This window comes from Glycine soja, chromosome 2, assembly GCF_004193775.1.
Source record: "Glycine soja cultivar W05 chromosome 2, ASM419377v2, whole genome shotgun sequence".
In the NCBI taxonomy this organism is placed as follows: Eukaryota; Viridiplantae; Streptophyta; class Magnoliopsida; order Fabales; family Fabaceae; genus Glycine; species Glycine soja.
In genome coordinates, this window is record NC_041003.1 from 12547363 (window position 1) to 12691541 (window position 144179).

At 33.9% G+C, this 144179-nt stretch overlaps 6 protein-coding genes and 2 pseudogenes across 10 annotated transcripts; 7 read left to right on the top strand and 1 right to left on the bottom strand.

Moving 5' to 3' along the window:
- The first annotated feature begins 15954 nt into the window (after positions 1-15954).
- Positions 15955-21773, top strand: LOC114388183 (LAG1 longevity assurance homolog 3-like). Its single transcript, XM_028348525.1, has 6 exons — positions 15955-16272; positions 17434-17663; positions 17813-17968; positions 19342-19527; positions 21030-21208; positions 21399-21773. Exons 1-6 carry the CDS (start codon positions 16123-16125, stop codon positions 21434-21436), a joined length of 939 nt encoding a protein of 312 aa, XP_028204326.1. The 5' UTR covers positions 15955-16122; the 3' UTR covers positions 21437-21773.
- A 9269-nt stretch (positions 21774-31042) lies between these two features.
- On the top strand, positions 31043-32994 carry LOC114371018 (F-box/FBD/LRR-repeat protein At1g13570-like). Its single transcript, XM_028328421.1, has 3 exons — positions 31043-31880; positions 32333-32494; positions 32599-32994. Exons 1-3 carry the CDS (start codon positions 31059-31061, stop codon positions 32896-32898), a joined length of 1284 nt encoding a protein of 427 aa, XP_028184222.1. The 5' UTR covers positions 31043-31058; the 3' UTR covers positions 32899-32994.
- A 460-nt stretch (positions 32995-33454) lies between these two features.
- On the top strand, positions 33455-51140 carry LOC114372842 (annotated as a pseudogene).
- A 5491-nt stretch (positions 51141-56631) lies between these two features.
- On the top strand, positions 56632-58606 carry LOC114371028 (F-box/FBD/LRR-repeat protein At1g13570-like). The gene is made up of 3 exons (XM_028328431.1): positions 56632-57445; positions 57901-58062; positions 58170-58606. The coding sequence occupies exons 1-3, from the start codon at positions 56663-56665 to the stop codon at positions 58473-58475; spliced, it is 1251 nt and encodes a 416-aa protein (XP_028184232.1). The 5' UTR covers positions 56632-56662; the 3' UTR covers positions 58476-58606.
- A 9420-nt stretch (positions 58607-68026) lies between these two features.
- LOC114372852 lies at positions 68027-70961 on the bottom strand (annotated as a pseudogene).
- A 695-nt stretch (positions 70962-71656) lies between these two features.
- LOC114388204 lies at positions 71657-72748 on the top strand. Its single transcript, XM_028348568.1, has one exon. It carries the CDS (start codon positions 71702-71704, stop codon positions 72458-72460), a length of 759 nt encoding a protein of 252 aa, XP_028204369.1. The 5' UTR covers positions 71657-71701; the 3' UTR covers positions 72461-72748.
- Positions 72749-72847: 99 nt separating this feature from the next.
- Positions 72848-78094, top strand: LOC114388190 (peroxidase 11-like). Of its 3 annotated transcripts, none has more exons than XM_028348546.1 (5): positions 72848-72980; positions 75296-75455; positions 76292-76483; positions 76605-76770; positions 77410-78094. In XM_028348546.1, exons 1-5 carry the CDS (start codon positions 72958-72960, stop codon positions 77832-77834), a joined length of 966 nt encoding a protein of 321 aa, XP_028204347.1. In that variant the 5' UTR covers positions 72848-72957; the 3' UTR covers positions 77835-78094. The 3 variants fall into 3 exon arrangements, with proteins under 3 accessions (XP_028204347.1, XP_028204355.1, XP_028204338.1); XM_028348554.1 differs by lacking the exon at positions 72848-72980 and adding an exon at positions 72987-74462; XM_028348537.1 differs by lacking the exon at positions 72848-72980 and having other exon boundaries at positions 74494-75455.
- Positions 78095-94673: 16579 nt separating this feature from the next.
- On the top strand, positions 94674-113941 carry LOC114388212 (inorganic pyrophosphatase TTM2-like). 3 transcript variants are annotated; one of them, XM_028348587.1, is made up of 13 exons: positions 94674-94796; positions 94877-94981; positions 96398-96751; positions 97873-97987; positions 98604-98799; positions 98887-99000; positions 99122-99295; positions 102019-102213; positions 102801-102923; positions 102991-103112; positions 103636-103759; positions 103887-104159; positions 113260-113941. In XM_028348587.1, the coding sequence occupies exons 3-13, from the start codon at positions 96415-96417 to the stop codon at positions 113479-113481; spliced, it is 1995 nt and encodes a 664-aa protein (XP_028204388.1). In that variant the 5' UTR covers positions 94674-94796; positions 94877-94981; positions 96398-96414; the 3' UTR covers positions 113482-113941. The 3 variants fall into 3 exon arrangements, with proteins under 3 accessions (XP_028204388.1, XP_028204379.1, XP_028204396.1); XM_028348578.1 differs by having other exon boundaries at positions 94681-94981; XM_028348595.1 differs by lacking the exons at positions 94674-94796; positions 94877-94981 and adding an exon at positions 95003-96027.
- Positions 113942-144179: the final 30238 nt, after the last annotated feature.

Here is a 144179-nt window from a genome sequence, read left to right on the forward strand (position 1 = left end):
TAGCAATTTAATGGACTCACTGAATTAAATCAATTATATTGAGTGCATCTATAATTAACTCTTGTAAATATTATAATATAATCTTAATCTATAACTCATTAATTAATTAAAAATTATAAAATTTTCATCAATGCCAAGCTAAAAGGTGTATGAGTAAGGTAAACTAGTAACATTTATTGTTAGAAATGTTATAAAAATAAGTCTCGAATACATTAGTAATGTTTATGGTCGCAAATGTTTAACAAAAAAAATAGTATAATTCAAGCAATTAAATTAGTGACATTTATTATAAAAATGTTATAAGAATATAATTCAAGGATATTAGTAAAATTTTACCACTTGTATGTTACTAAATAAATGTTAGCAAATGTGATATGTGTAGTAATGACTAATCAAATAAATTCTTCAAAAATGAACTCACCTTCAAATATCAGCAAAGCTCGTGCCATTTGTTGTAAATCTTGTCTAATACTTTATATAGAATAGTAATATTGACCAAGAGCGATCCTAAAGAAAGCAACACCAATGAAGACGAATTAGACAACAAAAATTGTACGAAGTCTAGTGTATGATTACAGGTATTGTTAATCTAATGTGCCCACTCGGAACCTCCTTTAGGCAGCAGCTAAATAATATGAATAGAACCCTTATCCATCCTATTACCATAACTCTGCAATATAATAATTTATAAGAATACAAAAAAAGAAAAGAGCATGAGATAAAATATATGACATTACAAAAACAAACTAAGAAGCATTGGTCTTCATGCTCACCTCTATTAAAAGTTTCTCTATGTTAGGACAACTTTTAAGTAAGCAACAAACAAATAGAAGCTCCCTTGTGTTGTTGAAACTCACACCACCCAATTCTAGATGTTTTAAGTAGTTGAGTGATCTTTGCAGCCTCTTTGGAAGGAAAATCATAGAGAAAGAACTGCACAAACAAAAAAAAATTGTGACATGCATTTGTATGTGTTCAACTAGCAAGAAAATAAACAACCTAAATATAAGGAACCAAATTTAAAAAAATTATCCATGAGTCAAAATGAAACAATGTTTCTCGTTCTGACCAATGATAAAATACAACCCTAAAAATCAAATTGTGTGATCTTGTTAGGTAGAAGGAATGTGTGTAAAAATATCAAAATAAAACCATATAATTTATTATGTACTGTAAGTCCTTGGTTTCATTTATTCAAACTAGAGCTTAGTAGCTTTCATTTCCTAGCTTGTAGAAAAATCACTCCATGTACGTAGGTTTGTTTAATTAGAAAAAAATAGGACTATATATTAACTAATCAATTACTATATTGTTCTATAGATTTAGATAAAATCTACCAAGTTAACATAAAGGCTAACAAATCATATTCAATAAAAAATAATAAATAAGCACATGTTGTTTTCTAACCTTCTTTGAGACAAATGCTTTCAATATTCTACAAGTCTTTGATGGACAACCAAACATAAGACTTTCAAGTGCATTGGACACAAATGTGTATCAATTATAAATTAATGGTGACCAAACTTTTAAGGCCACGAAAACTAGGCACAATTGATAGTTTAAAATTGTTAAGTTCAAGATATGATTAAATCCCCTAAAAGAGAAAATATGAAATGATGTTGGACAAGGATCTGTTCCTAGGTTTCGAATCTTAAGAAATTTAATTAATCACTTTACTTGATAATAAAAAACAGAATCCACTTATTAAGGGATTCAATTTTGATTAGGTAGTTTGAAGGGATGTAAAGAGTAATCTTGTTTATTGAGCCTTTATGGAGCAAAAGAATTTTCGTAAACAATACTTGAAACTTCAAAGTATTCACACTTCTCAAAAACAATTATTTCTAAACTCAATTTGTGGGACGTTAGGCTAAAACAATATGCATGCTAAGATTTGCATATATAGAAAGCAATCTTTCACCTTAGTGTTTAAATCTAAATCGTAAGGTATAATTTGTTATACCATGATGCAAGGTTTTAATCTGAAAATACATATATGCTCCAAATATAAAAACTGTGGAACATTACTAGAATATGCTTAATTCAAACTTTAAAGTCACAATACTCCTATAAACCTCAATGTGAAATTATATATCAAAGTTAATTTTTTTTAGTTATATTATTAGTATGAAATATTGAGCTTTGTTAATGATTAATTTTTGTTAGAAAACTTATCTCTCCTTTAATGGAACTCTACTTTCATCTATATTTTTTCCACCGAATACAAAAATTTACTTAAGGGTCTGAATCTAGTTCCGTTATTCTTTAACAAATAATAAAACAGTTCAATACAACTACTTGGAATTATTCATTTAAAGTCATACCTTCAGAGACGATTATAAGCTATTTTTTGGAGTTCATCATATTCAGATTCTATAGATTTGTCATCTGGCAATTGATAGTTGAGGTAACGACTGACAACATATTTCTTTGATCCAGCCTTTTTAGTGTAATGTTTTGGTTGGCAGTGGTATTTGTACTGTAATAATCATAAAGATTAATAAATAAATCATTATTTAAAATAAAATTGTTAGACACATGAAGTCATTGTCATTACCTGTTTGTTCCATCTATTGAACATCAAACAGATTTTCTGGTTGAACAGGCTTGACAGTAGTGAGAACGAAAATGACTCTGTGCATGGTCACGAAGAACAACATTTTCTGTTTCCATCTCTTGAAATGCACACCTTCGAATCGAAAAGGATTGATAATATGAGCTAGAGCGATATGTCGTGCTCAGTAGACATGGCAGAAAATAAACATCTTAAAATTATTAATGCAGAGGTTGAAAAAAACACAAACTATAAATTAAGGCTGAGTCGCACACTAGGTCACTCTCTTTAAGATTTTTCACCACTTTCCCTACATTGTGCAACAATGTACAACCCCATTGTTCCAAGGATAAAACAACCATCTAAGACTAAGGGAACTCTCTACATATAAGAGAACTCAACAATCCAACACCACACTATACTACAATCTGCTTCAAAACAAAAATATAGGAAAATACAATTTTCAGGAAACAACTTTTTCATTATTCTAGATTTTTTTTCTCTTTTTTCAGAACGAAGAACCTCTTTTATAACATGAAAATAATGATCATTCACTTAAATTGTGTTAAAAACCATTAAACCATATTAATTAGCCTGACAATGTCTATAAAAATGTTAAGATGGAGTAATTAACTTCCAATGGCTGAAAAACAATAAATCAGATTAACTATATTTTCAACGACTAATTGAAAACAATTTAACTTAGTTTGATTTTCTTAATAATAAATCATTAATTCGACAATCAAGTTGGGGATTCATGAGTGATTTATTTAAAAAGGAAAATATTAAGTTAATGTGTTTTTACCCGTCGTAAAGATAACTAATCTGATTTAATGTTTTTTAAGCTGTTAGAAGTTAATTAGTCTATCTTAATGGTTTGCTAGCTGTTGTGAGGCTAATTATTAATCTGGTTTACTTGTTTTTAACACCAATTAAATGAATGATCGTGATTTTCATGTTACAGAAAAAGATTCTAAGTATTGTAATAAAAAATAGATAAAAAAATCCTGAAAATTTTTTATTAAAAAAATATTTCTTGCTATGCCGTTCGTGGCTAAAAAACTGTGAACATTATACAATGATTTTAATAGGGAAGCCGCAACTTCAACTTGCAACAAATCTATATTAACGTAGCAAAAGAATTACTTCAATAAAATGGAAAAAATGATTTCCTGTTATGTGGGTGAATGGCTCAAAAACAATGAAAATTATAACTATTTTAAAAGGGAAGCCAAATTGTTCAATGTTTTATGCTAAAAGCATTTTTTTAAAGTATTAGCTGAAACAGATTCATTTGATGACAGACGTAAAGAACTAATTAAAATCAAATGACAAGATAATCAAAACATGGTGAAATAAATGAAGAAACGTTGAGAGAGGCTAGAGGCAATTGATCACACCTGAGTTTAGTAAAGAAAATCAATAGAGAGAATTCTCTTCTTTGATGAAGATTAAAGTAAACAGAAGAATACACTCTCCTTTATAAAAACAAAAGTAATTGGCCTTGCTACTATCTTACTTATAATAATGCAATTAATTGTAGAGAGAGAATATTTATTTTATAATATTAATTATTGTATTTAATGTATATAATATATAATTAATTTTAATAATATTAATTATTAAATTCAATATATTTATTCCATGATCAAAAATAAAGTCAACACATTTATTAAATGTAGTTATTAAATGAATGGATTGTGGAATGAATCTCTCTACACAGGCACACACATACACATTGTATATTAAAACAAGAGTAAATTACATTTTTCTCCCGAAGATGATTAACGGATACTGGATTTGTTTGTTTCAACTTATTTATAAAAAAACACTTTTTTTATACAATGCACTATTTTTTTAAGTTTATTTTTTAAAATATATGTTCTTTAAAATTAAATAAATAGTTTTATGATTTTTTGATGTGTTTAATTTTTTTTACTTAAAATAAATAATTTTCTGCTTTTTTAAAAAATAAATCCTATATGTTTCTTAAAAAGTGCTTATTGTAAAGTCGTTTTTTTTTAGTTTAAACGAGCTCATCTTATAAGCAAGTTTCTATTTTTTTTATGTGCTGTCTAAACTGTTTTTTCTTATGAAAAAACAGCTTTTTGCTTTTTATAAGTAAAAAAAAAACTTTTGTAAAAGTATCTTTTACAATTATTTTTCTAAATTTAAACAAACTGGCCTCATTATGTTACCCTTACTTTCTTATGTTGAAATATATAATCTGGTTCATTTAGGATAACACTTTTAAAGTAAACTACAGGGTTTTCTTTTAAGAGATTCAAGTCTTACATAGTCAACTTTTTTATGTTAAAATATAAAATAAACTACACTTCTGTCTTTATTTAAAATATTTAAATAAATATTTTTAATTATATACATATATTACAGTATTTTTAGTTGACTAAAATTAAATATATTGTTACATATTTGACTAAAATATAATAAAAAATTGATTGACTGATATATATTTTTAAAAGCAATTTATTAAAATTATAATTAAGAATTGAAATTGCAAGTTAGACTTTTTCTACTTGAAAAACATTGAAATAATAATATAAAATTGTACATAAATATTAATACAACATTAAAAAATATTTTTTAATTAAAGAGAATTCTCTTCTTTGATCAAGACAAAAATGAATAGAGGATATGCTCTCCTTTAATAAAGATGGAAGTTATTGACCATGACTACTCTCTTATTAATAAATATGATATTAATTACTGAAAGAGAATTTTTATTTTATAATATTAATGACTGATTTTATTAAATATAATATATAGTTAATTTTAATGATGATATTAATTTCAATACAGTTATTCCTTGCTCACAAACATGAATTCAATACTTTTATTAAATGTTTGAATTGTGACATGAATCTCTCTATGCGCACGCGCACACGCCTACAGGAAAGCAATAGTAAATTATATTTTCCTCACGGAGATGATAAAGCACATAATTAACTGGATTTGTTTGTTTCAGTTTATTTTTATTAGAATAAATTGCTTTCTTTTAATAAAATAAATAGTTCTTTTTAAGTGTTTAAACTGATTTTTCTTGAAAAATAATTTTCTTTTTGTATTTTATAAAAAAAATCATACATGCCTCTAAAAAATTGCTTTTTATTTTTTTTAAAAAAATATTTTATTACTATTTTTAAGTTTAAACAAACTAGAAATATATATTAATTTATTTGACAAAAAAATGTTAAAGTAAATTACAGTCTCATCTTTTATGATATTCAAGTCTTATGTAGTCATCTTTTTTATGTTAAAATATAAAGTAAATTACTTTGTCTCTCCCTTCTTTTGTTAAAATAGACAGGTTATAATAATTAACTTATCACAATAAAAGTATGTTCTTTATAATATTTAAAAATATATTTTAATTATATATATGTATAGATATATTATTTTATGTTTAGATAAAAAAATCAATTATATTGTTACATAGTTGACTAAAATATACTTAAAAAATTGATTGAGTAATATATATTTTTGAATACTTAGCTAAATTTAAAATGGTTAAATATAATTTATTACTAAAACAATAGTTGGGAATTTGAAATTCCAAGATAAAATTTTAAAGTTATATATATATATATATATATATATATATATATATATATATATATATATATATATATATATATATATATATATATATATATATATTAGAAAGATATAAATTTGAAATTTTATACGTTAAGAACATTAAATTAATGAAATAAAATTGCACATATATAATAATGTATCATTTAAACAATTAAAAATAATTTGAATTTTAATTGATTAATATATCGTTAATATGTATAGTTAAATTTATTAAAATTTTAAATGAAATTTCAAAATTAATTAAGATATATATATATATATATATATATATATATATATATATATATATATATATATATATATATTATAAGAATATCCATTTGAATTTTCTACTTTACCAACATTAAAATTACAAACAGAATTTAACGTGACTATTAACTATTAACAAAACGTATGTCCCTCTTACCATGGAAAATAAACAATAGTTGAACTTAAAAGAGGGTGCAAAAGAGTTGTGTGTAACCAGCCAATATTAGTGATTAGTGAAGCCCATTAATTTGATGCAAAAATTACAATAGAAATAAAGCAAGAAATGAGGAGGGGTTGGGGATAGGATGATAACAAATACAATCACCAATCAATCAAATGATAAATCAATGAACTCAACTACTGCACTTCTTGAAGCTACTGCACTTCTTGAAGCTCGTGTCATTTGTTCCAACTCTCATCCAACACTAGATATGAAATGGTGTTGTTGATAATGAGCAGGATCAATGCAGAAAGTAAGGAGCTCCAATGATATGGAATTAGCCAGCAAAAATCATATGAAGTTCATTGTATTCTCACAGGATTTGTAAGCTTTTATGTGCGCAGTCAGAAGGTGACTAAGGCAACAACCATTGTACTTTGACTTCTGTAATATTTGTGGCAGTCCCACATCCACGCTAGTGCTATAATTACTCTACAAAAAAAAGAGAATATGAAGAAGAAAACAAAAAAAGAAAATGAGTCAAAATATGTGACAATTACATAAAACAAACTAAGAAGCATTGGTCTTCTTGGTCACCTCTATAAAAAGTTTCTCTAGGTTAGGAGAATTTTTAAGTACAAAAATAACAAACAAAGGCTATGTTGTATCGTCAAAATTCACACCATCCAATTCTATAAATTCTAAGCATTTGAGTGGTCTTCGCAGACTCTTTGGAAGGATATAAGCTGTAGAGAAGATCTATAAAAGCGAACATAAAATTTGTATTAGGAATTAGTATATGCCCAACTAGAAAATATACAACGTTCTACATATAATACAAGGCGCGCACCAAATTAAAAATATTGATCCATGGTCTTTTTGACTAATGATAGATAAAAATCTTAGAAAATCACATCAAATGGTCATGTTATGTAGAAGGGATGTGTAAAATTATCAAAGGAAAACCATATCATTTTTAATGCAAAATAGCTCATAGCTTACAATTCTTTGAGCAAAAATCACTCAATGTAGAATCGTACCATTGGAATAAAAGAAAAAAGGTGTATATATCAACTAATAAATTACTATGGTGTTGTTCTATATTTTTAGATAAAATCTACCAAGCTAACAAATAATATCATATCAAATAAACAACATTAAATAAACTGACCTGAATGTAACCTTCTATGTAGCTCTAGCTCGTTGTTCAAAAACAATGGAAAATTATAACACAGTTTTAAAAGGAAAGACAAAAGTTTAAAATTTGTGTGCAGATATGTAGAAGCCACAGCTTCAATGAATATAGCAACAAATCTTTTTTAAAGTAGCAAAAAATAATTACTTCCATAAAATAGAAAATGTGATTTCTTGTTAAGTGATGAATGGTTCAAAACAACACAAATTATACCATAAAAGGAAACCAAAATGTTTAAATTTTTATGCTAAAAAGAAGATTTTTTTTAAAAGAACTAACTAAAAGAGCTTTATTTGATGGCAAAAAATGAACTAAATATAATCAAATTCAATAGCAGGATAATCAAATCATGGTGAAAAACTGAAGAAAGGATGAGGGTGACAGGAAGCAATTAATCACCTGAATTTAATTAAGAAAATCAATAGAGGGAATCCTCTTCTTTGTTGAAGACAAAAGTCAATATATAAAGGCATATAATCTCTCTTTATAAAAATGAAAGATGAAAGTAACGACCCTGCTACTCATTTATGGTATTAGATATAGAGAGAAATTTTATTTCATGAATCATGAAGTATTTATTACATTTATTAGATAATTAATTTTAATAATTTTATTCTGTAACATTAATTATTGTACTCTTATTCATAGGACTTCAACACGTGGTACCGCGACATTATCACGGATGTTGAGTTGGCCGATTATGGTTTGGTTTGTGACACCATGGTCAATTGTCCCTACTATTATGCCATTCAAGTTCCCTCTCAGTTTCGCATGGGAACTTGAACTTCACATTACCACTTCTCCTTCTCTGTATCAAATTTTCAATTTATGAAATTTTTGTTTTATGGCTGTTCTGTGTGCGGGAGTATTTGAAATGTGAAGTTCAAGGATACTAGACATAAAACATGTATTTTATGTTTGTTGTGTGTGCCCAACATATATTTGGTCCCATCGCGCGCTGACGAAGTTAATGTTGTCAGCAACAACGACAACACAAATGATTTAGTTGGGGGTGAGGTTGTAACACTCGAACTTAAGTTTGTTTCAAAAAAGATTTGTTGTTTAATTTCGACTAAATGAGTTTCCATAAATAATATGTTCCGTGATAAAAATGGATGAAAGTTTTGTTCTTGTATGGTAGGAACAACCAAATAAGAAACTATGCTACTTGCTAAAAGTTAAAGGTAAGGGATAAACTCTTGTGCTTTATTCATTCATGCATTAACGAATTTATATATGAAATTGATACAAGCCAAGATGCTGTCCCCCGATACCCGACACAGCTAACAACCTCACCCATAATCGTGCAAGTATGAGGGTCTCGTGTGAGTGCGTGCAGATTTGCGTGTGGGTCCTTGGTGTTCGTCTGCACGTGGTTCCTGCGTGATGGGTTATAGTGGTAAATTACTACCAATACCCCTAGTCCAAAAACAGACCTTGTCCTCAAGGTCATAAATGTCTTTAAGCTGTGGCCAATACTCCCAGGTGGTATCTTCAAGTGCTAGCCTGACCCATTGGACCAAGACCTGTGGAGTGGGTGGCTAAGTGGACTCATCCAATTTCCAGTCCAACAGCTGTAATGGGGACACTATTAGGTGATTAGCAGTGCTAAATGGTGGCAAAGTAGGTACATCCAGTGGAATGGGACCATGGTGGGCTTTCAGGAGGGAGACATGAAAGACTGGGTGGATCTTCAAAGTGGGTGGCAACTGTAGGCGGTATGCGACATTGCCCACCTGTGCCTGAATCCTGTAAGGTCCATAATACCTTTTGGAGAGCTTAGTATAGGCTGGTTGGAGCGAGGTCTGACGATAAGGACATAAATGAACGTAAACCCAATCACCAATGCTAAATGTGAGATCTCGCTTGTGTGAATCAGCTAAGCGTTTCATAGAGGCTTGCTGCTTTTGTAGCCTGCGTGTGAAGGTTTGGTAAATGACATCCTGCGAAGTGCATATAGCGTCTACTGCTTCGACAGTTGAAGTTCCAACAGAGTAGAGAGGCGGAGCAGGTGTTGGTGTACCGTACATAATCTCAAAAGGTGAAAATCCAGTACCACTGTGGACGGAAGTATTATAGCACCATTCCGCTAGCGATAAAAACTTGAACCATTGTTGAGGATGATCATGGACAAATGCATGTAAATATTGTTCGAGCACATGGTTTAGAACTTTTGTTTGGCTGTCTGTTTGCGGGTGGTACATTGTACTGAAATGCAGCTTGGTTCCACTGATACAAAATAGCTCGCGCCAAAAACCACTAATGAATATGGGGTCCCTGTCCAAAATGATGCTACGTGGGAAACCATGGTGCTTGCAGATAGTATCCATGAACAATAAGGCAACCTTATGCGCAGTGTAGTGTGCTGGCAATGGTCCAAAGTGTGTACCTTTGGAGTATCGGTCGACAACGACCATGATGATGGTGTACCCTTGTGAAGCTGGGAGACCCGTGATAAAGTCCATGGATAGATCACTCCATAGTGATGAAGGAAGTGGTAATGGTTGTAGAAGGCCTGCAGGCTTGCGTGTCTCCATCTTGATTTGCTGGCAAGTAACGCACACAGCAATATACTGACGAATGTCTTGGTGCATGTTGGGCCACCAAAAATGTTGTTGAATACGATTGAGCGTTTTTGAAACACCCATGTGACCGCCTAACGGAGTGCTGTGATATTCGACAAGGAGCACCTTGGAGAGATCATGACCAGCAGGGAGCCATATCTTTCCCCGGAACAGTAACCCATTTTGTTTAACAGTGAAGCTGGGGTGGTCTACAGGATTTTGTTGGACCTTCAGAAGCAACTCTTGGTATGTCGTATCCTAGGAACATGAATGGTAGAGTTGTTCCATGAAGATGGAGTGAGGTACCGATAAAAGCATCAGAGAGGGTTGCGCTGGGACCCTCGATAAAGCATCCGCAACCACGTTTGTAGCGCCAGGTTTGTATTGTATGGTATAATCATACCCAAGAAGCTTGGCCAAGTAACACTGCTGTTCGGGTGTCTGAATAACCTGTGACATCAGCTCTTTTAAGCTTCGATGGTCTGTCATGATAATGAAGTTGTGCCCTAGCAAATAGTGACGCCATTTTCGCACCATAGAGGTGATGACATGCAATTCACGAACGTAAGTCGAAGCCTGTTACATCCTTGGGCAAAGTTGCTTGCTGAAAAACACAATGGGCCTTGACTTCTGGAGCAGGACTGCCCCGATAGCGGTGCCGGAAGTATCGGTTTCCAAAATGAAGGGCACCGTGAAGTCAGGTGAAGCAAGAGTAGGAGCCTGAGTCATTAGAGTTTTCAGATGTTGGAATGCAGTGTGAGCTTCAGGCGTCCATATGAAGCTATCTTTACAGAGTAAGGCCGTCAACTGGGCAGCAGTGGTAGCGTAATTTCGAATGAACTTACGATAAAACCCCATGAGACCCAGAAAGCTCCTGAGGTCTGAAGGAGTTGTGGGTATGGGCCAAGCGGTCATTGCGTGAATCTTCTTAGGGTCTGGAGCAACACCTTGTGAGGATACTATGTGGCCGAGATAAGTCAGTTGTTGTTCAGCGAAAATACACTTGGAACGGCGGAGATAGAAAGAGCCTTGTGAGAGCGTATCCAAGATGGCCTGCAAGTGTTGAAGGTGCGCATGAAATGAAGGACTGTATACGAGGATTTCATCAAAGAAGACAACAGCGAACTTTCGTAGAAACGGCCGGAGAATGTTGTTCATGGTGGCCTGAAATGTCGAGGGAGCGTTTGTCAGACCAAATGGCATCACCTTGAATTCAAAGTGACCATGGTGGGTGCGGAACACAGTTTTGGGGATGTCCTCTTCATTCATTCGAATTTGATGGAACCCTTGACGGAGGTCCAACTTCGAGAACCACGATGTCGTTCCGATCTCATCAAGTAGCTCATCTATCGTAGGCATTGGAAATCTATCTTTGATAGTAATTGCATTTAGAGCGCAATAGTCAACACAACATCTCCAGCTTCCATCTTTCTTCTTCACCAATAGCATAGGAGAAGAAAATGGGCTATGGCTATGGCGGATCATGTCCGTGTCCAACATGGTAGCGACTTGCCTCTCGAGTTCATTTTTCTGGGAATAGGGGTACCGGTAAGGTCGTACATTAATGGGATTGGTGTTTGTTGTAAATGGATGTGGTGGGTGATGGTGCATGGCGAGGGCAGATGGGTGGGTTCCTGGAAAATACCTGCGTATCGCTGAAGAAGACGATCCAGTGTAGGGTGGGTGTGAATAGTGGGAGTGGGTGTGATGTTGGTAGAGGGGGGTGTGGGGTTAGTAACGCGGGTGAGTTGGTATAGGGCAGAGATGCTATGAGTTTGGGCCAAACGTTTAACCTGTTGGGCCGAAGCTGGGTTGGGGTGTATGGGAACGTCTGCACGTAGCGCAATGGGTTGGTTCTCTTACGTGAAGCTCTTCGTCAACAATGAATAGTCTGTGGTGACCAGACCTAGTTGTTTCAACCACTGAACTCCGAGCACTATGTCTGCACCACCTATAGGCAATTGAAACAAATCAACAAGAAAAGTGTGGCCCTGGACTAGGATAGGTACCTCAGGACACTTGGTGTCACAATCAGTGGTGCTGCCATTGCCTATCATGACTCGCATGGCCGCGGTGGGAACCTGAGTCAGGTGAAGGAAGGAGGCGAGGTGAGACTGGATAAAATTGTGGGTGCTGCCGCCATCCACGAGAATGATTACCTGATGGTGTGAGATGGTGCCATAAAGACGAATTGTCTCCGGTGCCGACATTCCCGCCAAAGTGTTTAGGCTGATCTGAGGGCCCTGAAGTGAGGACAAAGGATCGCCATGGTCATCGATGCGTGAGTATGGGATGGTTGGGGAGGGATCTGTGTAGTCGTCATCATCATCGTTTGTAATGAGTAAGTGGAGGCGAGGACGACAACGGTGGCCGAGAATCCACTTCTCGTCACAATGATAACATAACCCCTTGTCACAACGGACATCAAGTTCTTCTGCTGAAAGGCGCTTAACTGAAGGGCGTACCAGGGCGAGAACGGTGAAAGGAACCGCAGTGGGTGGTGGCGGTGATGGTGGCAGACCAGAAGGGGTATAGGATGTGCAGGAATGACGACGGCGGTCCTGAATCTTTTCTTCCTGCAACTTGGCAAGTGCCACGGCTTGCGGTATGAACATAGGTTGTAGAGCCTGGACTTCACGGCAGAGGTCCGGGTAAAGGCCCGAAATAAAATAACTTAGTAGCGCCATGGGAGACAGACCAACGATCCAATTCGCTAAACGTTCAAACTTAGTGCGGTAATCGTTCACCGAACCTTGCTGTTGAAGCTTGAATAGCGCCCCTTGGGGATCATCGTAAAATGTCAGAGCGAATCTGGACTCCGAAGCTTGGAGTAGCGCAGGCCAGGAGGAGATGAACCCATTGCGAGTCATCCATTGGTACCAGGATAGCGCTGGACCGTCCATGTAGAATGAAGCCACGGTGATACGCTCCTGGTCAGGTAAGCCTTGGTAGTCGAAGAATTGGCAGATTTTAAAAATCTAGCCAACTGGATCTTGGCCGTTGAATCTAGGTACATCGAGCTTCATGTGTGGTTTGTAAGTGTGTGGAGAAGGGATGGGGTTGTGGTGTGGGGAGAGTTGCGGGGAAGATGGTTGGATGGTGAGTGCAGCGAGGTGTTCGAGCATGGCGTCCATTTTTGTATTCATGGAGGTTTGGGTTTGGGCAAGGGTCGTGTGATCTTGGGTGAGGGTGGCCTGAGCTTGGGTGAGTTTGGCGATGGCCTCCTTGAGGCGTTCTAGTGTGGATTGACAGGTGTTATGGTCTGGCATGGCTGGCCGGTGGGTGGGTGGCAGGTCAGACCAAGTTGGTACGAACAACCAAATAAGAAACTATGCTACGTGCTAAAAGTTAAAGGTAAGGGATAAACTCTTCTTCTTTATTCATTCATGCATTAACGTATTTATACATGAAATTGATAGTAGCTGTAGAAGGAATGATATTCTGTTACAAGCCAAGATGTTGTCCCTCGATACCCGACACAGCTAACAACCTCACTCATAATCGTGCAAGTATGAGGGTCTCGTGTGAGTGCGTGCAGATTTGCGTGTGGGCCCTTGGTGTTCGTCTGCACATGGTTCCTGCATGATGGGTTGTACTGGTAAATTGCTATCATTGTAACATTTGTTTTTTGGTTTATATTGTTTGATTTGCTAAGAAAATGATGGCTTGGCCAATTTGATTTGTTATTGGATTTCTTGTTTATTTTGTTTTGTGTTGTGTGTTGGAGTTGTAGTTGCTCATGAGAACATACCTAAATTCAATTAAGAGGATGAGAACATTTTTGGAAGAAAAAAAGTCATTACAACTCATGTGTCAAGTCTCACTTAATGTTTTCCACGTAGCTTGAGACATAAAAGGGATGATGTAACAAATCGTAAAAAATTAAGGGATTTTTATTGGGTTCAAATATGGAAGGTATAGAGTGTAATAAAGAAAAACTTAAGAGATCTATGTAAAGCTAGAAATTAAAAAACATTAAATTTATCATTAAAACTGTGAAGCTACAAAAAGTATATGCATCCCTATTCAACTATATTACACACGTACACACCTAAAATTAAAGTGCATTGTTTTGACAACTTACTACTTTTAGTTGCTTGAAATGAATTTTCGTATAAGTGAAAATTAGTTTATACGTTGATTTATAAAAACCTCTTATATAGCTTCTTTAAAAAAAAATAAGAAAACTTTTATACATTAACTTATACATAAGTTAATTTAAATTTATGAAAAAGTTTATTTTACTTTTTTCTTCTTATTTTTTTTCTGTTAAAAATATTTCTGGATAAACTTATGCAAACAGATCATAAAGATAAAAATTTTATTTATTATACTAAAAAATATTACATATTTTTATCGATAAATATTAGTTATTAATGGGTAATATTTTGTTAGCGGAATAATCAAAATTATAACTTTAATTTTCTCTTTCTCTCTTCTCTTTTTACCATCAACTAACCTTATAATTCTAGAAAATATTGCATTTCATTGAATCAATCCTGATGCTGATGACCCCTAACCATGTAGCCACAGGTTTTGTAGTTTATAGAAAATTTAACTTCCCATTTTCTTGATGCTGATTCTGAAGATGAAGGTGAACATAAATATGAAGAATGAACAGAAAAACAAGATTGAATATGATGGCATTTTGTTCAAAATGGTATCATGAGTTGTTTTATAAGCACCATGCCACATTTTGTGTGGCACCAAGATAACAATGTATTAACTAGAAGCTACTAGTTCAACCTGTCAGTGAAGCTTATGAAGAAACTACAAGAATGATGCAGAAATTGTCCTATTTGTGTTAGCATTACGTTACATTGTTGATACACTGTTAATATGAAGGATATAATCTGATTTTCCTATTGGTTATTATTTATATAAAACTAGATTAGTTCCCGCTAGATAGACAATTCATTTTTTATGAAAATAAATAAATAAAACGAATGGTGATAAAAAAAAATCGTGAGAGGCATAGGAGTGTGCCCATGCAATAAGTTTTTTTAGTGTTTGCACAATAACATTTACATAAAAAGCAAAAAGAAAAGAGAGATAGAAAGTAGGAGAGAGTAAGTGAGAAGAAGAAAAAACATCACTATCCACTGGCCAACAGCCAACACGCTACTGGACAATTTTTAAATATATAGATTATATGAAAATTAATGTGAACCCATATACAAATTTCTCATTACATTATTCATGTCTAAGGACAGCTAGCTAAATCTTGGCGAAAAAGAGACCAACTATCAAAGTTAGACCTTAAGTTAAAAAAAAGTTAAACCTCATTAATTTTTTTAATTTTACTATTAAAATACTTTAAATAATAACATAACAAATTAAAATAATATTACATAATCTGTTATGTATTAATATTACATATTAAGATAATGTTACACACATTTTTTAATATTTAATTAATTAAATTATTTTTTTATAATATCTTAAGTGAATATATGTTAGGTCTAGAAATTATTCAAAAGACTAAAATTATAATTTATTCTATATAAAATTCATTCATTCCTCCTCTGTTTTCATTCCTTTTTATTTTTATTTTTTGACTTGTCTTCCTTCTACTCCTAAAAACAGCGTTTTAAAGCTCACTTATTTTGATTTTTTGCGTACTTGTGTACCTTTTTCATAATGTGGTGTACATGTTCCACGGTTTGACTAGTACTTCCGTTTGAACCGCTCACACATATAGTTCTGCAAGGTGTTTGTTGGTTCTCTTGGTTGTTGTTTGTTTGACAACAAAATCCTCTCTGCTTCCAACAACATCTCAACCATGGGTACTTGGGTTCTTCAACAAGTGACCTCTATTGATTGGAATTGGAACCATGAATCCTACCCAGACTTTCGTGATTTCTCTGTTATACCCTTCTTCGCTCTCTTCTTCCCCTCCCTTCGCTTCCTTCTCGACACGTTCCTATTCGAGGTACTAATCACTTCTTTGTTGTTTTTTAATCAGCAAATATTAGTGATCAGTATTGTTATTTTTTTGTTATCGGGGATTCAAATCCCTAACCTCTCTCTCTCTTTCTCTTTTTCCTTGATCATTAAATCAACCTTAAGATAACGTCAGTTTATTTAGACTTACAATAAACAATTTTAAAAATACTTATTTAATAAGATTTGTTTCTTAAAATAAACAAAAAAAATTTAACAGAAACAGTCAAACACCCTAAAAAAACAAAAAACTGTTTATTTATTAAAACAAGTGATTTTTAAACAAATAAATTTAAACATAACTCATGTCTTCTGTTACTAATCACTTTCTAAACTCATGTTTGTTGAATGTTTCAATAGTAATTGCTTGCATTAACTTTTACTGTTTTTGTTCAACTTAGCTTCATTGACACTGTTTTTTGCCAGCTTCATCTTTTAATTTGAATTTAGAAGTTGGGAATACTTTAACACTTGCAGGTAAATCTAGGAAAGTGACTAAAGTAGCGGTTGTATGGACTAAGAAGTGTAATTTTATTGTTGATGTGTTGCATGTGAAATTTTATAACGTGAATTTATTGAAAAAACTTGTTTGAGATTATTTTTAGAATAATTATTATAAAAAAAGTCAACAATTTTCAAGTACATGACAATCATAGTAGTGAATTCTAGCATGTGAAGATATGAGTAATGGAAAATATCCAAGTCTTACATCGTCTAAAAATAAAGTCAAATTAGAATATATAAATGAGGAGCAACCCTCATCCCTTGAACTAGCTTTTGGGATTGAGTTAGGCTTCTCACATTATTCATTCTAAGATGATATCAGAGCATATTCAATTCAATATCAATCCAAATGGGTCACCCATCATTCATTGTTCACGTACCAAAAAGCCCAAAAAGTAGTAAGGGCGTGAGGTGGTGTATGTCACCACCCACAGTTCACGCACCAAGCGTGGAGGGTGTATTGGGAAATACCCAAATCCCACATCGTCTAAAAATAAAACCAAATTATAATATATAAATGAGTAACAACAGTTAGACATTTATAACTATAAAAGCGGGTTAATCTATTGGTGTAATGATGTCTTTCTCTTTATTTTTTTAGTTAGTTTTTTCTTTTTAGTCAATCTGAAGTGAATGGCATTTACAGCAAGTGGCCAGACGATTGATTTTTGGAAAGGGACACAAGAAGATGGATTTTCAAACACTTGAGAGAAAAAAGAAGATTAGCAAATTTAAGGAATCGGCATGGAAATGTGTTTATTTTCTATCTGCAGAAATTTTTGCTTTGGCAGTAACATATGATGAACCTTGGTTTACTGATACAAGGTACTTTTGGGTGGGGCCAGGGAATCAGATATGGCCAGATCAAAAGATTAAGTAAGATTTTCATTTACTTGCACAACTTTTGTGGCTTTTCTGTTACAATCTTTAATCTAGTTTTGTTAATTGTCTTTATTTGTCCTTCTTTGATTTCCATGTGTTCAACTTAAGTTGGTTGATTGAGCAATAACCTTTTAACATTTCAGATTGAAATTGAAAGTGCTCTATATGTATGCTGCTGGATTTTATACATACTCCATACTTGCTTTAGTATTTTGGGAAACGAAGCGCTCTGACTTTGTGGTTTCCATGGGCCATCATGTTATTACTGTCATTCTCATCGTGTTATCCTACATTTTTAGGTATGTTTTTCTCTTAATCCAAGAATTTGGTTAAGTGTTATGATTTTCAGGCAATACTGTTTTATAATCGTTTAATTTGTTTGGATGTGATCCATTTCAATTTTCAAATGACAGAGGTACACCTAACTGATTTAGTGGATTAGTTGCTTATTGTAACTTTCTGTTATTAGTTAATGGTTATGACAGTTGTTATTTGTTAGTTACCTATGAAGCACCAGTACTTTAATCTGCTTCATGTATTCATATCCAATACTGATACTTTTGGATAGTTCACCTGTACGTATCCATGAAGAATCCAAGCCTTTAAAGAAGGTTATGAAAATCCAATACAGCTACAAATGAGTCAGAAGCATGTAAATATAGAAACATAAAAGGATTGATCCATGAAAATCGATTTTGGAAACCTTGCCATACTTGAGCAGTCAATCCAAATTATACTAGCAACAATATTAGGAGACATAGTATGATTCAACCAAGAACAAGAGTATTGCATCTCTTCAACGCAGCGAATAAAGGATCCATCGGAGAATGTTGAGGCAGGGAATCATCGACAAAATCTTACTTGTTTTTCATTTGGAGGGTCATTTACATAACTCTAGCCCATGTGTGATAATTCAAACATTATAGAATTGGGGAACCAAGAACAAGGGACAGGTTTTCATTGGGATGAATGTAATAGATGTTTGATGGATCTTGCAGAGAGGAGGGGATGTTGGAAGCCATTGAAGTATCAATAGAGGTTACCAGAAGAAAGAGAAGAAAAGGTGCCGGGGGAAGTTTTATTCTGATACCGTATTAGAATATTGATAAAATGTAGCTTGAGAGAGTCAAGTACGCATAAGATGGTCTGCAGAGAAACTAAAAAACAAAAATGTAACTAACAACTAACAGCTGTCATAACAACCAATAACAGAAAGTTAGAATAAGCAACTAATTCACTAAATCAATTAGGTTTATTTTCTGTCATTAAACTCCTCACAAAAAGAGTGAAATGTGTCAAGGTTTTTGTGCCTGTATGTGATAGAGATAGATAAGGTGAGAGTATGAAATATAAGGTTGGTTAGGTGGTTAAGATAGAAGGGAAGGAGGGAAAGGTTGTGGGCTCAATCCCTCCTGCTAACAAAAAACTAGCAAACTAAAAATTAACATTTTCCGACCAAAAAAAAAAGTGAGGGTATGAAGATTTTAAATCATTAGTGTGTCTACAAAAATTGTTTCTATATGGAAATTGTGAACTAGATGACTGCACTAATTCTATTGAATATTATTTTACTTCACTTGTTCATTTTGCTTCTATGTTTAATACACTCCAGTAAAGTGCTTTACTTCTATGTTTAACTTGATATAGTGTTTTGCTTCTATGTTCAATACAGGTTTGTTCGTGTTGGATCTGTAGTTTTAGCTCTTCATGATGCTAGTGATGTGTTTATTGAGACAGGAAAAATGTCCAAATACAGTGGTGCTGAAACAACAGCTAGCATTGCATTTATTCTTTTTGTTTTGTGTTTTACCGTGACACGGATCATTTACTACCCATTCTGGATTCTTAGGAGTACGAGGTTTGTATTAATTCTGTTCATTTACATTCTTTTCTTGTCTGCTGTCTGATATAATTCCTCGTGTGTATATTCTGTAGCTGCTAAACTAGGAAAAATTGTTCAATGTTCCTACTCATGTTTATTGGAAAGTAAAAAAATTCCTAAACATACATTAAAAGGATGATGAACACGTTAGTTGTTGCTCTTCAGCTTTGAAAATTGTCATATTGATAGGATTGCTAGTCGAACAAGGCTTCCTATTAGGAAGGTGTATGAGAGAAGGAACTGAGCATAGTTCCTAGGTTGTTAGTTCTGTTAATCGCTGAGTTGTGCCTGCTTTAAATCCTAAAGGATTAGTTAGAATGAGTAGTATAAATAAGGGAAGCTTAGTCTTCAGAGGTAGGTAGTTGAGGGTGGATTGGTTGGAACTGAATAACTGCTACTCTCTTCAATTTCTTTTCAGTTTCAATAATACACTCTTGGGAGAACTATTTCGATTTTCGCTCCTTCATCTATTCTTGAGTTTCTTCATATTTCACTTCCAGTTCTAACACATTATGGGGGAGAACAATACCTTGTCTCTCCTACATTCTTAACAGAAAGGGATATTTAACTACTTATACTATGTACTATTTTAGGAGAATTCACAAGTCATTGCCTTGATTAAAATCTCTAAACTCTATAGGCTTTGTCAATTTTTGGTACCCAACTTCTGGGTCTTATCTTCTTATGACATATTCACTGGCCACAGAGACTCCCATTTAGACTGTTTCAGAATCTGGCAAAATATGATAGAGTAATGCTACTTAAATTCTCAAATGAAAGTTGAAGACAAAATCCTTTTTACCTAGTTAGGTTTTCTTCAGGATTTTCTTTGTCACATCAAACTTTTCTGCATGCAAAAGTAATGGCATTACACACTAATAGTGTTTCTCTGTCTATCAGACAATTGTCTCTAGCATGTTCTAATCTTATATTTGAATGGCCTGGCATGTTCTAATCTAATATTTGAATGGCCTGCTCAACTGATATGATTGGTTGTTATCAATTGATGTAGTGTGCATGATAATGCATGTTTTGTTGAGTAAACTTCTTAAGTTTTTGTGGATTGTCAACAATCTTATTCTGCATATGTTATCTATTATCCATCTCATGCTTTTTGCTGATTCACACTGTTCTTCATCAAAGTCAAGGCTAAATTTAGCGATAACTATGACATCAGTTTTCCTAGTTTGAACTGGGTTGAAATAGAATTTATCTAGGAATAGTTTTTACTTGGATTAAGGAATTTAAGCAGCATTGTCAGGGCAGGATTATAAAACAAAGTTTGTCCTAAAATTTTGTCTTCAATTAATTGTTTTTAAGTTTCTTATAAGCACCACAAGAAATAAAAACATGTTTCAGACTGCATAAGTTTCAATGACTCAATCTAAATTGTAATGCCTCGGGCTTCCAACGTTCGCAACTTCACATATCGTTCTGTTCCTCCATTTAATTGTTTTGGTCTCTTCTCTCTTTTGCAGCTATGAAGTTGTTCACGCCTTGAAAATGGACCTGGTGGATGGTCCATTATATTATTATGTGTTCAATTCTCTTCTATATTTCTTGCAAGTTCTTCATATATATTGGTGGGTTCTGATGCTTAGGATGCTTGTTAAACAAATCCAAGAAAAAGGAAAAGTTAGTGAAGATATCCGATCTGGTAAGCTGAATGATGCACTAAATATATGCCTTTCTAAGATGAACTTTTTATGCATTATGTCAGAAAATATTAACTTGATGCTGATGATCCCTATCCATGTAGCCTCGGGTTTTGAAGTGGCCTTACTCAATAGAAATTTTAACTTGTTATCTGATTGTAATCTGTTTCACATCACATTTTCGTTATGCAGATTCAGAAGATGAAGATGAACATAAACATGAAGAATGAACAGAAAAACAAGACTGGATACGATCCCATTTGTTCAAAATGGTATCATGGTTTGTCTTACCTACACCATAAATGTCTCGAATACACATTGTGTGTGTCACCAAGAAAACAAACCAATGTTAAATATCACTAATAGTAATTAAGTATAGGATTAAGTAAAAACTAGAAGCTTCTTGTTAAATTTCTTTTGCTACTAGTTCAAGCTGACAAGAACGATAAGAAATGCTCTTTGTAGATCAAATTAAGTTTGACCGCTTCACTCTCAATATAACCGTATGTAATTTGTTGTGCCAGCATTACGTTATATAAATGATATAATTTAATTTTCCTATTGGTATCCTCTGCATAATTTGGGCAGTTCAAACACTAGCTCCAACTTGGAATTAGTTTACCTTTTCTATAGCTTCTTCTATGATTCCCTTGAATTCTGAAATGATTGCCACGTGGTGCTATTTTCTTTGACCAAGGGTATGTGGGAGAGTGATGGGTGTGAAAAAGGGAGCATAGTAGGAAGTGAAATCCTTAAAAAAAAAAAACGTAGGAAGTGAAGAGGTTGGAAGAAGAATGCCTTGGGCAGCAACATGAGAGAGTGAAGGAGGGTAATGGGAGAGAAGAGCGGTGGCAGTAGTTGTTTGGGCGATGTGACAAAGAACGAGCCAAGAAGTTGGAGAAGGAAGGGTGGCCATTGCAATTACAATTAAATATGGAGGAACCAAAATTATAAATTTAAAAAATTAAGAGATCAAAATTATAAGAAATAATTAATATATTGATCATTTGATATAATGTATAATATGATGGATTCTATCGTGAATCACCTTTGTAAGTGGTCTACAATGCACCACATATTTTAGCCGTTAGATTAATCATTAATCAATAGTTATATGAGATTGATCAAATGACAATAATTTGTAGATCACCTATCAAGGTAATCCACATTAATTTGCCATATACTCTAGTATTTTGTATAGAAAACCCAATAAAGTAGTTAGGTTGGTTAATTTAGGCTCCATTTGGAGTGGTTTGGTGGTAAATTTTTAGTTTTCAAAATGAAATTTGAAAACAAAACTTGTTTGGGCAAAAAAAAGGGGGGGGGGGGGGGGGGGGTTGAAATGGTTTTTAAACAATTTTAGCTTACTTTTCAAAACCAAAATTAAAAAAAATACAGTTTTCTCGTTTTTGTGTTATGTTTTGAGAAGCCTCACTACCTAGTTGTCCTTCGTTTATCCTCCCAAAGTTCCATCGAGGCCTAATATGGAATGAAAAATAATAGCTACAAACTAGAAGAAGAAATATGAATTGGTGACTTATTAGTATTGTTGTTGTTCGTGTAATTTTTGCAAAATAGGAACTGAAACGATATATGAACTATGAAATTATTATCATTGTTTATGTAATTTTTGATAACATGATCACATGATTTAATTTATAAGGTTGTTATTTTGATATTTTTACACATTTATCTTCTACCAAATAATTTATTAAATAATGAATGAGTGAAATACATTTGACAAATGTTAAGTTAGTAGATGAGGATCACTTTTGTCCTAATTGTCATTTTCATTGAATTTAATACTTGTACTGACCCAACACTTGTCAAATGCGTTTCTTCATTCATTTGTTTAGTAAATTATTAGATAAAAGGAATGTGTGTAAAAATATCAAAATAACAACATAAAAAAAATCAAATCATGTTAGGTAAAAGAGATGTGTGAGCAAATTTCAAAATAAAATCATATCATTTATGATGTATAATATTAATTCTTGGTTTTATTTATGCAAAGTAGAGGCTAGTAACTTACATTCCCTTTAAAAAAAATCACTCCATGCATGTAGATTTGTTTAATTAGAAAAATACATATGGTACTTATTATTTTACATATTTTATCAGTTATCTATTATTGTTTTGCAAATTTTATCACTTAAGTTTGTTTTTTTTTACAAATTTTACCTTAAATTTTACACATTTACCATTATGTTGGTAACAAAATGAAGTCATTATGAAAAAAATTGTAGTTTTTTCCGTAATACATTAGCATCCCTAAAATATTAAAGAAACTCATTTAGTCACAATTAAACAACAAATCTTCTTTTTGAAAAAGGCAAACCCAAGCTTGAGTGTCAAAACCTCGATTTGAATGTCGCAATCCCTTTCTCCTCCCTTTCTCCTTCAAATCTCACTTGGGCACACACAACAAACATAAAATACATGTCTTTGTGTCTAGTATCCTTGTATTTTATATTCAAATACTCCCGCACAGAGAACAAACATAAAACAAAAATAACATAAAATGAAAATTTGATAAGAAGGAGAGGTGGTGAGAAAATAAGAAGGAACCTAAATGGCTTTCTAATTGGACAAATGGTGCAACAGTAAGGATGAATGACCATGCTATAGCAAACCAGACCGTAATCGGCCAACTCAACATTGGTGATAACGTCAAGGTACCATGTGTTGAATATTGAAATTACTTAAATATATAATAGGTACAATAATTAATATTCAAGAGTAAAACTATTAAAATTAATCATCTATTAAATGTAATAAATACAACACGGAATAAAAATTCTCTCTTTATTTAATACCATAAATAAAAAGTAGGGCGGCTACTTTCGGAGATTGAACCTATGGCCGGTCTAATTAGGCGATCACATCGGAACTGCAGTTGGATCGATGTTATTGTCATTTGCCCAATGTTAAACCAAGTTAAATCGGCCATATTTTCTGGTTCGTAGGCATTTCATCCACCGGTTTAGTACTAGTATGTTATAATTTCAAAATCTTTTGAAATGTTGAGAGTATTTATAAAATTGTTACCACTACTCAAATGATGATAGTTTTTCAATGACCATCTTTAAATATGCATACTAAAAAATATGTTGTTTTTAGTGTATTTGACATACAACCACACAAAAGACACACAACCACACAAATTTCTATTATGCATTATAAATAAAAATTAATAACAAAATGCATAAGGAGAGCTTCAAACACTAATTTTATGGATTAACTATTAACAAAATGCAACCACACAAATTCCTATTATGCATTATAAATCAAAATTATTAACAAAATGCATGAGAAGGGGTTGAAACACTAATTGTATGGATTAATTATGAACAAAATGGATGCGGACGGATTCAAACATTGATTCTACGGATTCAAACAAATTTTATAGTCCATCACTGTATGGTTGATTATAGCGCGTTCAATAAAGATTTGCAAATGATATTTGTACATTGTAATGTGTGTCAAACATTGCTAGTTTTGTTTTATATGTGTTCAAGTTTAATTTGAGGATTAATAGAAAGGGTGTTGAAAGTGAAAGACACTACTGCAAATTGTATCTTCTAAGTCGGTTCTAGAAGACCTTCTAAGACGGTTTTGAACCGTCTTAGAATGCAACGTCGTAAATTGGTACTACGCTTTCTACATCGGTTGGGGAATCGTCATAGATAATTATCTTTTATAAGACGGTTATTCAATAACCGTCTCAAAATATTTATTTTATAAAAGCGGTCGTTAAAATCAACTGTCTTAGTAACTATTACTTTCTAAGACGGTTTACAGGTCACCCATCTTAAAATGGAGTCCACAACATGAAAAATCTAAGACGGTTATTAAATAACCATCGTAGTATGTTTGATATTTTAAGTCGGCTATTTTGAATAACCGTCTTAGAATAACTTTTTTGAACTTAGTTTTGTACGACGGTTATTCTTATGACCGCCTTAGTTTCTCGATCATTCTAAGACAGATATTAAATAACCGTCTTAGATAGTTTTTCTTTTGCTTTTTTTTTTTGTTACTAAATAATCGCCTTGGGAATATTATCACGTGTTAAATTTACTATCTTAAAAATTCAGAACAATTTATAAACCATCAGACATAAGTTACTTTTTGAAATAAAAATTAAGGCTTTTCCCACCCAATTTTCACTTTATAAACCATCAATCATTCAACAGAAACAATATTGTCAACCTATTATAACAGACACTCAACCAAAATCTTTATTACATAAATAACCGAATAAGTAAATTGTCTGACATATCGAGCAACTATTGGGAGAGGAGAACAACTACTATTAACTCCAATGACATCCAAAATTGCAAGGTGAACCATAACCACCGGAACCACGACCAAAATCAGGCCTTCCACCAGGACCACCCTGCAAACAGAGTTAAAACATATACATATAAGAAAAACTTGACATGTCAAAGTAGGCCATCACAAGAACTTCTACAAATTCATTATCAAAATCAGGACAATGTTACTTCACAGATAAACAAGAATATGGGTTTTCCTAACTAGAGATTAGAGAAATATCAAAATAATAAAAATTGATGAAAATAACAACAACACATTTTCTCTCAACCTGAAGTCATCATGCCCAACTCTAGTCGAAATTTTTAATATGATTTGATTTTTGCACTGGTAGAAGCAAATAATATACCTAGTTTAAGTATGAGGACAAAAAATGATAAGAGGGCCAAAATGTTGTCTAGAGAGCAAAGGAAGAAGCTTCTACATAAAGACTATAGTCTAAAAGTCTGAAGTCTTTTTCTGAATAACAATTTGATTACCAAATATGGGCAATTCAACAATAAAACTTATTGTTTGTCAATGTGATATCAGCTGGCAGATTACATTAACATCCCTAAGATTACTTCGAATTATACATAATATCCCTCCTTATTTCACTACAAGGACACTAACCAATTTGCCACAAATTTAATTAAAAAGAGTAACAAGGGCCACATGGAAGAACAATTGCTAGATCAAGCAACAAGGTATGAGGAACCATTTCAATCCAGTTAAAAGTTCAACTTAATATATCCAAGACATAATAATAATAATAATAATAATAATAATAATAACAAACAGATAATATAGAAATGAGGTTGAAGAACAAACTGTTATTAGAAGAAACAACATTTTGTGGAAGCCCATTTGAGGATTTGAGCTGAAAATGGTTTCTAGTTGGATTTCCAGGGCATGTGCAAGAAAGTCATAGTGGTGAGTAAGAGTTTCCTGTTACTACAGTGAATTTGGAGACAAGTTTTGGTTCATTGCTGAATGCATAGGACATAACTATGGTTAAAGAAGGACACAGAATACTGGCCATGCTAATTGGTCTTTAGCAATTCACAAGAAAACCATAAGAACAAAACAACAAAGTGAAAATCCTAGTTCAGAAACAGGTAAGTTGAGTTCAGTTTATATAGTTAATCGTTGAAGTAAAGAAGGATAAATATCTTCTAATATTATGTATATAGTAATCATTCGGTGGAGGAGTACACTTTCATATTAAAATCATATGGAATAATGTATAAGATAGAGAAAGGAAAAATAAAATAAATAAAAAACCATAACAGTACCACATATGGTCATTATTTCCCCACCGAAGGTGGAGGAGTAGAGGACACGTGTCCCTTACCTGAAATGCCATTTGAATTTTGAACCATGAATTAGCCTCTCATAACATCTTCGCCCCTTCTCGAAGTGTCTCAAGACATTTGCCTTTGTCCTCAAAGAAAAGAAAAAAAAAGGTTGAAATATATTGAACAAAAAAATCACGAAGAATGCTAGCTACTTAGTTGGTTTTCCTTTTATAATTTTAAACACTTCACATAATATCTCCGGTGATTCACTGATCATCTGGTGACTAATAATTTACATAATATCTTATTGAATTTAAAAAAATTAATGACATAAAAATACTTTCACTTGTCTATAATAACGATCTGTATAAATATCCTTGCTATTAAAAATTTCCATTTAGATACAAAGAGGGGGAAAACATATTAAAGCTTTACTCATTATTTATTGGTTTGCTATATACGAGTGAATTTAGCATCATACTTATTTTAGTCCTAAGTTTTATGAGGGGGAAAACATATCAAATTTTTTATTAGGTTTAAGGAAGCTCATAGGAAACTCATCTCACATTTTAAAAAAAATAATATTTGTTGATATACTTTAAATAAATCATAAATTAAATTATTAATTATATTTTAGTTCATTCAATGCCATACATTGCAGCAAAAACATATTAAAGCTTTACTCACAAAAATGCTGGTTGCAATGGAAAAAATAGGAATAATTATAGACTTGTATCCCATAGCAAGGCCAAAGATGACATTGGTTGCTTCTTCAAAAATAAATATCTACCATTTTCATATCCAATTTAAATCACCTTATTGAATTTATAATTATATTTATTATTATTCCCTTGGTACTACAATCTCTCCTCACTCCAATCTAGTAACTAAATTGATAGAAAGACTTCCAGGTTTCTGGGTTTGGGTTTACTAAATGCTAATTTTGGTATGTCCAAGAATTCAGAGACAACCAAATCCTTCTAGAATTACCTATTAAGATCAATATAAGAAACCAATAAGCTCGTACACAAAACCATAATACAATCTTAAATTTATCTACATCTTCAGAATAGTCAGAATCAGAAATAAGAGAAAAACACTGCACAGGTTGGGGTCCATTTTTTTTTCCAATCCTCTGCTAACCACAAACTTGTTAGCCATTTTAGCTAAAGACTGGAGAGTCCCATGGAAAAGGTTAATGTCATTATCATACTTGTACTTAAAACACTCTCACTGATTCTGTGAATCATGCTCATGACTAACAACATATATTCCATGGATGCTTCTTTAACTTCTTCCAAATTATCATCAGGCTTCACCACATATTAATCAGTGCCAAGAATGGCATGTTCAAGGACCTGAATAAAAAGAAAGCTTAGACATTTGTAAGAATAAGACAATTGGATAAAAAAAATAGCATAAAAAGAGGTCAATTTAATATCACAAAGAAGCACTTGCGCAGTGATTTTTATACCTATTGTAGCTTTCATTTCTTTGTTATGCAGATATGTTCCCTGAAATAAGACCATCATTGCTGAGTTGAGACCTTTAAGACATACTACACTCCCTCTGCCTAAATTGAATTTATCGTTATAAAAAATATTGCACAGTAAACAAATTATTGATGTTGATATACATGGATGAGATATTCACTTATTCAAATAGTTTTCTTGTCAAAATTAATCATCCAAGACCCACCCCACCACAGTAGTTGAAGACATGTTCCAATTTTTTCAGAATTCAAGCACATTCTTCTTTATCCCGCTCTCTCTCTTTGTGAGGTGGGTATCCTCGAATAGCCCAACGAGGTAGGCCTCACCGGCTTCCTGAATAGCAGACACAACACTGAGCGTAGCTTAATTCGAGAATCGTCTTAAAACTACCACAAACCCTTATTCAAGTATTAAATGTTAAAGCGAAAACTATAAAGAGGAACCACACACCTTCGACAACGAGGGGAAGCCCACGGCGAGAATCGCGCAGGACGTGCTGCTCGTTTAGGGATTAGGTGACTCCAGCATGGCGGCACAGCAGAGGAGGTCACGACAGCACGTACGACAGAGGAGATCAAAGGCACAGGACGAGAGGTATGGCAATGGAGCTACGACAGTAGAGGAGCCACCAAAAACCGCCGAAATGGGTAAACCTTCTTGTGGCGCTTCCGTTCTCGAGCCTCGCAGATTCTTTGCGAGACCCATAGATCAAAATTGCGCGAAACGAAAACAAAACAAAGCCAATGAGAATAAGAGAAACGGAAATATGTAGCGTTATGGACGTGATTCCATGAAGGGTAAAAGGGTTGAAGCTTCTCGTGGCTCCCTCTATCTACGAGGAAGAAATAAAAAAATGCAAAATTTGTGTTTGTGTATTAGTTGCCGAAGTGGCAAAGATTTTCCACATTCAAAGTCTTCGAAGACTAGGTGAAGACTAAGTGGAAAGGGACGGCTGTAGGTAGTATCGAAATGGAATCCCTAATGTAATTTCAGGGAAATAAAACAAAGGCAATTCTCTCAAAACCCGTCGTTGAATTTTTTCTTATAATTACAAAAATACCACCCTGGTATATTCTAAGACGATTTTTGATAACCGCCTTAGAATTTACGTTGTAAAAAACTATTCTCAATTTTGATAATTACAAGTTTGCCACTGCACCACTTTTTAAGACGGTTCCAAATAACCAATTTAAAAAGTGCGTCGTAAAAAAACACTTTTCTAGTAGTGAGAGAATTAGAATCTGTGGCTTTTATTAGAAACTAGAAATTCAATGTTGGTAACACAAATGATAGAGAAGAGAGAAATGAGTGACAAAGGGCACGACAGACAAAAATATATCATTTTTTTGTTTTTTAAAATTAAACATTAAATTACTATACAAAATAGAAGGGTAGGAGCATAGTCGTAAAAACTTGCTTACCTAGTGACATAAGCGGTACAAGCTAGTTATCGAATCAATTTGTTGTGCATTTTTCCTGGTAAGACCTGGGTGATTTAGCTTAAAAACCGATGACCAATTTTATAAACTAGACTAGATTGACTCTTTACATGTATTATTACCTAAAATCCTATAAAAATAGAAAATAATAACCAACTAGATTTGAAAGTAGCTCACATGTAACACCCTAAAAGGTATCACCCTTAAACGTACAATTTAGTCATCAGTGGTGGATAATACAAACATATATCATATCATTACTCAAGATTATCAATATTAAAAGTCATACAATATTCCTAAGTAATATCATCGTATACATATAAAAGGGTAATTCCCACTTTTGGAACCCTATATATGCCAAAAGAATACATAAAACTAAAGATATTAATAGTTTCCCAAATGGCCATATGGTAGGGACGAATGACCATGTTGTAAACCAGACCTTAATCGGCCATGTGTTGAAGTCCTATGACTAGGAGTACAATAATTAATGTTACAAAATAAAACTATTAAAATCAATTTTCTAATAAATGCAATAAATGCAACAATTAATACCATGAAATAAAATTTATTGCTCACTATTTAATACCATAAATGAATAGCAGTGCCGTTACTTTCGTTTTTCACCTTTATAAAAAAGAGTATATGCTTCTATATCTTCATCAAAGAAGAAGATTTCCTCTATTGATTTTCTTTATTAAATTCAGGTGATTAGTTGCTTCCTACCATCCTCAACCTCTCTTCATTTTTTCTCCATGATTTGATTATCTTGTTATTGAACTTGATTTTGATTAGTTCTTCATTTTTTTCCCATCAAATAAAGCTCTTTTAGTTAATTCTTTTAAAAAATTCTTCTTTTTAGCATAAAAATTTAAACATTTCGGTTTCCTTTTAAAATTATGGTATAATTTGCATTGTTTTAAACAATTTATCGCATAACAAGAAATCATGTTTTCTATTTTATGGAATAATTATTTTTTGCTACTTTAAAAAATATTTGATGCTATATACGTTGAAGTTGTGGCTTCTACATATCTGCACACAAATTTTAAACTTATGGCTTCCCTTTTAAAACTGCGGTATAATCTTCCATTGTTTTTGAACGACGTTCTGCATATATAACAAGAAATCATGTTTATATATATAAGGACATTTTGAAGCATCCAAAAAGCAGTAAGGTGTCAAAATTATGCACTTTTAGGCGTGTACGTATGTAATATAGCTGAATAGGGATGCATATAGTTTTTGTAGCTTTACAATTTTAATGATACAATTTACCCTATGCTTTAATTTCTAGGTTACGTACTAATGACGGCCCAGTTCCAGAAGATTGTTGTTGCTGACCACATGGATCGAATTAGTGATTTACCAAGTCATTTGATTGATTTTATTCTACAACGCTTGCCCCTGCAAGATGTTGTTAGAACGAGTTTATTATCAAGTAAATGGAGATATAAGTGGACTTCTATCCCCAAACTTGATTTTTCAAATGATTTTTTTCAAAAGTGTAGGGATTTAGAACTTCATGAAGTTTCAAGTACTATTACAGAAATTCTTTTGATTCACGATGGGCAATTAGATGAGTTTGTTCTTTGCATTCCCGAAAATGTGCCAATCAAAATTGAATCCCTTAATAAGTGGATTCTTTGTTTATCAAGAAAAGGGATTAAAGAACTTGAGCTTTGGAACCTTCAAACAGATCCTTGTGAAACACCATCTCATATCTTCTCTTGTCAAGGATTGACGTATCTTCAACTTCACAATTTTAAATTATCAACTGTGCCTAATTTTTCTAGCTTTAAAAGTTTGGTTTACCTTATGTTAGTTGATATTATATTTGAGTCCAGTGCAATTGATCTTATGTTTGGTTGTCCATCACTTGTGATGCTCTCCATTTGTTACTGTTCTGGTTTTGAGTGTATCAATGTGTCCTCTCCTGCTCTCGAAGTCTTACATGTACAAGGTGAACAAGTTATCAAGTCAATTTGTTTGGAGAAAGCTAAAAGAATGACTGATGTTTCACTCATGGCTGATAATCCTGGGGATAACTTTGACATGGATACAATATCAAATTTGATCAAAGGCTTGTCAGAAGTTGAAAGCATGTGTTTAACAGAAGGTTATATTCAGGTCAGTTTATTTAATGTTGTTGATTTGATATGATATTATTTGTTAGTTTGGTAGATTTTATCTAAAACTATAGAACAACACCATAGTAATTAATTAGTTGATATATACAACTTTTTTCTTTTTTTCCAATGGCATGATTCTACATTGAGTGATTTTTGTTCAAACAAATGTAAGCTACTGAGCTCTCTATATTTTTCATAAATATAAAGCCAAGGACTACGAGTGCATTAAAAAATATATGGTTTTACTTTGATAGTATTATGTACACATCCCTCCTGCATAACATGACAATCTAATGTGATTTTCTAAGATTTTTATCTATCATTGGTAAAAAAGACCATGGATCAATATTTTTAATTTGGTGCGCGCCTTGTATTATGTGTAGAATGTTGTGTATTTTCTTGTTGGACATATACTAATGCCTATCACAAATTTTATGTTTGTTTTTATAGATCTTTTCCACAGCTTATACCCTTCCAAAGAGTTTGCAAAAACCACTCAACTGCTTAGAATCTCTAGAATTGGAAGGTGTGAATTTCGACGATACAACAGAGCTTCTGTTTGTTATTTCCCTACTTAAAAGTTCTCCAAACCTAGAGAAACTTTTTATACAGGTGACCGAGAAGACCAATGCTTCTTAGTTTGTTTTATGTAATTGTCACATATTTCGACTCATTTTCTTTTTCCTTTGTCTTCTTCGTATTCTCTTTTTTTGTAGGGTAATTATAGCACTGGCGTGGATCTGCCACAAATATTGGAGAAGTCAAAGTACAATGGTTGTTGCCTTAGTCACCTTCTGACTGTGCACATAAAAGCTTACAAACCCTGTGAGAATACAATGAACTTCATACGTTTTTTGCTGGCTAATTCCACATCATTGGAGCTCCTTACTTTCTGCATTATTCCTGCTCATGATCAACAACATCATTCCATATCTAGTGTTGGACGAGAATTGGAACAAATGGCACGAGCTTCAAAAAGTGCAGTAGTTGAGTTCATTGATTTATCATTTGATTGATTGGTGATTGTATTTGTTATCATTCAATCCCCAACTCCTCCTCATCTCTTGCTTTGTTCTATTGTAATTTTTGCTAGTTACAGACAACTCTTTCACACCCTCTTAAAGTTGAATTATTGTTTTTTTTTTCATGCATGATAAGAGGGACATATCTTAAAAATAATCAAGTTATATAAAAGCAATATATGAAAGTAGTAAAGTTTTTTAATTTATATTTAATTTTTGAAAATTATAAGTTTTAAAAATATTATAAAAACTTACGCTAAGATAATTGGCCAAAATCCATAGTGAAATTCAGGCTTAAGTTTTACAACGTTTCTAGTATTTTTTTTATAAAAAAAAATTGAATTTAATTAGCCTATTCGTCTAATTTTGGGTGAAGTTGAGTTTTATGTTGTACCTATGGATGTTACTAATGATAAACTATTCTTCTACCTTTTTATATAAGGAAAATACGGGTCATTTATAGATTTTTCTAGTCTTTAATTAATTCATAATCTTATTAACTTTTCATTATTTCTTCAAACTTGATGATTTTTGGAGACCTACCGTTAACATGGAGGTGGGGGTTCAAAGAGAGATATCAAGGGAGTTAGGAGATGGAAGGGGGGTGAGTTTTTGGTTATTCTTAAATTCATAACAAAAACTTTGCAAGGTGGTGGAGTTGGGGGATTGGCAAGGGAATGAATGGAGATGGGATCTAAGTTGGAGAAGGAGGTTTCAATGGGAAAATATTAATATTAAGTGTTTTACTGTCAAAAAACACATGGAGTGGTAGGGGATTTCTTTGGAGGCAAATTGTAGTAATATCATTTAAATTGTAAATCTTGGTCAATACATGAGCTAACTTCATTTGCATGATAACCCAACACTAATATGGCTAGCATCAAGAATTGCCCAATATTATGCATTGTGCTCAATTATGTATGAGTTGATGTTAATAGGTTATAAAACTGTGCAATTTAACATGCCCGATCAAGTAATTTACCTTGTACATTTCTAATGAAAGAGAAATGTGTCTTTTTTAGGGTTCATGAAAATATACCCTTAATTTTTATGTGGTTTTAGAGAGTCTTATTTTAATTTCTGTTATCATATCTTTTTCTTCTCTCCTAGATAGAAGTGTAGTAGCCTAAGAGCACACTTGAGAGCTATATTGTTGCGCTGTTCCATAGTCTTCAAGGAGATTATTGGTATGCATTTGACCATTAAACTTGCAGAGTTGTACTTCTATATCATCTAAGTGAGAGGATTTTCCTGTATCTTTCTTCATGTCAAGTTATGGATTGTTTTTGCATGTTATTTTGTTTTGATTTTGTTATAATGTTATAAATAACTAAACCCATAACTAGGGCTATAGCGAAATTTATGTTGTGATCTGGTTTATCCTATTTTTTATAAGAACTTATGTTGGTCTTATCAATTGGGCTATTAGCATTATTGATTTGTTTGATTATTAAGATCTAATCAAACTTGAAGTTGTCTTAGTTTATTCCATAAGCAATGATTCTACCATACCCAATTAACCAACTTGTAAGGGAAATACAATTTAAGGTTTTGTAGGATCAATCTTAATCCTAGGATTTCAATCTGTTATGAAATTAATGGATCCGTCAAATCTTAAAGTTTTTCTTATTGTTGTATTGTATGATCATCAAGGGTAATGAATTTAGGGATAGGATAATTGTTTGTTATCATAAAAAAGAGGAGATTGTTGAGAAAAATAATATCCGCTACTACACTTAAAACATTTAACATGGGTTAAAAAGACATCTTATATCGATTCTTCTATCGATGTAGATTCCTACGATATAGAAAGTCTGAGTTTGGGTTAGCTTTGCATCGTAGGGGTATTGATGTTGATAATTTGGAGTGTGTGTTGTGCTCCAGTGATGTTGAAGAGGTAAATCACTTGTTCGTCACTTGTTCGTGCAATGCCAGTTCGATCTACAAAGACTATCGTGGATTTGGTTTAACATTTCATAACTAGTGCTCACATCCTACAGAATGTATCACTTAAAGCTTTATTTGTTCTAGTTTAGTAGTTTTCTGAATTATATTATTCCTTGATTCATGAAGGAGGCTTTGCCCTTGCCTCTCTCGTTGCTTCCTTTGTTTAGCCACACTGTGTGGCTGTTGTTAATGATATTTGATTTTCCCGTTAAAAAAAATCAGTTTTTTAAATTGGTTCTAAAAGAATGAATGTAAAAAGTTTTTTTTTTCTATATCACTTATAAATATAATTGATGCAATTCTTTGAGCCTGGCATCCTTTTCCTTCGATCTCCATGAGTGAGTATATCTTATTGTTAAGCTCCTCTTGGAGATTCCTAAACCTTACTCTAGTCATGGTTCCTCTCAAGCTAATTAAACTCCTTCATACCAAGCTCTTCAATATTCTTTGATGACCCTCCATATGTTTGTCTTGATCGATGTTTAAGTGTCTATACATAGATGATGGATTGATGTTTCTTTTTTATCGTGAATCAGAATCCATTACAATTAAGTGTAAAGTTGGTTTGATCAAAATTAGCATTGTTCTAACCTTATCCATTACATTGAATAGCTTAAACATTTTATAGCATGTTTTTATGCGCGTTCTTGCAATGTAATGTGAGACATGTTACTAATTCTTGATGTTCTTAACCATAACTTAGTTAAAAGGAGAACTCCCACAAACTTTTTAATTTATATATACATATATATTAAGTTATCTTGTAATTTAATTTTAAAATTATAATAATAATAATTTATTATTAATCATTTTAATATTAACTATATATACACTTAAAAAGTCTTTTATCAAGTGATGAATAATAGTTTAGTCCGTTAAAATATTTTAGTATATTTTTTAAAATAATTTAAATATTTTTTAAAACTTCATTAAATTAAATATATTAAACTATATATTTTAACAAAAGAAGGGAGAGACAATGTAATTCTAGCATCTCTTAAGAGTAGAAAACGTTATTTATTTTAAAGGTGCTATATCAATTAGATTAAATTATATATTTCAAAATAAGGAGGAAGAATAGTATAATATGGGCATATCTTAATTAGGGTAGGAAAATATGATTTCTTCTATATTATTATACATATGAATCCTTATTTTTAATAAAAAAAAATGTATTAGTTAGTAAAAAAAAAGTAAAAATTGTATTATATTTATTTCCTCATTTAATAAATGTATTGAATTAATTATATATTAAATAAAATAATTATAGAAGAAAAAATTTCGATGTTTATCAATTATATATATTCATGTAAGAATCTATACATTTAAGAAACATGCATTGTATTTATTAAATTTAGTTAATTTATAGAATTTTATAATATTATTAAGTTAAATTGGATATTATATTCAAAAAATTATTATTATTATTATTATTATTATTATTATACATGTACCTTATTTTTATTTATATATTATTATAAATATAAATTTAATAATTATATTAAATTATATTTTATAATTTTAATTTTTTAGTAGAAAATTCAAATATATATTATTTTAATTTTTTTAATTTAACTATATATTTGAAAATATATTAGCAATTAAAAATATTTATTTTAGTCAATTATGTAAAAATTTATTTAAAATATATTAGTCAATTAAAAATATTATAATATATAGTTCTAATTAAAAAATATTTTGAATATTTAATTAATATTTATGTTCAAATTTTATTTGATTATTTCTATATTGTTAATATAAAACTTTAAATATATATCATTCTAATATACTATTATTATTATTATTATTATTATTATTATTATTATTATTATTATTATTATTATATTAAATGTTTGGTAATTTTAATTTCTAATTATTTTGAACCATTTTAAAATTACCTATATATTCAAAAATACATATTAGTTAAACTTGCTTTTATTATATATTACTAATTAAATTATATTTTCAAATATTTTAAATAATATTTTGCAATACTCATGATGGCCTTTGTATATCAGAATTGAGATAGATTTGCATTTAGTCAATTATCCTTAGTGCCTAATCGACTATTTGGTTCTAAAGAGTTTTTTGCTTTCACAACCAATCGACTATGTGATAATATAATTAGTTATTTGTTCTTCAAGAAATTTGATGATGCAAAGAATAATATAGTCGATTATCTCTATGGTTTCATCAACTATTTTTGTTTTGAGGTTGTAAAAATGAGATTTTCAAATGACATCTTGTATGACACTTATTCTCTCATTTTTTTTATATTGTGATTTTCATTAAGAGAACTTTTGGAAGTGTGAGTGTCATCACCTTTTGATCATTTGATTGTAATTCTTTTTTTTACATATGGAATCAATGGATCTTTTTGCATATGATAATGAAGAAAAGTTGATACTACATAGGAAGTATTTTCAAATGTCCACATCTTTCACTTATTAAGTGAAATATTTCCTTAATTTGTGATTCATTTTCAATTTTCATTAAATGGATTACTCAATTGTGTTCATGTAGTGTGTTTTCTACATGTAGGTTTGTAATTCTTGATAGATTTTTAAGGCTTAGTGTATTTGTGGATTGCATTTGCATGTGAGTTTGATTGTAACTCAAAGATTATAGTGAAAAGATTCAAGTAAGGTTACTATGGATCAACTAGATATAGATTTCTTTGAAACAGAAACGAGTCTAAATTGTATTCATCTTTTTTCTAATCCCTTCAACCCTTTTATTGTTTCTTGCTTAAGTTTCTTAACATTTGTGTGTTGATATTTATTTTGGCTCATTGTGTAACACACCTAAATCTCTTGTTTCAATTGGATTAAAGGATGCACCTTGTGAAAAAAATTTCAATTGGATCTAAAATTGATTTGAATCTAATTCACCCCTCTCTTGATTTATATTTTCATGCGTCATTATTTCTTACTTGTGTGTAGAGAGAGAGATTCATTTGACAATCCATACATTTAATAATTATATTTAATAAATGTATTGAATTTATTTTTTGTCTAGAACAAATGTATTGAAATCCATAATATTATTAAAATTAATTATATTTAATAAATACAATAACTAATATTATAAAATAAAAATTCTCACTCTACAGTAAATACCATTGATCATTATAATTAAGAGAGTAACAAGGATCACTTGCTTCCGTATTCTTGAAAGGAAAGCATTTTCCCTCCATTGACTTATGTAATTCTAGCGACTTTTGTGATCTATTGATTCTTGCCTCTCTCCATCTTTTTTCATTTTTTTACACCATGATCTGATTATCCTGTCATTCAATTTGATTCTAATTTTAGTTCTTCACATTTGTCACCGTACAAATCTATTTTAGATAATTCTTTAAAAAAAGTTTTTCTTTTTGGCATACAAATTTGAACATTTTGGCTTCCCTTTTAAAATTGTTATAAATTTCATTGTTTTTGAATCATTCACCCACATAACAAGAAATCTTTTTTTTTCATTTCATTAATTTCATTTTTTGCCTCTTTAAAAAAATATTAGTTGCTAGATTAGTTGAAGATGTGGCTTCTCTACATTTCTGCATAAAATTTTGAAAATTTTGGCTTCCCTTTTAAAATTATGTTATAATATTCATTTTTTTTAACAATTCACCCACATAACAAGAAATCAATTTTTCCATTTCATTAAAGTAATTTTTTTTGCCTCTTTAAAAAAGATTTGTTGCTAGATTAGTTGAAGATTTGGCTTCTCTAGGTTTCTGCATAAAAATTTGAAAATTTTGGCTTCCCTTTTAAAATTATCGTATAATTTTCACTGTTTTTGAACCATGAACTACATTGCAAGAAATCTTGTTTTATTTATTTCTTTTATCAAAATGAATGTTATATTAAATTTGATGGTGCCTAATATTAATGGATTGTTTGTTGAGCGTTGTAAAGGAACATAGTTTAAATCATTTTGTCATATATAGTTTCACGTGGAGGTTTATAACAGTATTGCGACTTTAAAGTTTTAATTAAACATATTCTAATAATGTTCCTCAATTTTCGTATTTGGAACGTATTTGCATTTGTAGTTTAAAACCTTGGATCCTGGTATAACAAACTATACCTTTTGATTTAGATTTCATGCATGCAAGCTAAGCTGACAAATGCTTTCTACGCAAATCAAAGCACACATATTGTTTTAACATTCACAAAATGAATTGCCTTTGTTAGTTTTGGTGTTTATATATATAATTTTTGTTGCAAAGATTGAAAAAGCACAAACCATAAATTAAGGTTGAGTTGTAGACTTGATCGCTCTCCTTAAGACATTTTGTGGCTCTACCTGAATTGTACAACAATGTATGGGCACTCTCTGCACAAAAGAGAACCCAACAAACCAGCACCACACAATAATAAAATTTGCTCAGAAATATAAAAGAGGAAAACTCAATTTTTAGGAAACAGCAATTCTTTCAGTTTTCCATATTCTTTTTCTCTATTTTTTCAAAACTCGGAACCTCTTTTTATAACATGAAAATCACAATCACTCACTTAAATGGTGTTAAAAACAATTAAACCAGATTAATGATTAGCTTCACAATGGCCAGAAAAACTTTAAGACAGAAAATAATTAGCTTCACAATGGCTAAAAAATATTAAATTAGATTAGTTATCTTTACAACAACTAAAATTAAACACGTTAACTTAGATTTTTTTTAAAAATAAATCACTCAAGAATACCCCACTTTTGTTGAATGATTTATTATTAAAAAAATTAATCTAAGTTAATGTCTTTTCAATTAGTCGTTGTAAAGATAACTAGCTAATTTGATTTGATATTTTTTAGCCGTTGGAAGTTAATTAATCTATCTTAAAGTTTTCTAGTTGTTGTGAAGCTAATTATTAATCTACTTTATTGGTTCTTAACATTATTTAAGTGAATGATTGTGATGATTTTCATGTTATAAAAGGAGGTTTTGAATTCTATTAAAAAATAGAGAGAGAAAATCTGGAAAACTGAAAGAATTGTTGTTTTCTAAATATTGAGTTTTCCTATATATTTTGTTTCCGAGCAAATTTTATTAATGTGTGGGCCTTGGTTTGTTTGATTCTCTTCTTTGCAGAGAGTGCTCTTACTTAACTTTAGAGGGTTGTTTTATCCTCGGGACAACGAGATTATACACTACTACCCAATGTAAGCAAAGCTGTGAAACATCTTAAAGACAGCCACATATTTTGTGACTCAACCATAATTTATAGTTTGTGTTTTTCAATCTTTGTACTAACAATTTTAAGATGTGAATTTCCTGACCATGCACAAAGTCACTTCCGTTCTCATCACTGTACCCTTTGTCAAGCATGTTCTACTCGAAAATTTGTTTGATGTTCAATAGAAGGAACTAGAAACATGCAATGACAATGACTTCATGTGTAAGAATTTTATTTTAAATGGCTTATCTATTAATCTTTATGATTATTAATTACAGTACAAAGAATACTTCTATGGAAAACATGACGCTAAAAAGGTTGGATCAATGAAATATTGTTAGCTGTTACCTTAAGTGTCAAATGAAGGATGACAAATCTATAAAAATGTACATTTTTTTATGGCTCCAAACATCACAACAAAATTATGTTTTTCTTTTTCTTTTTCTTTTGAATCTCTCTTAACACAACATAATTAGAATTTCTTTGTGTTGTTTTTTCAAAGCTACAAAAGAATCATGATTTTATTGTAGTTTTCTAAATCAAAAAAAGATAAGTAACAAAATTGTAATTCTATTATGTCATAATACACAACGAAATTGTGATTTTATTATCTTTTTTTTAATAAAAAAGTATAAATAGATTTTGTTGTGTCATAAATACGATTTCGTTGAACACGAATTAATGGAAAAATAAAAGTACCTCATAGGAGTTGGTGAAGAAGAGAGAGAAGGGTTGGAGGTGGTTGAAAAGTGAAGGGGCAGAGTTGAGAAGAAGAGGAGTGGTGAAAGGGAAGAGGAAGAGAGAAGAAGTTGGGAGGAGAAGGGTTGAAGGAAGAGAGGGAGGGAGTAGGGTACCACGAAGGAGGAAGGGGTGAAAAAATACAAATGAAAGATAGAATAGACTTTTCTCCTCTAGATAGGCATCAAAAGCAATTGGAATAGGGCCCAATAACAACACCCTTTGCACATGTGTAAACAAAGTAGGGTGTTGCTAGGTGCACCCAGCAATTATACGAATGGGCCAAAATGCCCTTTTAATAAGTTTTAAAAAAGCAAAAGGCTCCATCGTCATCACTTCTTCCGCGCGTGTCTTCTTCTTCCTCTGTGTGTTCTTCTACTTCTTCCTCCGCGCTCGGTGGCTTTGCCAGCTTCTTCCATCATCGAGGTTAGTTCATCCTACTTCCCTTCCTCTTGTAGTGTCATTAGTGATGTAGTTTAGGGAAAATGGCATTAGGGTAGAATTCTTCGTTTTTCTGAGAAGCCATGGAAGGAGAGGAAGCATTTTTGTCATATGGAAGAACCTTCTTTCGTATGGGTAAAATTTGTGAAAATGCTTGTTATGGAAGAAGGTTCTTTCGTAGAAAAAAAAATTTGGTACAGAAGAACCTTCTTCCATATGAAGTGGCTTCACAGGATTTACTCATATGGAAGAAGGTTCTTCCGTATGATCTGTTGGAAGAATTTCTTCCATAAGAACATACGAAAGAACCTTCTTTCGTAAGAAAGTAGCCTTTCGTACTTTCTTATGGAAGAAGATTCTTTCGTACGTTCTCACGGAAGAAGTTCTTCCGACAGATCATACGGAAGAACCTTCTTCCGTACGAAGGTTTTCCTTCTTCCTGAAGAACCTTCTTCCGCATGAAGGTTTTCCTTTCTGCAATCTGATTTTTGAATTTTTTTTTTGTTTTTTTAATTTATATTGCTTATATGTTGTTGTTAGACTTATACATGATTATATCTAAATTTATATTACTTATATTGTTTGGAAATGCTTCATGGTATTGGTATTTTGTAACTTGTGAAAACATAATTTTGCTTAGATTGTTCCTGTTGTATTGGGTATTGGTATTGTTTAAGAGGAGGACTAAAAAAATTGTTTAATTTGAATGACTAAAAAATATAAATTTTTATTTGAGGGAATATAAAAAATAGACTCAATGGGACTAAAAAACATAATGAAGCTGTAAAAGACTACACAAAGTTCACATCAAATTATGAAATTATTGTCTATTAAGAGAATGTTTTGGGAACTTAGTGGACAATGTATTCACCTAGTGTTTTCTCTTCCTTGGAGAAACCTTTTGTGAACAATCATAAATGATCATGCTTTTAATCCCCTAGTGGACAATGTATCAACAGGATAACTGAAAGAGCAGATACAATATCTAATGATGTTTGACCTGTGGCTTATTCCCACCAGACACCAGAGATGGGAGGAGATAGGAACATTAATAATGAAGAAAGGTTTAAGCACAACACTCATTCCTCTTGCACCAAAAATCCTATACTGCACACCCAGTCGGGCAACTTCTTAGCTTGGTTCAATTTAGTTGAGAAATCAGGCAACAACACAGAACACCAGTTTTTTTTAGTTAAAATTAAAATAGCCAATACCCTCAACCAATACCATAGTCAATTAAATTTAAAACAGAACAATCTTTTACTCACAACAAGTCAACAATTTAAGTACATGACAATTAAATTTAAAAAACTTGTTTGAGATGATTTTTAGAATTAATTATTAAAAAAAAGTCAACAATTTAAGTACATGACAATGTACATGACAATTATAGTAGTGAATTTTAGCATGTGAAGATATGAGTATTGGAAAATATCCAAGTCCCACATCGTCTAAAAATAAAGTCAAATTAGAATATATTAATGAGGAGCAACAGCTGGATATTTATAACTAGAAAAGCGGGTTAATCTATTGGTGTAATGATGTCTTTCTCTTTATTTTTTAGTTAGTTTTTTCTTTTTAATCAATCTGAAGTGAATGGCATTTACAGCAAGTGGCCAGACGATTGATTTTTGGAAAGGGACACAAGAAGATGGATTTTCAAACACATGAGAGAAAAAAGAAGATTAGAAAATTTAAGGAATCGGCATGGAAATGTGTTTATTTTCTATCTGCAGAAATTTTTGCTTTGGCAGCAACATATGATGAGCCTTGGTTTACTGATACAAGGTACTTTTGGGTGGGGCCAGGGAATCAGATATGGCCAGATCAAAAGATTAAGTAAGATTTTCATTTACTTGCACATCTATTGTGGCTTTTCTGTTACAATCTTTAATCTAGTTTTGTTAATTGTCATTATTTGTCCTTCTTTGATTTCCATGTGTTCAACTTAAGTTGGTTGATTGAGCAATAACCTTTTAACATTTCAGATTGAAATTGAAAGTGCTCTATATGTATGCTGCTGGATTTTATTCATACTCCATACTTGCTTTAGTATTTTAGGAAACGAAGTGCTCTGACTTTGTGGTTTCCATGGGCCATCATGTTATTACTGTCATTCTCATCGTGTTATCCTACATTTTTAGGTATGTTTTTCTCTTAATCCAAGAATTTGGTGAAGTGTTATGATTTTCAGGCAATAGTGTTTTATAATCGTTTAATTTGTTTGGATGTGATCCATTTCAATTTTCAAATTACAGAGGTACACCTAACTGATTTAGTGGATTAGTTGCTTATTGTAACTTTCTGTTATTGGTTGTTATTTGTTAGTTACCTATGAAGCACCAGTACTTTAATCTGCTTCATGTATTCATATCCAATACTGATACTTTTGGATAGTTCACCTGTACGTATCCATGAAGAATCCAAGCCTTTAAAGATGGTTATGAAAATCCAATACAGCTACAAATGAGTCAGAAGCATGTAAATATAGAAACATAAAAGGATTGATCCATGAAAATCGATTTTGGAAACCTTGCCATACTTGAGCAGTCAATCCAAATTATACTAGCAACAATATTAGGAGACATAGTATGATTCAACCAAGAACAAGAGTATTGCATCTCTTCAACGCAGCGAATGAAGGATCCATCGGAGAAGGTTGAGGCAGGGAATCATCGACAAAATCTTACTTGTTTTTCATTTGGAGGGTCATTTACATAACTCTAGCCCATGTGTGATAATTCAAACATTAAAGAATTGGGGAACCAAGAACAAGGGACAGGTTTTCATTGGGATGAATGTAATAGATGTTTGATGGATCTTGCAGAGAGGAGAGGATATTGGAAGCCATTGAAGTATCAATAGAGGTTACAAGAAGAAAGAGAAGAAAAGGTGCCGGGGGAAGTTTTATTCTGATACCCTATTAGAATATTGATAAAATGTAGCTTGAGAGAGTCAAGTATGCATAAGATGGTCTGCAGAGAAACTAAAAAACAAAAATGTAACTAACAACTAACAGCTGTCATAACAACCAATAACAGAAAGTTAGAATAAGCAACTAATTCACTAAATCAATTAGGTGTATTTTCTGTCATTAAACTCCTCACAAAAAGAGTGAAATGTGTCAAGGTTTTTGTGCCTGTATGTGATAGAGATAGATAAAGTGAGAGTATGAAATATAAGGTAGGTTAGGTGGTTAAGATAGAAGGGGAGGAGGGAAAGGTTGTGGGCTCGATCCCTCCTGCTAACAAAAAACTAACAAACTACAAATTAACATTTTCTGACCAAAAAAAAAGTGAGAGTATGAAGATTTTAAATCATTAGTGTCTACAAAAATTGTTTCTATATGGAAATTGTGAACTAGATGCCTGCACTAATTCTATTGAATATTATTTTACTTCACTTGTTCATTTTGCTTCTATGTTTAATACACTCCAGTAAAGTGCTTTACTTCTATGTTTAACTTGATATAGTGTTTTGCTTCTATGCTCAATACAGGTTTGCTCCCAAGGTTGTAGGTGGCGCGAATATAATCCCAATCCTCCCAAGAAGTATCCTCTGGGGCTAGGCCTGCCCACTGGACCAAAACTTTTTGCGCTGGTGGATCCTGGCTATGATCCCATTTCCAATCTAAAAGGGTAAGGGGAGTGATGACAGGATGATTGTCTGACTGAAGTGGTGGCAGAGGATCTAATGTTACTGGTGTGGGTCCCTTGTACGGTTTCAGAAGTGAAACATGAAACACGGGATGGATTTTGGATGTTGACGGTAGTTGAAGACGGTATGCCACCGAACCGATACGAGCTTGAATACAGAAAGGGTCGTAGAATCGCTTGGATAGTTTGGTGTAGTGGGGTTGGAGAGATGTTTGTCGATAAGGACGTAAGCGCACAAAAACCCAATCTCTGATGTTAAACTGAATGTCTCGGCGGTGAGAGTCTGTGTGCTTCTTCATGGCAGCTTGGGCTTTAGCAAGGCGACGCTGTAGCACAGTATGGAGATGAGTCCGGAAGGTCAAAATAGAGTCAACAGGTTCAATAGAAGAGTCCCCTGCTAAGTAACTGGGAAGTGAAGGTGGTGGTTTGCCAAAGGTAGCTTCAAAAGGAGATACACCTGTAGCGGAATGAACAGCGGTGTTATAGGACCATTCAGCGAGAGAAAGAAAAGAGAACCAGTGTGATGGTTTATCGTGTACAAAAGCTCTCAGGTACTGTTCAAGCACTCGATTCAAGACCTCAGTCTGGCCGTCTGTCTCAGGGTGATAAGCGGTGCTAAACCGGAGTTTAGTGTCGGAAAGGCGGAACAGCTCGTGCCAAAAACGGCTAATGAAAATAGGGTCACGACCAATGACGATACTTCACGGGAATCCGTGGAGTTTGCACACAGTGTCAATGAACAACGAAGCAACTTTATGGGCACTGTAAGAAGAATGCAAAGCACCGAAGTAGGCCTCCTTGGTAAATCGGTCAACGACAACTAGAATCACGGAGAATCCATGGGACGACGGAAGTTCGGTGATGAAATCCATGGACAAGTCTTCTCAGATGGAGGAGGGAATAGGAAGAGGGTGGAGTAGTCCAGCCGACTTAGTGGTCTCGTATTTCACCTTTTGTCAAGTGAGGCAGGTGGAGACGAAGTGACGGACATCACTGTGCATGGCGGGCCTGGTGAAGTTATCTTGGAGGCGGCGTAAAGTCTTGGCAAAGCCCAAATGACCCCCCACAAGGGTAGAGTGGAACTCATCCAATAACAGGGGAATGAAGGGATGGACCGGCGGAAGCCAAATTTTTCGTTTGTGGAAAATTAAGCCGCGACGGGTAGCAAAATCAGGGTGGTCGACAGGATCAGCTGTAATACGACTCGACAACTCCTGAAAGTCGTGGTTGTCTTGGAGGGAAGTACGCAATTGCTCAAGGATTTCAAAATTCACCACTGATAGGGAGAAGTGAGTGATGTCCGTTACTGGGAGCCGAGACAGGGCATCTACGGGCACATTCCTCGAACCGGGTCGATATTGAATTGAATAGTCAAAACCGAGAAGCTTGGATAGGTAATGTTGTTGTTCCGGCGTTTGTAGAACCTGAGACATGAGGTCTTTTAGGCTCTTGTGGTCCGTGATGATAATGAAGGGGTACCCGAGGAGGTAATGGCGCCATTTTCGAACTGCCGAGGTAATGGCATGAAGCTCGTGAATGTAAGTAGATGCATGTTGAAGGCGTGGGCAGAACATCTTACTATAAAAGGCGATTGGATGTGATCTCTGTTGAAGAATGGCACCCATGGCAATAGCAAAGGCATATGTTTTGAGGACAAAAGGCAATGAGAAATCCGACGAGGCCAACACCGGAGCCTGAGTCATTACTTCCTTAAGACGAAGGAAGGAGTGGGTAGCCTCTTCAGACCATTAGAATTGATCTTTGCATAGTAAGGCAGTTAAGGGCCTGGCAATGGCGGCATACTGACGAATAAAACGCCGATAAAAGCCTATGAGGCCTAAGAATCCGTGCAACTGAGAAGCATTGTGAGGTAGAGGCCAGTCCACCGTGGCACTAATTTTGGAGGGGTCTGGGGCCACCCCCGCAGCTGAAACCACGTGGCCCAAATATTGTAATTGGGATTGACCAAACAAGCATTTGTTTCAATGCAACAGAAATTGTTGTTGGTCGAGGGCATTGAGAACTGCTTGCAAATGGTCCAAGTGTTTCTCCAAGGTGGGGTTGTAGATGAGTATATCGTCGAAGAAGACTGCAACAAAGCGGTGGAGGAAGGGTTTGAGTAATTGATTCATGGTGGCCTGAAATGTTGTCGGCGCGTTGCAAAGACCGAATGGCATCACTGTGTATTCATAATGTCTCTGGTGAGTGCGAAAGGCAGTTTTGTGGATGTCGTCGGCCGCCATGGGAATTTGATGGAAGCCTTGATGGAGGTCCAATTTGGAGAAGCAAGAAGCGTTGGCCAATTCGTCCAATAATTCATCAATGGTTGGCATTGGAAAGAGGTCCTTGATTGTGATCGCGTTTAATGCTCTGTAATCGACGCAGCACCTCCAACTACCATCCTTCTTCTTGACCAGCAACACTTGAGAAGAAAATGGACTGTGGCTGACCTAGATTAACCCTGTTTGTAGCATAGTGGATATTTGTCGTTCAAGCTCGGCTTTCTGGCTATGAGGGTAACGATATGGGCGAGTGTTAACAGGTTGAGAATTTGGTTGTAGGTGGATATGGTGGGATATAGAACGCGGTGGTAGGAGGGCCGTTGGTTCCTGAAAGAGGTGAGCATATCGGTGGAGGAGGGGTAATATGGTAGGTGGTGTGGGCGAGGGGGTAGTAGTAGGGGTTTGTGAATTTGTGTCTGATAATTAAGAGAGCTGGAATAGAGCCGCGACACCCTATGTGTGGACCAGCCGGTGAACTTGGTGAATGGAGGCCGATGCAGGAAAGAGGGAAACATCTGTCGTGAGTTGGACTGGTGAACCCAACAATGTGAAGGACATCGTCCGGGAGGTGTAATCAGTAACGATGGGCCCTAATTCCTGTAACCACTAGACACTCAATACGACGTCCGCCCCGCTAAGACCCAATACAAAAAGATCCGAGTGAAATTGGTTACCTTGGATCTTGAAGGGAGTGTTAGGGCAAACCTTCTAGCATACGAGAGTGCCGCCATCACCAACCATTACTCGAAGAGGATCAATGTCTGTGGAGGGCAATGAGAGGAAGTGGGCCAATCGTGCTTGCACGAAATTATAGGTGCTACCGCTGTCTACCAGTATCGTGACCTGGTGGTGGTTGATAGTCCCATACGTGCAAAAAGTCGCGGGAGCAGGCATGCCGGCCAGGGCGTTGAGAATCAACTGGGGTGTGTCAGGCAAGGGGGTAGAAGGTTCATTGTTGTCTAGGAGAGACAAAGGATCTGTGGGTGGGGTGGTGTTGTCGTCAGAGATGACGAGCTGTAAGCGGGGTTTGCAGCGATGACCAACAACTCATTTGTCATCGCACTGATAATAGAGGCCACAATCTCTGCGAGGACGAGAAACGGGTGGTGCGACGGCGATCATGGAGCTTATCCTCCTGAAGTTTAGCGAGAGCAATAGCTTGCGGCAACGAAATTTGTTGCAACGCCTGGACCTCGCGGCGGAGCTTGGGGTTCAGGCCCGAAATGAAATAGCTCAAAAGGAGGGGATGCGCGAGCCTGATGGTACGGTTGGCCAAGCGCTCAAAGTCAGAGAGGTAATCATTGACGGAACCTCTCTGCTGGAGCTTGAACAAGGCGCCATGTGGATCATCGTAGTATGACAGGGCAAAACGGGCTTCGAGAGCTTGAAACATCGCCGGCCATGAAGTCAAGAGACCGTTACGGCTCATCCACTGATACCAACATAGAGCTGGGCCCTCCATGTAGAAAGAAGCAACGGTCAAGCGCTCAGTATTGAGAATGCAATGGTACTCGAAGAACTGGGTGATTTTGAAAATCCACCCCAGTGGGTCTTGGCCGTCAAATCTGGGAATGTCTAGCTTCATGTGTGGTCGGGGTAAAGGGGATGAAGGTGGCGAAGATTTAGGTGAAGTGGGAGGGGGTAAGGCTAGTTGTGCAAGTCGTTCGAGAATAGAATCAATTTTGGAATCCATTGTCGTCTGAGCTTGGGCGAGAGAGGCGTGATTTTGGGAAAGGGATTGCTGGCTTTGAGTGAGACGGAGCACGGCCTCCTCGAGTCTCTTGACGGTGGCCTGCCTGGTGTTATGTTCAGGCATTCTAGGAGAGACAGGGCAGGTCGGACCAAAGATGATAGGGAAAAGGAACTACACTACAAGGCTACACTAAAGTAAGATTACTGAAATTCTTCCTTGCCTTTATTCCTTCATTAATCATGGTATTTATAGTGAGTACACTGATTGTTCTTTGGCACTTAGGCCATGAAGTAAACGTGTGATGCTACTAGACAGGAATAACATAATGCAAAAAGCAAAATAACAGAATTAGCTAGAGCTGTCGGCAAGGACCCCTACAAGGGAGCAACTCAGATATAGTCTTGCAGGTATGCTGGTTTCTTGTGTGCACGTGTGGGCCTGCTGTTGTTAGGATTATTGTTACTATCAGTTTAATACACTCCAGTAAAGTGCTTTACTTCTATGTTTAACTTGATATAGTGTTTTGCTTCTATGTTCAATACAGGTTTGTTCGTGTTGGATCTGTAGTTTTAGCTCTTCATGATGCTAGTGATGTGTTTATCGAGACAGGGAAAATGTCCAAATACAGTGGTGCTGAAACAACAGCTAGCATTGCATTTATTCTTTTTGTTTTGTGTTTTACCGTGACGCGGATCATTTACTACCCATTCTGGATTCTTAGGAGTACGAGGTTTGTATTAATTCTGTTCATTTACATTCTTTTCTTGTCTGCTGTCTGATATAATTCCTCGTTTGTATATTCTGTAGCTGCTAAACTAGGAAAAATTGTTCAATGTTCCTACTCATGTTTATTGGAAAGTAAAAAAATTCCTAAACATACATTAAAAGGATGATGAACACGTTAGTTGTTGCTCTTCAGCATTGAAAATTGTCATTATGGGGGAGAACAATACCTTGTCTCTCCTACATTCTTAACAGAAAGGGATATTTAACTACTTATACTACGTACTATTTTAGGAGAATTCACAAGTCATTGCCTTGATTAAAATCTCTAAACTCTAGGCTTTGTCAATTTTTGGTACCCAACTTCTGGGTCTTATCTTCTTATGACATATTCACTGGCCACAGAGACTCCCATTTAGACTGTTTCAGAATCTGGCAAAATATGATAGAGTAATGCTACTTAAATTCTCAAATGAAAGTTGAAGACAAAATCCTTTTTACCTAGTTAGGTTTTCTTCAGGATTTGCTTTGTCACATCAAACTTTTCTGCATGCAAAAGTAATGGCACTACACACTAATAGTGTTTCTCTGTCTATCAGACAATTGTCTCTAGCATGTTCTAATCTGATATTTGAATGGCCTGGCATGTTCTAATCTAATATTTGAATGGCCTGCTCAACTGATATGATTGGTTGTTCTCAATTGATTTAGTGTGTATGATAATGCATGTTTTGTTGAGTAAACTTCTTAAGCTTTTGTGGATTGTCAACAATCTTATTCTGAATATGTTATCTATTATCCATCTCTTGCTTTTGCTGATTCACACTGTTCTTCATCAAAGTCAAGGCTAAATTTAGCGATAACTATGACATCAGTTTTCCTAGTTTGAACTGGGTTGAAATAGAATTTATCTAGGAATAGTTTTTACTTGGATTAAGGAATTTAAGCAGCCTTGTCAGGGCAGGATTATAAAACAAAGTTTGTCCTAAAATTTTTACTTCAATTAATTGTTTTTAAGTTTCTTATAAGCACCACAAGAAAAAAAACATGTTTCAGACTGCATAAGTTTCAATGACTCAATCTAAATTGTAATGCCTAGGGCTTCCAACGTTCACAACTTCACATATCATTCTGTTCCTCCATTTAATTGTTTTGGTCTCTTCTCTCTTTTGCAGCTATGAAGTTGTTCACGCCTTGAAAATGGACCTGGTGGATGGTCCATTATATTATTATGTGTTCAATGCTCTTCTATATTTCTTGCTAGTTCTTCATATATATTGGTGGGTTCTGATGCTTAGGATGCTTGTTAAACAAATCCAAGAAAAAGGAAAAGTTAGTGAAGATATACGATCTGGTAAGCTGAATGATGCACTAAATATATGCCTTTCTAAGATGAACTTTTTATGCATTATGTCAGAAAATATTAACTTGATGCTGATGATCCCTATCCATGTAGCCTCGGGTTTTGAAGTGGCCTTACTCAATAGAAATTTTAACTTGTTATCTGATTGTAATCTGTTTCACATCACATTTTCTTTATGCAGATTCAGAAGATGAACATGAACATAAACATGAAGAATGAACAGAAAAACGTACAAGACTGAATACGATCCCATTTGTTCAAAATGGTATCATGGTTTGTCTTACCTACACCATAAATGTCTCGAATACACATTGTGTGTGTCACCAAGAAAACAAACCAATGTTAAATATCACTAATAGTAATTAAGTATAGGATTAAGTAAAAACTAGAAGCTTCTTGCTAAATTTCTTTTGCTACAAGTTCAAGCTGAGAAGAACGATAAGAAATGCTCTTTGTAGATCAAATTAAGTTTGACCGCTTCACTCTCAATATAACCGTATGTAATTTGTTGTGCCAGCATTACGTTATATAAATGATATAATTTAATTTTCCTATTGGTATCCTCTGCATAATTTGGGCAGTTCAAACACTAGCTCCAACTTGGAATTAGTTTACGTTTTCTATAGCTTCTTCTATGATTCCCTTGAATTCTGAAATGATTGCCACGTGGTGCTATTTTCGTTAACCAAGGGTATGTGGGAGAGTGATGGGTGTGAAAAAGGGAGCATAGTAGGAAGTGAAATCCTTCAAAAAAAAAAACGTAGGAAGTGAAGAGGTTGGAAGAAGAATGCCTTGGGCAGCAACATGAGAGAGTGAAGGAGGGTAATGGGAGAGAAGAGCGGTGGCAGTAGTTGTTTGGGCGATGTGACAAAGAACGAGCCAAGAAGTTGGAGAAGGAAGGGTGGCCATTGCAATTACAATTAAATATGGAGGAACCAAAATTATAAATTTAAAAAATTAAGGGATCAAAATTATAAGAAATAATTAATATATTGATCATTTGATATAATGTATAATATGATGGATTCTATCGTGAATCACCTTTGTAAGTGGTCTACAATGCACCACATCTTTTAGCCGTTAGATTAATCATTAATCAATAATTATATGAGATTGATCAAATGACAATAATTTGTAGATCACCTATCAAGGTAATCCACGTTAATCTGTCATATACTCTAGTATTTTGTATAGGAAACCCAATAAAGTAGTTAGGTTGGTTAATTTAGGCTCCATTTGGAGTGGTTGGTGGTAAATTTTTAGTTTTCAAAATGAAATTTGAAAACAAAACTTGTTTGGGCAAAAAAAAAAGGGGGATTGAAATGGTTTTTAAACAATTTTAGCTTACTTTTCAAAACCAAAATTAAAAAAATATAGTTTTCTCGTTTTCGTGTTATGTTTTGAGAAGCCTCACTACCTAGTTGTCCTTCGTTTATTCTCCCAAAGTTCCATCGAGGGAATGCAAAAATAATAGCTACAAACTAGAAGAAGAAATATGAACTATGGAATTATTATCATTGTCGTTCGTGTAATTTTTGCAAAATAGGAACTAAAACAATATATGAACTATGGAATTATTATCATTGTTTATGTAATTTTTGTTAACATGATCACATGATTTGATTTATAAGGTTGTTATTTTGATATTTTTATACATTTATCTTCTACCAAATAATTTATTAAGTAATGAATGAGTGAAATACATTTGACAAATGTTAAGTTAGTAGATGAGGATCACTTTTTTCCTAATTGTCATTTTCGTTTAATTTAATACTTGTGCTGACCCAACACTTGTTAAATGTATTTCTTCATTCATTTGTTTAGTAAATTATTAGATAGAAAGAATGTGTGTAAAAATATCAAAATAACAACTTAAAAAAATCAAATCATGTGATCATGTTAGGTAGAAGGGATGTGTGAGCAAATTTCAAAATAAAATCATATCATTTATGATGTATAATACTAATCCTTGGTTTTATTTAGGGGTGGGAATAGTTCAGGTCAGGCCAAGCTTTAAAAGGCCTGAGCTTAACCTACGATGAATTTTTTAGGTCTGAGTCTGGCCTATAGCCTATCAAAGGCTTTTACTTTGGTTCGATCTGCCCTTTTTAAAAGTCTAGTATGGCTTGATAGTCTTTTTAAAAGTTTTCTTCAAATTAAATCTTTAATATTGTTTTGCTCTGGAATAGGAACGTAATAAGAGAGTTAAAGCCAATAAAAATAATGAGGAATATAAAAATAATGAAAAGGAAACATTAACATTAACAGGAATAGGAAAGTCAATAAGAAATAATAAGGAATATAAATGGGCACATAACTCACACCTAAATTGTAATTAAAGTCTTACTTGATTATAACAATTGAAATTATGGAACAGTAATGTGTAATCAAAGTCTGCTAGTTTAAAAAAAATTAATTGTACCCAAAAAGTAATATAAGTATATATTGATACCCAAAAAATAATATAAGTATATATTGGTATCCAAAAAATAATATAAGTATATATACATATATATAGGTCGGCCTATCAGGCTTATAAGACTTTTTAATAAGCCTAAGTCTGGTCTATTTAATTTAATAGGCTTTTAAAAAAGCCTGAGTCTAACATTTTAATTAAATAGGTCAGTGCAAACCAGGCTTTATGTAGGTCAGGTTGTAGGCCCCTATAGACCGGTCTGACCTATTTCCACCCCTAGTTTTATTTATGCAAAGTAGAGGCTAGTAACTTACATTCCCTTTAAGAAAAATCACTCAATGCATGTAGATTTGTTTAATTAGAAAAATACATATGGTACTTATTATTTTACATATTTTATCAGTTATCTATTATTATCTTACAAATTTTATCACTTAATTTTTTTTAAAAAAAAAATTACCTTAAATTTTACACATTTACCATTATGTTGGTAACAAAATTAAGTCATTATGAAAAAAATTGTAGTTTTTTCCGTAATACGTCAGCATCCCTAAAATATTAAAGAAACTCATTTAGTCACAATTGAACAACAAATCTTCTTTTTGAAAAAGACAAACCCAAGTTTGAGTGTCAAAACCTCGATTTGAATGTTGCAATCCCTTTCTCCTTCAAATCTCACTTGGGCACACACAACAAACATAAAATAAATGTCTTTGTCTAGTATCCTTGTATTTCATATTCAAATACTCCCGCACAGAGAACAAACATAAAACAAAAATAACATAAAATGAAAATTTGATAAGATGGAGAGGTGGTGAGAAAATAAGAAGGAACCTAAATGGCTTCCCAATTGGACAAATGGTGCAACAGTAAGAATGAATGACCATGCTATAGCAAACCAGACTGTAATGGCCAACTCAACATTGGTGATAACGTCAAGGTACCATGTGTTGAATATTGAAATTAATTAAATATATAATAGATACAACAATTAATATTCAAGAGTAAAACTATTAAAATTAATCATCTATTAAATGTAATAAATGCAACACGGAATAAAAATTCTCTCTATATTTAATACCATAAATAAGAAGTAGGGCGGTTACTTTCGGAGATTGAACCTATGGCCGGTCTAATTAGGCAATCACATCAGAACTGCAGTTGAATGGATGTTATTGTCATTTGCCCAATGTTAAACCAAGTTAAATCGGCCGTATTTTGTGGTTCGTAGGCATTTCATCCACCGGTTTAGTACTAGTATGTTATAATTTCAAAATCTTTTGAAATGTTGAGAGTATTTATAAAATTGTTATCACTACTCAAATGATGATAGTTTTTCAACGACCATCTTTAAATATGCATACTAAAAAATATGTTTTTTTTAGTGTATTTGACATACAACCACACAAAAGACACACAACCACACAAATTCCTATTATGCATTGTAAATCAAAATTATTAACAAAATGCATAAGAAGGGGTTGAAACACTAATTCTATGGATTAATTATGAACAAAATGGATGCGGACGGATTCAAACATTGATTCTACGGATTCAAACAAATTTTATAGTCCATCACTGTATGGTTGATTATAGCGTTCAATAAGGGTTTGCAAATGATATTTGTACATTGTAATGTTGTGTGTCAAACATAGCTAGTTTTGTTTTATATGTGTTCAAGTTTAATTTGAGGATTAATAGAAAGGGTGTTGAAAGTGAAAGAGAATTAGAATCTGTGAATTTTATTAGAAACTAGAAATTCAATGTTGGTAACACAAATGATAGAGAAGAGAGAAATGAGTGACAAAGGGCATGACAGACAAAAATATATATATAATTTTTTTGTTTTTTAAAATTAAACATTAAATTACTATACAAAATAGAAGGGTGGGAGCATAGTCGTAAAAACTTGCTTAGGCTAGCCGATCGAACTGAGACCTAGTGATATTAGCGGTACGAGCTAGTTATCGAATCGATTGATTGTGCATTTTTCCTGGTAAGACCTGGGTGATTTAGCTTAAAAACCGATGACCAATTTTCTAAACCAGACTAGATTGACTCATTACATGTATTATTACCTAAAATCCTATAAAAATAGAAAATAATAGCCAACTAGATTTGAACGTAGCTCACATGTAACACCCTAAAAGGTATCACCCTTAAACGTACAATTTAGTCATCAGTGGTGGATAATACAAACATATATCATATCATTACTCAAGATTATCAATATTAAAAGTCATACAATATTCCTAAGTAATATCATCGTATACATATAAAAGGGTAATTCCCACTTTTGAAACCCTATATATGCCAAAAGAATACATAAAACTAAAGATATTAATAGTTTCCCAAATTGCCAAATGGTAGGGACGAATGGCCATGTTGTAAACCAGACCTAAATCGGCCATGTGTTGAAGTCCTATGACTAGGAGTACAATAATTAATGATACAAAATAAAACTATTAAAATCAATTTTCTAATAAATGTAATAAATACAACAATTAATAACATGAAATAAAATTTATTGCTCACTATTTAATACCATAAATGAATAGCAGTGCCGTTACTTTCGTTTTTCACCTTTATAAAAAAGAGTATATGATTCTATATCTTCATCAAAGAAGAAGATTTCCTCTATTGATTTTCTTTATTAAATTCAGGTGATTAGTTTCTTCCTACCATCCTCAACCTCTCTTCATTTTTTCTCCATGATTTGATTATCTTGTTATTGAACTTGATTTTGATTAGTTCTTCATTTTTTCCCATCAAATAAAGCTCTTTTTGTTAATTCTTTAAAAAAAATTCTTCTTTTTTGCATAAAAATTTAAACATTTCGGTTTCCTTTTAAAATTATGGTATAATTTGCATTGTTTTAAACAATTGATCGCATAACAAGAAATCATGTTTTCTATTTTATGGAATAATTATTTTTTGCTACTTTAAAAAATATTTTTTGCTACTTCAAAAAATATTTTTTGCTATATTCGTTGAAGTTGTGGCTTCTACATATCTGCACATAAATTTTAAACTTATGGCTTCCCTTTTAAAACTGCGGTATAATCTTCCATTGTTTTTGAACGACGTTTTGCATATATAACAAGAAATCATGTTTATATATATAAGGACATTTTGAAGCATCCAAAAGGCAGTAAGGTGTCTAAATTATGCACTTTTAGGCGTGTACGTATGTAATATAGCTGAATAGGGATGCATATAATTTTTGTAGCTTTATAATTTTAATGATACAATTTACCCTATGCTTTAATTTCTAGGTTACGTACTAATGACGGCCCGGTTCCATAAGATTGTTGTTGCTGACCCCATGGATCGAATTAGTGATTTACCAAGTCATTTGATTGATTTTATTCTACAACGCTTGCAATTGCAAGATGTGGTTAGAACGAGTTTATTATCAAGTAAATGGAGATATAAGTGGACTTCTGTCCCCAAACTTGATTTTTCAAATGATTTTTTTCAAAAGTGTAGGGATTTAGAACTTCATGAAGTTTCAAGTACTATTACAGAAATTCTTTTGATTCACGATGGACCATTAGATGAGTTTGTTCTTTGCATTCCCGAAAATGTGCCAATCAAAATTGAATCCCTTAACAAGTGGATTCTTTGTTTATCAAGAAAAGGGATTAAAGAACTTGAGCTTTGGAACCTTCAAACAGATCCTTGTGAAACACCATCTCATATCTTCTCTTGTCAGGGATTGACGTATCTTCAACTTCAGAATTTTAAATTATCAACTGTGCCTAATTTTTCTAGCTTTAAAAGTTTGGTTTACCTTATCTTAGTTGATATTATATTTGAGTCCAGTGCAATTGATCTTATGTTTGGTTGTCCATCACTTGAGATGCTCTCCATTTCATACTGTTCTGGTTTTGAGTGTATCAATGTGTCCTCTCCTGCTCTCGAAGTCTTACATGTACAAGGTGAACAAGTTATCAAGTCAATTTATTTGGAGAAAGCTAAAAGAATGACTGATGTTTCACTCATGGCTGATAATCCTGGGGATAACTTTGACATGGATACAATATCAAATTTGATCAAAGGCTTGTCGGAAGTTGAAAGCATGTGTTTCACAGAAGGTTACATTCAGGTCAGTTTATTTAATGTTGTTGATTTGATATGATATTATTTGTTAGCTTGGTAGATTTTATCTAAAACTATAGAACAACACCATAGTAATTAATTAGTTGATATATACAACTTTTTTCTTTTTTTCCAATGGCATGATTCTACATTGAGTGATTTTTGTTCAAACAAATGTAAGCTATTGAGCTATCTATATTTTTCATAAATATAAAGCCAAGGACTACGAGTGCATTAAAAAAGATATGGTTTTACTTTGATAGTATTATGTACGTACCATCCCTCCTGCCTAACATGACAATCTGATGTGATTTTCTAAGTTTTTTATCTATCATTGGTAAAAAAGACCATTGATCAATATTTTTAATTTGGTGCGCGCCTTGTATTATGTGTAGAATGTTGTGTATTTTCTAGTTGGACATATACTAATGCCTATCACAAATTTTATGTTTGTTTTTATAGATCTTTTCCACAGCTTATACCCTTCCAAAGAGTTTGCAAAAACCACTCAACTGCTTAGAATCTCTAGAATTGGAAGGTGTGAATTTCGACGATACAACAGAGCTTCTGTTTGTTATTTCCCTACTTAAAAGTTCTCCAAACCTAGAGAAACTTTTTATACAGGTGACCGAGAAGACCAATGCTTCTTAGTTTTTTTATTTTTAAAATTATGATATATTTCGACTCATTTTCTTTTTCCTTTGTCTTCTTCATATTCTCTTTTTTTGTAGGGTAATTATATCGCTGGCGTGGATCTGCCACAAATATTGGAGAAGTCAAAGTACAATGGTTGTTGCCTTAGTCACCTTCTGACTGTGCATATAAAAGCTTACAAACCCTGTGAGAATACAATGAACTTCATACGTTTTTTGCTGGCTAATTCCACATCATTGGAGCTCCTTACTTTCTACATTGTTCCTGCTCATGATCATCAACAACATCAATATTCCATATCTAGTGTTGGACGAGAACTGAAACAAATGGCACGAGCTTCAAAAAGTGCAGTAGTTGAGTTCATTGATTTATCATTTGATTGATTGGTGATTGTATTTGTTATCATTCAATCCCCAACTCCTCCTCATCTCTTGCTTTGTTCTATTGTAACTTTTGCTAGTTACACACAACTCTTTCACACCCTCTTAAAGTTGAATTATTGTTTTTTTTTTCATGCATGATAAGAGGGACATATCTTAAAAATAATCATGTTATATAAAAACAATATATTAAAGTAGTAAAGTTTTTTAATTTATATTTAATTTTTGAAAATTATAAGTTTTAAAAATATTATAAAAACTTACGCTAAGATAATTGGCCAAAATCCATAGTGAAATTCAGGCTTAAGTTAGACAACGTTTCTAGTATTTTTTTTTAAAAAAAAAAAATAGAATCTAATAACTATCCTATTCGTCTAATTTTGGGTGAAGTTGAGTTTTATGTTGTACCTATGGATGTTACTAATGATAAACTATTCTTCTACCTTTTTATATAAGGAAAATACGGGTCATTTATAGATTTTTCTAGTCTTTAATTAATTCATAATCTTATTAACTTTCCAATTTTCTTCAAACTTGATGATTTTTGGAGACCTACCGTTAACATGGAGGTGGGGGTTCAAAGAGAGATATCGAGGGAGTTAGGAGATGGAAGGGGGGTGAGTTTTTGGTTATTCTTAAATTCATAACAAAAACTTTGCAAGGTGGTGGAGTTGGGGGATTGGCAAGGGAATGAATGGGGATGGGATTTAAGTTGGAGAAGGAGGTTTCAATGGGAAAATATTAATATGAAGTGTTTTACTGTCAAAAAACACATGGAGTGGTAGGGGATTTCTTTGGAGGCAAATTGTAGTAATATCATTTAAATTATAAATCTTGGTCAATACATGAGCTAACTTCATTTGCATGATAACCCAACACTAATATGGGCTAACATCAAGAATTGCCCAATATTATGCATTTTTGTGCTCAATTATGTATGAGTTGATGTTAATAGGTTATAAAACTGTGCAATTTAACATGCCCGATCAAGTAATTTACCTTGTACATTTCTAATGAAAGAGAAATGTGTCTTTTTTAGGGTTCATGAAAATATACCCTTAATTTTTATGTGGTTTTAGAGAGTCTTATTTTAATTTCTGTTATCATATCTTTTTCTTCTCTCCTAGATAGAAGTGTAGTAGCCTAAGAGCACACTTGAGAGCTATATTGTTGCCCTGTTCCATAGTCTTCAAGGAGATTATTGGTATGCATTTGACCATTAAACTTGCAGAGTTGTACTTCTATATCATCTAAGTGAAAGGATTTTCCTCTATCTTTCTTCTTGTCAAGTTATGGATTGTTTTTGCATGTTATTTTGTTTTGATTTTGTTATAATGTTATAAATAACTAAACCCATAACTAGGGCTATAGCGAAATTTATGTTGTGATCTGGTTTATCCTATTTTTTATAAGAACTTATGTTGGTCTTATCAATTGGGCTATTAGCATTATTGATTTGTTTGATTATTAAGATCTAATCAAACTTGAAGTTGCCTTAGTTTATTCCATAATCAAAGATTCTACCATACCCAATTAACCAACTTGTAAGGGAAATACAATTTAAGGTTTTGTAGGATCAATCTTAATCCTAGGATTTCAATCTGTTATGAAATTAATGGATCCGTCAAATCTTAAAGTTTTTCTTATTGTTGTATTGTATGATCATCAAGGGTAATGAATTTAGGGATAGGATAATTGTTTGTTATCATAAAAAAGAAGAGATTGTTGAGAAAAATAATATCCGCTACTGCACTTTAAACATTTAATTAACATGGGTTAAAAAGACATCTTATATCGATTCTTCTATCGATGTAGATTCCTACGATATAGAAAGTCTGAGTTTGGGTTAGCTTTGCATCGTAGGGGTATTGATGTTGATAATTTGGAGTGTGTGTTGTGCCCCAGTGATGTTGAAGAGGTAAATCACTTATTCGTGCAATGCCAGTTCTACAAAGACTATCGTGGATTTGGTTTAACATTTCATAACTAGTGCTTACATCCTACAGAATGTATCACTTAAAACTTTATTTGTTCTAGTTTAGTAGTTTTCTGAATTATATTATTCCTTGATTCGTGAAGGAGGCTTTGCCCTTGCCTCTCTCGTTGCATCCTTTGTTTAGCCACATTGTGTGGCTGTTGTTAATGATATTTTATTTTCCCGTTAAAAAAAATCAGTTTTTTAAATTGGTTCTAAAAGAATGAATGTAAAAAGTTTTTTTTCTATATCACTTATAAATATAATTGATGCAATTCTTTGAGCCTGGCTTCCCTTTCCTTCTCCATGAGTGAGTATATCTTCTTGTTAAGCTCCTCTTGGAGATTCCTAAACCTTACTCTAGTCATGGTTCATCTCAAGCTAATTAAACTCCTTCATACCATGCTCTTCAATATTCTTTGATGGTCCTCCATATGTTTGTCTTGATCGATGTTTAAGTGTCTATACATATATAGATGATGGATTGATGTTTCTTGTTTATCGTGAATCAGAATCCATTACAATTAAGTGTAAAGTTGGTTTGATCAAAATTAGCATTGTTCTAACCTTATCCATTACATTGAATAGCTTAAATATTATATAGCATGTATTTATGCGCGTTCTTGCAATGTAATGTGAGACATTTTACTAATTCTTGATGTCCTTAACCATAACTTAGTTAAAAGGAGAACTCCCACAAACTTTTTAATTTATATATATATATATATATATATATATATATATATATATATATAAATTTATCTTGTAATTTAATTTTAAAATTATAATAATAATAATTTATTATTAATCATTTTAATATTAACTATATATACACTTAAAAAGTCTTTTATCAAGTGATGAATAATAGTTTAGTCCGTTAAAATATTTTAGTATATTTTTTAAAATAATTTAAAGAATTTTTTTAACTTTATTAAATTAAATATATTAAACTATATATTTTAACAAAAGAAGGGAGAGACAATGTAATTCTAGCATCTCTTAAGAGTAGAAAACGTTATTTATTTTAAAGGTGCTATATCAATTAGATTAAATTATATATTTCAAAATAAGGAGGCAGAATAGTATAATATGGGCATATCTTAATTAGGGTAGGAAAATATAATTTATTCTATATTATTATACATATGAATCCTTATTTTTTTTTTAAAAAAAATTATTAGTTATTAAAAAAGGTAAAAATGTATTATATTTATTTCCTCATTTAATAAATGTATTGAATTAATTATATATTAAATACAATAATTATAGAAGAAAAAATTTCGATGTTTATCAATTATATATATTCATGTAAGAATCTATACATTTAAGAAACATGCATTGTATTTATTACATTTAGTTAATTTATAGAATTTTATAATATTATTAAGTTAAATTGGATATTATATTCAAAAAATTATTATTATTATTATTATTATTATTATTATTATTATTATTATTATTATTATTATTATTATTATTATTATTATACATGTATCTTATTTTTATTTATATATTATTATAAATATAAAATTAATAATTATATTAAATTATATTTTATAATTTTAATTTTTTAGTAGAAAATTCAAATATATATTATTTTAATTTTTTAATTTAACTATATATTTGAAAATATATTAGAAATTAAAAATATTTATTTTAGTCAATTATGTAAAAATTTATTTAAAATATATTAGTCAATTAAAAATATTATAATATATAGTTCTAATTAAAAAATATTTTAAATATTTAATTAATATTTATGTTCAAATTTTATTTGATTATTTCAATATTGTTAATATAAAACATCAAATATATATCATTCTAATATACTACTACTACTACTACTACTACTACTATTATTATTATTATTATTATTATTATTATTATTATTATTATTATTATTATTATTATTATTATTATTATTTCAAATGTTTGGTGATTTTAATTTCTAATTATTTTGAACCTTTTTAAAACTACCTATATATTCAAAAATACATATTAGTCAAACTTTCTTTTATTATATATTAGTTAAATATTTAAGAATATATTTAATTTTAGTCAATAAAAAATACAGCAATATATATATATATATATTAATAATTAAAATATATTTTTAAATATTTTAAAGAATATTTTGCAAACTCATCATGGCCTTTGTATATCAGAATTGAGATAGATTTGCATTTAGTCAATTATCCTTAGTGCCTAATCGACTATTTGATTTTAAAGAGTTTTTTGCTTTCACAAACAATCGACTATGTGGAAATATAATTAGTTATTTGTAAAAATGAGATTTTCAAATGACTTCTTGTATGACACTTATTCTTTCATTTTTTATTTTGTGATTTTCATTAAGAGAACTTTAGGAAGTGTGAGTGTCATCTCCTTTTGATCATTTGATTGAAATTCTTTTTTTTACATTTGGAATCAATGGATCTTTTTGCATATGATAATGAAGAAAAGTTGATACTACATAGGAAGTATTTTTAAATGTCCACATCTTTCACTTATTAAGTGAAATCTTTCCTTAATTTGTGATTCATTTTCAATTTTCATTAAATGGATTACTCAATTGTATTCATGTAGTGTGTTTTCTACATGTAGGTTTGTAATTCTTGATAGATTTTTAAGGCTTAGTGTATTTGTTGATTGCATTTGCATGTGAGTTTGATTGTAACTCAAATATTATAGTGAAAAGATTCAAGTAAGGTTATTATGGATCAACTAGATATAGATTTCTTCGAAACCAAAACGAGTATAAATTGTATTCATCTTTTTTCTAACCCATTCAACTCTTTTATTGTTTCTTGCTTAAGTTTCTTAACATTTACGTGTTGATATTTGCTTTGTCTCATTGTGTAAATGTTTAATTGTGTTTAAGAAATTTAAGAATATTTGCAACGCACCTAAATCTCTTGTTTCAACTAGATTAAAGGATGCACCTTGCGAAAAAAATTTCAATTGGATTTAAAATTGATTTGAATCTAATTCACCCCACTCTTGATTTATATTTTCATGCGTCATTATTTCTTACTTGTGTGTAGAGAGAGAGAGATTCATTTGACAATCCATACATTTAATAATTATATTTAATAAATGTATTGAATTTATTTTTTGACTGGAACAAATGTATTGAAATCCATAATATTATTAAAATTAATTATATTTAATAAATATAATAACTAATATTATAAAATAAAAATTCTCACTCTACAGTTAATACCATTGATCATTATAATTAAGAGAGTAACAAGGATCACTTGCTTCCGTATTCTTCAAAGGAAAGCATTTTCCCTCCATTGACTTATGTAATTCTAGCGACTTTTTTTAACTCAGGTGATCTATTGATTCTTGCCTCTCTCCATCTTTTTTCATTTTTTTACACCATGATTTGATTATCCTGTCATTCAATTTGATTTTAATTTTAGTTCTTCACTTTTGTTACCATACAAATCTATTTTAGATAATTCTTTAAAAAAAAGTTTTTCTTTTTGGCATACAAATTTGAACATTTTGGCTTCCCTTTTAAAATTGTTATAAATTTCATTGTTTTTGAATCATTCACCCACATAACAAGAAATCATTTTTTTTCATTTCATTAATTTCATTTTTTGCCTCTTTAAAAAGATTAGTTGCTAGATTAGTTGAAGATGTGGCTTCTCTTCTAGGTTTCTGCATAAAAATTTGAAAATTTTGGCTTCCCTTTTAAAATTATCGTATAATTTTCACTGTTTTTGAACCATGAACTACATTGCAAGAAATCTTGTTTTATTTATTTCTTTTATCAAAATGAATGTTATATTAAATTTGATGGTGCCTAATATTAATGGATTGTTTGTTGAGCGTAGTAAAGGAACATAGTTTAAATCATCTTGTCATATATAGTTTCACGTGGAGGTTTATAACAGTATTGCGACTTTAAAGTTTTAATTAAACATATTCTAATAATGTTCCTCAATTTTCGTATTTGGAACGTATTTGCATTTGTAGTTTAAAACCTTGGATCCTGGTATAACAAACTATACCTTTTGATTTAGATTTCATGCATGCAAGCTAAGCTGACAAATGCTTTCTACGCAAATCAAAGCACACATATTGTTTTAACATTCACAAAATGAATTGCCTTTGTTAGTTTTGGAGTTTATATATATAATTTTTGTTGCAAAGACTGAAAAAGCACAAACCATAAATTAAGGTTGAGTTGTAGACTTGATCGCTCTCCTTAAGACATTTTGTGGCTCTACCTGAATTGTACAACAATGTATATCTGCATCATCCCTAGAATAAAACAAGCCTATAAAACTATGGGCTGCACAAAAGAGAACCCAACAAGGCAACAACCCAGCACCACACAATAATAAAATTTGCTCAGAAATATAAAAGATGAAAACTCAATTTTCAGGAAACAGCAATTCTTTCAGTTTTCCAAATTCTTTTTCTCTATTTTTTCAAAACTCGGAACCTCTTTTTATAACATGAAAATCACAATCACTCACTTAAATGGTGTTAAAAACAATTAAACCAGATTAATGATTAGCTTCGCAATGGCCAGAAAAACTTTAAGATAGAAAATAATTAGCTTCACAATGGCTAAAAAATATTAAATTAGATTAGTTATCTTTACAACAACTAAAATTAAACACGTTAACTTAGATTTTTTAAAAAAATAAATCACTCAAGAATACCCCACTTTTATTGAATGATTTATTATTAAAAAAATTAATCTAAGTTAATGTCTTTTCAATTAGTCGTTGTAAAGATAACTAGCTTATTTGATTTGATATTTTTTAGCCGTTGGAAGTTAATTAATCTATCTTAAAGTTTTCTAGTTGTTGTGAAGCTAATTATTAATCTACTTTATTGGTTCTTAACATTATTTAAGTGAATGATTGTGATGATTTTCATGTTATAAAAGGAGGTTTTGAATTCTATTAAAAAATAGAGAGAGAAAATTTGGAAAACTGAAAGAATTGTTGTTTTCTAAATATTGAGTTTTCCTATATATTTTGTTTCCGAGCAAATTTTATTAATGTGTGGGCCTTGGTTTGTTGGATTCTCTTCTTTGCAGAGAGTGCTCTTACTTAACTTTAGAGGGTTGTTTTATCCTCGGGACAACGAGATTATACACTACTACCCAATGTAAGCAAAGCTGTGAAACATCTTAAAGACAGCCACATATTTTGTGACTCAACCATAATTTATAGTTTGTGTTTTTCAATCTTTGTACTAACAATTTTAAGATGTGAATTTCCTGACCATGCACAAATTAAGTCACTTCCGTTCTCATCACTGTACCCTTTGTCAAGCATGTTCTACTCGAAAATTTGTTTGATGTTCAATAGAAGGAACTAGAAACATTCAATGACAATGACTTCATGTGTAAGAATTTTATTTTAAATGGCTTATCTATTAATCTTTATGATTATTAATTACAGTACAAATAATACTTATTTGGAAAACATGATGCTAAAAAGGTTGGATCAATGAAATATGGTTAATTGTCACCTTAAGTATCAAATGAAGGATGACAAATCTATAAAAATGTACATTTTTTTATGGCTCCAAACATAACAATAAAATTATGTTTTTATTTTTATTTTTCTTTTGAATCTCTCTTAACACAACATAATTAGAATTTCATCGGGTTGTTTTTTCAAAGTTACAAAAGAATTATGATTTTATTATAATTTTCTAAACCAAAAAAAGATAAGTAACAAAATTATAATTCTATTGTGTCATAATACACAACGGAATTGTGATTTGATTATCTTTTTTTAATAAAAAAGTATAAATATATTTTGTTGTGTCATAATTACGATTTCCTTGAACACAAATTAATGGAAAAATAAAGGTACCTCATAGGAGTGGGTGAAGAAGAGGGAGAAGGGTTGGAGGTGGTTGGAAAGTGAAAGGGTAGAGTTGAGAAGGAGAGGAGTTGTGAAAGGGAAGAGGAAGAGAGAAGAAGTTGGGAGGAGAAGGGTTGAAGGAAGAGAGGGAGGGAGTAGGGTACCAGGAAGGAGGAAGGGGTGAAAAAATACAAATGAAAGATAGAATAGACTTTGAGTGTTGCTAGTGCAGCATTATTGCTGGTGCACCCAGCAAAGCTATTAAATGGCAAAATTGTCCCTGCTTGTTTTTCTTTTTACGGATCAACATACGGATCACCTTGATCCGTAAGAAGAAAAACAATTTATTAATTAGTTTGTTATATATAAAAATCTATTTTTTTAGTTGAGATTCTTGTAATTGAAAACAATTATGCAATACATGAATTCAAACAGTACATTAACTTCAACATAGTTGAATGAAATTAAATTTCCATCAAATACTACAACTAACTAACTCATGCTAATTTTGCGACAAGGACAACTCGTCTTCCATTTGCGGTAAAGGTTTACTGAAAACAGCTAAAATTTCTATTGGCCCAATCTTTTTCCAGTAGTTAGACTCAATGAGCACCTTCATCACGTCCTCGTTGGTTTTGAGTTCAATTATTTCAAATTTTATAACTTTTTCTGAATACTCATGGTGACATGGTTTCCGAAAAAACAATCGCGTTACCATTTATGTTTCATCAACACCATAAGGGGGAATCCCACGAGGTGCAACTTGTTTGATCAAATCCTTCAGTTCATCCATGGTACATCCGGTGGGAATGTCAAAGTTTTTGGGATTTTTTCCTGTGAACGAGTAACCTACAAACTCATTTTGGCGTGACATATTCCACCTCCCATTGTAATATAGCAGGGCATCATAAGTATGGGTCATAGTAGTTTCAAGTAAGTTTAAAATACCATCTGGGATTCTAGCAATGCTACATAATAACTCAATCGGACCAACAAACGAAAATTCATGATTACACATTAACATTGTGTTAACATCAGCATCATCTTTCAGTTGCATACATTGAAACCGAAACTGATTACCTGCATACGTGAAAGACTGCCGATAGTAAATTTCATCCAAAAATTGCTTGTCGGTTAGCTTAAGGGTATTGTGTATTCTGGTTTTTAACGTTTGAAAATCACACCCGTTAGGTACTCGAATGGGAACTGGAGTGGAAGCTTGGAAGGAAACACCATTGTCGTTGTGAACAATGGATCAATTTGGAAAAATAAAACCTAATGTGGAGTTCACAACTGTCTGACTGCTTGTCTCTCCCAAGAATGCCATAGTTTTTTGTAAGACTTGGGTTGATACTAAAACTTGTGCATTCTTACAAGGTTAGGTTGTGCCATATATATAGATGAGTTTTAATATTAGTGCTGCATTTTTTAAAGATTGAAAATACGCATGCACATGCTTTCTGTATGTGTTGTCAACTACACGAATGACATGACATGCTTTAGCTTGCATCAGATTTGCATGTGTAGTCATGCTGTGCAGGGTCCTTTCACGCGCTTTATGTTAATGCAGACAACAATTTATCATACACGGTTTTTCACAATGTGTAGTCAAGTCAGACAATGATATATCATACATGTTTTTTTAGAATTAAGTAATAATTTTGTTAATTTTGTTGTAGACGTAACAAATAAATTACATGTTCAAAATGATCATGCATTTATAAATTACATGTTCAATCATCATTTAAGTCAACATAGTCTCTCTTGAACATCACGAAGCTCTTGTAATGCTGCATTCTGCTAATATATGGATTTGGCCATGACTTCGCCTGCGGATGACAATTGCTAGACCATAACAATGATACAGATGATAAGGGACAACGTTCTTTTAAATAAACCTGTTGTGTATGCGAAAAAAATGTTAACTCAATCCTACAAAAGTCATTGCATAATCATAAAAAAAAACACTTCATATCTACAATGTACCTCAACAAAATGATTGTCATACACATGACCGATACAAATTATACGATGCAATGAAGAATTTGTCAGTAGTTGACTTCTAAGGGGAAAGAATGTCATGCTTTGTTGTTTAGACAAGGATACAATGATTACGTTATACCTTGATGCAATGACATGTCCCATGTCCGTTATATTCATCCACTTATCCGTTGTCACCTCAATAAAACAAATATACACGTCAAACTTAATTTCAAACTAAAGTTTTAAAAATCAAATTCATAAATTACATACTTTGGTTAACCCATCAACAAGTAGTGACATCCTTAATTCCTCAAATCTCTCTGTGCCACCAAAGAGCTTGATATAGTCTTCTGAGAAATTGGCAAGTTCTTTAAGCAGATGGTTGTGGACCACCGACCAAGAGTCTTGACCCATACCTAATAAACCGGCAACCGACCGATATCCACAGTTACCATCACCTTTGACATCAACAATCTTATCAATGAAGTCGTGCATAAATGGCTGAAACTGGTCCAACATAGGCATCATCGTTCTTTGATTCAGTTGCTCAGAGGATGATGCAGTATGTCTCACGGACGAATTGCTATTTTGTTGTGATTCAAAGGCATCTACATACTCCCAATAAGATGGATCACGCTTTGTTGACCTTGGGTTCCTACTCGTAGTTTTCTTTGGTGCCCCCTTTGTGTTAACCTTTGCTGGATGAGGACACATCGAATTCTGATCAGGGTGTGCAATTTCCCAAAGTTTACTTCTTAGAGTAAACTTGCCACAAACATCAAGTTCTTCGAATTTTTGGTATATTGTTTCCATTACGTCCTTGATGCCCACTTCGGGCTCAGATAACCCTTGGTCTGAAAAAATGAGTCTCCTCCAGAACATATGAATTGAATCAAGTGGGATGCAACCACCAACATATTTGGATAGCTCACAAGCACAAGGAAGACCAAGCGTGGTTCTCACCACGCAACCACAACTTGAGGGATTCTTGCCAGCATAGTGAACACGCTCAAATTCAGCAGCAATCTGATTTAAAGCATACCTTGAAACTATTCCAAGCAGCCTCCTGTATAAGGTTTTTTGGAACACATGTCCAACGACATGTGTACTTGTTTCAAATGATGCTTTAATCTGTGTGTGCTGCAACGTAATCATGTTGTTCATGACATCTCACACACTGCATAAGTCTCCAATGCTATTTTGTAACAGTCTTTTTAAAGACGAGTGAGCAGATTCAACCCTACATTTCAAATACACAAATAAAAATAAACATATAAAATAATACAATTCTATAAATTTTTCAACGTTAATAGAAATAGTTGAACAATTTCATACCTGTTTGTTGTTGTGTTTCCTAAGTGCATCACCTTATTAGTCCAGGCATAAACAAATTTTTCCTTGTGTGGTATTATCCATGTTTCCTTGACATAGTCAATAAATATTGGCCAAGGTGCGCAAGCTACTTCGAAGTTCTTCAGGCATTCATCAAACTGTTGTTCTGAAGGACAATCAGTCAGAGATCCCCAGCAATCCATGACATAATCCCAAGCATTTTTTTGCGCAATTAGTGATTTACATTTAGCCTTCACATTCTTGTTTATGTGAAAGATGCACAACAAATTTGTGCATTCAGGGAATACATCTTTCACTGCATTCATCAATGCTTGGTCTCTGTCAGTGACAATAACTCCAGGGAGGGCATCACGCTTTAAAAAAAGGCCTCAGAAGTGTTGTAAAGCCCATACCAAATTATTAACGCGTTCACCCTCCACATATGCAAAACCGACAGAGAATGTCATCCCAGTCGGTTTCATCCCAACAAAATCGAGCAATGGGAGTCTATACCGATTTGTTTTGTAGGTGTTGTCTATCAAAAACACCAAATTGCATGCGTTGACTAACTTCACTAAATCAGGGTGACACCAAAAGATATCATGAACCACGTCTTCATCCTTTATTCTGTGCCAATAAATATATTGATCACGTTCAAGAAGCTTCATCAGATGTTGCATTTCAAGATCGCTTTCTCTTATGGAAGAACGGAATGCACTTCTTGCATTGTATATCTGTTTAATAGTCGTACAGCTATTGGCATTGTGTTCCTTCAGAGTTAGCAGAATGTTTCTTGGCTTCACCATGGACTTCGTCATATCAGCAATAAGTGTTTTTTCAGCTTTAGTCAATCGCCCCGCATATGGATGTCCAACTAATGACTTGGCCAATTCATGATTATGCACTCCACAAATCAACTTCACCATCCAGCCTTCTCCTCCAGCCACTGGCTTGCAACGAAGCTTGAAGGGACACCCACATTTCCTAGTCCCAATGTCTCTTCGAACAAATTCTTTTTTCCTACACTTATACTCGTCACTCCTTTCACAGCCAATTAACACAAATGTACTCCTTCCTCTACTACCTGTGTTTGTGTCTGACCTTAAAATCACCGCCACAAATCCGTTTTCATGAGCCACGGATCGAGCCCACCGCAAAACATCCTCTCGGCACTCAAACACCTACAAAATCCACATAATTTAAGTTTTCTACCAGTCTTCATTTTATTAAATATGTGACAAGCATTAACATTATAACCTGAGAAGTCTTGAACGCATCCGAACAATCAACATGTGGTTCATTCGCACCACATGATTCTGCATTTTCATAATCCATATCCGCTCATTCAGACATTATTTCATACATCCACTCATCTTCATCCATCTAACCAAATCAAACAAAAAATGACCATACAAAAAAATTAGTAATTTAAAATAAAAAAGGAAAATAAATGGAAAAACAGATGCAAAAACAGCAAATACAAAAAATAATACACTTCCGGATCAAGTTGATCCGTAAGCTTTTTACGGATCAACTTGATCCGTAAGCTTGTTAATACTCTTTCCGGATCAACTTGATCCGGAAGCCTCTTACGGATCAACTTGATCCGGAAGAGTATTAACAAGCTTACGGATCAACTTGATTCAGAAGCCATCCGTACGTCCGCGATGAACAAACGTCATCTGCGTACCTTGTTTGCTGTCACCGACCACCGCAAAGCTTGACACCGGAAACTTCACCTTCACCGCTGCACTCAACCTTGCTACCCCCACGAACCAGAGACAATGCCGTAGGAAAAAGTGGAAAACGAGAAGAAAGCTTTTTGAAAATGGAGTAAGAAGCTGTTCCGGAAAAGAAATGCCATTTTTAAGGAAGAAAGGTGATAGGGGCAATTTTGGCATTTCAAAAGTTTGCTGGGTGCACCAGCAAAAATGCTGGGTGCACCTAGCAACACTCAACAAAGTATAATCTCGTGACCTTGGTCCAGCCCATAAGGGCGGAAATGGCACGTGTACCAAACCCTGCACTGCAGTACAAAGTCCAAACCCTGAGAAGAAGCAAAACAAAATCAAAGAGAAGCAGCAGAAAAAGAAATGGAAGACGTGATAACAGAAGCAGCACCCCCATCAAGGTTCCTGGAAGAAGACCTAAACATCTTCACACCCCCATCCCCACCTCTCCCCAAACCTTTCCTCATCTTCCCACACAATAAACAAACCCTCAAACCCTCTCTTCTCATCATCGCCCTCTCCCCCTCCTCCCTCGCTCTCTTCAACCAAACCCTAACCCTAACCCTAACCCCACTCGCCTCCCTCATTCTCCCGGAACTCCCCCTCTCCCTCCCTGACCACAACGTTTCCATCCTCCCCCTCTCCCCGGACACCCTCCTCGCCCCCGTGCCTTTCCCCGTCCCCTCCCACCGCGCCCACGCCGTCGCCCGCGCCCTCCTCTCTATCCGGCCCGACTCCGTACTCGTCCTCGACTCCCTCGACCCCACCAACTTCCGCGGGAAGCTCTCCTCCGACGACGCCGTCGCGTTCAAGCTCGAGACCTCCGCCGAGATGAAAAGGGCTCACGATGAGAAGCTCTTGGGGGAGGAATTGGATTACTACCCTTCCGGGAGCGTTGTGGACGGGCTGGGCGCCGCGATTCTCGCACGGTGCCAGCTGATGAACATCAGGGCGAGTCTCTGTGTCTCGTGGCCTCGGTTCGATAAGTCGGTGGTGGCGTTGATTAAGGGATTGCTTGGACGCCGCGTGCTACCGGGGTTCGAGTTTGGGTTGAGTGACGACGAGGTTTTGAAAATTGGGAGGAGTAGGGATAGGGTTGTGCATTCTGAGTTGTATATTTGATTTACTGTGTGATTTTATTTTATATTCATGGTTTGATCCCCTGAGGAGTAGTTCGGTATTTTAAGTTACTGTGTGATGTTGTGATTGGTAATTTGATTAATTAGTCACAGCTACAGATTTTACATTGAAACATGTGTTATGACTAGAGGAATTGTTTGGCAAAAGGGGTAGTTGGTTTTTTTGTTGTGGTTCATTTTATAGCTTTGTTGATTTATTTTAGACATGGCCACGGATAGCATGCACATTTGTAATAGCTAAAAACTTAAATGCAGTGTTTCTTGTGACTTTGATGTTGTTCTTGATTTAGAATTGAAGTTTTATCTTGGCTTACTTTTAATGTAAACTCTTATATGCAGATTGTCTAGGTGAAAGTGAAACAGCTTTGTCAATGTATTTTACAAATGGTTGTGGATGCCTAATTTTCTTGCAATTGATACCTTGCAATATGTGATCTATGGGTACAGAGGATTCCTTGTTGGCATTTGAATCCATTGTCAATGATCTATCTCTTTCTCTTAGGGTATGTGCTATTTTTATCTTGTGTGATTGATTGCTTGAATGTTTGCATTGTTCTGTGTTGTATTTCATCTTTGGATCTTAACTGCATTGCACCATGACATATCAGAGTTCTGCTTATAGCCAATGTAATTGTGACTGTGGTCTGTGTGAAGTGTGTCTCAAACAGTATTCGAGTAAGTTGTAAAGCTGTTGAAAAGCTGTTTGTTAGTTTCTGGTGTAACAAAGTTAGATAGCTGAAAGATCTCAGATGGTTGGTACTACAGGCAGTGATGCATGTATAGGCTTACATATTTGTGATAATTTTGTAACTGAGATATATATTAAACCTTCTGTAATAACACTGAAACTCTTCTACTAAGAAAAAACAGAGAAGTGAACAGCGTTTGAGGGTGTTAGCAACAGAGAAAAGGCTTGGGATTCTTGTAATTATTTTCTGAGTGAAACAGAAGAGACAAGAGAAGGCAAGGAGAAAGGTTATATTGTAAAGAATCTTTATCTTGATTACAATAATTAATATGGTGAAATTGCTATCTCTCGGTGAAGTAGGCCACATTTGCTGAAACATGTACTCGTGTTAATCTCCCTTGTCCTAAACTTTTTTGGTTTTTGGTTTAAGTGTTTTTTTGTGCTTGTGTTGCTGTGTTGCCTGGTTTACAAGAAGCTTCTTAACCCAATTGTTGTGACAATTTGCAATGGCTGCAATGTAATTGTGACTGAAATTTGACTGCAATTTAAAACCTTAACTATAAGTAGTAGGAGCCTTAATCAATGCAGTTTCATTCAATTGTGCTTCTAAAGATGCTTTTCAACCTGTAGATGTTAGTGGTTAATGAAACATGGTTTTGAATGATGGTAGCTATAGAGAACCATAGATGCCTACCTTAGTGATAAAGATAATTTCCATGCTGACTCTTGATTCTGGTGATGTTTATCATGTATAAAGAACCTTTCTAGTGTTAGCTACGGGAAGTTTGGTATTACAGATTCCCCCCACCCTGATACCATCAGATGTGAAAATTCCATGTCCAAAATCTCCTAGAATCAAGTTATTTTTTTATGAATTTGTGTGGTCTTTTTTATTTTTTGAAAGGCAATTTGTGTGGTCTTTAACCCAAACTAGAATCAAGTTATTCACTTGTATTGCCTGAGGACCTGTTGTTTGGGGTTTTGATTTGCCCCAGGATCAGTATTGAAAGTATATTTTGTTTTCTTTGTTTGCTCCATTTGATAATTACTCTCAATTAGTTTTACATCTAGAATATCCGACTATGTAACATGCATTCAGGTAAAGTAAAATGAATTTCAGTAATTATTGAGGAAAAGATCAACATGGGTACTCTGAAATTGGATTCTTTATGTTGGAGTTTTGAAGTTACCATCTTGCACTATCTCATACACTACTTAGCTATAGAGATGGGATTGAGATCAGAAAAAAAGAGGGAGAAAAAAACCAAATTAGGCAATATGGATGAGAAATTTGAAGGTATTTGCTGTCTATTCTTACACCGTTGAAATATATACTTTTAATCGTGTACTTCATGATCATGAATGAAGTCGCAATATATGTTCCTTTCTTTTGTAAAACCAGCAAGAATTTGACAAAGTGCACATGCAATCTTATTCTTGGAGGAAAAAACAAAAAGACTGAACGTGCAAATTGACATTGTACAAAAACAATTGACGTGTAGAATAACTGTTACAAAATTGCTTTTGGGATAAGTAAATAAAATTGGTCACACAAAATTAAGGTGATGTAATGCAAAATGGTTAAACCAAATCAATTCAAAGTTGGACGGTTAAAACCTATCACATAAGACAGAAAGATGACAACAAAACATGCAAATAAATTTATGGAACATTTCACACTATTAGGGTTGATTTCATGTAGAGAAAAAACTGTACACATAAAGTAAGATTAGCTGTTATTAGTTTTGGTTTGGTGACTAGCCTTAAGATTTAATTAAGGGAAATTGTTAATGGCGGGCGCAAAATGTTTAAAACTTTATATTTTTACTCTCTCTATGGGGAATGTTACTTTTAGTTTAAGAACACCCACCAACTTAATCATATTAGTTGCATCTTCTCTTGACTCTTAGCAACATGTTTTTTCTAAATACTCAAAATAGCCAATGAATGGAGAAGGTGCAACACTCTACTTCATGCAAATTATATATACTCTTGATTCCCACCCATCTCTCCCACCCTTCATTTTTTTTTTCAAACAAAGTTAATTAAAGAAGTAACAATGGATCCTTCCTTTCCTTCAAAATCCTTTCTGCATGTTGTTCTTATCTTTTGCTTTCTTGGTGCCACCAGATTGTATGCGAATGACCCTTATCTAACACTGGATTACTATGCATCAACTTGCCCCGCTGTGTTTGACATTGTTAGGAAGGAAATGGAATGTGCAGTGCTTTCTGATCCCCGCAATGCAGCCATGATAATTCGGCTACACTTCCATGATTGCTTTGTTCAGGTATGTAACTTTATTATCTAATATTGGCAGTGTTTTCAAGTTAAGAAACAAAGTACATCACATAGTTTTTTTTTTGTTTAAATACATTTTTCGTCTCTGTAATTTAGGTTTTTTTCATTTTTGTCCTGACAAAAAAAAATTGTTTCAGCAAAATGTGTTTTTTTGTTTTTCATCCTTAAAGAGCTTTTGATACTACTTTGAACACTAAAAATATTTTAATCAAAGAAAAATGTGTTATCTAAAGTGTTTTAAAGATGAAAAATAAAACAAACACATTTTGTAATGACTAAAACGAAAAAAAAAAAAATTACAAGAACGAAAAATATATTTAAACCTTTTTTTTGGCAAATTACATTACATAATACTAGTCATAGTTACCTAATGCTCTCAATAACTTGTTGGTTACCAAATTCTTTTGATCACGTATTGAATTTTATTTGAAGTCTTTATTAATGCATAGAGTAAATTACATTGACACTTCCTGAATTTTTTTTTGAATTGCACATGATATTTCTCATTTTTCTATTTCTCCACTATTTCTCTTAATTGTTTGAAAGATATTACATCATGCACTCCTACAAGAAAGATTGTTGTAAATGAAGGGGTGATTATGAAAAAAGAATGAGGTGTATCAACGTAATTTACTCTAATGTATAAAGTGAATGTACCAACACTAATCATATGTTGTACCCGTACCTCGTACATGGTAATTATGGTACTAGTAGTAGTTCTATAGTTTCATTTTGAGAAAGCCAATTTCATATAATATAAAGTCAATATGAAACTAATGGGAAAAAGTAAATACACAGTAACTAAATGTGAAATTCATTGCTCAGGGATGCGACGGATCAATTTTGCTTGATGATACAATCACACTTAAAGGTGAGAAAAACGCAGCTACCAACATCCACTCTTTAAAAGGCTTGGGAATTGTTGATAAAATCAAGAACATAGTTGAATCAGAGTGCCCTGGAATTGTTTCTTGCGCTGATATTCTCACTATTGCAGCCAGAGATGCTGTGATTCTGGTAAAAGACACTTCTTGCTTCTAGATTTTTTTCACATTGTTTATACCATATTTTATCTTTAATTTTCTGCATATAAGTTACTAGAATTATGCACATGCCTGTGTCCTCTGATGTTTTGTAGGTGGGTGGACCTTACTGGGATGTTCCTGTGGGAAGGAAGGATTCTGTCACTGCAAATTTTGATCTTGCCAACACCAATCTTCCCACTCCTGATGAGAGCCTTCTCTCTATCATTGCCAAGTTTCTTTACCAAGGACTATCTGTCACAGATATGGTAGCCCTTGTAGGTGTGTTAGTGTTCCTAATAATGCAATAAAACTTTGTGTTTAAATATGTTTTTAATCATGCAAATATGATAAATTTTTATTTCACTCCTTCAAAAAAACATATTGTTGGGTTTTAGTCTTCATAAATATAATTTTTTTAAAGTAATTTCTTAGTATTTAGTAATGACGTGACATATATTTAAACATGTCATATGAATAATAAGTCTGACATAATATGTAATTTGATATGCTTGAATATATGTTACCTCATTAGTAAATGATGAAAAAAATTATTATTAAAACTTTTTTTTCCACTAAGTTTGGAAAAGATTGTCTTGTGTTATAACCACGATAAAAGTTAAGTCTATTAAGTCCAGTTTGGTGCCCCATGCATTGCACCTTGAGCAGACGTTTGCGAAAAGAAGCCTTTGGTATCTTTGATTCAACTCGTTGAGGGAGGTGCCAACGGATTTCCAAAAGTAGCTTAAATTTGACTCTCACTTTTACCACAATAAACCATATTTTAGCTAATAGAAAAATGAACAAAATCTTACAACAAAGCTGCATAGAATCAATAATCATAATATGATCACTGTTATTGAAATTGATCTGCATTTAGCCATTTCTTCGTACCACATTTTCTGATCACTAAGCCTGCAGGAGCCCACACCATTGGCATGGCACAGTGTAAGAATTTCCGTTCAAGAATTTATGGAGACTTGGAATCAACCTCAGTGAAAAATCCAATCTCCGAGAGTCACCTAAGCAACTTGAGATCTGTTTGTCCACCTATTGGGGGAGGAGACAATAACATAACAGCAATGGACTACATGACACCAAATCTCTTTGACAATTCTTTCTACCAATTACTACTAAATGGGGAGGGACTTCTCAACTCAGACCAAGAAATATACTCAAGTGTGTTTGGAATTGAAACTAGAGAGATTGTGAAGAACTATGCAGCAGATCCTCTGGCTTTCTTCCAACAATTCTCAGAGTCAATGGTGAAAATGGGAAACATCACAAACTCAGAAAGCTTCTTCACTGGGGAAGTTAGGAAGAACTGCAGATTTGTGAACACATAATAATAGACTTCATTTTTTGTGTTTTTTGTACGTTTTGTCCGTTTCCATACACAAAGAACCATCAAATTCATGCTATAGCAAGTTGATGTGTTAAATCTAAGCTAGCAATTTTATTATATAATGAACATTAAGTGAGAAGTTGATGATATCATTCTTTTCTTCATATAAAAGGTGAGTGTTGAGTTTGATAATGAAAGTTGTAAGAGCCAACTCCTGAGTCGTATGTCATACATTTAATCTATACAAGGAGTTGCTTTAAGCTATATGCCTTCATAAAACTCATGCCAAGTTCCTTATATTGCTATTGTCAAGGGTCTAATTTTTTTTATCCTATATCAACTAAGAGTAAATAATAATACGTAGTGACACTATAAATAATTTTTATCTTCTCATTCAATCATAAATAATTATGCATAATAAATTTATTATTTTTTATAATAATTATCTTAAAATTCATTTCAATATCAATAATAATTTCTAGTTGATTAATATTAATGTTTTACTAATAGTGAAATTAAACTTATTAATTAACTTCCATTAAATATGTTTGTAGAAAATAGAGAGAAAAAATATTGTTGTATGTCATCATTTGAGTGGAAAATACAAAAGGAATATATATATATAGATATATATACTAAGTTCTGTCCAATTTTTTTTGCTTCAAAGTGACCTTTGCTATCTCCAACCACTGATAGTTCAATACCATGTGCACCCACAGTTTGTTTGTAAATTTTACACACATTTTAGATAATAAAGACTTTTAAGAGTTACAATGGCAAGTTGTGTGAGACTTATACTTTTGAAATTGCTAACAAATTAAATGAAACAACTACCAAACCTATTCACCTTCGTGCTATGTATAAACTCCTAAAATAACAACTCCAACTAAAAATTGAAACAATCTTCCATTATTCTTTTGTTTTTGAAAAATTATACACGTTCATTCATTTTCTCTTCCATTCAACTCCCACCCCATTTTTTTTTCTCTCTCTTTATATTTTTTTAATCACACCACCTTTCATATCTATTACTTCTTTTCCTATATTTTTTTTTCTTTTCTTGTTATCCCTCTCTTATTTTCACCCCATTTTGTGATGTAAATATATCATTACTCCTTTTATTTTGGTGCATGTCAGATTGCTTATGTACTTCACCGTTCTGTTTGGACTTTAGACTTTGGTCGATGACAATGCTGCTATCAAGTTTACGCTTATTCTAAAATTCTGGATGGAAATCCTTATAATTTTACTGTGACTAAAATGAAAATAATTCTGGATCGAATTACTTCTAGATATTAGTACGTGACAGAGAGTAAAATGGGTGTGATTTAATTCATATATATGCATCTCCAACAATGCGTTTGATATGGATGAAAAAGAAAATGGTATAAATTGAATAGCACAACAACTGCATTGTAGACGGAGTCTAGATAATTTTCCGGCCCAAAAGTAAATCCCTGACTCCCATTATTATTATTTTTACTTACTATTGATTTTTTAAATAACAATGTTTTATAAATAAATATATAATATTAATTCTTTGAAGAGGAAATAATATTAAATTATTAAGATTTATTAGAGAATTTTATTAAAAAAGACACCTCATCATATTTTAAATTTATTTATTTTCACTTTAATTAATTACATATTAAATATTAATAGTATATATTTTAGTTATTAAAAATAGGATAAATTATGATTTAGTTCCCTCTAAAAATTTCATAATATTTTCAGCCCTCTAATTTAAAAATATTTGTGTCCTTCTAAATTTAAAATGTATCACTTTTGATATTAAAGTGTTTTAAATAATTCTTTATACAAAGGTAAGAATATTTTAGATAGTACTTAAAATGAAAAAAAAAAAAAAAACATATCACAATTAAAGGGACCAAAGTAATACGAGAAAATTTAAAGAGACCAATTTCAAATATTAGTAATCTTAGAATAACCTAAAACATAATTTATTCTTTAAAATATTATATAGTGAAAATTAATACTATATATATTAACGAATTTTATATTAAATGTATGTAATATAAAGTTCATACAATTTTAAACGAGTTTACTATTTAAAGTTCATATAGAATATTTTGAATAACTTAAAATATAATAATTAATTAAGTCAGATGAAATTATTAAATCAAATATTACTTAAAATAAATTAATTTATATATTAAAATTTTATTTCATTTTATTTTATATATTATGTTAATTCTAATGTATTTACAACATATTATACTATATAATATCATTAGATATTCTTAATAGAAAACTATTTGAAATTTTAAATACTAACATACATTAGATAAGCTAATAGTGTTAGTACATTTTCTTTCCACAAGTAAAGGATAATATTAAATACTTATCACAACTCATCTTACAATTAAAATAATAATTAATTCAAAATCGGTAAAAAAAATAAAACTTAAAATCATGCTCTAAAATCAAAATCGATTAATATTCTAAAAAGACGATGATATTGACCTAAAGTATATTCTAAAAAGATAAAAGAATAAAATAAAAAATTAAAGTATATTTTATTCATTTAAATAACACATTTATATTTTATTTTTTTATTCTATTTAAATTCAAATACCATTAAAGTTACTTTTTTTTTTACTAAAATGCCCACTACTTCCCACAGTACAACAGACCTACGATTTCACGAGCACCCATCCCATCCATCAAATCCCACTTCACACGCCTTTAACACATGAACTTGTGGCCATCACAAATAGAAGCCCGGCGTCATTTAAAAGATAAAACACATATTCATTTGACATTTTAATATAATATTCTAAATAGTATATTTTTTATCAACAAAGTTAATTATTAATTTTTATTAACAAAACAATTTGATTCCACAATTTACTCCTTCCTCGGTTTTTCCTTTAATTTTATTACCAAATCAACCTTATGCTTATCTAAATAGTATGTGAATAATATGATATATTACGTTTGTAAACAAAAGCGTTAATATAAAAAATATATATATATTTAATCCTTTTAGTTTGAGTCCTTTAAAAATTATTGTATTAGTATCTGAAATTTTTAAAAATTTAATTTTAGTCTCTCTAATAATTTTTTAACCATCAAAATTTATTTTTTTTAAATGATTTTTGGCGATTTTAAATTGAAAAAATGTTTTGCATGTATGATTTGGTGAAATTTTTTTTATATTTTGACAGTTTTAAAAAAGAAAAATGGAAACATAAATATGGGATTCTTGTGATTTTTTTTTACATATTCTAGTGATTTTAAATGGTCACAAACCAATTTAAAGAAATTTAATTAAAAACATTTATGATGATATAAAACCATCACGAATTGTGGCATATTTAACATAAAAAATGAGAAAGATTAAAAGTAATTTTTCAAATATTTGAGAAACTAATAAAATATATTTTTTTAAGGACTAAAAACAACAATTACTCAAATTTAAATGATAAAAAATATATTTAAACCTAAAAAAATAACATATATAGTCAACATATAAAATCTTTTTAAATACAATATTTTAGGCTACTTATACTTTTGATTCTTTATTTTATTTATTTTTAAACAGTTTATATATATTATCAACATTAATATATATAAATCTAGAATATCTACACTAATAAATTGGTTTTTGTAAAAGTGCATTTGAACTCCAACAACTTTATTCATATTAATATACATATTTTTTGTTTTATATAAAATTTTGTAGAAAAAAAAAGATTCAAATAGTCAATTCATTCTTCTTCTTTTTCTCTCTTTTCTCACAATGTTTCAACTCATTTTAACTTATCACTATATTTTATGAAACGTGGGGCTACATCATCACTTCAATATAATACATTTTTTAAAAAGAGGATACGTTTTATTTATGAATTATATTACATATTGAGTTCATTTATAAAATTCGTGAGTTTACCATTAAAATAAGAAGTATATCTTTCAGCTATATATATATATATATATATATATATATATATATATATATATATATATATATATATATTAATTATACAAATTTTTAATTAAAATTTATATTTTATTCATAATGAGACAAAATTTTATATAAAAGCCTATTAGTTTTGTTTTTGTACTTCAACTTTTAAATATGATTTTTTTTATCATTTAAATTTTAAAATTTTAAATTTGAGTCATTTTAATCCTTTAACTTATTGACAATTTAAAACCGATGCAAAATTTATTTTAGGTAAATTCGATGGTGTCGCATTTAGTTGAAGGTTTTCAATACCTTCATGAGCAAACCAATAATACAATAATATAATGACATATGTATTAATTTGCAAAAGGCATAATACATTTTATACTCTAGAAGTTGAGATCTCTAATTCTATAAGAAATCCTACCCTGGAACAATAAAAAAACCAAATAAATATTATCAATTAAATAAAAATTAATTCTTATTTATACAAATTAATTCTAATATATATTTAATTAATAAAACACTAATATTTAAGGAATTAATTGTTATACAATTTGGTAAAAAAAAACTACAATACACTGATAGTATAAAGAGTTTTTACATTGTTAACCAATAATTTTTTTAGAGTAATAATGTATATCAATTAAAATCAATTTTTAATAATATAATTTAAGAAATTAAATATATGAAATAACTTAAAATATTTTTAAGCTGAAAATATAATTATAATGTTATATTATATTAATACTTTATATTATGCACAATAAATAGCTAAATAATAATAACAACCACAATTTTTTTACTATCGTATCCTTTAGCTGATACATTGGTAGAAAGAAATTACAGTGTAAAAACAATTAATAAAATGTGTATAGCAAAAGATATAAATATTAAAAGTAAAAATATTATATAAGAAATTTTCACAAAAGTGTGACATTAAAACATTAACAAATAAATATTTATATTTAAAATATTAAAGAAAATTTTAAAATATTACATCTAGTAAAATATTTTCAAGACAAAAAATATCATCAAAAACACTATAATATAATTTATTCAAGTGTTATATCAGTGCAGAACAGTGCAGAACTAAGGTGCTCAAGTAATCTTTCAATCAATTGTTTACTATTCATATGTTATGAAGTTTAAAGTCAAATCTAAGATGAGTCGCATTCTTATTCCAATTTTCACGTATATATTTTTTTTTTCAATCATTTGTTAATGAGATATAGTTCTAAAATTTAACAACAATGTAAAATAGTTAACTAAAAATAATATTTAAACTTGTATTTTATAACCATTTGCACCCATTTGTGTCATCCAAGTTGGTATCCAAATACCACAATTATTCCTATTTTATAAAAGCATTCATTTTTAACTTGTAATTTAATTAGTGTACATATTCAATAAACTAAATATAATAAATAAACTTATGAGTCATGTTTTTGTATGCCTCTCCCTTCAGGATGCACAATTTCATATTTTCTAATTAACAATGTTTTTGTCGAGGAACATGAGTAGAGGAACATTGAATTCTCGTTCATCCTTATTCGATGTTGTTGAAAGTGGATCAAGGACAATAATCTCTTTCTTTGACACACCAACAACCACCAAAAACCAATGAAGTGGAAGGATAAAATGACATGTCAAAATGTAATGATAAAATGATAATGAAACTTTATTGCCCCGGGGGGGGGGGGGTCAAGTAAAAATGATGTTCAAATTATTGAAACATGGGTAGGCATAAACCAAACACTTGTGGTTGGATTTTGATCTGACTTCATAAGTCATCATACAGGCCACCAAGTATCTATAAATATTACCCATTAGTAATGTTGATTAATAAATAAAAAAATTATTAGCAAAAGAAAGGTAGGTAGATATTAGGCATGACAACGGGGTAGGTCGGGACTGGGTTTTGCTTACCTCGCCCCTACCCCGACTCCCTATTTTCCCGTCCTTGTCCCGAAAATCCGACAGTGGTGTAGATTTACCCCTCATCCCCACCCCCAATGAGGTCAGCTTTTCCCTGCCCCGTCCTATCCCCGACATATTTATAAAATCCTATAAAAAAATATTTTTCATAGAATGAAAAAAATAATTTTAAATAGCAACCACAACATATTTTTAGATTGTACATGACAACATAAAATCTAGTCCAACAGTAACATAAAATTCAATCCAATAGTTTCAAGTTTTAGTATGATATATATATATATATATATATATATATATATATATATATATATGCAATAATATTTTTATAAATTAATTATTTGCAGGACGGGTTCGGGCCAGGTATTAATAATCCCATCCTGAACCCAACTTTGACTGTCAGGAAAAATTCAAACCCAACCCTACCCTCGGTCAACTCAAATTTTTTCTGTCAAAATTGGGGTGAATCCAAGGAGGATCCCACATGTTCAGTCCCATTGTCATGCCTAGTAGATATGATTACTTATTGACAAATTTCTTTTTTGGGCACCAAATTTTTTAATATTTTTCTACTAACATTACAAAAGTTTCGGAGTGTAGTTATTAAAATTTCATTATTGAAATATTACAAATAAGTAAATTAGAATTCAATAACAATAATTATGCAAGTTTTTTTTAAAAAAATAAATGTAAAATCATCGTTCACTTCAATTCATATTCAATGCAATTATCATTAGTTTTTAACTAAAAAAATTTACCTATCCATTTTATCTCATTTGATTTTCCAAAAATGTACTATAAAAGGAAATTAAACTTCTTTTATGATTAAATTGATGACTTACTAGGTGTAGTTCAAGCAATTCACTAAGAAATTTTTGGGTCTATGTAAAATATAACTACATAGGAATTTACCTCAAAGATGCAAATAATTTAACCAAGAATTTTGTTTGGAAGACCTAAACCTCTTTGCTTGATCATTTTTAATTTATGTTATCTTCAAAGAACAATCATAAAGGACATTTATAAAAGTAAAATTATCTAGAATGGAAAATTGTTAATATTGTATTAAAGTAAATTTCTTTTTTATTCTAAATTATTTTTAAAATAAAATTTAATAATAACAAATAATTATTAAAAAACTAATGAAAACATAACTGCACATAAACAGAAAATAGAAATAATGAAAAATTCAAATAATGAAAAATAATTATTTAAATCGAAAATGATAATAATATAAAAATCAAATTATTCAGAATGAAAAAATAATTACTCCTAATAACTGTAAAATAATATTATAATATATATATTATTAATATTTAAAATTTAAAATAATATTAATAATGTTGAGCAATATTATATATATTATATAGTTTTGAAACGAATATAACATAAATCAAAACAAAACTATTAATGCACATTAATAATATTACTGCACATAAACAACATGTAAAAAGATAGCAATAGATAAATGGTTTTAAAAAAATCAAGTATACCAAAAAAGATTAAAAAAAATGGTACTTAATTGATGCGTAAAAATCAAAATAAAACAATCGCATAATGTAAAAATAAAACTTCCTAAAATTTGCAACAGTTTTTAAAATATTACTATTTTATTTTCAAAATATTAATATTAATATTTAAAATTTAAAATAATAATAAAAATGTTGAGCAATATTATATATATTATATAGTTTTGAAACAAATATAACATAAATCAAAACAAAACTATTAATGCACATTAATAATATTACTGCACATAAACAACATGTAAAAAGATAGCAATAGATAAATGGTTTTAAAAAAAATCAAGTATACCAAAAAAGATAAAAAAAAAAGTGGTACTTAATTGATGTGTAAAAATCAAAATAAAACAATCGCATAATGTAAAAATTAAACTTCCTAAAATTTGCAACGGTTTTTAAAATATTACTATTTTATTTTCAAAATATTTGAAAAATAAAAAAATAAAAATGAGACGGTACCAAACCCGTCAGTTATAGACGGCACCGAAGCAAGCACCTTTATTTTATAGTCCAAAAATGCAAAATAGTAACTATGTTACTTTAAAGTTGGTGGAAAGATTAAAATGACACAAATTTAAAAGTTAAATGAATAAAATAATTTTTAAAATGATAAAAGACTCTTAAAAATAAAATAAACAAATGAATATTTATTAGACAGAAAATGAAATAAATTTTATCCCAATGTTATTCGTTACAAATTCATATTGACTAAGTCTCTGTTTACGTTAAAAAATTTATATCACTTAATAAAAATATTTTTTCAGTATAAGCATGTAATTAAAATTGATTAAAATTCATATTTTAATTACATAATAATTTTAAACTAATTTAAACTTTAGAATGATTAGTTTTATGAAAATATTTTTATTCAATTTTACATTAATTACATCCAAAATAACTGAACCCAAAAGTCATTTCTTTGGAAAGGAGTCGATGGCCTGAGCTTGATACCAATATTTTCAAAGAAAACTGATTACTTCCATTAATAAACGCAACAAAAGCCCTTACAATTATTTGTACGTCTTATACACTTCTATAGATTTTAATTTTTTTTTTTATATCTAGACGATCATTTATCTTTGTAAACTTATTCGATCAAAATAAAAAATTATGGCTACAGGTACTGGGTACCCCACTAGTGATAGAAAAACGAATAATTGAGTGGCGGGTACGTAATGCAGAAAGAAAGAAATACCAAAGTTGACTCATGACTTGATCAATGGTTTCAGTTATTGAATATTGATCTTCCAAATTGCAAGTCAAATCATATGTCAGATTGAAATTCTTACTTAATTGAGAATGGATAACTTTTGTTGGACCGATGAAAAAGAGAAAAAAAAGTGAGCACATATATTAATTTGATTTGATTGGCAGCAAATTCTTCTTCAACTTGGCCACTCTAAGTACACTCAAATCCTGTGGATTTGGCATTCGGACTTCCATTTTAAAATATTACTTAGATAAATTAGTACACTTGTCAACGAGTTAACCAATTTTTACTTTGGGCTTAGTTCTTGTGCAAGAGATACACAACCCTAACATGTATACTCTTATATGGGGAGTGAGGGGATCTTATATTAATATTTATTAGGGTATAAGTAATTTTTTTTTAAAAATAGGGGCCAAGGCTCGCACCTGTTCCTACATAGATCTGTCGTTGTTCATCGGTGCACCAAAAATTAACAACCATCGGATTTCAATTTGAGAAACATCAACCGTTCATATCAAATTCAAAGAAGTCTTGTACAAAATTCAAATTCAATGTGTGAATTTGTCTTTGAATATGCTTTTTCAAGAATTGGTATTTTTTCCCACAATTTTTTTTTAATTCATCACTTCATCCCCATCACTGTCGCCACGCTCTCCTCTGCTCATCTTTGTGAAACACATTCATCTTAAGCAATTGCACCTAGAAAAACACAAACATAAGGCTAAAATAACAAGTTTGTAAAGATGGAAAATTTTGTTATTTTTTTTTCATCAATTTATCTCCACCACCGCCATTGCGCTCTTCTTTTTCTCATTATTGTCTTTCAAAAATGAATTGGATACCTTATTCTGGCAAAACTTGAATCCACTCTAAATATTAAATCAACATTATAATCAACAAAACAAAGAAGAAAATTTCGTCATTGTCATGGGTCAAAACAAAATAAATACAACAAATAAACAAAAAAGAAAAAAAGGAACATTCTTTTCTTTGACTCCTTGTTGATGGTGGCAACGACAACGATGGAGGAGTCGTAGGTGAGCGGGTTGAGTTCAAGGTAGTGACCTCATTCTTTCCTTTTCCTTTGTTTGTCTCTGTCTTCTTGTCGTTCACACGTGATCATCATAGTCCATTCGAACACTAGGCGAATCTAGAGAGAAACATAGAACACAAATCAAGAAACACTGAACACTATCTCACTTTTTCTCCCTTTCAGTAAACATCAGTAACCAAACATTGATGATATGAGGTAAGAATCTGTTTGGGTTGGAGGAGATTAGAAAGTTTCTGATACGGGTGAGATGGAGGAAGGGACAACAATGGCAGAGGGTGTGGTTCGTCAAAGGGAAGGTTGGTTGCCAGTGAAGTCGAGGCGACAGATTTGAAAAAAGAAATAGCAAGAATGGAAGGTACAAAGAGAAAATGGCAGCGATGACAGTTTTAAAAAAATAGACAAGAAGTCATCTTTGGAGGGGTGGTGACAACGCTAGTGAAAGATGTGATTGATGATAAAGGGGAGGTCATGAATTGGATCTATAAAAATCCTAAAGAGAAATACAGATTAAAAAAAATTAAAACTTTTAATAAATAATTTCCTCTTATGGGAGTACTATTGATATTTCATTATTTTTTAACTATAAACTTTGCTCTTGTTCATTGAAAATTTCGTGGTGCACAGGTGGACAACCTAACCTATTTGTCCATCCTAGAATCCTCCTTTCTCATTGTCCTTTTGTTTTTTCTTTTTGTTCTTGTTTGGCTAAATTCTCATCTGAAGAATCCTTTCTTAGTTTCCCATATCGGAAAGTTTAATCATCTTATATTACTTAGGTTTGAGAAAACTAATTGAAAGTTGAAATGTTAGCTGGAAGCTAAAAACTGAAATTTAGTAGCTAGAAGCTCAAAAGTTAGTTTATAAAATTACAAGTGTTTGATAAAACTAACTATTGAAATAAATATATACATTGGCTAATGATTTTTTTGTCATTGTCTATCTTTTGCCAATGTCATTTGTAGGTCCTATTTTCTTGGTCTTTGGGTCTCTCTCCATTGGCCTCATCCTCGTACTAAATGCATTGGTTTAGTCCTTGTTTTAGATACACTGGCCTTGTCTTCGTTCCAATTACATTGGCCTTGTACATCTTTGTCCTAGTTGCACTAGCATTGTCTCAACCATTGACTCAGTTGCAGTCCTTAAGGTTGTTGAATCAAAGCTTGAATCCTTGAAAACTTGTCTTTAGGTCTTAATTTTGTTTTGATGATTTTACAATGTCAAACGAGTTTTATAAATATGACATTTGTATTGAATGTTTTAGTCTGGACATGATGTTTGATATAGTTTTCTTATATCCATGCTTAGTGTGAATCAAATATGTTAGAAAAATGGATTGATCTCTAATTTTGTTAGAAACAATGAGTTCAACACAGTGTAGTCGATTACATGGTTTTGTAATCAATTACAAAGTGTTAGAACAAACAACAAAATTCTCTTCTACTTGGAATTTGGCAAGAAGTAACAAATTAATCAATTACCAGTTTCTTTAATCAATTATAGAAGTCAGTTTTAGAATAAGGAGGACTCTGTAGCTTGAGATAATTGATTACCATTTATTGTAATCAATTAGATTGCGTCTCGAAACATAAGGAGTTCTCTATGTGTCAAAATAATCGATTACCACAATTGATAATTGATTATTCCAGAAAGCACAAAAGCATCTCTGTTTGAAACGAGATAATCGATTGCCAGGTTTTTAGAAATGCAGAACAAAGAGGCATTTGGACGAATTAATCGATTAAATCAATTTTGTCTGTCAAAATTATAAATACACTCTTATGTTCCTTTCATTAGTGACTCTTTATACATTTTTAACTTTGAGAAAACACTTCAAGAGAGTCAACTAAGAAATTTTCACCATATTTCTTTTGGAGATTTAAGATGATCAAGATTCATTCATTGTTTATCATGATTTGATCATTCTTGGAAAAAAAAGCTTGAAGATGTTGTAATATACACATCAAAGAGTATTCATTTCAATTATGAATTTATTTCTTGGTTCTGATCTTGGTTAGGGTTACAAAGAGTTTTGAGTTGATAGGGTTTTAAATCTTGTTCTTTCTTTTGTAGGGTTCAAAAAAAGAGTAAAATCCAAGAAATTGTATAAACATAGTGTTTGTACTTAATTCTCTATTAGTGAAATTACTAAGAGGTTTTAGAACAATTGAATGTAAATCATCTTGAGGACCAAATTAATATAAATTTTGTGTGTGATTCTCTTTCTCTAACCTTTAGCCTTGTGATTCAGTCTTGAAAATAAAGTTGGTGTTAAAGGGCCATAAAATTCTATTTTTCAAATGATCTTGTTATCATTGTTCTCTTGTTGTCATAATCTCTTTGTGACAATCTTTTGAAAAAATTTTGATCAGTTAAAAGGGGGTTGTTTAAATTGAATTAACAAACAAAGTGGTAAAGATTTAGAAAAATATATTTAACCCCTTCTAGATTTTCAGCTATTTCACCAAAGGTTTGATCTAATGAAGAACCATCTTTTTCAACAACTACTTACTGGTCTCATCTATTGTTGTCATGGATATTAGTTTATCCCAACTATTTTTAGCAACCATCTAAATCAATTTGAAGAATAACGTAGACTAAATTGCACTTTTGGTCCCCCACTTTAGCTCCAATTTTATATTTGGTCCCCCAGTAATTTAATTCATGAATTGGGTCCTTTATTTTGTAAAAAAGTGCAATGTTGGTCCCCCGACATCACAATTGGACGTTGACCGTTAAACAGTGACGTTGACTGCCACGGTGTCAACGTCTGGTAGGCACGTAAAAATAAACATTTTTAAGTGTCATTAGTAAAAATAAACATAATTTGCAGCTATTAAAAAACCCTAAAACCAATTTATTTACAAATCCCTAACCCTAATTAATTATCTTTAATTTATTTTAAAAATTATTAAAAACCAAAAAAAAACATTTCCCTCAGTTCCTTTCTCTATCTCTCTCTCACTTCACTTTCTCTGGGACTGCCGTTTCTGTCGCCGCCGCAGCTTCTCCAACCCCCACCATGTTGCAGCCACCGCCGTAGCTTCTCCAACCCCCACCATGTTGCTGCCACCGTCGTTTCCACTGCCGCCTCTCCAACCCCACCGCCCCTCTACCTCCTACGACCGCCACCCGCAGGAGAACTTCACCGGCTTATGCCCTTCATGCCTCTGTGAGCGCCTCGCCGTGCTCGATCCCAACTCCAACTCCTCCTCCTCAACACGTGGGGTAGGAAACTTGGGAACAAGAGGGTGCCAATTAAGTGCCATCGCGAGCTCATTGAGGCTTTTCATTTGCGTGAGAATGTCCATAGGCAACACATCGACAAAAAGGTTGCTGGAGATGTCGAAGGACTGAAGAGAAGTGCAAGTGTTGAACACGACGGGGGGGAGCGCCTGAGAGGTTGTTGGAGGAGAGATCGAGCTGGAGGAGAGTGGAGCAGTCACAAACGCTATTGATTGAGTGGAAAGAAGCATTGGCTAAGACTTTCAAGGAGATGGGCCATACAGGGCAAGTGTACAAGCATATGAGTTTCCAGCTTTTGAATTAAGGTTTGTCAAACCCTAAGTTGTTACTTAGAAAGGGGGTGTAGCGGGTTGCGAGCGGAATTGGTGAAGGTGGCTGTGATGCGTGCCGGTGACGATGGGTATGGGGGGTTAGAATGACTATTATGGAAATGAGTTTTTTGGTTTTTAATAATTTTTAAAATAAATTAAAGATAATTAATTAGGGTTAGGGATTTGTAAATAAATTGGTTTTAGAGTTTTTTAGTAGCTGCAAATTATGTTTATTTTTACTAATGATACTTAAAAAATATTTATTTTTACGTGCTTATCAGACGTTGACACGTGATAATCAACGTCACTGCCTAACGGTCAACGTCCAACTGTAACGTCGGGGGATCAACATTGCATTTTTTTACAAAATAAAGGATCCAATTCGTGAATTAAATTACCGGAAGACCAAATACAAAATTGGAACTAAAGTGGGGGACCAAAAATGCAATTTAGCCAATAATGTATTGTAACAAGCTAAAAGTATAGTAAGCTTTAACTTTAGGGAGTGTTGGGGCTGTGACTTGTTGACTTTTCCTTTGTTTCAAGTCGCTAAAAAACATACTAAAATTTTTATATGAATGAATTCAAATACTTTTATATGAGTATGAAAATGGTATTTTAGTCAAATTATAAAATCACAATGTATAACATAAGAACAAATTTAAATTTTATCATTATAAAAAAAATTAAAATTTTATCTATTCAACTATAAAATAAACAAATTATTTTACTGAAAAAATTGTATTTCTAAATGATAATGATAACAATAATAATAATTAAAATATAATGAAAAATTATTAACTAATTATAATATGTAATTTTTAGTTAATTAAAAAAAGTTATTATCATTATTTATCAAATTACTTCAAAGGCTATAATTGTTACACCCGAGTATGGAATATCATGTTCTTGATGAATGATTTGATCTCTTTCTCTTTCATGGGGCCTTTACACACGGACCTCTCGAGTCCTCATCTTCAAAATGCCCTTCTTATTTCTATGCCGTGTGTCTACTTTTTATGCTTACCCGTATTGTATGAATTTCTTCACCTCATAAAATCACACCATGTTCATAAAGTTATACACACACATTAACAATTATTTTGTGTATTATTTATATAATTAAAATAAAATATAAAAATATTAATTAAAATATTAAAAATTATAAAAGTATGTATATTTAATTTACAATAATTTGAATTTAAATTTTAAAAGATGACATGTGCTGTTCTTTAATAAAAATATATTAAAAATTCAATTATTTTCCAAAAAAATAGAATATAACTTAATGTATAATAGTTTGAATATGCTTAGATGAGATGACTCAAGTAATGTATCATTTCAAACAAAAGAAAACAAAAGCACACTCAAGTTGAACAAGTTTATTCTGTTATGATTAAGACTTAGAAATTAGAATGAGGCAATTTCTAATCTCTTTGATTTTCATGATAAGAAATGTATTTATAGAAGAAACTTGTCAATATTTTTTATCAAACAAATGGAGACACACATCCTCTTAAATTGAACACATTTAAATTAAACCGTAATAATCATAATAAAGACTTTTTTATCCGTATAATCATAATAAAGACTTAGAAAGAGACAATTTATAATCTCATTAAATTTAAAATTTAAAATATATTTAATCTAACTTTTTTTTAATAATGACCTGTCAACTTTTTCATTGAATTTATCTGTATAGATTGAGTACAATAAATGAATTCATAATTTTTTTTATTGGCATAAAAAAGAAAGTTATCTAGTGGTTTTTTATTCTTCAAAAAAATTATCTAATGTTTTTTTTTTATTATAAAGGAATTATCCAGTGTTATACATAATTTTTTCAACTAATGAAAATTTCATCTAATTTCTAACAAGCTTTCATTATTAGCTACTATTTTGATTTATTAATTTCACTATAAATTCATATTAAATAAATATTTTAATATATAATTATATTACGACTAAAATTTATAATAAATAAATACATTCAAATATCTAACTAATATTTCATATTTACAAAAAAAATCATTTAATTGTGAAATAATGTTATTTTTGCTATTGACAATTTTTTAAGATTATTAATGTATATTAAAAGAGACAAACAGATAAAAATGCAAGTTTACAAATACAAAAAAGTAATTTAAGATAGCTAAGATTCTTTTTACAATTACAAAAATATAGTGCGTGAAATATATATAGAAAAATTAAGGAAAAATAAAAGAGTGAAAATCTTAGTCGCTTTATTATATATATTTTGAATATCTTTACCTTGATTGCAAAATTCTTCATATAATGACCGTGATTCCATAATGTGCCGAGCTCACATAATTAATTGTCAAATTAGTGACGGTGAAGATATTTTATTGTAATAAATATTGCAAGTGTGACTATTTCGAATGTTCCCCCACCCGAAAACAAAATATATCTCAAAATTGACAAACAACCTAGGAGGAAACAAATTTGGCTAAATCCACATTTCCAATTTATCAAGTATATATATAAAAAGTAAACCATACCATCCATCCCTTCACTTGATAACTTTTAATATAAATAAAAGTGCTAGAACCCAAGTGATGATGCAGAAACTTCACCTGTGAATTTATAGAGGAAAACGGAGACCCCATTTTAATATTAATGCAATTATAAAAATGAGTTTAACGGGGATGCATATATTATTGAGAAATTTTTACACGTCAACCAATTTAAAAATCATTATTGGCATGATTTTTAGGTTAACTATTATAAAATTAATAAATTTAGAATTTAATAATAATATATTAATGGTAATAAGTTTATAGTGTTAATTAATTATAAAATATTCTTGATATAATTTTTAAGATAATTTTATTATAAAAGTAAAAAAATTGTCATACATTTTATAAGAGTTTAAGGGTTGTAAAATTTGTAAACTATTATTTAATCTCAAATAATTGTTGATATAATTTTTAATGTAATTATTATAAAAGTTAAATTTGTTATATATGATAAGTTATGATAAGTTATGATGTATAAAAATATTTTATATTATTTTTCTTAGCATGTGTTTCTCTTTGTATAACAATATATTTGTACAAAAATATCAACTTACTTTATACTAAAATTATAAAAACTGATTCGATCATTGACTTGATTAAAATATAGATCAATAGATCATAAGTTTAATTAGTGGGTCACTTAATATTTTTATACTTCAAAATAAGTTTATTATAAAGATGAAACTATAAATATTATATAATTATTTATTATTTTAAATTAATCTTTGGGTATTATTATTAAATTATCAAATGAAACTCTTATTTTCCATAATTAAATACAAAAATTATAGATGATTATAAACAAATTTAATAAAAATATATATTAAACATAAATATTAAATTATATAATAATAAATATAATAATAATTAGTTATTATATATTATTATGATGAAAAAATATTATAAGAACATTTTATATGTTTGTCATATTAAGTGATTCGTGTAATAATATAAAATTGTTTTACAGTTAAGATTATATGCTATTCTTTTTTTTCTTTTACCTAAAATAGCTATTTTCTTTAATATAGTATTCATTTATTATTTTATTTTTCTATTTTTCACTATTCTTTCTTACGAAGAACTTCTTTCTCTCTCTCTATATGATTTTTGTTCTCTCTTGGACCGTTTGCAGATTCTCTACATATCAAATTAATCCCCCATCCCCAAATATCCCGGAATGGAGAAAAATCACATTCCATTGATTTCGGGGAGAAGGGTAACATCCAGAAAGAAATAATATTAATATTAATTAATTAATTAATATTGATATATTTGATATATATGTGCATATTGCAGAACCGACCTTGAAACGATGGGTTCTCTTCTGGATTGTGGTTGTGGTTGTTGTTGTTCTTCTTGTTGTTGCTGAACTCACTGTAACTTCTCGTTTAGGGAGCCTCGGTGAGTGCTCTGATCATCACAAGTGTGCACATTGGATCAATTTTGATGCGCATTCTCTTCTGGGTATTCTTGTTTTTGTGCCAAAGCTTGAAAATTTTGGATCCAGAGTGCTTGCAAGAACTCAGTTTTTGAAGGCCTTTTCTGGGTTTTGCTTTGTTTTCAAACAACCTCTGTTGGTTTCTGTTTGTGGGCTCTGGCTTTTTTTCTTCTTCTTATCTCCTTCTATTAATTTTGTTATCTGGGTGATCCTTTTCACGTTTTTTATAAAGTTGTTAGTTCAGGGTTTTATATTCTATTTTTTATTTTTTGAGGAACAATTTTATTTATTTTTAGGTTGGATACAGAAGTGGTTGTTGTGTGTGACGTTGGAATTCTGATAATCTAATGGAGAAAATCCCTGCGTTCAATAGAGTTTTTCTTTTTTCTTTTTTGGCCTGCCTGTGTTCAATAGAGTCCTACTGTTTCTGTGGCAATTTTTAAACATGATATATAAATTTCACTCTTTGGGCCTGTAGGATCTTTCATTTAACATAACATATATTTTCTGGTTGAGTTTGGATTCTTTAAAGTGGGAGTTGTACTTTAAATAGTGTGTGAAGTTATTGCATATGTGCATATGTTTTACTACTATCTCAGCCATTCGTTCAACAGTTGTAATTGCACTTTTCTTTCAATTGTGCATCCTCCACTCCCTTGTTTAGAGGAGCCAAATCCTCTGTGGTTTACAGCACAATTGAGATTTATTGTTTAGCTATAATGTGACTTATCCTGCAAGGGCTTTAATGATTGTGTATTGGGGATCTTTCACAACACAACTTGTTAGTGCTTTTAATTTGAAGCTTTTACGTTTGCAATTTCTTCCAATGTTGATGTTCTGCCTAGAGAGTAGAGTGCAACTAGTTTGTGGGCTGCAGACGATGAAACAAAATTATAATTTCTATAATTAGTCATTAGAGGGTGTTCCCTGGCGTAGCGGTAAAGTTGTGCCTCGGTGACCGTTTGGTCTTGGGTTTGAATCCGGAAACAACTTCTTTGCATATTCAAGGGTAAAACTACATACAAGTACAATGACTCTCTCCCGTACCTTTGCATAGCGAGGAGCCTTTTGGCACCGGTGTACAGTTTATAATTAGTCATTACTTAGATAACTTCAATCTTTTTCCAGTAGGATGAGTTGGATGAGAACTACAGTTGTGTACAAAATTACATATCCACTGAAAAAAGATAGTAAGAATACTAAGGCTATTTTCTGGATTTATGTCTGAAAAATTAATTGTTTGATTAACAAACTATTATCCAACATTGTATGTTTGTGTAGTGATACGAGGATATATCTATGGGTCTAACATGAATGTATTTTCATTTATTTATTTATGTATTATCTAACAATGATTTCCTTTTTTTCCTCTTAAAAAGAAATCAAGAGTTGTTCAATGGCAAAAGATTCTGCTGATGCTGATTCCCATCACAGACGTCTTGGTCTTTTGAAAGATCAAGTTCACTTGGTTAAAAGGAAAGGCTTTGATCGCTATGAGATTGCTCCAATCCAAGACCAACTAGCATTTGAGAAGGGTTTTTTCATAGTGATTCGTGCATGCCAATTGTTATCCCAAAAGAATGAAGGAATAATATTGGTTGGGGTGGCAGGTCCTTCAGGGGCGGGGAAGACTGTATTTACTGAAAAGATACTCAACTTCATGCCCAGCATTGCAGTCATTTCAATGGATAATTACAATGATGCTAGTCGAATTGTTGATGGGAATTTTGATGGTAAATCATCATCTGGCCTTTTCTTATGTGATGCTTTTATCATTCTTACTATGGTGCATTATCAGGCTGCAGGCTGCATAGCATGATTAAACATAATTCTCCTGAGGGTAGGAATGGCATAGTTTATCTCTCCTGTGCTTTCCAAGTGTTAATTTGGGAATAAAATATGAAATGTTGGCTTCTGAATAATGAATACTTGTTTATTTATATATCTTGGTATATACTTCTTAACCCTTGACTTAGCTGTATGATGATACTGGTACAATGTGAATCATGTAGTACTCTACTGAACTTACCTAGGTATTTTTACCATCAACTGTCTGGTCTGAATTTGTTAGAACTTAGAACTGAGATGTTAAATCCACTTTTAGAATGGTAAGGCTATGGATGAAAGAAATCCATATGTAAATCCACTTTTAGCTGTCTGATGATACTGGTACAATGTAAATCTTGTAGTACTCTACTGAACTTACCTTGGTATTTTTACTGTCAACTGTCTGGTCTGAATTAGTTAGAACTTTTAACTGAGATGTTAAATCCACTTTTAGAATGGTAAGGCTATGGATAAAAGAAATCCATACGCTAAGTGGGTGTTAAGAATGTTAAGGATGGAAGAGGAAAATATTCTTATAAAAGACTCAGTGGTGGATAACTAAATTAAATAAATAAATGACTGAATACTTGCATTAGTTCCTAATAGGAAGAAAATGAAGTGTTGTTAATGTGGCATACATAATGCAAGTTATTGATCTTAGTACCTTGTATTTTTTTTAATCTGTGGGAATTGAAGACAGTATCAAGGGGTTTACAACAACTCACGCATCCTGCTAAACCAACTGAGCTAGACCCCCTTGACATCTCAGTACCTTGTATGAAAATTATTATTTTTTGTTTTAAACCTTTCCTCCTGTCTTCTGCCTCAGTGAGGTATGTGTACCTTGAAATTTCTTTAGGCTTCATTTGAAATTCAATCATTTGGGGGAGGTGATAGTATGTATGCCTATTACACTGTATGGGGTATTATATTCATGTTTTATTATGAAATTTAAACACTGGCTAACAGTTTTAAGTTAGGACACCAATGACCAATCTCTTGTGAACTCTGTTATTCCTTTGTGCAGATCCACGCTTAACAGACTATGACACATTACTCCAGAATCTGCACGATTTAAAGGAAGGAAAGCCAGTTCAAGTTCCGATATATGATTTCAAGTCCAGTTCACGTACAGGATACAGGTTAAATTTTAAGTCATCTTGACTCTTGAGTAACTACACAATTTGGTATATTTTGAGGAGTTGAAAAATTGTTCTCTTGGGACAGTGATCAGGGAACACTATTTTGAGGAAAGTAAACATTAAAAAGATAAAAAAGAGAAAATATCTTATATTTGGGTAATAATTTGCAATCGGTAGATATGGGTGTGTATGAGAATATTCTGTACCAGCTTCTGTATTACTTTTCTGTTGTAGATGCGTATTTCCTCTGTCACTCTCAGTCATTAGGGAGTTAGGTTAGTTCTAACTCTATAAATACTACCTATATGGCACTTCTTAGTCAGTTGATTGAATAATAGAAAAATTCAAAAATTAATTTCTTATCAAATTCTCCAAAACTCTTTAATTGAAACCCTAATAAGGTGTAGGGATGTAGCCCTGTACCATTGTTTCATATTGGCATTCAAGATTTCAAGTTCTGTTAGATGTTTCTGATTTCCAGCAATTTCAATGTAAATCTAAACTTTAAGATTAAATGTAATTCAAAGCTGGTTGCAATTGATTCAGAGTACTCCATTAAGTCCATTTTTTATTACTATGCCCTCAATTTCATATTAAAAATTTACCCTGCTTACAGGACAGTAGAAGTCCCGAGTTCTCGAATTGTGATTATAGAGGGCATCTATGCCTTGAGTGAGAAGTTGCGACCTCTGCTGGACCTTCGAGTCTCTGTTACAGGAGGAGTTCACCTTGACCTTGTAAAACGAGTTATACGTGATATACAACGAGCTGGTCAAGAACCTGAAGAAATTATTCATCAAATATCAGAGACGGTTCATACGTTTATAATTCCTTTGGTCTTTTTATACAGATTTGGAAAATATGTGTTTCCAGAAGTGCTTAAGTTTAAACATTTTCAGGTGTATCCAATGTACAAGGCATTTATCGAGCCAGATCTCCAGACAGCACACATAAAAATCATCAACAAATTCAATCCATTTACTGGATTCCAGAGTCCTACTTACATATTAAAGGTAATAACTCATTATTTTAAATCCACTTGTATAAATGAAAGGAGGAAAAACGGATAGTTCTGTTGGTTCTGATGTTGATGTGTGACATCTTAATGAAAAATCCTTTGTATAACTGTTCTAGTCAGGAAGGAATGTAGAAGTTGATAAAATTAAAGCTGTTCTCGCTGAGGATTTTAAGGAAACAACAGAGCAAACTTATGACATATATCTTCTACCACCCGGTGAAGATCCAGAAACTTGCCAATCATATTTACGGATGCGAAATAAAGATGGGAAATACAGTCTCATGTTTGAGGTTTGGTTCCTTGATATATTTTATATTTTGGTGTGACCTGATTGTCCATTCAATAGGTGATATCAGATTTACTTATAAGAATGTAGTTGAATCAAAATATGGGAGAAAGATAAATAGGACATTGAATAGTTGATTACTTGATTTAGATTGTTATGCTGTGTTTAGACACAAACCATAACATTATTTATACAATTGATTTAGGTCAAGTACAAGTGTAGAACAACCATGGCACCGTCATAGCGCTACAACGGGGCGTTTTTGGACCATTCACTATCAATTATTTTGCATTGTATGATGTTGTTTAACATATATGCCAAGGTGCCGTGGTGGAGTTTCCCCAGTGTGAATAAGTTATGCCGTGTTTGGACACAAACCATAAGATGTATTTATAAAATTGATTTAGGTCAAGTACAAGGGTAGAACAACCAATGTTATTAAATAATCATTATGGCGCCATCATAATTCTATAACATGGTGTTTTTTGGACCCTTCCACCATTCACCATCTGTTATTTTCCATTGCATGGTGTTGTCTGCCATATCTGCCATGGTGCCCGCTATGCCACAGTGCCGTGGCGGAGATACCCCCTGCTCTTCTGTTTTTTTTTTTGGTTTCATTTTAAAAAACCCTTTTATGGGTTAGTTTGTACTTGAAGCATATTGAACCACCATTTCAACATGCATATTCACTCTTTCTCTCTCGTCAGTCTCGTGAAAGTGAAAACCTAGGGTTTCACTTGTCTTCTCTCTTGTGAACCTCCGAAGCTGTGCCCAAGCATTCAGGTCTTCTCTGTTTTTTTTTCTTCAAAATTTCAGAGTTTAGTTCTCTGGTTTTTAGAATTTCAGAATTTAGTTTTCTGTTTTTTAGAATCATGTTGTTCTTGCTTTTTATTTATTAAACCAATTCTTTTTCACTTATTGGACAATGATGTGCACCTAAAATCAATTCTTTTGAGACTTGTCATATTTTGAGGCTTACATCCGCTATTGATAGCATTGAGTACAACTAGTACAAGCCCAACCTAATAAAATTGGTAAAATAATAAATCTCCTACAACATGAATAACTTGATTTTCAAAATGATGTCTGTAACTGTAAGGATATTTAAAAGGGAAGTTTATAAGAAAAAGATATTTAATGGATAATGATGCATAACATGGTTATCAAATTGCATAACAAGGCCATATTCCAATTCATTGTCAGATTCGTATTGTTTGAGAACTTAGTTGTTTGACTTGCACGATGAATTTCAAATTGTGTGATTTGTATAATTACTAACATAAAAAACCCTGACAAGGATATTTGATAAGCTTATAAAACATAGTTAGTAGAAAATGATGCATATTAGAACAGTTGTATGTAATTGGCTCCAAGTAACTAGGAGAGTTTTGTTTTACAGACGATATGGAAATTTGATCCGTGCAGCAGGATTTAAGTAGCTAAAATAAACCTTGCTGGTTGTGGAAGTTCAAGTCATTGAAAAGATCTTGCATTTTTGTATAGGATTTAGTAATTTATTTGAGATTTAGGAATCTTCTAAGTGTGATAAATGTCAGTTTTTCAGTTGAAATTGAAAATGTTTACTGCATAAGTATGGTGTTAAAAGATTGTGTTTACCATATAAAAGGTACACTGTATCATATGATGCATAGACTTGACCTTGCAGTATAAATCCCAAATTTGACGCTACCGTTAGCATTGACATTTGACTGGCATTGGCAACTACTGTTAACTACCATGGTCGTCACCAAAGAATAACCAGTAATGACTATTGAACACTACCCAACTGAAATTGATGATATTTCAAGGGGGTTGGAAAGTAATTAGACAGTTAATAACTAACAGAATTGGTTATAGTCTGTTAGGGAGTAGAACACTGAATAGAGAGGAGGGAGAGAAGGGTGTGGAAGAGTATAGAGTAGGTGAGGAGCTCTCATATCATCCTCAATGTTACTTCTGGTTACATTGACCGGAGTGGTATAAATAAGAATTCTGGGGCTGATGACACAAGGAACTATATGAAGCTAAACATCTTTTTGAAGTTTGAAATCAGCTCTTTCAAAAATTTGTCATTTTTCTTCCCTAACGTATCTTTATTCACTTGCATATGATGTTAGAATGTTGAAAACAAAGTTAATTTACATCTGAAAAGACTATTACTTTAGCGGAGGAGGAGATTGACATTTGATCTTCACTAGAAAGGGTGAAGTAATTTTATAGAAAGTGAGTGCACGTATATAGAGAATTATGCTTTGAAATTCTTTGCATTACACTCGAAAAAGGTGCACTAGATTATTGTGTTCAGAACAGATTGCCACATCATCATTTATTGCCCCTCCTAAACACTCTGAACTGCTACGCCAATTGATGAATGACCATAGTTTGGAATTCTGTTTTGATGCTTGAACATTTTCAATTTTGCTGTTTTTCCAATGTTGGGTTTATTAAGCTACAAGTTTGTAGTAGAATTACTTCTGTAGAATTTTAGTGTAAGACTTTCATTTTTGCACTTTAGAATTTGAAAGGCTCATAGTTTGTTGGTTAGTGACTTCCTCTTTCATTTCTTTTTGGACCAGAATAGTACTCATTTTGTTGCCTTGATATGCTATTAAGATCTCATATCTTTTGTGTTTTGCATATTATATATATATACCAATTCCCCACACTTGATTTGTGGAGAATTTTTACACGGTGTTAACTAATTGATGTCTTATAACTTTTCAGGAATGGGTGACAGATAACCCATTTGTCATATCACCAAGAATTACTTTTGAGGTCAGTGTGCGCCTTCTTGGTGGACTAATGGCTTTGGGATACACAATAGCTACTATCCTTAAGAGAAACAGCCATGTCTTTTCTGATGATAGGGTTTGTGTGAAACTAGATTGGCTTGAGCAACTTAATAGACATTATGTTCAGGTAATACTAGATTTAGTCTATAATACTATAATTCTATAATACTACCATTAAATGCTTTACCGGGATATATTTTTTGAAATTCCTCTGTTTTTTAGATTTCTTGTTTAGATGTGCACTTTTATTTATCTACATGATTGCACTCATTGAAATAGCTTGGTTGTTAGAATTTATGGGAGTCAATAAATATTTATATTTGATTGAGTTTCAATTGCACTTAATGGTAATAAGTTTTATGACAAGCTGTTCATTTTTAAACTTTTAACCTAAAGCTTGAGAGATTATAACTTCTTTAAGAAATAATAGATCTCAAATAACTTGTTTCTTTTGTGTGTGGTTTCACCATTCTATGGAAAGATCTTCCAAAGAAAATACACATTTGAAGTTAAAATTGTTAAAATTATTATGTGACCACCCTTTTATTTCCATGTTGACTTGGGTTGCTTCTGGTAAAAGGTTTTGTTTATCATTTGACAGTGACAGGTTAAACATTTTGTACTTTCATTTTTTTTTTATATTTCTTTTGATTTTTTGATTGATAACACATGTTTCACTGATTTGTTTGAAATTTGGAATCTATTGATAAACAGGTACAAGGAAGAGATCGTTTAGTTCTAAAATATATAGGAGAACAGCTGGGTCTAGAAGGTTCCTACATTCCTCGTACCTACATTGAGCAAATTCAAATTGAAAAGCTTGTGAATGAGGTTATGGTATGACTGCTTCCCATCAGCTAATATGTTTTCCTGTGTCATCATTTTCTGTCTAACTGTTCCACAGGCCCTACCAGATGATTTGAAGACAAAGCTCAGCCTAGATGAGGATTTGGTGTCAAGCCCTAAAGAAGCACTATCTAGAGCCTCTGCCGACAGAGTTGCCATGAGAAATAAACATCTGAGGAGGTGAAAATTTCCATCGAAATACATAATGAGAAACCACTGAAAGACCTTGCTCAAAATGCTTTTACTAAAAAAATGAATTTTGATAATATTCAATAGTGTTGATTAATCCATAGCTAACCCTACCTATTGGGACTAGGCTTATTTGATGTTATTGGAAAATAGCTGGTGACATATCATAACCACGAACCACCCATTGGTAAAACAGTGAAGCTATTCAGTGCTATGTTTTAAGAAAATCGATTTTCTTGTTTGACCAGCATGAATGATGTTGGTAGTGGTACTGTCTTAGATAATCTAGTAAATTATGTTTAGTTACATCTTTTGACCAGGTTTTAACGATTCTATTCTAATCGGGTATTCGTTGTGATGTTGAGAAAATTTAGTAGATTTTGCTGAAGAGAGAATGTGTGAGATCATCTAATTCTAAGCAGGGCAAGAGTAGTTTACTATGGGAAACATGTTATATACTTGGAAAACTTCTTTTCAGTTACCTAATAATATTACTATTGTTTATGTTCATCAGTGGAATATCACAGTCGTATACCAATCAGAGGGACAAAAATCTAGCTAAGGTTACTGGATATGGTGCCAACAATGGAAGGTTTGGTGAAAAAAATTTAGATTCCACCGCAATGCCAGTAAATCAGGTAAATTGGGTTACTTGTAGTGGTTGTTAATTCCTGTAAAGATACCGAATTCTTATAATCACTTTTATATTGGTCCATTCCCCAATAACCATCTACTTTTTGTCTTCATTTACCTAATATTTTGTAGGGAGCGATCAATCAGCTTTCGGACCAAATTTCTGCCCTCAATGATAGAATGGATGAGTTTACAAATCGCATTGAAGAGCTGAATTCCAAGTTAACCATAAAGAAAAGTTCTCCAAGTCAACAAAACATGTCACTTCAAGCTGAGACATGCAATGGATCTGCTCCCACCTCTCACTTCATCACTAGTTTGGGCAATGGTTCCCTAACTGGATCTAAAATGACAAATTCCTCTTCGTCGTCGCAGTTAGCTAAAGAGTCTCCTTTGATGGATGAGGTATTCTTGAGTCTTATATGTCACTTTCAGAGTATTTTATACTCCAGTGTTTTGACCGAAGTTGATTCTTTGGGAGGTGTGATTTTTGAGATGGAAATGTTAGATGCTTTCAATTATAACTGCTGAATTTAGAAGAGAGAAATAGAGACATGAATGGAGTTCCTTAAGTGAAATTGTTAGGAATCTCCTTCTGAGATTAGAATACTGAAATCCTAATAAAAAAAACTCTATCTCACAGAAGAGAAAAATACTGAAACTTCCTCTAAATTGAACAAAGAACCAATAACACAATAGAACCAAGGTAAACAAGTTTACCCCCAAAAGGAGCACTCTCCTTTTCTCACTGGAACTCCTAGTTACAAAGATTTTCCAAAACAAATCCCCTCATCTATAACAAAAGGACAATATAAAGGAAAACAAACTTCCTAACAGACTTAATAACAAACTGTAACAGATTCCTATCAAAAGCTAACTAACAAACTAATAACAAATATAACAAACTCCTAATCAGTTAGTCAATTACAAGTGTTTTCCCTTTTATATCCTATATTGGACCCTTTCTTCGTTCTATAATAAACCTGCAGAGGTTTATCAGAGTTATAGTGCATCCCAAAATCATTCTCAACAATTCTCCCTTCACCATAAACAACCTTGTCCTCAAGGTTGAAATCGGGAAACTGATTTCTGATGGAGAAGGTGTCTTCCCAAGTGGCTTACTCCAGGAGCTTTCCTTGCCAATGGACCAGCACCTAGGGGACTTTTGTCCTGAGAGATTGATGGGTAAAGGCTGGTAAATCCGGTTGTGCCTTGCAATTTTGTTGGAAGTTCAGGTTCAATGGATGGTGCCCTTTTGCCTTCTGAAGTTGGGATACATGGAATACTGGGTGTATCCGAGCCTGCTCTGGAAGTTGTAATTTGAAGGCTACAACTCCCATTTGTTTTAATACCAAATAAGGTCCATAATACTTGACCGCTAGTTTAAGATGTATCTTGGTAGGCATGGAAATTTGTTTGAGGCTTGATTCTGAGATAAACCCAATCTCTTGGCTGAATTTGAGAGATTTTCCTATGCACATTTGCATAATGAGCCATCTGATTTTGTGCTTTCTGTAAATGGAATTTAAGCTGCTTCAAAGTCTCATCTCTGTCCATGAGATCTTGTGCAACAACTTCCACTAGTGTTTCTCTAGGAACAAACCTAGCCAAAGAAGGTGGTGGCCTCCCATAAACCACTTCAAATGGTGTGCAGCGTGCAACCCCTTGGGGGTTGGTATTGTACCAGTATTCAGCCCAAGGTATGAATCCTGCCCAGGATTTTGGCTGCTCGGAACAAAAACACCTTAGATAAGTCTCCAAGGTTTTGTTAAGGACCTTTGTTTGTCCATCAGACTCAGGGTGGTAGGCTGTACTCATGTTCAAAGTAGTTCTCTGTAATCTGAAAAGTTCCTCTGCCAAAACTTACTCATGAAGGTGGGATCCCTGACACTAACAATGGAGATTGGCACACCCATGTAATCTGATGATTTCTTTAACAAAAATCTCAGCTATGGACCTAGCAGTATATGGGTGTTTGATCAAAATGATGTCCATATTTACTCAACCTATCCACTACTACGGGCACAACATCAAAGCCTTTTGATTTAGGAAGTCCCACAATGAAATTCATGCTGATTTCTTCCCATATGGCCTTAGGAATGGGTAAAGGTTGCAGTAACTCTGTTGGGGAGGAAGCCTGATATTTACTCCTTTGACACACATGGTAGGCTGCTACAAAATTAGTGATTTTCCCCTTCATGCCAATACAAAAAAGAGATTGAGCCATCCTTCTACAAGTTCTGTAGATACCTGAATGCCCACCTATACTAGAAGTATGGAATTCCTGGAGGAGTTTAGGGATCCATGTTGAATCTGGTGATAAAACTAACCTGCCTTTATAGTATAGTCTGTCATGCTCCAAGGTATATTGAGGATGTGAGTTAGGGTTTACTTTTAAGTCCTCTAAAATTTTGGCTAAGACAGGATCCTTCTTAACTTCTTCAATTTCTGGAATGTCAGGCCAAAAGGGCCTTGATATTCCTTGCAGTTCCTTATCTTCATCCCTCCTAGATAACGCATCAACAACTCTATTTGAAACTCCAACCTTGTACACAATTTCAAACTCATACCCTAACAATTTTGCCAACCAGTTTTGTTGGTTTTGAGTTGTTATTCTTTGCTACAAGAGGTACCTTAGACTCTTCTGATTAGTAAACACAGTGAATTTCTGACCTAAGAGATAAGGCCTCCAGTGTTGAATTGCTAGAACTAGGGCCATTAATTCCTTTTCATAAATTGATTTAGTGAGTGTTAAATCTGCCAAAGCCTTGCTGAAATAAGCAATCGGCCTTTTTTCTTGAGTTAACACAGCCCCTACTCCCTTTCCTGATGCATCACATTCTATGGAGAATTTTTTTGAGAAATCTGGCATTGATAGTACAGCAGCTGTGGTGACAACCTGCTGCAATTGGGTAAAGGCCTCAGTACTTTCACTAGTCCACTTGAAATTTTCCTTCTTCAATAAATCAATTAGGGGTCGAGCTATTTGTCCATAGTTGCAAATGAATCTTCTATAGTAACTGGTAAGTCCCAAAAACCCTCTCAAAGCTTTAAGAGTCTTGGGTAAGGGCCACCGCAAACCAGCTTCTATCTTTTGGGGATCCATTGATACCCCATCCTTAGAGATAATATGCCCAAGATATCCTATCTTAGTTTTTCCAAAAGTACACTTCTTCTGATTGGCAAACAAAGAGTGTTCTGATAGTCTGGCCAACACTTGTCTCAAGTGCTTTAAATGACCCTCCTTTGTTTTGTTGTAAACCAAAATATCATCAAAGAAAACCAAGACATACCTTCGAAGAAAAGGCTTAAGGGTGGCATTCATAGCACATTGGAAAGTTGCTGGAGCATTTGTTAATCCAAATGGCATTACTAGAGATTCGTAATGCCCTTGATGAGTTCTAAAAGCTGTTTTTGGAATGTCTGCCTCGTGCATTCTTATTTGGTGATATCCAACCCTTAAATCTATTTTGGAGAAATACACAGCTCCACTTAGTTCATCCAACTGTTCCTCTATCACTGGAATGGGGAATTTGTCTGGTATTGTAGCTTTGTTTAGAGTCTGATAGTCCACGCAAAATCTCCAACTTCCATCCTTCTTCTTCACCAAGATAACTGGACTGGAATATGGGCTGTTGCTGGATCTAATGATTTCTGAAGCCAGCATCTCAGCTACCTGGGTTTCTATCTCATTTTTCTGCAAGTGGGGATAACGATAAGGCCTTACATTAATTGGATCTGTCCTGGCTTTAATTGGAATTCGGTGATCTATCCCTCTAGGTGGTGGCAACCCTTTTGGTTCATGAAAAATTGTTACAAATTCAGTTAATACCCCTTGTAATTGTTTGGTTTGGTTTGCTATCAGCCCTTCCTCTTCTATATTACTTTTCTCCACAACCTAGAGCATAGACATTATGTCTACTTTTGCCTTGTCAAGTTTCTTAAGTGCCTTGGAAGAAATCATTGCCTTGGACACTTTGGGATCTCCTTGTATGATCATATTCTGTACTTGATGAATGAAGGACATGCTTAGGGTCTGCCAATTTGCTTTAATTTCCCCCAAAGTGGCCAGCCAGGCCACACCAAGAATCAAGCCAACTCTGCCTAAGTTAAACAAAAAGAAATTTCCTTATATCATATATGGCCCCAGCTGCACCTTCAGGTTTTGGCAGCAACCTTGAGTGGATTTTCTATTCCCGTCCCCTAATCTTACATAATAGGGTTTGGTTGATTCGAGCTTGAGTCCCAATTTGCTGGATATAAAATTGTGACTTGCTCTGCCGTCTATCAAAGTCAACACTTCTTGTCCCTGCAATTCACCTTTTAACTTCATAGTTTGAGATTGTGTCAATCCTCCTGCTGAACATATTGATAGATCCATCCATTGGCATTCCACATTAGGAGCTTCCTCTCTCTTTTCCTCATGTTCGTTCTCCTCTTCCATTCTTGAAATCTCTATCTATCTATTCATGCTCGGCCAAGATTAACACCCTCATGGTTTTTTTGGGACAGCGGTGACCTGGTCCAAAAGTATTTCCGTAATGATAACACCTTCCTTCATCTCTCCTCTTGACATATTCAGCATAAGGAATGGTTCGAGTTCCCCTAGTTCTAGAGAAACTTGGGTTTGGCCACTGAAGACATGGATCCTTGTGAATTCCGAGTCCTACCGTTGGACGCTTAGGCACTGTTTGCACCTCCAAATGCCCCTGCACGAGGTATAACTCCACCGCCAACTTGGTACCTAAAACCTACACCTGAACTTGCCCCTCGTCCCTGTGTGTTCCAATAGCTCTGCATCTATTTCATTGCTTCTTCAACGTCACATGCTACTTCCATGGCTCGTGTGAGGTCCCTAGGATCATGTGGGCGAACCAGACTTCTAATATCTTGGCGCAGACCAGCCAAGAAATACCCCAATATTTGGTCCTCCGCACTAGGTTTGGCTTGAGCAACCAGAAGCTCAAATTCTTGAACATACTTCTCGACTCCTCCGATTTGTCTTAGAGAAGCCAATCTTTCATATACTGTTCCTCTCCCGTTTCCTCCAAACCTTCTTATCAAAGCATCTGCAAATTCTTTCCAAGATGGATTCTTGGATTTTAGACGCCAATACTAAAACTAGTGTACTACATTTCCCTCCATACTAAAGAATGCTAGCCTTAACCTCTCCGAGGTTTTAACTTGCTGCACCTCAAAGAATTTTTCAGCTCTAGCCAGCCACCCCAAAGGATCGTGACCTTCAAAAGTGGGTAATTCTACTTTCATGACTCAAGAATGAAGGGGCACATCCTTATCTTCTCAGTTTCGCCACTCTTTTCCTCTTCTTCCCAAGGCTTTTCATTCTTGTTCACAGAATGGTCTCCCACTACTGAAGGTGTTTTCTTGTTCATTTGTAACAACAAATCTTTGATGAAATCTATATCTGTCTTCATCTCTGTCAACTTCTCCCCATGTACATCAACTACCTTCTTCAACGCTCCAACCCGATTCTCCATTGTGATGATGTTGTATCCGGTAGGTCAGACCAATTTGTTAGGAATCTCCTTCTGAGATTAGAATCCTGATAAAGAAAACTCTCTCACAGAAGAGAATACTGAAACTTCCTCTAAATAGAACAAAGAACCAAGAACACAATAGAATCAAGGTAAACAAGTTTACCCCCAAAAGGAGCATTCTTATTTTCTCACTTGAACTCCTAGTTACAAAGATTTTCCAAAACAGATCGCCTCATCTACAACAAAAGGACTATATAAAGGAAAACAAACTTCCTAACAAACTGTAACAAATTCCTATCAAAAGCTAACTAACAAATTAATTACAAATATAACAAACTCCTAATCAGTTAGTCAATTACAAGTGTTTGCCCCTTTATATCCTGTAGATGCATATATGCTGTATGAAGCTTTTGATGATGCCAAAAAGATGAAAGCTATTCAAACATTGATTCAAGTCAAGATCAAGAAATGAAGAGAAACAATTTACAAATAGTCCTTTACATGTTAAAAGAATCTCTTAAAGAGGTTGTAAAGGTTTGGCCTTAAAAGATAAACTTTCAAATATCTTACAAAACTTTTAGTAAATATTTCAGTTTTGGAAAAATATATTTTCTCTCTGGTAATCGATTACCAGAGGCTGTAATCAATTACCAGAAGCAAGAATGGTTTTAAACAGCTTTCATAAAAGATTTGAAATTTGAATTTTAAATGTGTAATCGATTACCAAAAGCAAAACTGTTTTAAAACAACTTTTAGAAAGTTTGAATTTGAAATTTTAATTGTGTAATCGATTACCAGTCAAGAAAATTTTTGAAATTCAAACTGAAGAGTCATAACTCCTCAAAATTAACCGTGTAATCGATTATCACACATCTATAATCGATTACCAGTGAAGAAATTTTGAAAATAACTCTGAAAAGTCACTACTCTTCACAAGTTTTTTGAAAGGTCACCAAAGGCCTATAAATATGTGACTTGTACTAAAAATTCTTTAGAATTTTTTCAGAACATTCATTGTCCTATCCTCTCACAAGAAAACCTTTGGTCAAACACTTGCAAAATTATCAAGGATTCTTATAAGTTCTTCAACTTGTATCATTCTTCTCTAAAAGAGAGAGAAACATTCTTCTGTACTTCAAAGTAATCAATTGTTAATCAAGAGATAATAGGTCTCTTGATTAGTAAAGTTCTTTGAACACAAGGGAAGAGTATCTCTAGGTGATTCAGAAATTGTAAAAGGATTTACAAGTTAGTGAAAATCTCAAGTGGGTTACTTGAGGACTGGACGTAGACATAGGGCGTGGCCAAACTAGTATAAAACTAAGTTTGTAATTATCTCTTCTCAAAACTCCTTTAATTTATTGCATTTTAATTTTACTTTGCATATTTTAAAGAAGTATCAATTAAATTGTTCTTTATTTCTTTTCTATTAAGTCTGCATATTCCTTTTAAAGAGATAATTAAAATTTGTTAGGAAAAATTTATTAAACTTAATTCATCTCCCTCTTAAGTTATTAAGGCCACTTGTTTAACATATCCTATATTGGACCCTTTCTTTCTTCTATAATAAACCTGTAGAGGTTTATCATAGTTATAGTGCATCCCAAAATCATTCCCAATAGAAATTGGTTTCTTATGTAGTACATCCTCTATGCAGAACACTAGATGCATTTAACATGCGATACATGTGGATATTCTAACACTAACCCTCAAGATAAATTGTACCAAGTTTTAAGCTTGTTATAAATAAACCCTTTTAAAAAATAGGCAAATGTAATACGGGATCCACTAAACTTAGATGAATAGGCAAAAATGTAATGTTGGATTTTGGAAACGTAAAGGATTCTATATTTTATTACCATGGTAGTGGAACTGGACGTGATAGGTCGTGTAAGATTGCAACTTGTTGATATCATATTGAGTTTAGAGGGAGAGAAAAAGAGAAATACAAAGGAAGCGAGACAGGATAGAAATCCTTGTGTGAAATTGGTTTCTTATGCAATACTTCCTTCATGCAGAGTGGCAGTATATAGAGTATGTGAGTATTATTTTCTAAGCTAAGAATAGATGAGTGCTATTTCTTAGATCTTTTAGATTTTGGACTTTGGGGCTATCTCAACCTCAAAATTGGTTTGTCAGTGAAGATTGCCCAAGCTTTATAAGCAGTATTTAAACCTTATCTTAGTCAGTGTGGGACTGAACACACCCGCCCCTTCAATGCTGCAATTAAAGCATCTTAAAAGAGGACACAATTAAGCCTGGACAAGACCATGAGGGTGATCGCAATTAAGGCAATTTTCAAACACACCTCATGATCATGGCTATGTGCCTGGAGGGTGACAATGTAGGTGGCCTAATAACTGATCTAGAATAGATTTGGTACTATCTTAGAATTTGAGCTTAAGGTTTAACTAAATCTCACAAAACCAACCAGTAAGGTGATGGTTGCCTAAGCTTTATAAGCACTACTAGGCCTTATCTCTAGTCAATGTGGGATTAAACACACCCTTTTGATACTGCAATTAAGGCGAGATAGAGGTGACTGCCATTAAATATTAATGTGACTTACCAACGGATACTAATTGAATAATTCTTATGAACATTGACTCTTTGTTCATCTGAGTAGAAATGGAGTGGAAGGCAATAAAGTGTAGGTAGATAGGATAGAAGTATCAAATTTTGTTCGTTTGTTGTGATAAGGGCTTGGGTATTATGAGGTGTCTATGTCCCACATCAAGTAATATGGGATATGCTTGGTGGAGTACTTAATTGGTTTGGGTCAACCCCCTTGACAACTAGCTTTTAAGGGAGAGTTTCCCAAGTGGGTGCTTATTAATTAGTATACAAATAGGCTGAATTGAAAGACCGAGTCAAGTATCGTAGAGTGTCATTTGCTGAGACACTGACTCTCAGATACGGTGCTATGGTAGGGACTTGGGTATTATGGGATCCCTAAGTCCCAAGTTGAGTAGTGTGGGATGCTTGTTAGAGTACTCAAGTGGCTTGGCTCAACCACCGTGACAACTAGCTTGAGGGAGGGGTGTCGATGTGTTTTGATGCTTATCTGTTTGAGAAAAGAAATAGGGAAAGAAGCCATTAAATAATTTATATTTCTATGTCAAGAAAAATATAATGGAGTGATTTTTTTAATTAACATATATATATTTTTTCATATAATTTGTTTATTTCTTTCCTCTTTTTTACTCTTCCAAAGAAGAGAAAAGAATTCTTTTTTTACTTCTATTTTTTTCTATCCAAACTACACATCTTTTCTACTCTTTCTCTTTTATGTCTTTCTTTACTTCTTTCCTTTTTATATTTTATTACTAAAAACAAGTTCAGTTTCTCTCGTGTAGTTAAATTCATAATTTTGTTGTTCTGTGCTTATTGCCTTATCCTAATGATAGGAACTTATAATAGATTAAAGATGGGGGAGTGAAAAAAAAGGAAAAATGATTACTAAAATATGGGATCCCTTGAAAGTTGCAGGGTGGTGGGTAATGGAAGTCATGATTTACAAAAAAATAGTTCTGCACTTGTTTCTTGCTATTGTGTAGATTCTGGTATTCTACCCGATGTTCTTTTTATTGATACAAGATGTTAGTGGTCTAGCTCTAGAGCCATTGGTTTGACTTATGAAAGTAAACTATCATAAGTTTTTCGTTCTTGGTGTATAGTTTTTTTGGTCTAGCTCCTGTGTTTATGGCTAAATTATTAAATGGAGAAAAACGGTAGCAACCAATAGAAGTTTTTGGAAATTATCCAGTAATGGTTTTGAATTAACTGGGGTGCAATTTTTTTTCTTTTAAAGTTCCAAAGTTTTCTATTTTTTGTTGAATAGAATTTGTTCTTTGCTTTTATTGTGTAAAAGTTCTGGGCTCTTAGCATAAGCCAATACAATGCTGCAAATGCATATAAACAAACTGAATCACCAAGGTGTGCATGTATGACTCTGATGAATGTTGCATTAGCTCTTATTGATATACTTGATTACTGTGTGTCATCAGATATCAAGCATTGGACGCAGTCAGCGTCAGATCATGCATCAATTGGACAATCTCAATAATCTTCTCAGGGGGAGCTTGGGGGAGAAGTCTCACCCAACAAGAACCAACAGCAGGAAAAGCATTGACATGTCATCGGATTCCGTGGGAGCTCGTGTTATGGTGGTGGCGGCAGTTGGTTGTTTGGGGATCTTCTTGATGAAGGTTTTGTTGAACAAAAAGTGATTCATTCCTCTAGGTATAGTCAGTGGTTTAGGTTCAAAGATATTTTTCTTCACTGTGACAACCCTTCTAGTAAGAAAGGTGTTGAGGCATTAACAGTTGAAGATAGATTCAGGAGACAGTCTTTTTAGGATCATTTGAGGGTCGGTGAGAGGATGATGCCCACTTGAAATTTTGTCACTTCGTGGGCTTATTGCTTTGTTATCACAATTTTATGCCATTTTCAACACTACAAAGTAGAGTCTTTGGTTTAGAATCTTGATTAGGTGGTATTCCATACACCTTTCTTTCAACATTTTTAATCTTTAAATAAGTTGGTAATAGTGAGGTCAATTTAGCCACAACTATGACAACATAACTGAGGTAGAAAATGCGGCAAATACTGACAATGTACCATGGTGTTACAAGCAAATTGTTACAAATGAAACAAATCATGCTGTTACCGAGTGAATGGTGCCTGTTACCCTGTTGCTTTCTTGAGTTCCTTCATTTTCTTGTGCAAATGCCTCTTCGCTAGCATTATATATATTATATTCATTCTTTTACACTTAGTTGCGTATGATTTATTTGGAGTAATTTTACAGTATACTCCATTCACTCTATTTTTTTATAATGAAAACAGAATGGCATGTTGTGTAAATTAGGATTCAGTATTTTTCTTAGTTCAGTATATTAGAACGCTAGTGTTTAGGAAAATTCAGGTGTGGTGGGATTAAAATTGTCTATGAAATACAAGGTTTAAAAATGTCCTTTAAAAATGTCTTTATTTGATTTTAGTGCTTTAAAAAAAATCTTTAAAGCACTAAAATCAAATCAAGACAAATTTTTAAAGGATATTTTTAAGCCTCTTATTTTGTAGACATAAAAAACTTATGATGTCTTTATTTTAATTTTTATTTGTAAGTTCAACTCATTATTCAACATTGCTATAAAAAAAATCATGTTTGTCCTTATATCTTGTTCTGTTAGAATTTTTTCTTATCGGTATCAGTAAGGTTTTTTTTCTCCCTAAAAGAGGTTCTTTCGCGGCTTAAACTTTTGTCTTTTCTCCTTATGAATTGGGGTAAGTGATTGATTACTTATGAGGAAGAGGACAACATCACTATTTCCTTCCTTGAGGAAGAATGCCAAGGAGAGAGGGAGGGGAATGGGGAGTCTTGGTTAGTGAGGAAGGTGGCTACCATGATGGTTTCGATACAAAAGCTCTCAAAATGACAATAGCGTACGCGTGAAAGGTGAAAAAGGGGGGGGGGGGGAGGTTGATGTTAGAGATGTGGGGAAGAACCTATTTACTTCCAAGTTTCTAAAAGGGGGTGAGAGGGAGGGGATTATGAAGGGGGCCTTGAAAACTTGATAGGAGGTTGGTTGTGTTGAGAGAGATAAAACCTGAGGAAACCCTGGAGGAGGTGGACCTATCTTGGTCTCCTTTTTGGATTAGGGTTTATGATGTCTCGATTGGTTTCAAATCACAAAAAATAGTAACCATTATAGGAGGGGCATCAAGGGAGTTTGTGGAATGGGACAGTAGAGAGGAAAGTTGGTTGGATTGTTCATTCACATTAGGGTTATGGTGGACATCTGTAAACCTCTACGTAGGGGTTTATGGCTGAAACTTGGAGTAAATGAGACGAGGAGGCTAGGGGTGAAATATGAGAGGTTGAACAACTTTTGTTATGCTTGTGGGATGATGGATCACCTATTGAAGGAATGTGAAGAGCCATGGGTGGAAGTGGATGAAGGGGATACTAAGAACTTTCCTTTTAGTCCTGATCTAAGGGCCCTCCTTCTGAAACCAAATGTTGTATTCCCATTTCCAATGAACCCTTTTATGGGAGACTACCCCGAACAAAGGAATTTGTAAGTGACAAACCCTCACTTACCAAGGTAGGGTTTATTGAAGAGTGTGAGACCACTTTGCACTAGAAAAAGAGCCATCAATGACAGATATTGAGATTTCATTGGAGAATTTCTCTCTAATACCTTCTGTAAAGGAGGTTGACTCTCAAATTAAGGAAAAAAATAAGGGACATGACGAGATAAGGAGTAAGTGAGATGGGCCCCAAAGTTTTACCAAGTACGGGGGACAAAAAAAAGGAGAAAGGGATAATGTTAAAAGCCCTAATGTGAATAGTGAGACAAAGGAAGGAAAGAAGGAGTCAGTGCAGAGGCTAGAGATAGAGGATGCATCCACCACTAATCCCCCAAAGCACAAACAAGTATGAGCTTAGAAGAGGGTGGCCAGGGTGATACCACAACAATTGAACAACCAAGGATCTCCCATGGGAGGAAAGGACTATGGAGATGGCGATGAAAGGTGACTTGAGGGAGGTGGAGGATGAATACCTTAACAAAAAATATTCACCTGGAAGGATCGACGGGGATTGAGGCCCAACCAGTCTCGCTGGCACAATGAGGGCCCTAAGTTGGAATTGTCGTGGGGTTGGTTACCCACAAATAGTTGGAGCTATTTGAAAGCTTATTACCCACCAAATTCCCAATTTGGTGTTTCTCATGGAGACAAAGAAGAAAGTGGGTGAGATTAATTTTTTGAGGAATTTGGGGTTTTTGAAGCATAGTTTCAATGGTTTAACTGTAGGGACAATGGAAAGGCTAGGGCAGGTGATCTGATTCTCCTATGAAAATATTCACTTGAGGTAGACATTCTATCCTTCTCATTGAATCATATTTCAGTCAAACATGTGTACAAATCTCAAGGTGCCCAGGCGGTTCTAACATGTTTCTACATGTTCCCTAAACAAGCCAAAAAGCCCTTATCCTGGGATATGCTTTAGAGATTGAAGCCTCTTGATGACTCCCCTTAGGTTTACCTAGGGGATTTCAACCAAATTAGATCAACGAAGGAAAAGGTAGGGGGAGATGCTCCGAATTTGAATTTGATAAGAGCCTTTGATGTCAGTTTGTCTGATTGTGGTCATAGTGATATTTATCAAGTTGGGTATAGTCTCACTTAGTCAAATATGAGAAAAGATCCCCACAACATTCAAGAGAAGTTGAACCGAGCGATGACAAATGGATATGAAAAGATATCTAGCCACATTCTGTAGTATCTACCCTTTTGAGATATAAGTACGATCATAATCCTATAATCATAGATTGCCTTGCTAATCGAAAGCCAAAAGGAAGGAAAAAGAGGAGGCAGAAGCTTTATCGGTTCGAACAAAGTTGGTTAGAGAAAACGGAGGAATGACAAGTCATTATCTCAAGTTCTTGAGTTTCGAGTGGTTTCAAGAGAGTTAGCTCAAATTTGGAGAAATGGGAAGACACAAATTTTGGCCAGATCTCTAAATACATAAAGTCTCCTAGGAAAAAGCTAGATGAGTTGCAAAAAACCCCAAACCGAGATCACCCTTATGAAGTCAAGATCGTTGGATATGGAAATGGATGACTGGTTAAAGGTGGAAGAATTAATGTGGGAGTAACATTCTAGGGAGTTGTGGCTCATGCATGGTGATCGAAATACAACCTTTTTTTCGTAGAAAGGATTCTAAGAGGTAGAGAACCAATTCCATATCCAAGATTAAGGATATTGAGGGAAACATATTCAAGGAGGAGGATGACATAGATAAACTCTTATATCAATGATTCCTTCAATTATTTCAATCGTCATGCCCAACCAACATTGACTCTATTGTCTCCTTAGTAGAAGGAAGGCTATCCTAGAACTCGAAGTTGACTTTCAAAGATCTTTTCACTAAGGAAGAAGTATCTCAAGCAATTCACCAAATGCACCCGACAAAGGTGTCGGGCCCAGATGGGACTTCAACCTTTTTCTTCCACAATTTCTGGCCTCAAATTTGGAAGGATGTATGCAGAGGGGTGTTGGAGATTCTGAACAATAGGGGGGACCCTACGAAGCTCAACATAAACTATATATTGTCCTAATTCCCAAGAAAAAGGACCTGAGCCATCCATTTCACTTTTGGCTTATTAGCCTTTGTAACATAATCTTTAAGATTGTTACAAAAGTTATAGCAAATAGGCTTAAGCTGGTCTTGCCTTTTATTATGATGGAGAACCAAAACTTATTTGTTCCAAGGAGACTCATTACATATAGTGCTTTGGTGGCCTTTGAGAGCTTTCACCACATGAGAACAAGATATAGTGGTATGAAGGGTTTTATGGCCATAAAGCTTGACATGTCGAAGGCGTAGAGTGGCTTTTTTTGTAAAAAGTTTTAGAATCATGGGATTCCTTGATCTTTGGTGCAATCTTATCATGCATTGTGTTTCCACGACTTCCTTCTTTGTTTTGCTGAATGGTCAACAATGGAAGGAGTTTAAGGCGCAAGGGGGTTTGAGGCATGGGGATCCTTTATCCTTTTACCTCTTTATTCTTTGTGCAAAATGCATTTTTTGCTTTCCTATCCTAGTTTACTTGTAATAACTTTCTTCATAGTGTTAGGATTTGTTCGTGGGCTTCTGTTATTGCCCATTAATTTTTTTTTGCGGACGACACTATTATCTTTGGACAAGCTAATCCAGAAGAAGCATCCCACATCTTTCAGGTTACATTTGCCTATGAACAAACATCAAGGCAACAAATGAATCCTAGCAAAATCGAGATCTCCTCCAGCCAAAATGTGTCGACTCTTTTTTCTAATGAGCTTGAGGTGCTATATAATCTTAAGGTGGTGTGAGATCACAGAAAGTACCTAGGGCTGCTAACCCTTATTGGTAGATCCAAAGTTGAGGCGTTTGCATTCCTTAAGGGCAAAGTTTCGAAAAAAATTGAAAGGGTGGAAGGAAATGACTCTTTCAAGAGCAGCAAGGGAAACTATGATAAAAACAATCATCCATGGCATTTCCTTGTACGTTATAAGCTGTTTCAAGCTCCCTACTTCCCTTTGTCATCATATTGAAAGCATGTCCCTACATTATATTAATGAAGTATTTACTAACACCTCCACGCACCTATCCGTTTGGCTCTTGAAATGCCGTAAAGAAATCATGAATGACTTGATAGAACTTTTTCTTTATCTTTCAATCTAACTTTAAAGATTTCAGTAGCACTGATTTTGCTTTATTATCGTACTATGACTATAGCTTTATCATCCTTGCATCATTTCACATTGAGGTCCATAAAAATATGATGATTTTAATAGTTTAAGTATTTTATAATTACATTCCAAGATTTCCTTATTCACAACACAACATGCATTTGCGATTTAAAACTTTGAATATTGGTAAAATAGACTTTATACCTGAGTTAATTAGATTTGAAAAATAATACGAGGGATTGCGTTCTAAGCAAAATCAAAGCACATTGTTTCATATCCCTTGCAGATCAATGGATTGGTTTTGTTAGTTTTGGGGTACAAATATATTTATACATCTAAGGCCTTATGTAGAAGAGCAAGCAAAATACTATAAAGACATTTTTAAGTAAAACTATTGAGTTATCAAATTTATACACTTTCATGAGTGTGGGTATGTAAAATATCATGGTTGAGCCATGTAACTTTTGTACTTTTGCAATGCCAACCATCTATTTACTCTTTGTTTGAATTTTTATTTTACACATGTTTTTGTGCGAGAAGGCTGGTCATGTTGAATAGATTGATGAAATTAGTGAAGTGCAAAGTGATTAATGTGATTTATAGCATCCTACAACACTTGCCCATTCGGGACCTTGTTAAGATTCGTATCCTATCAACGAAATGTAGGTACATGTGGGCTTCAGTCCCACATGAATTTACAATTTTTTTTTGAGAAGGGTAAGAAACATGAATACCAAGAAATTTCAAGTATTGTTAGGGTGGTTCTTTTACTCCATAATATAATGTCCCAGTACATGAGTTTATTCATCCTAAAATTTCCCAATTAAAATTGAATTGGTCATCAAATAATGAAGTTAATGTCCATAATGTAAAATATAGTTAAAATGTCAATGTTGCCTTTCTATTAATATTGTTGATGATGTTTGGTTTTATTTTTAAAAGTTTTTTTTCTTGTTTTGTTGAATTAATAGAGGAAACATTACATGATGAAGCATGCAAAACATAAGATTTTGATGTATTATTCGACATATATAAAACTTAAAGCCTAAAATTTTGAATTGATTGGAATTATTTTGTTTTTTTGGATTTTAATTTATGGTTGAAGCTGAGGCAGAGAATGTGATCATTGAGTTGCTCTGAATTAATTGAAGTTAAGGACAAAGTTTTGTTTGAGACAAAGTTTCATTTTAAAACTGATGTCAACATTGATGATGCATACACTTATTTGGTGTAGTTCTTTGCATATAACATTGCTTTTTTACAAATAACTAATGTTAATATACAACCGTTAACATCGGTTATTTACAAATAATGGATGTTAATAGACAAACGTTAACATCGGTTATTTACAAATAACTGATGTTAATATACAAATGTTATCATCAGTTATTTACAAATAACCGATGTTAATATACAATCGTTAACATCGGTTTTGTATTATAACCGATGTTAACATACAATCGTTAACATCAGTTTTCTATTATAACCGATGTTAAGGTGCATGTGGACATCGGTTTTGGTAAATAACCGATGTTGTTAACTATATTAACATCGGTTTTTGTTAATAACCGATGTTGTTTTCAAGTTTTTTTTTATATAAACTTTCTGTTTTTACAATAAATCCAAAATTGTACATGTAAAATGCAATTTCAGACCCAATTCATAGCAAATAAATATTTTATTCTGCTTTCAAGCAGTTTTAATAATAATAAACATTGAATAATTCATTTATCATAAAGAACAATCAACAAATGAATTCAATGTTCAAATTACATAGGAAATGTAAAAAATGTTAAACCAAAGTAAACTAAGCTAAAGTTAATGTCCGTAAATCCTAGGTCTGATCTCTAACTCGGAGATAATATTGTGCCCACTGGATCTGCAACGCCTTTAATCTCTCTGGCTCCAATGGTCTAGGATCGTTAAAATACTGCATGATGAAATAAATCATAATAAGTTAATAATGTAATACAAATTATAAAAAAATCGAATTTGTTTGAAATAAACGTATCGCTTCCCAGTTATTCCTAAAAGTTCCTAAAATGATGGTGGACATCCAGTGCATGACATAGTAGCCGCACTCAGTACTTCCTTTTTGTCTATTACACTAAATACATAATGAAATTTGGACATTAATTAAACAACAAGTGTATAGACACATAAGAAATATATATAAGTGGAAATTTTATGTAAATGATGTACCTTGACGACAATCCACCTTGCAGGAGCCTTTGATTTAGGCTGTGGAGCATCATCAAGACCTTTTAAAGCACTGTTCCATGCGAGTAACAATTAAAAACTGGTGTTGTACGTTGAGGTATTTCAATGCAAATGTATTGAAAATAACACTAACCTGTTAATAATCCCCTTAAGGTAGTTGTCTGACCTGTTATGCAATGAACAAAACCAGACAACTAGGTGTTCCTTGGGCAGGATGACCACCATCTGCCAGTGTCCGTTGCAGTGGAGACAAATATGGGTTAGTATATTAGTAAACATTAATTAAATTCAGTTATTTTGTGTGACTTACCCATTTAGGTAGGCTCCAAGATAGACATCGCATTTTGAACTCTGCATCTAACTCTTTATGTAACTTTCAGACTCAAACTACGATTGCCCAAACCTCTGAATGGACTGTGGCTCGAGGAATCCATAGATATCAGAATTCCCTGCTCACATACTTGTATCAGTGAGATGTCTGTTTATGTTAAGTCAAAGTTAAATATTTATGAATTCAAAGCAATAACTTAGGTAATTAAAAATAATATAAAATGACTTACAGAATCCATAACTGTAACACTGAAATGCTGAGACATTGACCACCGTGTGTGATTTCGGAGAGGTCTTCGTGCTTTATGTAGAGCGAGAAATCTGGATTAAAGACCCCGAACATGGTGGCATCCTATGTAACCTGATAAGGCCTCAAGAAAAGCTCTGAGATGGTCAATGTCATCAGATAAAGCGGATCATCAACCTCCGGATCGGGCTTTGGAGGTGGTTTTGTCGGAGACACAGCTACCTGTTCATGAAACAAAGTTAAATGGCCTAATTTGAGGCACGCTGAATGAATTAATTTAAAAAGAAGAAACATATAGTAAGAGTAAAATACCTGCTGTGATAAAGACTTGACCAGATGTGTCGCCCAAGCAAAGAAGGTGTGAAGTGTCTGCCCCACTAAGGAAACCTCATCAGTGGGTACAGGAACTGGAGCATCTGCATCTGTAACCTCCTCCACACTCACCTTTACTTGGCCAGGAAACAAAGGAGTGTTATGAACAACAGTGGATCCCTCATGAACTCTCCCCATGGCAACCAGGTGGGCAGAATCTGCTTCTATGTACAAGCCGCAATTATCAGAGTCACCCGTCTCAGGATCGTTTCCTGGGGGATCAACACAACTCCCCTTTGTGCTCACTCGAGGATCGGAGGGACCAACCAGAGGCTCAGGAGGCAGTGCAAGTCCCTGAGATTGCATCTGCGACTGAATCTGGGACTGCATCTGGCTGAAGGATGCCATGACCTGCCGCGTCACTCTCTGTGATGGACTCCTTTAGCTGGTCCCTGATTTGCTGGGTCAACTGTTGTAATTCTTCAGGAGGCAGGGAGGAAGAGCTGCGGGACGTCCGTGGAGCCGATCCAAAGTATTGCTTGATGGTGACACCGACTCCAACAGCACAGACACGTACATGGTGCTCTGGACGTCCAATAGCAGCGGCGAGAACATCTTGACGTCCATGGGGGACAAAGGATCCCTGTGTCGCCTGATCCTCAAAGGAATCCTGCACAGAAAACACACAGTTGTACATGGCATTCACAAAATATTGAAATATAATTCTAATGGTTAGTTGAAAATGACTTACAATCTTCGCAGTGATTTCCTTTGCGGCCTCAGTCGTCATTTCCCCTGTTTTCTTCATGCGGACCATCTTCCACTTCACGTGGCGTCTGACCGGGGATGGAGGGTCGATGACACCATCAACGCTTCCTGATTGTGCAGCTTCCTCCAGCTTCTTCTTGGTCTTCTCATCCAGGAGCTTCTGCTCCAAATAGTCATAACCCCCACGGGACAGAACGTGGGGGGCAGTGTTCTGCTTCTGGATGACCTGTGCCTTTTTGCGCACATCCTGCAAAAATAAAACAATAATGTTTCAAATTGCTAGAATGAAGTATAAAAAGTTAATGTTTTTTGGAAAACAACTTAAATTCCAAGGAACATACCTCCCAAGAAGGGTCTCTGCGAGTTTGGCAAAACTAGGCCCATTTTTCCTTGCTAATGTCGTATTTCTCACAGACAGTGTCCTCGACACCGTCCTGATCGGCTGCAAGGGCCCATTTCCTCGTGAGGTCTGATTTAAATTGCCTCCATCTCTCTCCCACGGTCTGAAGTAACTTCCTTTTCTTCCTACTGTCAGAAGCCTCTGGGATTTCAAATTCCGCTTGACAACATCAAATAAAGTTTATTTGTTACAATAATGTATATTTTGGCTTTTAATTAAACAAAATCAAATAAGAAAAGGAAAATACCTGAATATCCTCCCAAATCAAGTCCTTCTGAGCAGTAGGGACCTCCTTCCTGTTCTCGTAGGTGACGTCCACCTTATCACGTGCCACAATCCCCAAATATGTTCTTAATTTCTTCCTGTGGGGACCGTCGGCCTTGCCGGTAGCAAGATCTACATAGACCACTGGTATCTCAGCACCAAGTGGTCTAGTAGACAACGATCGTAGACGTGAGGCTTTGCGTGCCCGCTTCACGGCAGACGGCGAAGCCGATCCGTCCGAAGGAGCAGAAAGAGGGGGAGGAGGAGGAAGAGGGGAGGCAAGTGGAGAAGGCATGATCCTTTAAACAATAACATACAACAACATACAAAATGTTAATTTTCATTACAGACAATTATCAACATCAACAGTTCTTTATGTAAGTAATCTGGAATAGTGGGGTTCGGGGGTGGTCATGCTTTATTATTATAGGTGTATGTGTGTGTGTCTTTCTCTCTGTGTGTGTGTGTGTGTGCGCGCACTTTCAGAAAAGGATTAATCAAAAGAGGATAACTCATAAGTGATTTACTTGTGGTTTTTAATTGTGATTCAAAACAGGATAACATGTAATAGTAGTGAAAATGTCTGATAAATGAAAAGTCTGATAATATTCAACTTGATGATGTGTTGTGATACTTGTGCTTTAAATTTGTTTCAAGACATGAAAGAAAATGACTGTGTAGCACAAATAACAATAATCGTAGACTGGTGAAGATTACATAGTGTACATTGAAAGCTACATTTCCATGGGATTTAAAGGATGTCAAAGTGGGGTCAATGCAAGCAATTGTTAGATTTTTGGAATTGTAGACAAATCATTCAGAAGAGTACTTGAAACTCTCAGGGAAGGAATGGCATGAAGACGTTGAATGATGAAGGAATAACATGAAGACCTTCAAAAATACACATCTAGATGGCATCCTTAGGACTTCAAACAACTCATGTTTGTCACCAGTTTCATCATCCACCAGCTTTACCTTCTGTGGCTTCTCACGTTTATTGTTGTTAAACCCATATTTATGCTCTCCTCCCTTCATGTCTTGTTTTATCACAACTTTAGCCGAATCTCCTATCTTCAGCACAGTTGAATCTCCTGTCTTATTCTCCAATGACACACTTTGATGGCCTGTATCTATTTTCTTCATATGTTCTAGTGCTTCAGCTTCAGAATGCATAGACCAATCTGAACTTTCCAGTGATAACCAAAGGCTTCTGCATCAGCACTGACACTCTCCACCCTCTTTGGTTTATGCTTCTGTGCTGCATTCGCTGCTTCCTCCTTATAAATGTCATATTTATTAGAGGTTGCACTAAAACAATCAGCACCAATCTGTAGCTCTTCCTCCTCTACCAGTTCAACATCTTTCCTTTCACCTTTGCTTTTGTAAACTACACTATAATTTACAAAACAAAAGTTGAAAGGAAATATATTGAGCTGGTAGACGAGGAAGAACCATGGAAGGATCCTGATTGCTCTAGTGTAGCCTCTAATAAATCTGAGATTTATAACGAGGAAGCAGGGAATGCAGCACAAAAGCATAAACCAAAGAGGGTGGAGAGTGTCAATGCTGATGCAGAAGCCTTTGGTTATCACTGGAAAGTTCAAATTGGTCTATGCATTCTGAAGTTGAAGCACTAGAACATATGAAGAAAATAGATACAGGCCATCAAAGTGTGTCATTGGAGAATAAGACAGGAGATTCAACTATGCTGAAGATAGGAGATTCGGCTAAAGTTGTGATAAAACAAGACATGAAGGGAGGAGAGCATAAATATGGGTTTAACAACAATAAACGTGAGAAGCCACAGAAGGTAAGGCTGGTGGATGATGAAACTGGTGACAAACATGAGCTGTTTGATTGTTCTTACATAGAATTGTACAAGTATTGGGTATCGGGGTTTCTCTAAGCATGAGGATGTTCAAAACTCTAGACCATAGTGTGTTTATTCATGCAATTTAGTCCTTTTACTCAGATTATATAAGCTAGTTTTGTTGGTTATGTTACAGGGATTTAGTTTTGAGCTGAGTTTTTAACATTGCATTGTGTGTCCCAGGATAATAATCTAGGTGTCTTGTTGGTAGAATATGGTATTTTACTATCAGAAGTAAAAATAGAAAAGAAAGAGAAGGTGAAAGTAATGAACAGTAGTCTAGTATCTTGACCTGGGTCTGTAGAACTGTTTTACTTTTGATATTCTGGGATTAAGAAGGATTGAATGGAATCTACAAGGAAGTTGGCCAGGTGATTCAATTTTGAAATTTTTAAGGTGGTGTTTGTGGAATACTTGTTGTTGCTGTGGTTATTCAACAAAGGATAAGAACATGAATTTCTTTGCTGAGTTGCCTTCTTTCTTAACTAGCATATGTGACTTTCTCTTACGTTTTTTGAAGGCAGTTTTGATTTGGTAATCAATCGAACGAGGTTGGTCTTCTCAAATCTCAATTTAATCTCGCATGATGCAGTCCAACTACAAAACAAAATTCTATGTTGTTTGGAGGATTACATTTTAGTGAAGTCGATAGTACAACATATGAAAGAATTGATTTTAAGAAAACCATTAATCTAATATTTCTCGCATAGTTTTTGAACGAGAGAAAGAGGATAAAGTGAGTTTGGTTTGATTTTTCTTTCCCCATCAAAATCATAGGTGTAAGGGAGTGGTTGTATGAATTTCAAAAATATTCTATTTGCTGCAGCCGCCACAAATACTGTCCCTGCCATTACTTTCATCATGGCTGTTTTAATTAGGTAAAATTATAAATAACTATCCATTTATTTTTCTGAAGCAGGGTCAAGACCTATAGAGAGAAATCAAAGTTTTGATATGGTGAAAACTGAAATTGGTTTTCGAAATTTCAGGATGGAAAGCATTTCCATAAAATGTGTGCATGGATTGGCCAAGATTTTGGGGTCCGTTCTAAGCCTTGCTGGGGCAATAACATTTAGTTTAGTTAAAGGACCTCACCTGGGTTTCATGAAATGGTATCCAGAAAATCAGAACCATACTTCTCACCCTTTAACAATTGTGCACTCCAAAGGTGATACTATTAGAGGCTCTCTTTTGATGCTCTCAGCTAAAGATTGTATCTTTAAACCAATCACAGAAAGTCTTGTTATGCTTTTTCAACACCCAATTCTTTGACATTTTTGGATTATTCTGTTTGACTAAAGCTTCATGCTTAAGTATGTATGGCAAAACTTCATTACTGTTGTTCAACACATACAAGTGAGCTTGTAACAAATGTTCTAGACTTGGAGTTATCACATGCAGTCCTCTTGAACCCTTACCACCCACCCTGTCATCATGCCGAGACTCAGGAAGGCCAACAGGTTTAGCCTTCTCAATGTATTCTGAACAAAATTCAATGGCTTCTTCTGCAACATATCTCTCAACAATAGATGCTTCTGGACGATATATATTCTTTGTATACCCTTTTAAGATCTTCATGTATCACTCAACAGGGTACATCCACCGTAGATAAACAAGACCACAACATTTGATTTCTCTTACAGATGCACAATGAAGTGAATCATGATGTCAAAGAAAGCAAGGGGAAAATACATCTCCAACTGGCACAGTATAATTGCAGCCTCATTTTCCAGCTCATCAAACTTCACAAGATCAATGACTTTGCTACATATAGCATGGAAGAAAAAGCACAGGCGAGTTATGGCTAACCTGACTTTGTTTGGCAAAATGTCTCGTATAGCCATGGCTAGCAATTGTTGCATGAGCACGTGACAATCGTGAGACTTTAACCCTACAAGCTTAAGCTCTTTCAACTGCACAAGGCTCTTAATATTTGAAGAGTATCCTTGTGGAACCTTCACCCGACGGAGACACTGACAAAAACTTATCTTCTCCGTTTTGGACAAAGTATGGCAAGCTAGGGGCAAGTAAATTTTCTTTCCATCAGACCTTGGATGCAACTGTGATCGTATCCCCATATCAGCTAGATCTTGACGGGTATTCAAACCATCCTTCGTCTTGCCTTGAATGTTAAGGAGCGTCCCAATCACACTGTCACATACATTTTTCTCGACATGCATAACATCAATACAATGTCTAACATCTAGATCAGACCAGTACGGAAGATCAAAGAAAATGGTCCTCTTCTTCCATATGCAACTCTTACTTTTATCCTTCTTTTGGGTCTTTCCAAATACAATATTCAGGTGTTGAACCCACTGATATACCTGCTCACTAGTCGACGGTATGGGCGCAATATCGTGCTCTTGACTTCCATTAAAAGCTTTTTTGAGTCGTCTGTAAGGATGATTGGGTGTTAGAAAATAGCGATGCCTACTGTAGACTCTTTTTCTTCCATGTTTTAGTTGTATGTAGTTTGTGTTTTCTTCACAGATGGGGCATGCATGATGACCCTTAACACTGTAATTGCTGAGATTGCCATATGCTGGAAAGTCATTAATGGTACAAAAAAGCATTGCACGCATTTCAAATGACTCCTTGCGACATGCATCAAACACTACAACCCCCTCGTCCCACAACTTTCTGAGATCTTCAACCAACGGACTTAGATAAACATCAATGTCATTTCCTGGCTGTCTTGGGCCCGATATCATCATAGACAACATCATGTATTTTCGCTTCATGCACAACCAAGGAGGCAAATTGTAAATTACAAGCAGAACTGGCCATGAACTGTGTTGAGTGCTTAAGGTCCCATATGGATTCATTCCATCACTGGCTAGTCCAAGTCTAAGATTTCTTGGGTCTTTCCCAAAATCCGGATACAAACCATCAATCTTCTTCCACTGCGAGCAATCAGCCGGATGACGGACCATTCCATCAGAAATCCTTCCATTTGCATGCCATGTCAGGTCTTTTGCGTCGTCCTCATTAGAAAAAAGACGCTTAAACCTTGGAATGATTGGAAGATACCACAAAACCTTCGCTGGGGGGTCCTTGTTGGAGTTTTCATTAGAACTGCTTTATTCTTCATCCTTCACTTTGTACCGTGAAGTCCCACAGATAAGGCATTTGGACATTTCTTGGAATTCATGCCTGTACAGTATGCAATCATTGGGACAAGCATGAATCTTCTGATACTCCATACCCATAGGACATAATATCTTTTTCGCCTTATAGTAAGTTTTAGGCAATGTATTGTCATTTGGAAGTAGATTGTGCACTACCTCAAGCAGTGAGGTGAAACTTTTGTCACTCCACCCATACCTGGCCTTCACATTAACCAGACTTAGCATCGCAGACAACAAGGTTAACGAATTCTTGCACCCCGTATACAAAGGCTTCTTTGAATCACTCTGCAATGCTTTATACACAGGGGCATGTGCTTGCTGGAAAGACTCTTGTCCAAGGTCACGAATCATGTCCTCCAAGCGATCTCCCATTTCTACATCAAACGGTTCAGATTGGGACCCACTCTGCATGTCTGTGACTTCACCATGCCATATCCACGTCGTGTAATTCTTCTTAATCCCATCACACAATAGATGATCCCGTATGTCGTCCAGTAGTTGTCGTCTTCCATTCAAACAGTTGATGCATGGACAATAATATTTTCCTTCTTCATTCGGTCGACCTCTTTCTAAAGCAAATTGCAAGAACTGCTCGGCGCCATCCTCATATTCTTGGCTCATGCGACTTTCATTCATCCAACTTCGATCCATCTAAGCAATTCCATGCATGAAAATCTCACTTTTTTATTTATAGGTGTGACCCTATCCCATTTAGGAAGACTGTTTTTTATGTTAGCTTTAAACGTCAGGGTTACCATTATTTAGAAAAATTTGACTAAATTTCGGTAGCATTTCGCATTGGTCTCCAAGTACACGACATGACATCGGTGAAATGAATTTCCCGATAATCAAGTATGCACTTAGAGAACAACTTGAAATGCATTAAACCAAAATTTCATCAAATTAATCAAAAAAATAATAACCTTGACGAATGAATCTAACATAAAAATTGCAGTCTCCCCAAACTGTCCAAACGGACAATTCAAGACTAAATACAATGACTAATGCAAACTATCCGCAAGAATCATTGCATTCAATCTCAAACGGGAATCTAAGGTTCACTCAGCATGAATAACAATTGTTTATATAGCAAATTACATTCATGACATAAAAGAACATACAAAAGGTAAATTTCAATTACAAACAAATGTCGAAATCAGCAGTTGTTTATGCAACTAATTTGAATGGGGAAACTTTTAGGCATTTTTGTTGTTATCATACTCATTTGATTTGTTGCAATGGAAAGAGCTGGTCTCAAGTTTGCTTTCACTCATTTCAATACTGAAAACGAGGATGGAATCAAGAGCAAACCCTACATATTTCTCCTGGGACTACTAATGAGTCAATATACTCTAATTGGGTATGATGCATAAGCTCCATATGGTACATCTTTTCAACTCTTTTTCTTCCTTAAATTCCACATAATTTATATGGCTTCGAAAGCTTTTAGAAATTTTCCTTGCTCATGCTTTCCACTTTGTTGATTGACGAAGAAGTCATTAAATGATTTACTACAAATTTGCATTAATTTTCAGACAGAGGAAACAAATGGTGCTGATAGAAATGGACCAACACGAATAATCAGCGCTGTTGGGATATCTATTACAGTTGGATGGGGTTACATAATATACATTATCTTTGCAGTTACTAGCATCCCTTACATTTTGAGTGAAAGTAATGATGCTGGTGGCTATGCCATTGCTGAAATGTTTTATCAGGCTTTCAAGACAAGATATGGAAATGGAATTGGGGGTATTATTTGCTTGGTACTGATCTCTGATTCTCTTATCTCTCTTCATATATCCTCTCTGTTCTGTAATTCTTCTCTTTGTTTCTCTATCCTCTATCCTTGCCACCTATATTCTATATTAGAGACTATGGGAGCAGTGCCCATTGATCATTAAAAACCAGCTTAAAAAAACATGGTGGGATAACAGAATCATGTCAAAGCTTTTAAGGGTTACTTCATCATACATTAAGCATGTTGTCCCATAACAAGCTTTTCTTTTTGTTTGTGTTTTTCTTCTTTCTTCCATTTTTTTCTTTTTGTCTGCTTATTCTTCATCATTTCTTCAAACGTTCCTAATCTCCTTTTGTCTCTTCTTATTCTTAGTGCAGCTGTTCTTCTTCTTCATGCGTTCAATGTGTCTTGTGCTCTGATTATTCAAAATTTCAGAATTTGGCTCTCTATTTTTTTAGAATTTCAGAATTTAGTTCTCTGGTCTTTTAGAATTTCAGAATCATGTTGTTCATGCTTTATTGAGGAGATGGGAGCTTTGAAGAATATGGGTGGGAATGGAACTTTAAATGGAGGAGGAACCTATTCGACAACGAGATTGATATGGAAGCCAGCTTTCTAGGTGAGGTGGAAGGCACCCAAATACAAATTAACAGAAGAGATGAGTGGACTTGGCTAGCAGAAACTAGTGGTGAATCTTCCACAAAAAGTGCCTATGATGAGATGTGGGGAGCTGATATAGAAGGCAATCAATTGCAGGAGCTTAAAGATATATGGAAGTTAAAGATACCACCTAAAGTTGTAGTCTTTGCATGGAGACTGATTAGGGATAGGCTGCCAACTAAGTCAAATTTGACAAGGAGACATGTGGAAATCAACGATTCATCTTGTCCGTTTTGTAGAAGGGTTGAGGAGGACGCTGCTCATTTGTTCCTCCACTGTGATAAGATTCTGCCTTTGTGGTGGGAATGTATGTCATGGGCGAACATCTTAGGTGCTATCCCGCAGCACCGAAGGCAGCATTTCTCCCAACATGTCGAAGCTTTGGGTAGAGGAGGCCGGGATAATAGATGGAAGTGCTGGTGGATGGCCCTTACATGGTCAATGTGGCAGTAGAGGAACAAGATTATTTTTTCTAATGATACTTTTGATGGCAACAAACTATTGGAGGAAGCTATATTTCTACTGTGGACCTGGCTAAGGAACTTTGAAGAGAATTTTACTATCCCCTTCAGTCACTGGTCGTCAAATTTATCATCAACTTTTGTATAATAGTGGGGGGGAATATAAATAGTTGCAATGGCAGCAATCATATACTGTATTTTCTTAGTTTCTGGTTCCCATCAAGACTGATTAAAGTCTGACTTTGGAACTAGTTCACTGATATATCATGCTATTTGTATCCTTAGTACCTTTGGTACTTCATTATCAATATAAATTATCTTTGCTGATAAAAAAAAACGTTGTTCATGCTTTATTGCTTTTTTTAGTAAACCTATAATGTTGTTCCCAATTCTTTTTCTCTGGTGCTGCTGTGTTTTTGATTAATAATATATACTTTCTGCCTTCCAAAAAAATAATTTGAGTTACACAATATTTTTATCTTTGACTTGAACAACAATATTCTCAAAGAAAGAAACATGAATAAAGATAGAAGGCCAAGCTAAAGTTTTGGGTAATTAGGTAAAGGAAGGAAAATATTTGATTAGGTAAAGGAATTGGAATGAATTCTCCAGCTCCTGTAGTTACATGGTGGGTGGCTTGACAATCTGAAAACCATTCTTGAATAGAAAACCCTTCAAGGCTGTGAAAAAGGGTTGAGGTGTATGCTTTTGTTGGGATATGCTTGGAAATAGGTTTTTAAGTTTTTACTACTTGACTGTCAATTGAATCAGTTACTTAGAAGAGATTAAACACCACTATGAGGTCTTCGTTGAAGATGTTAACCAGATTGAATCTGGTTGTGTGCCTTTACCATCTTATAATTCTTCTGCAGAGAGCTCAACAAGCCATGCTAGTGATGAAGGAGCTGGCTAGAAGGGAAGCCACTCTTGGAATAGTAACAATGAATGTAATCATGGAACTAAGGCTTCAAGATCAGATCAAGAACGACGAAAGGGTATTGCATGTACAGAGGATGAACACAGGTTAGTTTATCTTTGCTTCAATATTTAGAAAAGTAGAAAACATATATATTCTAGTATATGTCATTGTGAACAGCACAAGGCAGGTTCGATTGTACTGTGGAAGAGGCAATTCTGACAGGAAGCTTACTTGCTACCTCTTTTGTTCATGCTTCATGATTTCCAAAAGTTCAATTGTAAAAAATGCTAAGTGTTATTTGAGCTGAGGGACTTAAAATGAACATTTTTAGAATTTGAGGGACTAAAAACATAATTAAGCCTATAGTTAAAATATCATAGCACCACTTTTCTATTGTTTTAAACAGTCCTATTTAGCAAGACAATATATAATTTTCTTTTCCTTTTACTAGGTTTGATCATCATCCCTATTATACACAAATATCTGCAGGAGCCTGTGTACTTTTTTTTTTTTATCACCAAAGATAATATTTTATAAATATGGAAAGGAGTACCAGAGGTACTATAATACAACAGTATGACTACCATAGGAATGGTTCCAGAATCAAACAGAACTAGTCTGACAGGGAACCATTATATGGGTACTAGTAGATATACATGTATTAGTCAAAAAGTTCTATCCTCTACTGATGCAAAAGCCCCGTGTAATGCTACTTGACCATTGATTAAAAGGGAAGCACTATAATGGGCATTAATGCTTACCTCGAGCAAATGGCTGAGGCTTCTGATCTGATTTCTTTGGAGACGACTGTTTACTTCGCCATATCAACTTAGAAAAAGAACTTATTGTCGAAAACGTTGCAGGTACAACTTTAGACAAGATAGCTCCCAATCCTGAAATATGAAGTATAAACCCTTCAAAATTCTAATTCCAACCGAGCAAGTCAAACTCAAAGGTGGAAACATATCTTGGCCCCTTTATATACAGATTCATCAAAGATCATATAAACTATAAACACACTCATACATATTGTGTTTTGCTACGACTTACAACATTAGTGTCTTTTATTTCCTTTATTTCATCCTAACTCCATTGACATTTAGATAACATCCATTGAGTACAACCCCAAGTGTGTGCTTGACTGCGTGGTACATGTTTCATACTCTTGCCATTTCAACAACATCTTACAATGTAATGCTCTGTTTGGACAAAATATAATGAAAAAAAATATTTGTTTTATGAAAAATAATTAATCTAACTACAAATAGTTCAAGAGGCAGAAAATGTTTCATTAAGCTTTCTATTTCTGACTGTAAATTAAAATTTTAGGGGGGTGGAGTGTGTTTGTATTTTTGGCAGAAAATGTTTGATTAAGCTTTCTCCGTTAGTTACTTACACCATTGACCGAAATCATGCCATAGTCAAATAACATGAAGGTTCAATCCAGAAATCAAGTGGATAGGGAAAGAGGCACTCACAAGTCTATAGGCCTTAGACAAAGGTTCTCCTAATCCAACAATGCTTACGAACCCAAAGACTTCCTACCAAGGTAACAAAATGACAATTGGTTAGCCATGTATGCAACCTTTCACAGTAATGTAAAATACACAATATCCAAAATCATACTAATTATACCTCAAGTTTTTCTCTTTTGGAAGAGATACGGCTAATGAGACGACTTTCTGGCAAGATAACAGTAATCCAAATTACTCGTTCAACATTCCTATAATCCTGCAATCATGAGGCAGTGAGGCACACACAATTTAGTAGTGCTTTTAGAAACAAAGTACAACAAATCCTCCTACCAAATCAATAAAAAATTATAAGGGTAATGTACCCACACACAGGACCAAAAAGGCACAGCAAACAAAGGTTATGGTAACAATATATATAAGAAGAAAAAAATATTCATATGCACATGTGAGGTTATCTAGCTATGATAGCTTTAAGATAAACAATAACAAGAGGGTATATATAAGAATCAACTCATGCATCCAGCTCCTGCAAGACCTGATATGTTCTATTCAAAATGTGAATATGAACGTGGCAAAAATAGGCTAATGTAATTAGTTAATCAAAATATACGTTAGGGAAATTATTTTCAAAGAAAAATATTTCTGCTTCTAATTAATTATTAAAGCATTATGATCCTTTAAACTGCAGCAGTTGTTAGTTTGCATTTTGTACCACCTTGGCAGTGCTTAGTCTTCTCGTCTATCTATGGTCAACAAGGTCAAAGTCTACAACATATAATTGAAAAACAGATTTGAATCTGCAATAATTTTAGTCATTCACCTCTTTCCTATGTTTCTCTCCTAACATTCTTATAGAATCTGACAGTTTGTTGGTGCAGTAGCTTCATGCATGCTACACATTTTTTTTTTTTGGAAGGCAGAAAATATAGTATATTTTATTAATCAGAAAAACAGCAACACCAGAGGTACTGCTGGTGACATTTACATAAGTGCAACACAACTATTATACCACCCTCCAATACAAGATTAAAAAGCCAACATTGACCCAACCACATATACTAGATATGTATAATCTTAGTTGTGGCATAGCTTTGCCTGTACTAATTACTAAATGTCACAATAGCATTGTTAACTTTATCTCAAATTAAACAAGACCTACTCTACAAATGACACATGGTGGTCCAATAAACCTCAAATACAGAGTGAAATTCTCAGCCCTGAATTTTCAGTTTTTCAACATACCTATAACCATGATTCGAGTTTATCATAAGCTAAACTAAAGTACAGAGCATCAACAAAGCTTCTTTATATTCATAATCACTTTTCTTTGTGTATAAAGAACAAGCTCAAGAGGTTGCTCAAGAAGTTGGCATTAACAGATCCACTTAAACTGTTACAAGAATACAATAAGGGTAAGGGAAACTTCACTAAGGAGATGAAGCACAGAGTTGTCATGATGCTCGAGTTAAATATGAGATACCCTAGCCATGTTTAGTTCACTAAGTGTGAGATACATGAATGCAATCAAATATTTATACAGGATTAGACGAAACATACCTACGTGAGGTGGCGAAGGAGAAGAAGCATAGACTTGTGACGATGCTCGAGTACGACGAACATGATGCTCGACCTTAGACAAAACGATGGTCAGATGGAGAACAAACAACTTCAAGGTAGATGGAGAACAAAGAGAGCAAGAAAGCTTAGATGGAGAAGAAGACAGAGAGAAGGAGAAGACAACGCAAAGGATACGAAACATACCTAGGTATGGTGGCGAAGGAGAAGAAGCAGAAACTTGTGACGATGCTCGAGTGCGACGAACATGATGCTCGAGCTTAGTCAAAACGATGGTCAGATGGAGAACAGACAGCTTCAAGGTACTTGGAGAACAAAGAGAGCAAGAAAACTTAGATGGAGAAGAAGATAGCGAGAATGAGAAGACATCGCGAAGGAGATGAAACATACCTAGGTATGGTGGTGAAGGAGAAGAAGTAGAGACTTGTGACGATGCTCGAGTGCGACGAACACGATGCTCAGATGCAGACAGGGACCTTCAAGGTAGACGGAGATTAGAAGAAGAAGAGAGTGCGAAAGCTTAGATGGAGAAGAAGATAGAGCGCGAGCTTCATAGGGCTCACCATATTTTTTAAAATATAAGTTCAACATCGGTTTTTTTAAAAAAACCGATGTTAACAACATGATGTTAAGGTTAACATCGGTTTTCTGGAAAAAACCGATGTTAACATATCAAACGTTAACATCGGTTTTCTCAAAACCCGATGTTAATAAACTTATGTTAACATCGGTTATTTGGAAACCGATGTTAACTAATAAATGTTAACATCGGTTTTTCCAATAACCGATGTTAATGCACTTCGTTAACATCAATTTTTCACAAAACTGATGTTAACGTATACACGGTATTTATAATTATGCCACCGTGCATATGTTAACATCGATTTTTTTAACAACCGATGTTAACACACCGATGTTAAGGATATAAAGTATTACCTTGGGTTTAATGAATGTGCTAGACAATAAAGAGGTGTGCTACTCTTAGTCCAACGGTCCATTAATATTTTGTGCACTACATCATAAAAGGGTGATTCTTCATTTTCTGTCTTTCTTTCATGTCAGACTTGTCTCACGTTTTGAATCATTGAATCTCACATTTCATATACCAAGTGAAGACAAGCCATACCAAATTTTGTCTTTCTAATTAAGAACATTATAAATAGGAGCAGTGAAAGAAAGTATGTAATCAACCTTGTTCCACCAAATATCATCCAACATGGTTTCTTTCACTTTTTTTTTTGCCTTTCCAACATCATTATTCTTGTAAGTAGACCATTCAGGACTAATAACCATCTTTTCGAGTCCTTCTTTCAAACTTCTAAACCTCTTAAGCATCACAATAGTTGAAGCAAATCTTATAGGAGCAACAGAAAGCAACTTCAATGAGTTGCCATTGTTGTACATTGATAATCTCATAGTTTTCCATGATAAAAATTTTAATCCAAGAATATTGTTTGATCCAAGAATATTGTTCATAAGTATCATTGTTTTTCTCAGCATCCTTGGCTGCACAAATATTTTTCAATGCAAGGTTCAAGGTGTGCATGTCGCAACGTGCCCTTTTGCGGGCGAGCGAAGGCGAGGCTCACGGGTGCGCTTTCCAAAGGAGGAAAGATGCGCGGAGTCGCCACCAACGTTTATTTGTGGAAAACGTCGGAAAAATCGAAGGAAATCGGTCAAGATGAAAATTCTAAGTTCGGGAGTTGTATTTACGCTTGAGGAAGGCATTAGCACCTCTCACGTTTGTTTCAAAGGACAACAACCTATTTTTTTAGAATTGTGGAAATTGTGTTACCTTAAATTTATTTCTTTTTATTTTTTGAGGTCGACAAAAGCGGGGCTTTTGCTCCTACGTACCCTCCATCGAAGAGGAAATCAGACCTAAGTAGTTCTTTCTTATGCGTGAATCAAGTGATTCTTTTTACTTGAAAGGCGATCATTTTAAGGCGTTGGACCTTAAAAATGATCCATTTTACTTGGTAAGAAACTGAAATGATAAACTTTCAAAACCCTATTTTTGTGGACGAGCTTGACTAGGCGAGTTGATTTTAGCCTTAGTTTCACTTTAGTTATTAGTCAATTCAATTAAGAATGAGAAATCCCAAAGAGAAAACGTCCGATTGATTTTTTGCTTTATTTTACTAAAAGGGTATTTTTTGATTATTATATTATTATTTTACCTCTTTTTTGATTTCCAACGTGGTTACGGCACGACCGAACGGTCAGAATTCATTTTAACAGAAATTAACGAATACTACAATTCAAATGATCGGTGGAAATTTATTTTATTTTTAGATTAGGCGCGAAATGACTTAAATAAATGACTGAAGCACGTCAAAAGGGGGTACAAAAAGCGAATGGAAACGAGGATAAAAATACATGAAACAAAATGAGGACCACCACGGGTAAATAGAATGAATTGAAAAGCTCGGTTTGAGGTACTTACCCGTTGAAGACTGAAGAAAACGAAGAACGAACGATGAATGTTGAAGAACGGTCGGGAATCTTCGCGTAATTACTCACAGAAACGTTACGGAAGCGCCTCGGCTTGGATTTTCTTCACAGAAATAATTTTCCTCAGCAATTTCGAGAGAATGAGAAGTGCCAAGAAGGCTCAACCCTTCTCCCTTCACTCCTCCCCCTATTTATAGCAAAATAGGGGAGGAGCTTGCCACCCAGCTCGCCCAGGCGAGCAAGGTTGCTTCCTCCAGAAGTAACAACCTTCTGGAGGAAGAATCTGGAAGGCCCAAGTGGGCCTGATTGCTATTTGTACCCCCCTTTACTAAATGCACCCCCTACCTTTTTTTGGTAATTCTTTTTCCGTAACGTTACGAAAATTTACGAATTTCGTAACGATACTTATTTTCCTTCCGCAAGGTTACGAGTCCTTACGGATTATGTATTTACTCTTTTTTAGCTTTCGAAGAAGTTACGAAAACTCACGGATTGCGAAAAATACCTCCTTTCGATTTCCGTCACATCACGGAATTTTCACGGATCGCGTAAGCCTGCTTCCTTTTGATTTTCGGCATGTCTCGGGACTTCACATATTGTACAACAAAGGGTGCCAAATATCTCGAAGCGGCCAATCAATGGTTGTATATCATCAAATTATAATCCCCGGACGAAATTAGGGTATGACAGTTGCCCCTCTTTACTTACCTCTCATCGGAGATAAGAGTAAAGCAAAGATAAGAAACTGATTTCGTCCATCCTGCCCTTTCCGTGATGACGATTCTCGTCTCTACTCCTTCTTTTCTTGCTGTACAACACAAAACAAAATACAAACAACAACAAGAACAACGAATATAATATACATATACACATATACACATGTTTGGCGAAGGAACCGATCCGTAAAACAGAAGAACATATTTCCCAGTCACCAGAGGCTCCGCGCTTGATAATGGAGGACACATGAACAGCGCTAGCCAATGACATTCATGGGGCTCAACAAATGGTGGAGAATGGAGGATTGCCTTGAGGGTCCGCACTTAGGAAATCATGAAACATAGCTCCAAACTCGAAGGTGGAGGACACATGAACAGCGCTAGGCAATAACATTCATGGGGCTCCGAAAAAAAGGGGGAGAATGGAGGATTGCCTTGAGGGTCCGCACTTAGGCAATCATGAAACACAGCTTCAAACTCAAAGGTGGAGGACACATGAACAGCGCTAGGCAATAACATTCATGGGGCTCCAAAAAACGGGGAGAATGGAGGATTGCCTTGAGGGTCCACACTTAGGCAATCATGAAACACAACTCCAAACTCGAAGGTGGAGGACACATGAACAGCGCTAGGCAATAACAATCATGGGGCTCCAAAAAAAAAGGGGGAGAATGGAGGATTTCCTTGAGGGTCCGCACTTAGGCAATCATGAAACACAACTCCAAACCCGAAGGTGGAGGACACATGAACAGCGCTATGCAATAACATTCATGGGGCTCCGAAAAAGGGGGAGAATGGAGGATTGCCTTAAGGGTCCGCACTTAGGCAATCATGAAACACAGCTTCAAACTCGAAGATGGAGGACACATGAACAGCGCTAGGCAATAACATTCATGGGGCTCCGAAAAAAAAGGGGGAGAATGGAGGATTGCCTTGAGGGTCCGCACTTAGGCAATCATGAAACACAACTCCAAACTCGAAGGTGGAGGACACATGAACAACGCTAGGCAATAACATTCATGGGGCTCCGAAAAAAAGGGGGAGTATGGAGGATTGCCTTGAGGGTCCGCACTTAGGCAATCATGAAACACAGCTCCAAGCTTGAAGGTGGAGGACACATGAACAGCGCTAGGCAATAACATTCATGGGGCTCCGAAAAAGGGGGAGAATGGAGGATTGCCTTGAGGGTCCGCACTTAGGCAATCATGAAACATAGCTCCAAACTCGAAGGGGGAGGACACATGAACAGCGCTAGGCAATAACATTCATGGGGCTCCGAAAAAAAAGGGGGAGAATGGAGGATTGCCTTGAGGGTCCGCACTTAGGCAATCATGAAACACAACTCCAAACTCGAAGGTGGAGGACACATGAACAGCGCTAGGCAATAACATTCATGGGGCTCCGAAAAAAAGGGGGAGAATGGAGGATTGCCTTGAGGGTCCGCACTTAGGCAATCATGAAACACAGCTCCGAGCTCGAAGGTGGAGGACACATGAACAGTGCTAAGCAATAACATTCATGGGGCTCCGAAAAAGGGGGAGAATGGAGGATTGCCTTGAGGGTCCACACTTAGGCAATCATGAAACATAACTCCAAACTCGAAGGGGGAGGACACATGAACAGCGCTAGGCAATAATATTCATGGGGCTCCGAAAAAGGGGGAGAATGGAGGATTGCCTTGAGGGTCCGCACTTAGGCAATCATGAAACATGGCTCCAAACTCAAAGGTGGAGGACACATGAACAGCGCTAGGCAATAATATTCATGGGGCTCCGAAAAAAATTGGGAGAATGGAGGATTGCCTTGAGGGTCCGCACTTAGGAAATCATGAAACATAGCTCCAAACTCGAAGGTGGAGGACACATGAACAACGCTAGGCAATAACATTCATGGGGCTCCGAAAAAAAAAGGGGAGAATGGAGGATTGCCTTGAGGGTCCGCACTTAGGCAATCATGAAACACAGCTCCAAACTCGAAGGTGGAGGACACATGAACAGCGCTAGGCAATAACATTCATGGGGCTCCGAAAAAAAGGGGGAGAATGGAGGATTGCCTTGAGGGTCCGCACTTAGGCAATCATGAAACACAGCTCCGAGCTCGAAGGTGGAGGACACATGAACAGCGCTAAGCAATAACATTCATGGGGCTCCGAAAAAGGGGGAGAATGGAGGATTGCCTTGAGGGTCCACACTTAGGCAATCATGAAACATAGCTCCAAACTCGATGGGGGAGGACACATGAACAGCGCTAGGCAATGACATTCATGGGGCTCCGAAAAAGGGGGAGAATGGAGGATTGCCTTGAGGGTCCGCACTTAGGCAATCATGAAACATGGCTCCAAACTCGAAGGTGGAGGACACATGAACAGCGCTAGGCAATAATATTCATGGGGCTCCGAAAAAAATGGGGAGAATGGAGGATTGCCTTGAGGGTCCGCACTTAGGAAATCATGAAACATAGCTCCAAACTCGAAGGTGGAGGACACATGAATATCGCTAGGCAATAACATTCATGGGGCTCCGAAAAAGGGGGTTGGCGGGACCGAACGGTCCATCGGGTTTTTCCACCTGAAAGGCAAACATGCTTTTTGTAAAGAAAAATAAATCATTCGCGAGAGCACCATATCTTAGAGAAACAATATACTTGTGGCAAGGGTAATCTTCCTTGTAATCGAGAATGAAGGGTAGGACGTCAACTTTTAGCTTTTAAATGAACATGCAAGGGAAACATCGAGCTAAGCTGAAAATAAATCACTCATAGTGTATAAAACTCACAAGGCAAGTGTTTTATCCTATTCCCAAACCATAACTGCACCATGACTATATTTTGCACACGACTTCCTATTGAATCAAAGATCAAACGTACGATCACGGACCAATAGGATTTTCTCGAGGGTAGTGTTTTTCTGGAGAGGAAGCTGGGTGTTTCGGTCTTTTCCTCTTTGTTCATGCGGGGTGGGATATCGCCAGTCGAGAATGACTTTGAATGGCAATTCGAAAGGAAGAGACACCAAAAATGGGTTTTCCTTTGCCGACAGTCACTTATTTTTGCCGAAAATTTATCTGGTCTGAAGATTTTCCATTCCCTTTCTTTCATTGATCGAGAATTACTCTGTTTTCCTCCGATCTCTTCCATTTTCACTTCCTTTCGATCTTCGATCGAGAATCCTTCTTTTTCTTTCTTTTTTATTGTTCTTTTTCTTTCTTTTCTTTTCATTTCTTCCTTTTCTTTCCACTTCCTCCTTTCCTCTCTTTGGGAAATCGGGTTTCAGCATTCTATTTGCTCTCCCTTGAGGAGATTCCGCCGTCCTTTGCTTCGGGGGAAAGGATGAGGATTCTTTTGATAGGCCAAGGTTCAAAAAAAGTCTAAGGTTGTGTTTCAATGGGGTCTTTTATCGTGGGAACCCAATCTTGATATCTGGGGCAAAACAAATTTGGGTGTCAAGGTGTCGGTCTCGGGCCAAACTCCCATACTACTCCACAAGGCACGCGTGACAATGATGATTTGAAAACAACGTGCAAAATTAGTCATGGCTACAACCAGGTGGGCACTCAAGCATCCCGTTTATGGCATTGTGATACTACGGTTGGGAATTTACACAAACAGACCCAACGTTTCCCAATTATGTTCTTCTATCAGTTCAATGAATTCATCCATCCTTATCTCAGTTATTCCAGAAAATAAACTCTTAGCATCAGTCCCTTGTTTCCAGAAGATATGTTTGCTCTTTACGAATGATTTATACTTCTTAACTATAACATGTCGACCTTCGCGGTCTTTCTTTCTTTTTCCTTTTTGTTTCATTCACAAAATTATACGCGTGTGGTCCTTTATGAGGAAAACCTTTCTTTGTACATCTATATTCTTATACATGACAAACTTTTTCTGTACACGCATTGGAACTCTTTCTCTTTACGTCACACGACCTATATACAAACCCTATTTACGTTCAAAGATTTTTTATTTTTCCCAACACACACTTATGGTTCATACAAAAGTTTCTTCATATACACTCGTTGCTCATACACACAAGAATTCCTTTCCACGCATCATTTACACACAAGAATCCTTTTATACACACTTTCCTTTTTCTTTGTATACGCAGACATTTTATTCACAACGCTTCTTTCTTTTTATTAGAATTTTTGGTTCATTTTATTTTTAGGACGACGTTCCTAAATGAAAAACTCTACACGGTTCCAGAATTTCAACAAACACTATTGACAACAATGAAACAAGTATCGACGTAACAACTCAAATGATATGTATGTACAAAACAAAAGTCAATCAACATGAAACAAACGTTAGTCCCTTAGTCAAACAAAAAAATATATAACAGGAACAATGGAAACAAAAAGAAATATGGATCAAGGGATCTCCTAATCATGTGGCCCCGCTCCCTCCTAAGAAATCAAGTAAATCGGTCATCTCCTCATCCTCGCGGGCCTCATTTTCCTTGTCGGGAGCCTCTGCTGGTGCCACTGCTGGCGCCTCTCCTGCCCGGGCCTCAGGCCAATCTCCAGGCCATGCGACCTCTGCCCTGAACTGGTTCGGAGTAGGGCATGGAAAAGAAGTAAAACCCTGGCTCTGCAGGCTGAGGCTCATCTGGTAAAGACAATCATGGGTTTGTACATGAGCCCGGTGGTTGGCTGCCTGCTGGCGAACCAAATGCCGCAAATACTGCTCCGTATCAAACGATCCGGCTGGACCAGCCTGATGAGGTGGCGGCGCGTCTGTGGCCTGCGGAGCATCCCCCTGGGCCTGTCTCTGTGCGCAATACTTCTCAATAAAAGCTCGGGTGATGGGCGACCGAATCACCTTGCTAGGTGCGACGGGGACTCCGAACGACTGGCAGAGTCCTGTGATCAAGGCGGGAAATCCCAGAGCCCTGTTGGACTTATCCGGGTCCAGAGGGTGCCTGGTAGGCGCCATACCTGCAAATAGATAGATGGCATCAGCGATTAACTGAGCCACGTGAATGCTCATCCGTGTCAGGATGGCATACACCAGCTGACACTTCGGCAGGGGGAGGTCGGAATTATGATCGCTGGGCTGGATGTTGCTGAGCAGCAAAGTCATCCAGATCTGAGTCAAGGTGGTCATGTTGGTGTGCATGATCCGCACCCGTCTCCCGGCAGCAGTCCGGGCAAAATCCTGCCCCGGTATACATAGCAAATGGGCGATGGCCTCCTCATCGAACCCATCGGACCGGTTCCTCCTCTGGCCATACTCGCACTCCTGACCCTCTTCCAGCACTAAAGGGTATCCCAGGAACTGGCCGATAGCATTTGCATCAAACGGGATCCACTGACCCCTCACCCAGGACCTCATATCTCACACGCCATCCTCTGTAGGCCAAGCATTGGCATAAAATTCGAGGACTATGTCTGGATCGAACTTGGCCATGGGGGTGACCAGTGATGCCCACCGCCGGCGAACTATCTCCTCCTGGAAATCGGTATACTCGTCATCCCTAAGCTGGACGCGTCGCTCCCAGAGAAATGACCATCCCATGATGGCCTCGAAGCGCTACTGGTGTTTAGCGCTCCTAAAGCGGTGACTATCATACTCGGGAGCGGAACTGGTTCCTTCGGCCGCTTTATCCTTCCTGGATCTCTTTGAGGCAAGTTTCCTCGGGGCCATCTCCTGCGAGAACAAACATTTGGAAGTTAGTTTTACAAGATAATGCTTATATTAACGCAAAAATGTCGTGCTAACCCCTCTGATTTAGACCAAACTCATGTAATCCATTTAGGCACACGCGCATGTGTAGAAAATATCCTATTACCCATGTCAACATACAAGAACATCTAATATATTCTAATTGCCATACACCTATATACATTCTGAAAAAGAAAACACACTTTCATGCTCAAAGTGTTGCGTCAAACTTTACACCTAATTTATATCCTAAACATTTGCTATCACAAACTACTTACATACATTTGAAGTACACCGTACAAATTTTTACTGTTTCACTCATATTTATTTACATGCATATTGGAAAGCCAATTACATCCTGCATATATTTGCATTCAAAAAAGCATTCCACGCTATCATACATTCATTTAAGAAAACAATTATTCATACTTGGCGAGGAATTTTATGCCCCTTATATTTACACATATATCTACATACCAT

Coding starts and splice junctions, on each gene's coding strand:
- LOC114388204 (XM_028348568.1), top strand. CDS start 71,702: ATGGAAGACGTGATAACAGAAGCAGCACCCCCATCAAGGTTCCTGGAA.
- LOC114371018 (XM_028328421.1), top strand. CDS start 31,059: ATGACGGCCCAGTTCCAGAAGATTGTTGTTGCTGACCACATGGATCGA. Junction 31,881..32,332: donor TAACAGAAGGTTATATTCAG/GTCAGTTTATTT, acceptor TTGTTTTTATAG/ATCTTTTCCACAGCTTATAC. Junction 32,495..32,598: donor TAGAGAAACTTTTTATACAG/GTGACCGAGAAG, acceptor CTTTTTTTGTAG/GGTAATTATAGCACTGGCGT.
- LOC114388212 (XM_028348587.1), top strand. CDS start 96,415: ATGGCAAAAGATTCTGCTGATGCTGATTCCCATCACAGACGTCTTGGT. Junction 98,800..98,886: donor TTCATCAAATATCAGAGACG/GTTCATACGTTT, acceptor AAACATTTTCAG/GTGTATCCAATGTACAAGGC. Junction 99,001..99,121: donor GTCCTACTTACATATTAAAG/GTAATAACTCAT, acceptor TAACTGTTCTAG/TCAGGAAGGAATGTAGAAGT.
- LOC114371028 (XM_028328431.1), top strand. CDS start 56,663: ATGGATCGAATTAGTGATTTACCAAGTCATTTGATTGATTTTATTCTA. Junction 57,446..57,900: donor TCACAGAAGGTTACATTCAG/GTCAGTTTATTT, acceptor TTGTTTTTATAG/ATCTTTTCCACAGCTTATAC. Junction 58,063..58,169: donor TAGAGAAACTTTTTATACAG/GTGACCGAGAAG, acceptor CTTTTTTTGTAG/GGTAATTATATCGCTGGCGT.
- LOC114388190 (XM_028348537.1), top strand. CDS start 75,225: ATGGATCCTTCCTTTCCTTCAAAATCCTTTCTGCATGTTGTTCTTATC. Junction 75,456..76,291: donor TCCATGATTGCTTTGTTCAG/GTATGTAACTTT, acceptor TTCATTGCTCAG/GGATGCGACGGATCAATTTT. Junction 76,484..76,604: donor CCAGAGATGCTGTGATTCTG/GTAAAAGACACT, acceptor GATGTTTTGTAG/GTGGGTGGACCTTACTGGGA.
- LOC114388183 (XM_028348525.1), top strand. CDS start 16,123: ATGGGTACTTGGGTTCTTCAACAAGTGACCTCTATTGATTGGAATTGG. Junction 17,664..17,812: donor TGGCCAGATCAAAAGATTAA/GTAAGATTTTCA, acceptor TTAACATTTCAG/ATTGAAATTGAAAGTGCTCT. Junction 19,528..21,029: donor TGGATTCTTAGGAGTACGAG/GTTTGTATTAAT, acceptor TCTCTTTTGCAG/CTATGAAGTTGTTCACGCCT.